This window comes from Xenopus laevis, chromosome 6L (genome assembly GCF_017654675.1).
Source record: "Xenopus laevis strain J_2021 chromosome 6L, Xenopus_laevis_v10.1, whole genome shotgun sequence".
NCBI classification, from domain to species: Eukaryota; Metazoa; Chordata; class Amphibia; order Anura; family Pipidae; genus Xenopus; species Xenopus laevis.
This window is the reverse complement of record NC_054381.1, coordinates 149,044,368-149,171,166: the sequence shown is the minus strand read 5'-3', so window position 1 is coordinate 149,171,166 and position 126,799 is coordinate 149,044,368. Positions and strand designations below refer to the sequence as shown.

The following is a 126,799-nucleotide window of genomic DNA, read 5'->3' as shown; positions in this document are numbered from 1 at the left end:
AGAATCCATGGATGAGGTGGGAGCGCTGAACCATTGATGCGCTACGATTGCGGGTAGGACTACAGTGCACAAGCGAAGTGAAGACGAACCAGTGCTACGTGGAGGAGCTGCGCACACTCAAGGCTTTCGATGCGGCTAAGTGCACTCTCCAAGTGCACAGTTCCTGCAAACCTTGGCTTTGCGTTCCGCACCGCCTTTGAGCCGGGAGTGCTACCGGCTCGTTTTTATTTTTACTAAATACACTGGCCACTGCTACCCGCAATCGTAGCGCATCGACGGGTAGCAAGTGGTTCAGCGCTCCCACATCATCCATGGATTCTGCAGCAACCGGAGTCTAAAATCGCCGGCTTCTTCTGCAGCAGCTGGGACTGCCAGCCCCAGGCACACTCAGATGGGCACATCGACGGGGAACAAGTGGTTCGTCCATGCGCTTGTGCACTGTAGTCCTGGGGATATTCTTCAGCAGATCGGTGCGCCTGCCGCCTACTATTACTACCATTCTGCAGACAGCACTTGCCGCTGGAGAGGCAGAGGCTGCCCTCCTCCTCTTCTTCTTCCTCGTCGGAGGAGGAAAGGCTGGAGTCAAAGTCCGACTGCTGGGAATAGGGGAAGCGCTGCAGAGCGGACCACTGCCTCCTCTTCACATACTGTCACTAGGATAGCCAGGGAGGAGAAGTTGAACGCCGCTGCATGGATGGTCGCCCTTTCGCCGTTTTAGAAGAGGACAGGAAGTGGAGTTTTGGTAAGTTATCTCTTAATAAAGGCTTTGCAATTTAAAAGTTTTATTTGCCTTGGTGTTTATTTTTCGTTCTATACTAACGAATTTTGGGGAAAAAAAATTTAGTGTTACTGGTCCTTTAACGACTTTTTCCAATGACTTTTTATTTTCGAAGTGTCACTGTTTTTGTAATATATATGGATAAAATATGGATAACAGGTCCCATACCTGTACTGATAAAATTAGAGAGCTGCAATACTGCTGTACAATAACAGAATCATACAAAGACAATTTCCCTAATTAAAATAATACAGTATAGAATTTGCCATCATTTATCATTGGCTGTGGGTTTGGTTGCAGAACACTTCAACTTTGGAAATATCTGGAATACCAAATTATTTGGATTTATTGTGCAGATAAGCAATCCCCACCATAGTGATTGTAAAAAAGGCTTTCTAGTGGGAGCTACACTTTTTTTTTTTCAGGCGAATAGGCCATTTTTGTTCGAATTGTACGAATCGAAGTAACATCGAAAACTTTGATTTTTCAAAGTCCACCAATTGACTCCAAATTGGTTCTAGGAGGTTCCCCATAGGCTAAAACAGCAATTTGTCAGGTTTTAGATGGTGAATGGTCAAAGTCAAATTTTTAAAGAGACAGTACATGATAGATTTCGATATTACAATTTTTTTCAAATTTGGACTATTCCCGAGTTGAAGTACACAAAAATAAATTGAAATTCAAATTTTTTTGCTTTGAATTTTGAATTCGACCCTTGATTACTCTGCCCCTAAGAGAAGGGTGACTGCTTGGATGAAAAATGATGCACCGTTTCCTGAATGTAAAGTTTGGCATCACCACAGGGACCATGGCAAGTTAGGGACCAGGCAAACAATATACAGGTCCAGTGCCACAAAATTGAAAGACTTTCATATTGTTGTGTCATACACTTTGGGGGCAGTTTTATCAAAGGTCAGAGTGAAAATTAGAATTTCACGCTAATTTTTGTGTACTTCGACTCCAAATTCTGTACTGTCTCTTTAAAAATTTGTCTTCGACCATTCGCCATCTAAATCCTGCCAAATTGCTGTTTTAGCCTATGGGTGGACTTTTTTTTTTGGGAAAAACTTTGATTTGTATGCGCTATTACTTCGAATCGTACGATTCGTCAAATTTGATCAAAAAAATTATTCTGATTTTTTTTTTTATTATTTAAATAAATTTCGGTTGGTCTCTTTAATAAGACTTTCAACGTTTATTTAAATTCGAAGTTCAACCCTTGATAAATCTGGCCCAACCAATTAGATCTTTGCCCAGTTTGTCCACTAAAATGGCAAATCTATTTGATCAGGATCCCGAGGAAGGGGCGTTACCGATCAAACGGGTGGTAAGTTAATAAAGTTAAGCTCCCTGCCTGCATTATGAAAAGTGTGTGGCTGCTTATATCTATTCATCTTTCTTCTGTGACGTGCTTGCATTTTTACTAAAACAACTACGTATTTTAGTATATTGTAGAGCATGATATTCTGAGACAAATTGCAATTGGTTTTTGTTTTTATTAATTTTCGAATTATTTAGCTATTTATTCAGCAGCTCTCCAGGTTGCAATTTTTATCTGGTTACTAGGGTCCAAATGACCCTAGCAACCATGCACTGATTTGAAGAAGAGACTGGAATATGAACAGGAGAGGCCTGAATAGAAAGATAAGTAATAAAAAGTAGCAATAACAACAAATGTGTAGCCTTACAATGAATTTGTTTAAGATGGGGTCAGTGACCCCCATTTGAAAGCTGCAAAGCGTCAGAAGAAAAAGCAAATAACTTAAAAAAATTATGAAAAATAAATAATCAAGGCCAATTGAAAAGTTGCTTAGAATTAGCCATTCTATAACATACTAAAAGTTAACTTAAAGGTGAACCACCCCTTTAAGTCTAGGGAGTCAGCACCAGCACTACAGCAGATATAGCGGATATCCGCCCATAAAGCAGCCCAGCACAGAATCCATTCCCCAGTCAGTGCACAGACTCCTCAGGGTAAATAGAAGCCATTCCCCAACCACCACACAGAGGTAGTGACATCACACAAGTCCCCCAATCCCCAGGGCAGGATCATATCATGGGACAACGGAACCTTGAGGGGAACACTGTCTCTGTTACGCACCCAGGAAACATTTAGCCCCAGGGTTCTGTTTCCGGCCGGTGTGTGTCCCACGGAGAGGAAGTGCGTCACTGCAGCGGGATTTTTCGGATTGATTGTTGATGTGAACAACCCAGCCGGGATTTCAGTGACAGCTGGAGAATTCCCCGCGTCCCCTGGTGTATAGAGCGCTGTGTGCTGTGTATTCACTGGGAGCGGAGCAGCAGCCAGTGCCTCAATGTTCCTGTCCTGTCTCTAGTACTGTCTGTGTGGGGTGTACTGGGACTTCTGCTCCGCTCCCTGGTGCTCTGGTTACAATTGTTACGTGCTGCTGGCGCAGAGGGTGATGGGAATTGTAGTATTTGCTGTTAGCTGCATTTTTCTTGGTGAGGAAATGTATCAAATCAATTGCTGGCCGCTGTTTTGGATCTTACAGGTTGGATATAAAGTGTGACCATCAGTAGGCACCGTGTTTGCAATGTTTGTTATAGTTCAACATACCTCCCAACTGTCCCTTTTTCGGAGGAACAGTCCCTCTTTTGACAGCTCAACCCACAGTCCCTCATTTGTTCTGGAAAGTCCCTCTTTTCTCTGCACTGAACAGCCAGAAAAAGAAACAAAGTTTCTCACTTAATTGACTTTTAGCAGAGAGCCCAGAACAACTAACAGGTGCAAAGAAGATACTTTGTAACAATTTTGAGACACAAGAACACAGTTTAGATAAGGAGAAATATTTTCAAACTTTCATAACCTGCCAAATTTTGTAAAACAAACATGGTAATTAGGGGGTGTGGCCACAGAAAGGGGTGTGGTCAAAAAAATTGCTGCGCTACATGCGGGAAAAAAATTTTTGTCTCTCTTTTTACTTCCATAATGTTGGGAGGTATGGTTCAGTGTGACACAACAGATATCTGTACTGGGGCCCAGCCAGTAGCTTCATTAGAGCCTTTCTGCCCTTTGTACAATTTCCACTGCCCCTCTCCTTTGCACCACCTCCTCATTCTCCCCAGCATTCAGCCCCCCCCAGCATTCAGTCCCCCTATCATTCAGCCCCCCATCATTAGTCCCCCCAGCATTCAGTCCCCCCAGCATTAGTCCCCCCAGCATTCAGTCCCCCCAGCATTAGTCCCCCCAGCATTCAGTGACTGTCCCCCCCCAGCATTCAGTCCCCCCATCATTAGTCCCCCCCAGCATTCAGTCCCCCCAGCATTCAGTGACTGTCCCCCCCCAGCATTCAGTCCCCCCAGCATTCAGTCCCCCCAGCATTCAGTGACTGTCCCCCCCCAGCATTCAGCCCCCTTCCTTCAGTCCCCCCCCCTAGCGTTCAGTCCCCCCCCCCCAGCGTTCAGTCCCCCCAGCATGGTCTGGACTGAGATTCAAATAAGCCCCTACATTTCAGGTACCAAACATCCCACACAGAGAAGAGTCCTGCATCTGGTCAGATATCTGCAGAATGACTTCCCTTCAAAGGCATTTTTTGGGCAGAAAGACCCCAGTTCCTTGAACATGTGGGCGGTTCACGGGTAGGGTTGGCACCTTTTCTGGATATAAATACCGGCCTTCCTGTATTCTTGACGTTTTTTCCTATTAATAATATTGGCATCAAGAATCATTTTTGCCAGGCTGGTAAAATACTGGCCAGATGGCAACCTATTCGCGGGTTCCCTGCCTGGGTACCTAGGCCAATCGCAGGCTCGCGTTCTCCTTCCTTTCCAAAGTTAAATCAAAACTTTTTCCCCCTGATGTGGTTGATGCACCTCCAGAGTGACGTCACTTCCGTTTGCAAGGGTCCCAGATCAGGCTAAAGGTTTAAGCTAGCCAATCGTACGAATCCTCGATTCGTACGATATTTGGATCGTGTGTGGAGTATCCCGACATCTGCCGTGCCGTGCCGATCGGTCATTCAGTTGATTGGACAGGTTCGAAAATTTCTGTCAGCTGCCTATAATTTCTCTACATGTATTGCCGATTTTCAGTGGGAGACTGTCACCAGCTTTTGTCGGACATAACTATCGTACGATTGCTGTCAGGTAGAACATCGGCTGATCTGTTCTTTTACTACTTTATTTGATCTGAAAGGTTAGTTGCAGGTCGGGAGATGGGGAAGTCCGATAAGTCAGATAGTTTGAGGATTTGAACGATTGGATCTTTGGATCTTTGCATCTATGGCCAGCTTTAGGGTGCTCAGTAGCAGTCCAGGTCGGGTTCTGAGTTTGCAGGTCCGGGTTAGGCATGAATCTGCCAAACTGGACCTGCGGAGGACTCTTAACACAGAGGCCTAAGCAGCCCCCACCAGCCCGATAAATAGTGATGAATATGGCATCTTACAGAAGCCTTTCTGGCGTGTGCCAGAATGCACGGATTGAAATAGTGTTTTGTTGTTTTTTTCTACCTACAACACTAGAACTTTCCAGAATCTCCTATTCACTTTTTTTCATTAACAGGTTTGGTTTATGCTCGGGATCTATACACCCAGCTGAAGCAACACGCCACCAAGTATACAAGCCCATTTCCAGGTAATCCACTCATTTATTTATTTTATCCCATAGGTATCAAATTCTTTGACGTTATCTCTCAGCCGTTGTCTGTGTTGGTTCAAAGAACTCAAGTTCCGAAACCCATATATCATCTTAAGCTACTGCATGTCCGTACCGCTTATAGTTTCTAGTAATTTTGTCAGCAAGTAGGACCTGTATGGAGATTTAATTCAGAATTAAATTCTCAGTCTTTCCAGACACAGAAACACAGAATCGGCAAATGTCAGGCAAAGTGAATCTTGGCACCCATACCTCCCAACTGTCCCTTTTTCGGAGGGACAGTCCCTCTTTTGACAGCTCAACCCGCAGTCCCTCATTTGTGCTGGAAAGTCCCTCTTTTCTCTGCACTGAACAGCCAGAAAAAGAAACAAAGTTTCTCACTTAATTGGCTTTTAGCAGAGAGCCCAGAACAACTAACAGGTGCAAATAAGATACTTTGTTACAATTTTGAGACACAAAAACACAGTTTAGATAAGGAGAAATATTTTCAAACTTTCATAACCTGCCAAATTTTGTAAAACAAACATGGTAATTAGGGTGTGTGGCCACAGAAAGGGGTGTGGTCAAAAAAATTGCTGCGCTACATGCGGGAAAAAATTTTTTGTCCCTCTTTTTACTTCCAAAATGTTGGGAGGTATGGACAAGCTCAAGGAGAAATAACAGAGGAGCATCTCTACTACTGGATGTTTAGGGTTGTGAAGGTGCGGAGCTTTGTGAGTCCTAGGGTGCTGCAAGAAGGAAGGGCCTGACATAATACATCTAATGTATATTAATAGAAATAATTACATTTGTGTGATAACGAGCAGGGTGAGTGAAAAGACAAAGCATTCGGCGGTAACTGAACACTAGCACTGCAAATTGGGAAAAATACACTGGCACACCCCAACCTCTCCAAACGATTCTTCCGATGCCTGATACAACAAACGGAATCTGCACCTCTAACAAGGGCTGCACTGAATCCAGGATTCAGTTTGGGATTCGGCCTCTTTCAGTAGGATTCGGATTTGGCCTGGCCGAACCGAAACTGAATCCTAATTTGCACATGCAAATTAGGGACGGGGAGGGAAATTGCATGACTTTTTGTCACAAAACAAAGAAGCAAAAAAATGTTTTCCCCTTCCCACTCCTAATTTGCATATGCTAATTAGGATTTGGGTTCAGTATTCGTCTGAATTTTTCACAAAGGATTCGGGGGTTCGGACGAATCCAAAATAGAGGATTTTGACTAAGGGTATGACTACGTTTTCGCCGTGATCTGATGCGCAAAAACGCAAGCGTCAAGTCGAATGCGATGGAAATAAGGTAAGCTATACAAATGTCGGATGAAGTTGCAGCGTTGATCCGACACGGCTGTCAGATGCAGACGCAGTGTTTGCAACACCATCTGATAACGATATTACTTAACCTTATTTCCGTCGCATCAGACTTGACACCTGCGTTTTTGCGCATCGTATCGTGCTGAAAACGCCTGTGTAGTTATACCCTAACAAGTAAAACCCACGACACAAAACACTTGCACTCAACATAGATGCAAAGGGAGGAAACCCCTGTGTGTTTAAACAGCCTCTTGTGACATTTCTGGGGCACCAGCACCACTAGTCCCAAAATTATTTATCCTATGAGGATTCAGGCCAACGTAAAGCACAAAGCTTGCTTAGAACCTTCTTCTTCTAATTCACACTTTGCCTTTCTTGAATAATAATAGCTGTATATTATAAATATAAATTGTACATTTTTGCTTTTTTTATAATTGAAATATATATTTTTTTCTTTTCCTTAATAAACAGTTTTGGCTATTTCATCTCTTTTTATTTGGCTGCTTAGACATTACAGTGTTACCTGGGCAAATTTTTCTCTGAAAAGAGATTTTAGGTTGTTTGTTCCAGATGCAGAAGTGATACAGACGCTCATTCATGATAGTGCGAATAGCTAAACCTGTGCAGTGTCCAACGCATGGCCCATTGTCCAGCTCCTCTGATAACTGTGAGTAGAATCATGCAGAGGATCTGGTAATCCAAAAAATGAGAAATGTTGTGGATCACAGGATCCCCACCCCTAAAATGATGTCACTTATTTCTGTAGTTACTGGCCAGAGTTTAGGTTAAAGGTGTTTCAGGTTGGATCTGGTACCAGGTCAAAGATGGTAAAAAGTTATTTGTGATTCTGATTAGATTTGCAGGTCTCCAAGCTGTGAATACACATCTGAGATTCCATTATCTATCCATATAGGAATGCGGGATCCACATTGGATTATTAATATGGGTTATACATGAGTGTCTCAATGGACTTTTATGGCAGAAAAACGCTCCTGAGAGCCAAAAAAGACCGTTTTTAAACTGAAAATTCAGTGCAGTTGCAGTAGAATTGTGGCCTGACACTAAAAATAAAGCATGGGCAAAGTACAAAGGTTTTGGACCAGGGTCTATAAAATAATCTCAAATCACTGGTATTAATGTACAACAATCACCAGACCAAGTCCTACTGGAGAGTAAAATACCAAATACAAATAAACATACAAGGGCTTTTATCACTCATATCTTCACAGCTAGTGATGTGCGAATAAATTCGCCAGACACAAAATCACATTGATTGTGTCTGACCAACTTTGCCCACAATAAAGATGGCTACTCAAGCTCTAGCGCATTCACCAGCAACTTCCGGACCCGCGAGAGTTCAAGCTGAGAAGCCGGAAAGCGGAAGTACTGGCGGTACATGCCTGGGACTTTGATGGAGCGCGGGAGAGGAATGTGATCACCGGCACCGCTTCTCTCGTTACCATAGCAACTGTTGGGCATCAGCAGCTGGGTCACCGAATCATGTTGCGTGTCCTTAAATGCGGCTGGCGGCGGCTATAGGAGCCAGTGACACCGTGTCCAGCACAATGAATAGGAAGAAAGGGGACAAGGGCTTTGAGAGCCCCAGACCTTACAAATTATAAGTATCCGTCTTAATGTGTCTGTTTATTGTGCATAGGAGTAGTCACAGGTCACGTGTCGCTTGTGTAGTTCTACCTGTGTGGCACGTTCCATTTCTACCTACTTGTCTGCTCTGCTGCTGCTCAGTGCTGCACCCCCCTAGTCTGGCGCTCTCTTTGTATCTCCCACCCTCTGTCTGTCTCTCTATCTCTAGGTCTCTCTCTGTCTATCTGTTTGTCTCTCTATCTCTTTCTGTCTGTCTATCTCTTGTCTATCTCTCTCTCTCTCCCTGTCTGTATATCTGTTTGTCTCTCGATCTCTGTCTAGCTCTCTCTGTCTCTCTTTCTGTCTGTCTATCTCTTGTCTATCGCTATTTCTGTCTCTCTATCTCTATTTCTCTCTCTGTCTCTCTCTCTGTCTCGATCTCTGTCTCTCTCTCTCACTAGCAGTGTGTTCTACTTCCCAGTGTCACACATTTCATGTATATATATGTACTATGTCCAGTCTTGAGTATCCCTGTGTGTATTTGTGCGTGTGTGTGACACATATATGTATATGTACCTGTATCCTGGGCATCCCTATATGTGTGTGTGTGAAACATTCCAGTTAGTACATTCTAGGGATGCACCGAATCCACTATTTCGGATTCGGCCGAACAACCGAATCCTTCGTGAAAGGTTCGGCCAAATACCGAACCGAATCCAAATCCTAATTTGCATATGCTAATTAGGGGTGGGAATGGTAAAACATTTTTTGTTTCCTTGTTTTGTGACTAAAAGACACACGATTTCCCTCCCTGCCCCTAATTTGCATATGCAAATTAGGATTCAGTTCGGCTGGGCAGAAGGATTCGGCCAAATCTGAATCCTGCTGAAAAAGGCTGAATCCTGGATTCAGTGCATCCCTAGTACACTCTGCCTCTGTTTTCTTATATTATTATATTTAATTTATAGGCGTATGTTAATGTGCAGTTTTCCATGTGCTGCATTTAGACTTGCGTGTGTCCTGTTCTATCAGCAGATGAAAAGTAATGGTTTCTTTTTGCATTTACGACCCATCAGGTAGTCTGCATCAACAACATCAACTTCCAGAGAAAGTCCGTCATAGTAAGTACATGGTCCATCAACATTTCATTTGTCTTATTCAAGGGCTTACCAGTACCAGTACCAGTATGCTCAATATGCCGTGTAGCTACAGTATTTCTGTCATTCTTAGGCAGCCAGTCCTCCTACAGTAACACACTCCTTAGTCATTGCCTTATAGTCCTTCTAATTCTTTTCATTGATTTCATGCTCAGAAGGATCATCTCTTAAAACTTACCTCCCGTACATTAATATGTGTCTATATTAAAAGGGCAAGTACTCATTGTAGAGGGCATTAAGTATAATGTAAGCTGTGGTCTTCATTTTTATGATTTAAAAAAAAAAAAAAATATATATATATATTTCTTTTATTCAGTAGCTCTCCAGTTTGGAATTTCTGTTGTTACCTGGTTGCTAGGGTCCAGGCATTGATTTGAATGAGACACTGTACGATACCAACACGTTCCTATTTTTATAGGAACGTGTCAGTATAACTTTAAAGGGGATCTATTGAGAAAATGAAAATTTAATATAAGCTTCATCTTGCTGAAAAGAAGAAACTTTCTAAATACAGGCATGGGACCTGTTATCCAGAATGTAGAATGTTCGGCACCTGGGGTTTTCCAGATAACACATCTTTCTGTAATTTGGATCTTCTTACCTTAAATCAACTAGACTATAATTTAAACATTAAAGGGATTCTGTCATCCCAAAATTTTTTTCAAAAATGAATCAGTTAATAGTGCTGCTCCAGCAGAATTCTGCACTGAAATCCATTTCTCAAAAGAGCAAACTGATTTTTTTATATTTAATTTTGAAATCTGACATGGGGCTAGACATATTGTCAATTTCCCAGCTGCCCCAAGTCATGTGACTTGTGCTCTGATAAACTTCAGTCACTCTTTACTGCTGTACTGCAAGTTAGAGTGATATCACCCCCTCCCTTTCCCCCCCCAGCAGCCAAACAAAACAACAATGGGAAGGTAACCAGATAGCAGCTCCAATCACAAGATAACAGCTCCCTAACACAAGATAACAGCTCCCTGGTAGATCTAAGAACAACACTCAATAGTAAAAACCCATGTCTCACTGAGACACATTCAGTTACATTGAGATGGAAAAACAGCAGCCTGCCAGAAAGCATTTCTCTCCTAAAGTGCAGGCACAAGTCACATGACCAGGGGCAGCTGGGAAATTGACAAAATGTCTAGCCCCATGTCAGATTTCAAAATTGAATATAAAAAAATCTGTTTGCTCTTTTGAGAAATGGATTTCAGTGCAGAATTCTGCTGGAGTAGCTCTATTAACTGATGCGTTTTGGAAAAAACATGTTTTCCAATCACAGGATCCCTTTAAATAAACCCAATAGGCTGGTTTTACTTCCAATAAGGATTAATTATATCTTAGTTGGGCTCAAGTACAAGCTACTGTTTTATTATTACAGAGAAAAAGGAAATAATTTTTAAAAATTTTGATTATTTGGATAAAATGGAGTCTATAGGAGACGGTCTTTCCGTAATTCAGAACTATCTGGATAACGTGTTTCCGGATAACGGATCCCATACCTGTATAATCAATTAAAAATTCTGTACTATTTATGAAATAATCCCTTTACTCTTCACGCTCTCCCTCTGATCAACCTCTCTCTTCATTCTGACTTCATACAGTAGGTTGAGTCAGTTTTTGATTGACAGATAAGTCAAATACATCCTTTGAGGGCGTTGCACCCTTGACCTAGGTGCTCACTCTTTAAAAATAACCGGCTCTGATGGAAATCTTGTTTCTCTTTGTGCCGTGTGTTTGCCAGAGTCTGTTATTTTGTTACCTTTTGATTGTGCTGGTGTTGGTTATTTGAGTTATTCTGCTAAGAAAGGGAGCCCCCCCCCCCAAAAGACATATTAGACCTACCTGTCAATCAAAATCTGACCCAGACCTTGGTATAAAGAGTGACAGGTTGTGGAGAGTGAGATACTGAGGAGTAACTTGATTTATTTCTTAAATGGTACAGAACATTTATTTGATTGTATTTAGAAAGTGTCTTATTTCAGTGAGATGACACTATTACATTTTCATTTTCGCAATAGATCCCCTTTAAACATGAACTAGGCCTTTTATTTATTTATATCTTTTAAATGCTGAATGCTTTTCCTGTATTAAGCTTAAAAAACACTAGCATCCATGTTTTCCATCATTAAAGGGGCTGTAACTCCCCTTATGAAACATGAATCTAATGAATAGGATCAAGGCAGAACATACATTATCATGATAATTGTTTAAAGTGGACCCGTCACCGAAAAAAAATATTCAAAATCTTATTTTATCACATTAGTCAAGCAAAATGAACTTTAATTACACTATATAAATTATTTGAATCTTGTTTCCATCAGTCTGGGAATTCATAATTATAACAAGCAGGCAGGAGCCATTTTGTGGACACTGTTATTAAGACAAGCCTTGTATCATCTCAGAATCTTGTTTGTGCAACAGAATGGGCGACCTGATGTCCATCTCCATGTCCTGGCTACACAATTAAATGGTGAAGAGAACAGGGGAATGTGGGGAGAGAAGTGGCATGTAGGAAGTGCTGAATGGAAAGTGAAAGTAATTGTCTGCCCCTCCTCTATGCCTAGGCATAGAGGCGGTGCAGACAATATTTGATTGACAGCTGAGATTTTTAAATGAGTTTACAACAGCTATGAATGCTTTAATAAAAAATAGAAATTGGATTTCATGTTTAATTTTTAAAGGACTTTTATTATACAGATTTTTGTGTCTGGGTGACGGGTCCACTTTAAGAAATGTCTGTGGTTTTTATGTGTTCCTTCTCTAAACAAGACAGACATAAAGTTTTTCCTTTTCTCAGTTTCCTGGTTCCTCTGAGCATTTGTGGGAGGAGGAGGCAGGGAATGAAATAGTCAGTAAACTGATTCCTTATGGGGAAGTAGCTTGATGAATTTTATTGTGCTTCATGTTTTTGGTTGAAGTTAATGAAAGATTCTTTTTCTGCCTCGTGATGCACCTTATTCTAACCCGTTCCTTTGCTCATGTCAGGGATTTGTGGAATTAACAATATGCCCCATGGTAAGCAGTCTGAACAGGTTCAAGCTGAACAGCAAGCAATGCCGAATATACAGAGTGAGGGTGAATGATCTAGAAGCTGCTTTCATATACAATGACCCAACGCTGGAAGTCTGCCACCATGAGTCCAAACAGTGAGTCTTACATGATACCACATTCATTCTCTATGTTTGTTTTTTTCTCTTTGCAACATCAGTTTTGGGGGCAGATTTACTAAGGTTCGAATGTTTTTTTTGGGTCAAAACGCACAAATACGAATTTAAAGGGCATGTAAAGGCAAAACATTTTTTTACTTTCTTTAATGAAAAAGAAACGTTAATATACTTTGATTAAAAAATGTGTACCGTTTTTATAAGAAACCTGACTGTATGCAGTGAAATTCTCCCTTCATTTACTGCTGTGGATAGGAATTGTCAGACGGTCCCTAACTGCTGAGCAGGGAAACAATCATACTTATGAACAGCAGGGGGAGCCCCCGCCTTACTTCCCAGCCATGCAGAACTCAAGCAGCTTTGTTTGTTTCCCTGTAGAGCAGTCGGCGACTGTGTAGAGATTTGTATTCAATTCTATTTTGGCTTTACAACCCCTTTAGGGCAAAGACATATGCTTCTATTTCGGGAGATAAGTCGCTCAGTGACAAATCGATTCTTCTCCTTGTGAGGCAACTTAAGGCCCTTACTGTTTCCAACTCCAGCTGCAGGGACAAAGATCATGGAGCCAGATTTAAACAGATAAACTGGGATTCTATTTGGAGGATTATTTTGCTGCAGCCGCTGGTTCTGCAGAGTTGGAGAAAGTTTGTATTAAACAATACAAAAACTATAAAATCCACATTAGATTACATGATAACACAGGACCCAGTGCAGTCTGTATATTCTGATTATTAATCAGTCTTGCTGTATCGGCTTCTGGCAGATATTATTAGACTTGTGCTGTTTTGATAATTAATGACGATCCCTAAGCAGCCCAGACCACACTGAGCATGTGCACAGTCTTAGTCTTGCAAAGATGTATAACAAAGTTACAAAATGGTGACCCCCTGTAGCCATCTTTGAAAGCATTAATTATAAATTCACGTTTAGTTTACAAAATACAGCATTTCTAGCATTATTCTACTTTAGACTTTACTTCCCCTTTAAAACCGCCAACTCGAATTTGGCTTTGAATGTGAGATTCATCACACCTCTACCCTGGAAACAGTTCTAATTCAGTTATTCTCCACCTAAAACTGGTTGAGTTTATGTAGATGGCAGAGGTCCCTTGAACAAGTTGAAGTTGTTGATAGTAGCGATGAGCCAAATTTTTGCAAAGTTTCACTTACAAAATGACAATGAGAAAAACGCATGTGTCGAAAAAAATGTTGCGCGTCAAAAATTCAAGGTATTTTTTTTTTCTTTTGGAGGAAAATTCAAATTCATTTTGAGTTTTTGGGTCCAGACAATTCGATCGAATTTTAGACGTTCGAAATTTTTCATAAATAACAAACCATTCGAAATTGTGAATAAAATCTAATTTATTAGAGTTTAAAAGTAATCACATTACTCTAAAATTCGACCTTTGATAAATAACCCCCTCAGTTTGTATTAGAAGTGACGGTGTGTGCCAGATATGAACCTGACCGATATTATGGGGGAGGTTCAATCTTACATTAAAGGGGTGGTTCACCTTTGAATTAACTTTTAGTATGATGTAGAGAGTGATATTCTGAGACAATTTGTAATTGGTTTTCATTTTTTTTAATTTGTGCCCTCCGCTAATCTAATGCCGCCAGCTCTGAATAAGAGAGGAGCCAAGCAAGGGTTCTGGACTGGCAAAGGGGCACGGTCGTTATCAAGGTATTGGATAGAAGGCACAGTTCTTGGAATAGACAAAAGCGTAGTCGTATAGGGTCGGTGCGGGCAGAGTTCAAGCAAGGTCAGACAGGCTGGGTCGGTACAGTCAGTGTTCTAGGATAGTCAGACAGGCAAGGGTCAATACCAGTAGAATCAGGCAGATTTAGCAGAGTTCAGTAGGGATACACCGAATCAGGATTTGGTTTGGGATTCGGCCAGGATTCAGGCTTTTTCAGCAAGATCTGGATTCGACCGAATCCTTCTGCCCGCCCGAACCGGATCGTAATTTACATATGCAAATTAGGGGGCAGGAAATCACGTAACTTTTTGTCACAAAACAAGGAAGTAAAAAATGGTTTCCCCTTCCCACCCCTAATTTGCATATGCTGATTCGGTTCGGTATTCGGCCAAATCTTTCGCAAAGGGTTCGGCCGAATCCAAAATAGTGGATTCGGTGCATCTCTAGAGTTCAGAGTAGTCAGGAAGACAAATACAAGAGGTTCTCTGCACTCAACCCATTATCAATATATTTAAGAGAGCTGGCCAGATATGGGATGACTGTGACGTAGTTGGCCAGCTTAAATATATTGCAATATATGGACAAACAATCCCTGTTTTGTTTAAAGGGTAAGGCATTTTTCAGTAGCAGTATGCACAAAATGTCTCTGTCTTAAATATATTGATAATGGGTTGAGTGCAGAGGATTCTTGTATTTGTCTATATGTATTTTGTGGTCACACCCTCATTGCACCCCCGCCTAATGGTTTTAAAAATTAGTGGTCAACACAACTTTTACTTGTTTATTAAAGTAGTCAGAAAGACAAGGGTCAGAATTGGCAGAATACAGCAGAGTCAATCAGGCAGGGTTCAAAACCAAAGTATACCAACAGAATAAACACATCCAGGAACTAAGTAGACCTAACTACGGCACTACGGCAATGAGTTTGAGCACAAAGCCCCTTTAAATATTCAAAATTCGCAGCAAAACAATGACGTCATGACGCTCGCGACGAATGAAAAACCGGATGTGCGCACACTGTAGAGCAGCCGGCAATTGGAAGGATCAACGTGGCGGGCGTCCCCGCCAGCCCGCTAGACCACCAGGGTGACTCCTCACAAGTTTATTATATATGGGTCAGCGACCCCACATAAAAAGCTAAATACAATCAATACCCACAAATAATAAAAAAATTAAACCGAAATGCAAATTGTCTCAGACTCACTCTCTACATCATACTAAACGTTAGTTATAATACACAAGAGAATAATCTCAAACCACCAGGGGGCAGCACAGAACTGTAGAAAAGCAGTACATGTATTTGCTATTCCAAACTTAACATCAACACAGGAATTTTAGTGGGTGCCAACTGTTCATAGCACATTTCATGTTCTGTAGGAGTTATAATTATAATATAGTTCTTTGTGGCAGGGTCCTTTTTACCTCTTGTGTGGGTTATTTCTTGTTTTTGTATGTAATTCTGTATATACCCATTAATTGTACAACGCTGTAGAATATGTTGGTGCATTAAAAATAAATGCTAATAATATATATTACAGGACAGGTAAGATGTTGGTAGGAGATAAAAACTGTGTGCTGTATAACTGGTAAATTGGTTGCTATGGTCACACAAAGTACCCAGGGTGCTCCCCCAGGCCAAAAATCAGATTATAATCGATGCAAATCTGCCATGTATGAATTGGGCAGCCTGTTGTTTTGGCCTCACAATAACATGGAACTTTGTATTGAAAGGCCGTTTCTTGTACCACTGATAGTCCGTGTATGTGTAGCTTTAACAAATAGATTGAGATGCAGCACTTCTATATTGAACACTTGCTTATTATCAGGCAGCTATTGCTTCTGTCAACAGCAAGGGAATTGTGTGCAGTTTATTCAGATTTGCACTGAAGGGCAAGTGGGAACTGCTGTGTAGCAGAGTGTATGGCTTTTTATTCCCTATGGCACGATTTCCAGCCAAGATTCTGTTTACCGGCCTATAAAATTGTGCTTGTGGCACCGTAGATGATCGGTTTTCTGGGAACTTGTTTATTCTTCTTATTACTTTGCCTGGAGTGACTCCAGCCCTCCTGCTTTCATAACACATTTACCATATTGTGCCGAACCCAAGCTGTGTATTATATAGCAACGTTGAAGGCAGCAAATTCATTGCCAGGACCCTCCCTAAGCAGCCAGGACTCCAAATGTGCACTTTTTTTAATTCCAAGATATTGAAGGATACATTTTTTGTTACAGCAGCGCCACCTGCTGGTCATTTTCTGACCAGTCTGACCACCAAGTAGTCAAGGAAGTTGTCAGGAGAAAGAAAGAGGCTGCTCTGATGTTCTTCTGCTAAGAGCAGATTCGGGGAGATTAGTCACCCGGCGACAAATCTCCTCTTCTTTGGGGCGACTAATCTCCCCAAACTGCCTTCCGTTTTACGAAGTCGCCCGAAGTTTCCTTGTGAGCCAACTTCAGGCGACTTCGGAAAACGAAAAGCTCAGAGTGCCATCCCGCTTGCGATTTTTATTCTAGCTGGCGGGAAGCCAGTTTGTGGAGATTAGTCGCCCCCAAGAAGAGGAGATTTGTCGCCGGGCAACTAATCTCCCCGAACTGCCTTCCCGCCAGCTAGAATGAAAATCGCCAGCGGGGTGGCACTCCGAGCCATTCGTTTTACGAAAGTCGCCCGAAGTTTCCTCGTGAGCCAACTTTAGGCGACTTGGAAAAACAAAGTGATCCGAGTGCCATCCCGCCGGTGATATTCATTCTAGCCGACGGGAAGGCAGTTCGGGGAGATTAGTCACCCGAAGTTGCTGGGCGACTAATCTTCCCGAATCTGAGCATGTATTTTAAGAAAAAAATAGAATTTTTTTCTCATATATTTTCTAACAAGAAGAACATCAGAGCAGCCTCTTTCTTTCTCCTGACAACTTCCTTGACTACTTGGTGGTCAGACTGGTCAGAAAATGACCAGCAGGTGGTGCTGTAACAAAATGTATTCATGTTAAAGGAACAGTAACACCAAAAAATAAAAGTAATTTACAGAAATGAAAATATCATGTAGTGTTGACCTGCACTGGTAAAACTGTTGTGTTTGCTTTGGAAACACTACTGTAGTTCATGTAAACAAGCTGCTGTGTAGCCATGGCAGAAATTGAAAACAGTCTATATAACACAGGTTAAGTGGATAACAGATAACACCATTATGTTCTATAGACTTATCTTTTCTATTTTGAATGGCTGCCCCCATTGCCACACAGCAGCTTATTTATATAAATAATAGTAGTGTTTCTGAAGCAAACACACTAGTTTTACCAGTGCAGGGCAACACTACATTATCTTTTTATTACTTTAAATCAATTCATTTATATAATGCATCACTGCACCTATATAATGTATCACTGCACCTATACAATGTATCACTGCACCTATACAATGTATCACTATATTTATATAATGCATCACTGCACCTATACAATGCATCACTTCGCCTATACAATGTATCACTGCACCTATACAATGTATCACTATATTTATATAATTCATCACTGCACCTATATAATGCATCACTTCGCCTATACAATGTATCACTGCACCTATATAATGTATCCCTGCAGCTGTACAATGTATCACTGCACCTATATAATGTATCACTATATTTATATAATGTATCACTACACCTATATAATGTATCACTATATTTATATACTGTATCACTGCACCTATACAATGTATCACTATATTAATATAATATATCACTACACCTATATAATGTATCACTATATTTATATAATGTATCACTATATTTATATAATGTATCACTATATAGTGAATAAAGTACCCCCTCTTGTAAAATATAAGGATATTATAAGTTACCGAGGAGTTTCATGACCATATAAAAACACGAGGCCGAAGGTCATGGAACTCCGAGGTAACTTATAATATCCTCATATTTTACAACTGGGGGTACTTTATTTATTATAATACACTAATTTTAGTGAGTCATGTGACAGAAATTACATCACTACTCACCGTTTATAACTGATGACATCACTACTCACCGTTTATAAGGATATAATTTACAAGATATTCATGGCTTTTGTGTATTATATTTATATAATGTATCACTACACCTATACAATGTATCACTATATTAATATAATCACTATATTAATATAATATATCACTACACCTATATAATGTATCACTATATTTATATAATGTATCACTACACCTATACAATGTATCACTATATTAATTTAATGTATCGCTATATTAATGTATCACTGCACCTATATAATGTATCACTGCACCTACACTTCATATACAGTATGTCAGTCTTGCATTGTGACATATATGTACTGTATGTTGTGTTATTGTGAGTTGAGCCCTTAGCTCATGTATGTGAGAGAACATTCCAAAACGTGCTGGGAATGGGGAGCCACTGGGGAATCTCCGCTGCTAAAGGGCTGATGTTGCCTTGGGCTGATAGAGAAGCACAAAACATAATAGGGTTAATTCATTACTCCAGGGGGTGCAAGGACATTAAAGGGGAAGGAAACCTAGTCGGCGCAAACCCCCCCACCCCCCCACCCATTTGTTGCCCACCGTCCCTCCTCCCCCCTGGCCTACCCGTTCCGCTGGGCAAATGCCCCTAACTTGTTACTTACCCTTCTGCGCAGGTCCAGTCCAGGGAGTTCACAGACGACATCTTCTTCCATGCAATCTTCTTCCTGCTTTGAACGACGCATGCGCAGTAGGATCATTTCGCCGGTACGATCTACTGCGCATGCGCGTGACTTTTGGCGCATGCGCAGTAGATCCGTACCGGCGAAATGATCCTACTGCGCATGTGCCAAAACGCTGTTCACAGCAGGAAGAAGACCGCATGGAAGAAGATGTCGTCTGTGAACTCCCTGGACTGGACCTGCGCAGAAGGGTAAGTAACAAGTTAGGGGCATTTGCCCAGCGGGACGGGTAGGCCAGGGGGGAGGAGGGAGGGTGGGCAACACATGAAAGAGGGGAGGGTTTTTGCGAAAACTAGGTTTCCTTCCCCTTTAAGGGACACCTAATTGGCTGGCAGAACAGGGCTGGTTTCCTCTGCTTTTTTGACATTCATTGAGGGATGTACAGTATATACCGTCTCTCTATGTGATTTTCTTCTCTACAGTTAGTGATTTTAATATGTGTTAATTTTTTTCTTCTTCTGTTCTTATAGGAGGAATCTTAATTATTTTTCCAATGCGTACACAGCTGCAGTGACTGCGGTAGATCCCGACGCTGGGAATGGAGAACTATGCATTAAGATTCCATCGGAATTGTGGAAGCACGTAGATGGTATGTCATCATAATAAACAAATTGGTCCCCTTGCTGAGGGTGGGTGACCACGATGATCCCCAATACAGTAAAAGCACCTTCTGCAATAGCTGAGACTAATGAATACGGTGAATGACAAAAATGTGGGTGGCCAGGCTCATTCACAGACTTAATGAGTCCCCAGAGAATAAGGCTACTTAACACTGTAATTGGATCTTACTTCATACATGGACTATGCCCTGGGATGCTGGGAAGAATTTGCTGTACAAAATATATTTAAAGGAACAGTTAAGTGTAAAAATAAAAACTGGGTAAATAGATAGGCTGTGCAAAATAAAAATGTATCTAATATAGTTAACCAAAAAAGTAATGTATAAAATGGAGTGACTGGATGTGTAACATAATAGCCAGAACACTACTTCCTGCTTTTCAGCTCTCTAACTCTGAGTTAGTCAGTGACTATAAAGGGGGGCCACATGGGACATAACAGTTCAGTGAGTTTGCAATTGATCCTCCGCATTCAGCTCAGATTCAAAAGCAGCAGTTATGACCCATGTGCCCCCCCCCTCAAGTCACTGATTGGTTACCAATCAGGAAGTAGTGTTCTGGCTATTATGTTACACATCCAGTCACTCCAGCCTTTATACATTAAACTTTTGGCTAACTAACTATATTAGATACATTTTTTATTTTGCACAGCCTATTTATTTACCCAGTTTTTATTTTTATACTGAACAATTCCTTTAATTCTCTTCACCAAACAAATAAATCACCCATCTGCTGTCCCTGATGTGTCCAATCTGTTGTGTTTGTCTATGGTTACCACCTGGCTGGTGTTTTACCAGGCTAGCCAGTAAAACACCCACCCAGGCCGGGTCCAGAATTACATGTTTGGGATCAGTTATCCGGAAACCCATTATCCAGAAAGCTCTGAATTAAAGAAAGACTGTCTCCCATAGACTCCATTTTATCCAAATAATCAGAATTTTAAAAAATAATTTCCTTTTTCTCTGTAATAATAAAACTGTAGCTTGTACTTGATCCCAACTAAGATATAATTAATCCTTATTGGAGGCAAAATCTGCCTGTTGGTTTGATTTAATGTTTATTAGATTTTTTGGTAGACTTAAGGTATGAAGATCCGAATTACAGACAGACCTGGAAAACTCCATGTCCTGAGCATTCTGGATAACATACGCATACCTGTATTATAGTTTCTATATTTTATTATTTAAGTTTTTCTCTTATAGTTTTTTTTGTTTTTTTTTTGACTGTGATGACAATGCGCTGCATCCGTTTCTTATCCTGTTTGTAGTTTGTATATTACTCAATGACTGTTGAGTTGTTACTCAAATACTGTTGTTTTCTGTAATATCTGCAGAGTTAAAGAGCCTAAAGGTATACATTGAATTCTCTTTGGATCAGCCAAAAGGTGGACTCCATTTTGTTGTGCCAGATGTAGAAGGCAGCATGGCAGAACGAGGGGCTCATGTGTTTTCCTATGGATACCAGAATTCCACAAGGTATTGTCTTTTTTTTTTATAGTAGGCTTTAATTATCCCTCCAATTCACTTGTTCTTAATATTTGTCTCTTATTATCTATATTTGGATTCATTTTTCCCGCATTGCTGTTTTTGCAGGTTTTGGTTCCCCTGTGTGGATTCTTATTCAGAGCTGTGCACGTGGAAGCTGGAGTTTACAGTGGATGCCTCCATGGTGGCAGTTTCTAATGGAGATTTAGTGGAAGCGGTGTATACTCATGACATGAGAAAGAAGACCTTCCATTATACACTGACTATTCCAACTGCTGCTCCTAATATCTCTCTTGCTGTTGGGCCATTTGAGATTCTCGTCGATCCGTACATGCACGAGGTAATAGGCCTGCAGTCTGTCTGTTTCGCTTTAAAGGGACACTGTCATGTTAATAGTGCTGCTCCAGCAGAATTCTGCACTGAAATCCATTTCTCAAAATAACAATTTTTCAATTTAATTTTGAAATCTAACATGGGGCTAGATATATTGTCAGTTTCCCAGGTGCCCCCAGTCATGTAACTTGTGCTCTGATAAACTTCAGTCACTCTTTACTGCTGTACTGCAAGTTGGAGTGATATCACACCCTCCCTTCCCCCCCCCCCCAGCAGCCTAACAACAGAACAATGGGAAGGTAACCAGATAGCAGCTCCCTAACACAAGATAACAGCTGCCTGGTAGATCTAAGAACAACACTCAATAGTAAAATCCAAGTCCCACTGAGACACATTCAGTTACATTGAGTAGGAGAAATAACAGCCTGCCAGAAAGCAGTTCCATCCTAAAGTGCTGGCTCTTTCTGAAAGCACATGACCAGACAAAATGACCTGAGATGCACCTACACACCAATATTTACAACTAAAAAAAATACACTTGCTGGGTCAGGAATAAAATTTTATATTGTAGAGTGAATTATTTGCAGTGTAAACAGTGTAGAAAATCATAAAAAACACAACAGAATCCCTTTAATGGCTACTGAACCGTATACAGGTACGAGACCTGTTATCCAGAATGCTTGGGTCCTGGGGCTTTCTGGATAACGGGTTTCCAGATAACAGATCCCGTACCTGTACAATCAATTAAAATTCTGTACCATTTATAAAATAATTGCGTTACTCTTCACACTCCTCTGAGCAACTTGTTTCTCTTCATTCTGTTTTCATTCAGTAGGTCGAGTCAGTTTTTGATTGACTGTTAAGTCAAATACATCCTTTGGGGGGGTTGCACCCTTAACCTAGGTGCTAACTTGGATAACTGATCTTTCCGTAATTTGGATCTTCAAACCTTAAGTCTACTAGAAAATCATATAAACATTAAATAAACCCAATAGGCTGGTTTTGCTTCCAATAAGGATTAATTGTATAAGTTGGATCAAGTACAAGTGTTTTATTATTACACGGAAAGGAAATCATTTTTAAAACTTTGGATTATTTGGATAAAATTGAGTCTATGGGAGGCGGCCTTTCTCTAATTTGGAGCTTTCTGGATAATGGGTTTCCAGATAACAGATCCCATACCTGTGTGTGTGTGTGTGTGTGTGTGTGTGTGTGTGTGTGTGTGTGTGTGTGTGTGTTCAGACGAACAGAAAGTTCTTGAACAGGGCAAAGTCCATTTTATTGTTCACAAATAAAGACTTTGGGAGCAAAGAAGCATAAAACAAAATAAAACAAAACAAAATCCTTGCCCCACTTGGGCTCTAACTAATACACAGGGTAGTTTCCCTCTCTACTACCGGTCCCCTACTGGGATTTCTGGTCAAACACAAACAGTACAACTCCTCAGAGTCACAGTACCTTTATAAACAGCCGCTTCCAATGGCCACACTCAGCTCCCAGCTCTCCTCTGTGTGTTTCAATCTTCCTCTCTGAGCCCCAACCCTCTCTAGCAGCATCTGATCTAGCCTGCTAATTATTCCCCAGGTGAGACTTTCTAGGGGAATTAACCCGCTCAGTACTGCTGTACATATGGGAGTAAGACATGAACCTAGGGGAAATATATCTCCCTTCACACTGTGCTCCAGTTACCGGTTCACAATATATTTAAATGTTTTATTATTAAGCCTCAACGTTTCGATCCCCCACAGGGATCTTCATCAGGAGCGAAAACGATGTTTGTTTGTTTTTGCTCCTGCCGCAATCCTTTTTCACTATATATATATATATATATATATATATATATATATATATATATATATATCCCCCGAATCCTTCGCAAAAGATTCTGCCGAATACCGAAGCGAATCCTAATTTGCATGTGCAGATTAGGGATGGGAAGGGGAAAAACATTCTACTTCCTTGTTTTGTGACAAAAAGTCAAAGCGATTTCCCTCCCCGCCCATAATTTGCATATGCAAATTAGGATTCGGATTCAGTTCAGCCTGGCAGAAGGATTAGGCCGAATCCTGGATTTGGTGCAACCCTAGTTTATAGTTAAAACCGGCAATGAATGCATAACCAATACTAGTCCAATTATCTAGAACAGATAGAGCTGTGTTTCTGCATTTTTTTTGAACACTCATATGTGTGCTTGCAAATGAAAATGCACATGAGAATCTTTAAAAGATAAGTAAACCTTAAAAAACAAGCGAATGTAAAATGGATGAGGGGGCTATTCCAAGCACTTTTGCAATGTACATTCATTATTTATTTTTTTAATTCCAAGATATTAAAGGATACATTTATTTCTGTCATGATTTTTACGATGTCGTTTTTATTTCTAAATGACACTGTTTACACTGCAAATAATTCACTCTACAATATAAAATGAAATTCCAGAGCCAACATGTGTATTTTTTTTAGTTGTAATATTGGTGTGTAGGTGCATCTCAGGTCATTTTGCCTGGTCATGTGCTTTCAGAAAGAGCCAGCACTTTAGGATAGAACTGCTTTCTGGCAGGCTGTTGTTTCTCATACTCAATGTAACTGAATGTGTCTCAGTGGGACCTGGATTTTACTATTGAGTGCTGTTCTTAGATCTACCAGGCAGCTGTTATCTTGTGTTAGGGAGCTGTTATCTGGTTACCTTCCCATTGTTTGTTGTTAGGCTGCTGGGGGTGGGGGGAGTGGGGTGATATTACTCCAACTTGCAGTACAGCAGTAAAGAGTGACTGAAGTTTAATAGAGCACAAGTCACATGACTGGAGGCAGCTGGGAAGATGACAATATGTCTAGCCCCATGTCAGATTTCAAAATTAAATATAAAAAAAAAATCAGTTTGCTCTTTTGAAAAACAATTCAGTGCAGAAGTCATGACAGTATCCCTTTAACATCAATGAATTTTGTTACAACAGCGCCACCTTCTGTTTATTTTCTGACCAGTCTGACCACCAAGAAGTCAAGGAAGTTGTCAGGAGAAAGAGGCTGCTCTGATGTTCTTCTGGTTAGGAAAAAAAATAGAAACCTTTCTCAAAGCTTAGAATAACTCTCATCAATTTTACATTCACTTATTTTTAAGGTTAACTTCTCTTAAAGGGCATGTAAAGTCTAAAATAGAATAAGGCTGAAAATGCTGTATTTTGTATACTAAATATAAACATGAACTTACTGCACCACAAGCCTAATCAAACAAATAATTTATGCTTTCAAACTTGGCTACAGGGGGTCACCATCTTGTAACTGTGTTATACATCTTTGCAAGACTAAGACTGTGCACATGCTCAGTGTGGTCTGGGCTGCTTAGGGATCGTCATAAACAAAGCTGCTTGAGTTCTGCCTGCTGTTCATAAGTATGATTGTTTCCCTGCTCAGCAGTTAGGGAGCGTCTGACAATTCCTATCCACAGCAGTAAATGAAGGGAGAATTTCACTGCATACAGTCAGGTTTCTTATAAAAACGGTACACATTTTTTAATTGAAGTATATTGGGGATAGGTTTCTTTTTCATTAAAGAAAGTAAAAATGGGATTTTATTTTTTTGCCTTTAAATGCCCTTTAAAACAAGGACTGTTAACAGTAAAATATGACAGTTAACAAAAGCATGGTCTGACAGCTCATAGGTTGGTACAGAGCATCACGTGACTAGTCAAGAGCACAGGTAGACAACCAGGGCCATCCAGAAACAACATGTATTGGGGCATTTTAATGCATGATAAGAATATGAAATATTTTCTTTGTTGTCAAAATCACCTTGCACATACAAGTCAAATAATACACTTGTTGGATCCCTGACTATACTTAATGGGATACAAACATCACATCTGTGTATAAATATATAATACACAAAGCTATGAATATCCTGTAAATGATATACTTTTAAACAGTGAGTTCTGATGTCATCAGTTATAAATGGTGAGAAGTGATGTCATTTCTGTCACATGATTCACTGAAACATGAGTATTATAATAAATAAAATACCCCCAGTTGCAAAATATGAGGATATTACAAGTTATCTTGGAGTTCCATGACCTGTATAAAAACACTCGGCCTTCGGCCTCATATATGGTCATGGAACTCCTCGGTAACTTATATCCTTATGTTTTACAAGAGGGGGTACTTTATTCACTATATATAGGAGGTTTTTGCCAATAAATGTGAATTAAACTATTGTATTTTCTTTCCAGGTGACCCATTTTTGTTTACCTCAGTTGTTGCCGCTATTAAAGCACACTACCTCCTACCTTCATGAAGTGTTCGAGTTCTATGAAGAAATCTTGACATGCCGATATCCGTATTCCTGCTTTAAAACTGTCTTTGTTGACGAAGCTTATATAGAAGTGGCATCTTATGCATCTATGAGTATTTTTAGGTTAGTACGAAATCTTCTCATGGCTTCTTCTATCAAACCCTACGTATACTACTTCATTCAGTATTGCAAGGAAAATAGACCCTGTGCTGCAGAATATGCTGGTGTACATGTTTAAGGGGTTGTTCACCTTTAAATTAACATTAAGTATGATGTAGAGAGTGATATTGTGAGACAATTTGCTTTTGGTTTTCATTTTTTATTATTTGTTGTTTTTAATTTTATTCAGTCACACTACAGTTTGCAATTTCAGTAATCTGGTTGCTAGGGCCCATATTCCCCTAGCATCCATGCACTGCTTTGAATAAGAGACTGGAATAGAAATGGGACTGAATAGAAAGACGAGTAATAAAAAGTAACAATAACAATACATTTGTAGCCTTACAGAGCATTTGTTTTTAGATGGGGTCAGTGACCCCCGTTTGAAATCTGGACAGAGTCTGCAATAGAAGAGAAATAATTCAAAAACTATAAAAAAAAATAAGGATTGAAGGCCAATTAAAAAGTTGCTTAAAATTCGCCATTCTATAACATAGTAAAATTATTATAAAGATAACTTTTAGTATGATGTGAGATATTCTGAGACAATTTGTAATTTTTCATTTTTTATTATTTGTGGTTTTTGAGTTGTTTAGCTTTTTATTCAGTGGCTCTTAAATTTGCATCTTAAGCCATCTGGTAACAAGGGTCCAAATTCCCCTAGCAACCATGCACTGATTTGAATAAGAGACTGGAATATGAATAGGAGAGGCCTGAATAGAAGGATCAGTAATAAAAGGTAACAATAACAATAAATGTGCAGCCTTACAGAAAAGGGAGTCCACGACGCCCATTTGAAAACTGCAAATAACTATAAATAATGAAAACCAATTGAAAAGTTGCTTAGTTACTAAAATGTCAACCACCCCTTTAATAATAATAATAATAATAATAATAATAGTTGTAAAATGATTTGACTGCCATTTAGTTTACCAGTAGAGGGCAGTGTGCTCTAATGTTCAACATGAGTTCAAAGAACGGGACTTTGTGTGTTTTAAATAGTTTTTGTTATTGTAACGTGTATGGCCACCTTTACACTTTTGTGGACTTCTTGCCCACCTCACAGAGAATAATTGCAGAGAAAAGAGAAAATGAAAATTTAATATAAACTTCATCATACTTAAATAAGAAACTAAATACAATCAATTAAATATTCTGTACAGTTTCTGAAATATCAAGTTTATCTTCACTATTCCTCTCTCAGCATCTGTTTATTTTTATTCTCTCTTTATGCAGCAGTTGGGTGTCACATATTCATTAACAGTTAGATCCAATATATCTTATACGGAGGCTCCATTTGCCTAGAAGATGTATTAGAACTCACTCTATTAAACTCACCACACATCATGTCTCTCTACATGCAGGATTTGTGCAAAAGGCAGTTATTTTATTAGATTTTGTTTGTACTGGAATCAGTTATTTGAGTGAGCTCTAATACATCTGCTAGGAAAGGACCCCCCCTATAAGATATATTGGATCTAACTGTCAATGATTATCTGACACCCAACTGCTGCATGAAGACAGAATGAAGAGAAACAGATGCTGAGAGAGGAATAGTGAAGATAAACTTGATTATTTTAGAAACAATGCAGAGTTTTAAATTGATTATATTTAGTAGGGATGCACCGAATCCACTATTCAATCCTTCGCGAAAGATTCGGCCGAATACGGAAACGAATACGAATCCTAATTTTGCATATGGAAAAGGGAAAACATTTTGTGCTTCCTTGTTTTCCGACAAAAAGTCACACAATTTCCCTCCCCGTCCCTAATTTGCATATGGGAATCTGAATCCTGCTGAAAAAGGCCGAATCCTGGATTCGGTGCATCCCTAGTATTTAGAAAGTTTCTAACGTCAGTATGAGGAAGCTTACAGTATATTATATTTCCATTTATGCTATAGTTCCCTTTTAGGAACAGAATCATGGCAGAGCCATTGGTAGTCTTTTTCCACTAATCACTTTTATTCATGTTCTTTTGTTCTTTCTCTTTTTGTTTCTCTAGCACAAACCTTCTGCACAGCTCCATGATTATCGATCAGACGCCCATGACTAGGAGATTTTTGGCACACTCTTTAGCCGAGCAGTTTTTTGGCTGCTTTATTTCAAGGATGTCCTGGTGAGCAAAGAACATTCACTTGAACAGTCTAGACACATTGCTTTTCTTTATTAGAGAGGTGCAATATTAATGTAACGGTAGAGCAACCATGGGTACACTTGGAGGCACATTCATCAAGGGTCGAATTTTAAATTCATGTGAGTTTTTTTTAAACTCCCATAAATTCGACCAATCGAAATTTATTAATAAAATCGTTTTTTTTTTTCAAAACAGAATTGACCCAAAAACTCGAATCTAATTTGATTCAAATTAGAGAAACTCAATTCAAATATAAAAAACTCGACTCGAGTTTTTCTAATTCGAATTGATTTGAGTTTTCGGGAATGTTGGGAAGGCTGCAAACATCACCAAATTGATCCCTGGACCTCTCCCATTGACTTATACAGCAATTCAGCAGGTTTTAGGTGGCGAATAGTCGGATTTGAGTTCTTTAAGGGCAGAGTATGATCAATCTCGAAATTTGAATTAAGGGGCACATGCACTTAGGGTCGAATATCGAGGGTTAATTAACCCTCGATATTCGACTGTCGAAGTAAAATCCTGCAACTTTGAATATCGAAGTCAAAGGATTTACCGCAATTCGTTCGATCGAAGGAAAAATCGTTCGATCGAACGATTAAATCCTTCGAATCAAACGATTCGAAGGATTTTAATCCATCGATTGAACGATTTTCCTTCAATCAGAAATTTGTTAGAAAGCCTATGGGGCCCATGGGTTAACATTGATTTTCAGTAGGTTTTAGTTGGCGAAGTAGGGGGTCAAAGTTTTTTTTAAAGAGACAGTACTGCGACTATCGAATGGTCGAATAGTCGAACGATTTTTAGTTTGAATCGTTCGATTCAAAGTCGAAGGTCGAAGTAGCCAATTCGATGGTTGAAGTAGCCAAAAAAAAACGTTCGAAATTCTGTGTTTTTTCTTCTATTCATTCACTCGAGCTAAGTAAATGTGCCCCTAAAACTCTATAATCGAGTTTGGATAATTCAAAATTTGAATCTGAGAGTTTTGACCAAAAAAAAAACATAAATAAATAAAAAACTAAAAGTTGAATTTTAATTTTCTCTTCGACACTTCATAAATCTGCCCCTTGGTGTATTATATAGTGAATAAAGTACCCCCTATTGTAAATTATAAGGATATTATTAGTTACCGAGGAGTTTCATGACCATATAAAAACGCGAGTCCGAAGGGGTACTTTATTTATTATAATACACAAGTTTTAGTGAGTCATCTGACGAACATGACATCACTAAGCACTGATTATAACTAATGACATCACTAAGAGCCATTTATAAGGATATAATTTACAGGATATTTATGTCATTACTAGTGCCCTACTGTCACTTCATAAAATCTTACATGATCTATTAGCCTATTAACGTGGTTGCTATCTGATCAGATCTTGGTACTTACTAGTCCGCAGCCCGTCGGCTAAATGGCCACTGAGCCCATCCGCTGCCAGTCTTGAATATTTTCCGTTAATGCTGGAGGTTTTAGCACCTGAACAGATTGAGCACATTTCACTGAAAATTACCAAATTGGCAAAAATATGAACTTATATAGACGACATTAGTGTGAGGCCGCTGAGTTAATCTGATCTTTTAACTGGCTAAATGTATAAATGAGATGTAGACTCTGTTTAGAAATAATAGATTTGATGAATTCTTTGTTTGCAGGTCTGATGAATGGGTGTTGAAAGGAATATCTGGCTACATCTATGGTCTTTGGATGAAAAAAACATTTGGTGTGAATCAGTACCGACACTGGATTAAAGATGTAAGAAATATCATTTCAACTTACATTTGTCTTCTTTATATAAAGACCAGGCAAGTTACATTTTCCCCTCATAGGGGGGAATTCACAAAAGGGTTAAAATAAGTAACTCAGAAGTGGCGGTCGACAAATTTATAAAATGTCGTTCGAACGGCAAATTCACAAAGGCAGATGTTACCGTCTCTGAATGTCTCGTAAGTCCGACAATTTTCTAAAATGTCGTAATCTTTTCGTTGGACGACCGAGCGTTTTCAAAAGTCTAATGTGTCGGCAAAACAAATGAGTTTGCGAGCAACTCCTAAAAATGTCGGGAAAAGTGGCGCCGAAAAAACACGCCCACTTTGAACAACAATATTTCATCGTACCTGTTGGAAAATCGGCAGGTCAATTCTCTGTGAATTTGTGGGCTGTTGCTACGACACTTTCTACGACATTTAAAAGACATTTTTTCATTCCCCCTATGAGTCCTATTTATCAAAGGTCGAATTTCTAATTCATGTGAGCTTTTAAAAACGCCCATAAATTCGAAATTCCACCAATCTAAATTTTTTAAAAAAAAAAAAAAATTTATTTTTACAACCCGGATGAATTAGATCGACCTGAAAACTCGAATCAAATTCGATTAGTATTTAAAAAGCTTGATTCGAGTTTTTTCACCGGGAAAAAAAAAAAAAAACCTTGAATGTCAGGAAGGCTGCAAACATCACCAAATTGATCCCTGGACCTCTCCCATTGACTTTAACGGTAATTCGTCAGGTTTTAGGTGGCAAATAGTCAAATTTAAATTCTTAAAGGGCCAGTATGATTTTAAAAAAAACTTGAATCGAATTTGGATAACTCTAGTCTCATTTGACCGTTTCGGCTATAGAAAACCTTGAAAATTCGACCCTTGATAAATCTGCTCTATAGAGTCCTATCAAAATTCAAATTTGTGACATTTTCGATTTTTTTTTTCCTAATTCGAATAAATTTTACAAAAAATGTTTGCATATTTATTGAAAAATCTGAATAGAAAAAAAAGCTAGTTTGAATAAAACCATGAAAACTCAAATGTATTGAATTTGAATAGGTCTACAAACTCTCCTAAAAAATCGCTAAAATTTTGCCTAAAACAACTGCCATTGACTTCCACATGAACGTGTAAGCTTGAGTTTTTTGTTCTTCGTAAATTCCCTACATTTGAGTTTTCGTAATTATAAGGGCAGAGACACACGTGTAGATCCGGGGAGATTTAGTCGCCCGGCGACAAATCGCCTCTTCTTCGGGCGACTAATCTCCCCGAACTGCCTTCCCGCCGACTAGAAATGGCACTCGGAGCTCTTCGTTTTCCAAAGTCACCCAAAATGTCCTCATGAGGTAACTGCGGGCGACTTCGGAAAATGAAGCGCTCTGAGTGCCATCCCACCGTCAATTTAGATTCTAGACGCCGGGCGACTAAATCTCCCCCGATCTCCACGTGTGTCTCTGCCCTTATAGTTACAAAAACTACTCCAGCAGAATTCTGCACTGAAATCCATTTCTCAAAAGAGCAAACAGATTTTCTTATATTCAATTTTGAAATCTGACATGGGGCTAGACATTTTGTCAATTCCCAGCTGCCCCTGGTCATGTGACTTGTCCTGCACTTTAGGAGAGAAATGCTTTCTGGCAGGCTGCTGTTTTTCCTTCTCAATGTAACTGAATGTGTCTCAGTGGGACATGGGTTTTTACTATTGAGTGCTGTTCTTAGATCTACCAGGCAGCTGTTATCTTATGTTAGGGAGCTGCTATCTGGTTACCTTCCCATTGTTCTTTTGTTTGGCTGCTGGGGGGGGAAAAAGGGAGGGGGTTGGTATCACTCCAACTTGCAGTAAAGAGTGATTGAATTTTATCAGAGCACAAGTCACATGACTTGGGGCAGCTGGGAAATTGACAATATGTCTAGCCCCATGTCAGATTTCAAAATTGAATATAAAAAAATCTGTTTGCTCTTTTGAGAAATGGATTTCAGTGCAGAATTCTGCTGGAGCAGCACTATTAACTCATTAATTTTGGAAAAAAATTTTTTTTCCCATGACAGTATCCCTTTAATATATTCTCTGCACGCTGTGTTTTGCCAGGAACTGGACTCCATTGTTGCCTATGAACTGAAGACCGGTGGGGTTTTGCTCCATCCAACATTTTCATCTGGGAAAGAGAAGGACAAGTAAGTTATTGTGCAGTTTTTATCGGACCGTAAACCTTTGAGGTAATGTAAAAGTGGAAAAGAATAAAGTGTCTGTAGTGCAAATGATGTATTCCCAGATCTTTCACAAAATGAATAAGTCTTCCTTTAGAGGATATGTTGCACTCTTAACAGATTTAGGGTAGAGACACACGTGGAGATTCGGGGAGATCTAGGGGCAGATTTATCAAGGGTAGAATTTGAAAAACTTTGAAATTCGCATTCAAAAAGACCAACCAAAATTAAATCGAAGGTTTTATTTGGCCGAATAGGTCAGTTTTCGATCTAATTCGAAACGTACAAATCGAAATAATCGCGCATTTGAATTGTACGATTCAACGTTTTTCCCCAAAAAAAACTTTGATTTTTCAAAGTCCACCAATTGACTCCAAATAAGTTCTAGGAGGTCCCCCATAGGCTTAAACAGCAATTCTGCAGTTTTTAGATAGCGAGACACAGTATATGATAAGTTTTAAATTTTTGAATTTTTTTCAAATTCAAATCGAATTTGGACTATTCCCTAGTCGAAGTACACAAAAATTAGCCCGAAATAAAAAAAAAAAATTCAATTCGACTTTTAACTTCCAAAGTCGCCTGAAGTTGCCTCACGAGAAAACTTCGGGCGACTTTGGAAAACGTAGATTCTACCCAGCGGGAAGGCAGTTCGGGGAGATTTGTCGCCCCGAAGAAGAGGCGATTTGTCACCGAACGACTAATCTCCCCTAATCTCCATGTGTGTGTCTGCCCTAAAAGGAACAGTAAGACCAAAAGAATTAAAGCGATTTAAAGTAATTAACATATAATATACTGTTAGCATGCACTGGTTACATAGCAGATAACCGATAAGCCCTGTCCAATACAGTGGTCTTTATCTGTTATCTGCTTTGTAACCTGAGCCTTTTCCCAGCTTGAATCGCTGCCCCCATTGCTACACAGTAACTTGTTTATATAAACTATAGTAGTGTATATGAAGCAAACTCGCTAGTTTTACCAGTGCAGGGCAACACTGCATTATATTTTTATTACTTTGATACACTTTTTTTGGTGTTACTGTTCTTAAAGGGCATGTAAAGGCAAAAAAATAAAATCCCACTTTTACTTTCTTTAATGAAAAAGAAATCTATCTCCAATATACTTTAATTAAAAAGTGTGTACCGTTTTTTATAAGAAACCTGACTGTATGCAGTGAAATTCTCCCTTCATTTACTGCTATGGATAGAAATTGTCAGACGGTCCCTAACTGCTCTGCAGGGAAACAATCATACTTATGAACAGCAGGGGGAGCCCCCGCCTTACTTCCCAGCCAAGCAGAACTCAAGCAGCTTTGTTTATGACGATCCCTAAGCAGCCCAGACCACACTGAGCATGTGCACAGTCTTAGTCTTGCAAATATGTTTAACAAAGTTACAAGATGGTGACCCCCTGTAGCCAACTTTGAAAGCATAAATTATTTGTTTGATTAGGCTTGTGGTGCAGTAAGTTCATGTTTATATTTAGTATACAAAATACAGCATTTTTAGCCTTATTCTATTTTAGACTTTACATGCCCTTTAAAGGGAATGTTCACCTTCCAAACACTTTTTGGTTATTTTAGGATTGTTCACCAGAAATAAAAGCTTTTTGCAATTGCCTTCCATGCTCTATTGTTGACCGTTTTAATGATCGTCTTTCGTTTGGGCAGCTCAGTGATCCAGGTGCAGATTCTGTTACAATTTGCTCCATTAGTTGATTCATTTCTCAGTAGGATGTGTGGGGAATATTAGCAACTATTGTATCAATTCTAACAGCTGCCTTAAATGAAACCCAGGGATTCTGCTCAGCAGGGACAACAATAAGAAATGTAAAACTAAGGGGGTTATTTATCAAAGATTGAGTTGTGTTTTACCCGAGTTTTTTGCAGGTATTTTTTAGTCAAAACGCAAATTTTTAGGTTAAAGGAATTTTTTTTTTAATTTTTAGAGATTTATAATACCTAGAAAAATGTGTCGAGGTTATGTAGGAGTCAATAGCAGAGGTCCCTTCAACCATTTGAAGATGTTTGTAGTTTTCATGATGTTCGGGGGGGGTTTCAGGTGGGTTTCTTGCTTGAAAACTCGATTAATTCGAGTTTTTTTTTTTTTTACAACGAAAAAAATCGATTAATTCGAGTTTTTATGGATTTTCACTCCGAATTTTCTAATTTGAGTTTTTTTCCCATGTGAATTTTTTCTTTAATCAGAAAACACTGTTGTACTGTTAACATCAATAAATTTTGTCACAACAGCGCCACCTGCTGGTTGGTTTCTGACCAGTCTGACCACCAAGTAGTCACAAAACGCGTTAGTTCTATCACTCACCCACTGCCAATGTCACAGAGTGTTGTTTAATAAAAGCCGCTCAACCAATACAGTAACGACTCCGTGGATGCCTTTGTCAGCTCCGAATCGCAGGTTATTCTGAGAGTGTAGTGACCACCAAGTAGTCAAGGGAGTTGCTCTGATGTTTTTCTGGTTAGAAGGATTTGAGAAAGGTTTCTAATCTTTTTCCTAACCAGAAGAACATCAGAGCAGCCTCTTTCGTTCTCCTGACAACTTCCTTGACTACTTGGTGGTCAGACTGGTCAGAAAATGACCAGCAGGTGGTGCTGTTGGAACAAAATTCATTGATGTTAACAGTAAATGTATCCTTTAATATCTTGGAATAAAAAATAAATAAATAATCAATGTACATTGCAAAAGTTCTTAGAATAGCCCCCTCATCAATTTTACATTCACTTATTTACTTATTCTTTAAAGGGGTGGTTCGCCTTTAAGTTAACTTTAAGTATGTTATAGAATGGCTAATTATAAGCAGCTTTTTAATTGGCCTTCATTTTTTATAGGTTTTTAATTATTTCTCTTCTTCTGCAGACTCTTTCCAGCTTTCAAATGGGGGTCACTGACCTCATCTAAAAACAAATGCTCTGTAAGGCTACACATGTATAGTTATTGTTACTTTTTATTGTTCATCTTTCTATTCAGGCCTCTCCTATTCATATTCCAGTCTCTTATTCAAATCAGTGTGTGGTTGCTAAGGGAATTTGGACAATTGCAATTGCTGAAATTGCAAACTGGAGAGCTGCTGAATAAAAAGCGAATTAATTCAAAAGCCGCAAATAATAAAAAATGAAAACCAATTGCAAATTGTCTCAGAATATCACTCTCTTCATACTTAAAGTTAACTCAAAGGTGAACAACCTCTATAATGTGGAGATGCTGTTGGCACGGAGGTGTTGTTACAGAACATGTAGGAAATGTAAAGCCTTAGTGTGAGTTGGGTAGGAATTAGTGCTGCTAGCCTGGCTCTGTCCTACTGCATTAGACTGGGGATTTCCGTGGAGCCTGATACTTTGGGAAGTAGCCAAGAAAAGGAGTAAACAAGTGGGGCCGGGCGCACGGTTTCTGGCCCATATTTTTAATGTGATTATTTAATGGCCAAAATCCACACAGTTTATAATTACTGGATACTTAACTTTGTGGCGCTTGTGCTGGTAAATTTCGTCACGGCCTGGCAGCAGCACTGAGCTTCCATTTACATGAGTGACATGCCATAGAATTACATACGTCCCAGCACACCGTTAACCCTTTCAAAAAATGAAGTCCTTAGTTGCCTTTTATTTTTACATTATCTTAAAGGGATACTGTCATGGGAAAATGCATCAGTTAATAGTGCTGCTCCGGCAGAATTCTGCACTGAAATCCATTTTCAAAAGAGAAAAAAAAATTTATATTCAATTTTGAAATCTGACATGGGGCTAGACATATTGTCAGTTTCCCAGCTGCCCCCAGTTATGTGACTTGTGCTCTGATAAACTTCAGTCACTCTTTACTGCTGTACTGCAAGTTGGAGTAATATCACCCCACTCCCCCCACCCCCAGCAGCCTAACAACAAACAATGGGAAGGTAACCAGATAACAGCTCCCTAACGCAAGATAACAGCTGCCTGGTAGATCTAAGAACAACATTCAATAGTAAAAGCCAAGTCCCACTGAGACACATTCAGTTACACTGAGTAGCAGAAATAACAGCCTGCCAGAAAGTAGTTCCATCCTAAAGTGCAGACACAAGTCACATGACTGGGAGCAGCTGGGAAACTGACAAAATGTCTAGCCCCATGTCAGATTTCAACATTGAATAAAAAAAAAAAAATCTGTTTGCTCTTTTGAGAAATGGATTTCAGTGCAGAATTGTGCTGGAGCAGCACTATTAACTGATGCGTTTTGGAAAAAAACATGTTTTCCCATGACAGTATCCCTTTAAACTGCTATGCCAAAAGCTATGATAAAATAGGCTCATCTGCTGGATCCTGCGCGATCACTGGAGGTCATTTATCAACAGTGCCCATGGGCAGTATCTCATGGCAATCAATCAGATTGTTGCTTTCATTGTTCTACCTGCAGCTGGCTCCCTGATTGGTTGGAATGGGTTACTGTCCACCGGCAAACCTGCCCATTTGTTGATAAATGAGCCCCACTTTGTTTGCAGCCAATTAAACAGTTATCTGAATAAGGGGGCTACTTAATTATGGGCATCCCCACATGATCCAACCAATCGGCTGTCTCATGGCCTGAAAAAACTTGTATATTAATAAAAATATAATGCACCCACTGTTGTAAAATATGAGGATATTGAAGGTCACCTTGGAGCCCCACAACCTGTTGCCTTATGCCTTTATATGGTCAAGGACCCATGGAACTCCTTGGTGAATTCTAACATCCAATGCAAACAGTGCTTTTTTTAGCAATTACTAAGAATACTAATTAAGGTAATCTTGAGTAAAATCAGGAGTCCAGTGTTAAATAAATAATATAATTAATTCACAAAAAGTCACCCTGACAGATTGATTCATGGATGTGGGGCAAGTGCTCCCATTTTAAATAGTCACTGTCATCAGACTCAATAGACTCTTATTATGCAGACGTTAATGCTATTACAGGTATGGGATCCCTTTTGCAGAGACTGTTATCCAGATAGCTCCGGATTACAGAAAGGCCGTCTCCCATAAACTCAGTTTTATCCAAATAATCCAAATTTTTAAAAATGATTTCCTTTTTCTCTGTAATAATAAAACAGTACCTTGTGCTTGATCCCAACAAAGATACAATTAAAGGAGTGGTTCACCTTCAAGTTAACTTTAAGTATCTTACAGAATGGCTAATTCTAAGCAACTTTTCAACTGGCCTTCATTTTTTATAGTTTTTGACTTATTTGCCTTCTTCTTCTCACTTTTTCCAGCTTTCAAATGGAGGTCACTGACCCCATCTAAAAAACAAATGCTCTGTAAGGCTACACATTAATTGTTATTTCTTCTTTTTATTACTCCTCTTTCTATTCAGGCCTCTCCTATTCATATTCCAGTCCCTTATTCAAATCAATGCATGTTGCTAGGGTAATTTGGACCCTAGCAACTAGATTGCCTAAAATGCAAATTGAAGAGCTGCTGAATAAAAAGCTAAATAACTCAAAAGCTTTAAATAATAAAAAAAGAAAACTAATTGCAAATTATCCCAGAGTATCTCTCTCTCTATATCATACTAAAAGTTAAAGGAAAACTATGCCCCAAAATGAACACTAAAGCAACAGATAGTTTACATCATATTAAGTGGCATGTTAAAGAATCTTACCAAACTGGAATATATATTTAAGTAAATATTGCCCGTGTACATCTCTTGCCTTGAGCCACCATTTTGTGATGGTCTGTGTGCTGCCTCAGAGATCACCTGACCAGAAATACTGCAGCTCTAACTGTAACAGGAAGAAGTGAGGAAGCAAAAGACAGAACTCTGTCTGTTAATTGGCTCATGTGACCTAACAAGCATGATATGTTTGTGTGCACTGTGAATCGTAGGATCCCAGGGGGCGGCCCTTATTTTTTAAAATGGCAGTTTTCTATTTATGATTACCCAATGGCACATACTACTAGTAAAGTATCAGATTATGAAAATGGTTTATTTACATGAAGCAGGGTTTTACACATGAGCTGTTTTATGCAATATCTTTTTAGAGAGACCTACATTGTTTGGGGGGTATAGTTTTCCTTTAACTCAAAGGTGAGCAACCCCTTTAAGAACAATTTCCTTTTCCTTGTATTGATCCAAGCTAAGCTTTCTTCAGCCGAGGCAAACAAGAAAATCGCTTCACTGCTAATGTTTTATGTGTAGGACAGATAGAGGCAAAGTAGCCGATGTTGGAAGGAAACATTGCAGGATCCATTGATCTGAGCTTCCCCTGTAAGATACTGTCCATTTGTGAGTAATTGTGTGATGTGCTTTCAGCCCAGCGTCCCATCTGCACTTCTCAATCAAACACCCGCACACAATGTCCTGGGAATACTATAACATGTTTCAGTGCAAAGCTCATTTGGTCATACGGCTCATTGAAAACCGGATCAGCATGGAGTTCATGCTTCAGGTAAGTTCCCTTCAGCTAAAGCCCTATTGTGGAATATGCAGTTCATAGAACTGGTGTTCACTCATTTCTGCTTATACTCCAGCTCTATTTTACTGTGTGTACTGGCCCTACAAAGCTGGTGTGGCTATATTGTGGCTGGTTTCGGCAGTAGTTTTAATATGAGGTGGAGAAAGACTGGTCGAAGATGACCTCCAAGCAGCGTGTTGATTTAAAAGGGTTAATGGTCGTGCCATCAATAGTAATGGTGAAAGGAAGGGAAGGGCTTGGTTTAAGTGGGAAGACCATGAGCTGAGTTTTGGCCAAGTTGAACTTTAGGCGACGTTGGTTCATCCAGTAGGAGATCGCTAGTAATCTGTTTGCTCTCATGGTCTGAATGTCAGTGGTAGTTGAGGGGGGTGTTTAAATATATATGGATGTCATCGGCATACAGGCGATATTTAAGGCCAAATGAAGATATAAGGTCTCTTAAAGAGAGAGTGTACAAGGAGAACAGCAGAGGCCCAAGTATTGAGCCCTGAGGCACCCCCACAATAGGATGTGTTAGCAAGAGTAACAGAAGGAGCGGTTAGAAAGGTGGGGAAAGAACCAGGATGCAGCTCAATCCCAGATACCAATGGAATGGAGAATTTGCATTAGAACACAATGGTCAGCAGTATCAAAAGCATAAGATAAATCCAGGAGATTGAGAAAAGAGTCAAGGTGGCCATAGACGCAAAGATCCGCTCGTTTGTCGATATCGCCAAACGAGCGGATCTTTCCCCGATATGCCATAAACGAGCATGGCTATATCGGGGGTAATCTGATTGTTTGGCCGTATGGCCGAACGATCCGATTACGATGTGCAATGGGCTCCGGTGGGCCGATCTCTGCCGGACGAAAGGTGTCGGCACTCCCCACACGCGATCGAATGCTCGATTTGTATGATAGAATCTGTGTGTCTATGGCCACCTTAATGGTATTTGGCCTTAGCAGTCTGGAGATCATTTGCAACTCTACATAAGGCAGTCTCAGTGGAGTGTGCAGGTCGAAAGCCAGATTGCATTGGGTCTAGCAGTTATTGATGCAGAGAAAGCTGCTGATATCGGTCGTTTAGACCAATTTGACAGCTTATCTGCCCGTGTACGGGGTCTTCCCGATCGATATCTGGCCCGTCAGAGCCCATTGGCGTATCGTAATCCATGACCATATGGCCGAACGTTCAGATTACCCCCGATATAGCCATGCCGTTAGTGGCATATCGGAGAAAGATCTGCTCGTTTGTCGATGTCACCAAACGAGCGGATCTTTGAGTCTATGGCCAGCTTTAGTAATACGGGAAAAGAAAAGATGTTCCAGAAGTTTAGAGGCTAGCAGCAAGAGAGAGAGAGAGTACACCTTGTGTCTGTCTGAATGACACACACAGAGGATGCCCAGATAGTGGCCAGTCTGTTGGCAACACTAGCAGAAGCAGGTAGCACTTCATTCAGGGGGAGCACTTATCCTCAAGGCATAACCTTTGGGTTACGTGAAAAAATTAGAAGGTGCCGGTTGCATAATAAATAAATGTTTAAGCATCTGTGCAGTATCTGCCGACGATTTGTTCATCTCCAGGCATGGGATATAATATATGTTTTACATTGATCTGCCATTCTGCATTCATTTTTTTACTACAGCTTTTAACATTTCTTTTGTAGCTGAGAAAGGTGCTTTTCTTTCCTTGCAGGTTTTCAACAAGCTTTTAAGCCTGGCCAGCACGGCCTCGTCTCAGAAGTTCCAGTCCCACATGTGGAGTCAGATGTTGGTTTCCACATCTGGCTTCTTAAAATCCATCTCCAACGTTTCTGGAAAAGACATTCAGCCTCTAATAAAACAATGGGTGTATCCTTTCAATATGTGAAGTACAGGAGCAGTCATCTACACAGCACGCTGGACATGAATATGCTTATTAATTACAGTTACCGTCTTTATCATCTCTCAAGATTCTGTTTCATGCAAATCGCCCAGACCCTTGTCACACAGACTTTTTCTTATATTTGAATTTATATTTAAGCTGCCATATATCTTGCTTCTGCTGATGGCAAAATCACTGTTTGTCTGTGTAGAAAGAAGTTCCCACTTGTGTTTTCAGGTTAGTCATACAGTTAAAGGGGTGGTTCACCTTTAAATTAACTTTTAGTATGTTATAGCATGGCCAAATCTAAGCAACTTTTCAATTGGTCTTCATTATTTATTTATTTTATAGTTTTTTAGTTTACTTTTTATTGCTCATCTTTCTATTCGGGCCTCTCCTATTCATATTCCAGTCTTGTATTCAAATCAGTGCATGGTTGCTAGGGTCATTTGGACCCTAGGAACCCAATTGCTGAAATTGCAAACTGGAGAGCTGCTGAATAAATAATTCAAAAGCCGTAAAATAATAAAAAATGAACACCAATTGCAAATTGTCTCAGTATATCACTCTCTACTTCATACTAAAAGTTAATTTGAAGGTGAGCAACCCCTTTAAGGTGGCCATACACGGGCCGATAAAAGCTGCCGACAAACAGTCAGCAGTTTGTGGCCCATGTGTGGGGTCATCCAACGGGCTTCCCGATCGATATCTGCCCGAAAGTCGGCCAGATGTCTATCGGACAGGGTTAAAAATCCCTTTGGATCGCAGACCACATCTGTTCGTTGATGCGGTCCCACGATCCAACTGCCCGTACTCCTGCATTATTATCCGCTCGTTGGGCCTTAGGGCCCATGATCAGATGAGTCCGATATTGCCCTCCTCAAGATGGGCATATCGGGGAGAGATCCGCTCGTTTGTCAACATCGCCAAACGGGAGAATCTCTCTGTGTATGGCCACCTTTAGTCAATTCAACGTCTCCAAATTGGACTGATACGAATGTTAAGCCCTCGGGCAAATAATTGGATTCTGTAGGCAATCTATGCAATACAGATTGGTTGTACGTGGCTCAGTGCAGAACGGGTGCCCATGTTCAAATTTTGATTATTTGTAAACAGGTAAAGCACCAATCTGAATGTGTGTGTGATGTGGGGAATGGTTGTACGGATCAGATTTGGATAGGCTTCCCCCATTGGAATATGTAGTAGTTACTGGACCCCACGGCCAAATCATTGTCTTGAAATGTGGTAATAAGGCATTTTTCATAAACTGCAATGGCCCCACTGGTCCCTTATACCTCTTGGGCCCTCCAGCCTTCCATGGTCTTCTTACTTCATATTTATGCTCCATCTGTTTCTGTGATGGTTGCAGCAAACCTTTCTATGTAAAGTATGGAATGCTGGAACCATGATTTTTTCTGGGCTGGCAGACTGTCCATAATATGGAGCACCATTCATTGTAGATCAAGCTAGGGCCTGGTGGGTTAAAGGACAGATGGGTAATGGTGTTGAAAAGTGAGTCAATTTTTAATACCAACCTTACTGTCCAAGCCACTGAAATACAGTCCAGACAGCAACCCTTCATGTGTGCCATTAGCCTTCAAAGTATAGAATATAATAAACAAGATATATAGGGGCACATTTACTAAGCTCCAGTGAAGGATTCGAAGTTAAAAAAACTTAGAATTTCGAAGGTTTTTTTGGGGTACTTCGACCATCCAATAGGCTACTTCGACTTCGAATCAAACTATTTGAACTAAAAATCGTTCGACCATTCGATAGTCGAAGTACTGTCTCTTTAAAAAAAAAAAACTTTGACTACCTACTTCGCCACTTTAAACCTACCGAGCTTCAATGTTAGCCTATGGGGACCTTCCCCATAAGTTTGCTAAGCTTTTTCTGACCGATGGAAAATCCTTCGATCGATGGATTAAAATCCTTCGAATTGTTCGATTCGAAGGATTTACTCATTCGATCGCACGATTTTTCGTTCGATCAAAGTATATGCCGTATATCATTCGATATTCGAAGTCGAAGGATTTTGATTCGATGGTCGAATATCGAGGGTTAATTGACCCTCGCTTTTCGACCCTAAGTAAATGTGCCCCATAATGTTTGCACTTGAAGCCCAAAAGGAAATGAGAGGGAAAGTTCTTTTATTCTAATGTCCGTATATTTCCTATTCAGGCTACTGGCCATGCTTCAGGGTCGGATCCTGCAGACTAAGCAGTTCCTCTTCCCAAAATTCCTCCCAGGGGCCTCTCTGTTCTACTGTTATAGACGGACAGACAGCCTCTGATGAACAAGTAACCACATTCGGAAGGCAGATGTTGACTCAAATGTCTGCTTTTAGACATATAGTAAAATGGCTTAATAGTATGAATAGACAGCAAGTCTTAAACATGGTGCAGAACTGGAGGTTGGTTTTCTCATGCACATGATTTATTAACCCTTTTTGGTGCTCTTTTAGCTGAAAAGCAACTTCATTGTGGCTTTACTTCCAGGGCAATATGTTTTAGGGAATATTCACATCGCAAACATGTCATGACGCATCTGACCGCTTCTTATTAGAGCCTTGACGTTATCTTGCAGAGATCAAAGTGGGGTGGTTAAGTTCTATGGCAGCTTTGCGTTTAATCGAAAACGAAATGTTTTGGAACTGGAGATTAAACAAGACTACACCTCTCTGGGAACTCAGAAATATGTGGTAAGAAACCTTGTTCTAGTTCCACAAGAAGCTGAAATGGCCTAAAATCTCACCAGGTTAATGGACAAGTTGTCTTCCCAATTAGCAGAAGACTTGAACCTCACATGCTTATTCACTTCATTCTCTGGAACTCCAAGCAGTGGGCACCCAATAATGAGAACTAAAGTCTACAGTGAATTTGGCTAGAAATTCTGTATTTTATAAACTGATCTTACTGTATCAGCCCACAAGTTCCTATAACCATAATAATCCAGGCCTTTAAAGTTGTCCCCAGCAGCTCCCCATTTTGGATCTTATTAGGCCATCTTTTGTGTGTCAGTGGCACTGCACATGCTCAGTTGGCTCTGGGCTGCTGTTGAGAAAACAAAATGCCATTTAAAGGAAATCTGAGTTAGGTTTTTTAAAGGAACAGTTCAGTGTAAAAATAAAAACTGGGTAAATAGGCTGTGTTAAATAAAAAAAAAATTCTAATATAGTTGGCAAGCCAAAAATTTAATGTATAAAGGCTGGAGTGACTGGATGTGTAACATAATAGCCAGAACACTACTTCCTGTTTGCAGCTCTCTAACTCTAGAGTTAGTCAGTGACTTACAGGGAGGCCACTTGGGACATAACTGTTCAGTGAGTTTGCAATTGATCCTTGGCATTCAGCTCCGATTTAAAAGCAATAGTTATGGCCCTTGTGCCCCCCTCAAGTCATTGATTGGTTACTGCCTGGTAACCAATCAGTGGAAAGCAAGAGAGCTGAAAAGCAGGAAGTAGTGTTCTGGCTATTATGTTACACATCCAGTCACTCTAGTCTTATTACATATTTGGCTAAATATATTGAGAACATTTTCTATTTTGCACATCCTATCGATTTACCCAGTTTTTATTTTTACAACTGAACAATTCCTTTAAGCTTAAGTTCTCCTTTAAAATGACAGCTTACTGTGAGTGGGAAGGTATTTATGAATAATCTGTCATACAAAGAGTGCTAGTTAAAGGGGCGGTTCACCTTCAAACAACTAGTTGTTTTCAGATAGATCACCAGAAATAACGACTTTTTCCAAAGAATTTCTATTTTCTATGTGTGACCGTTTTTTTTTAATATTGAAGTGTAAAATGTCACTTTTCACCTTCTGAAGCAGCCCTGGGAGGGGGAGGGGTCGCTGACCCTGTAAACTGTTCTAAATTGATACATTTAGTTGATACATTTCTTGACTTTGTCCCTGCTGAGCAGAATCCCTGAGTTTCATTACAGACAGCTGTTAGAATTGATATAATAGTCGCTAATACTCCAGAGATGCTGCTGAGAAATGTCGCAAAATTGTAACAGTTTAGAGTCTGCACTTGAATTACTGAACTGCCAGACTCAAACACCAGAGACGGGGACATTTCAATTTAAACGTAGATTTTGGAAAAACAGTAAAAAATAAATAATGGAAAGTAATTGAAAAAAGTCGTTATTTCTGGGGAACAATGTGAAAACAACTGAACTGAAAAAAGTGTTTGGAAGGTGAACGACCACTTTAAGTTTATTAATAACCAATAATTTAGTAGTTCTAACTACCTGCCCATAGTTCCAGTACTATATAAAATCCTGATCTGTGTGGCTGCAGTGCAGTCAAATCCCTGACCAAAGCATAACTGCTAAAAATCCGCTGTTTGTTGTAGGCAACACAATGAGGCCTGATTCTGGATTTTACATTTATCCTATTTGGAGTTTTGCAGCCTTATTATGACCCAGGGGAGTCCGTAAACTCTTTCTATCCCACAAACATGTTTTATGGAAATCATTGGCCTCAGACATGGAAAATGTTTGTCATTATGATTTTATCTCTTGTAATCAGTACGTAGGGAAAGGCTCGGCCCTTTCACCCCCAGCAAGGTTTTTTTTAAATCCTGCCTTTTCAGTGCAAAAGCATTTTCTCTGTGTGCTTAATGTTTTTCTCTGTTATAAGCGTTGGCCCTGCTCCAACCGCTGTCTTTGTGCACAGAGCATGAAAGCTCCATCTTTAGCAATATTGGAAAAGCTGGATTAAATGATGGTTTTTCATGCAGGAGTGCCTTACTTGTATTGTCCCCACTGCATTCTATTAACATCTCATCCAGTACCATACAGAGGACCTAACAGAACCTCCCAGTCAACCCACTCTCTTCACCCAATGTCGGCTCCTTCCTGCCTTGTGTTTGCACTGCCGTTATACTGCAAATAACACTGCTTTTATAGTGAATGCATTAGCATTTCATCGATGGCAGTGGTTTCCAGACTTTTTGCTTTGGTTAACCTCATGCCAATGTGTGAAGACGTTAAAATACTATAATAAACACAGACCTAAATCTTACTGGAGAAAGAAAGGCTAAAACTAAGTAAGCTTTATCAGAAAGGTCTATATAAATACACCAGTAAACCCTCAAAGTAATGCTGCTCTGAGTCCTCTGTCATAAAAAACAGCATTTCTTTCCTTCTATTGTGTACTCATGGGCTTCTGTATCAGACTTCCTGTTTTCAGCTTAAACCTCCAGGGCTAGGGCTTGAGCATGCTCAGTTTGCTCCTCTACCCCTCCCTTTTCCTCCTCCCCTCCCTGCTGTAATCTGAGCTCAGCACTATGAGTGAGCAGGGAGAGACTTGGGCAGGAATTGGTGTCACACCAAGCTACTATGGCAGCTGCTATCCTAAACAAACAGAGAGAGCATCTACAGCTGTTTACTCAGGTATGGTAAAGCATTCTGCAGAATAAATATAGTCTTATAGCTTGCACTATTGTGGCTAATCTATTGGCAATAAACTGCTTCGGTAGCTTTCCTTCTCCTTTAAGGCTCAGCCTCCAGAAATATGTACAACAAAAAATGAGAAATCGACCCAAATCTCATTCAACCTGTCCTTGCAGTCTTCCCACTGACCTGCCCCCTCCAAACACCCAGCACTTTGGGCCCCTGGGAATCTGCTAGACTAGAAGGTGTAAATGTCACTAAAAGAGACAACAGTAATTAAGGATGCACCGAACGCAGGATTCGGCTGAATCCTTGTGCCTGGCTGAAACAAATCTAATTTGCATACGCAAATTAGGGGCGGGAAGGTAAATCACATGACTTTTCATCACAAAACAAGGAAGTAAAATCTTTTTTCCCCACTTTTTCCTTACCCTCCCCTAATTTGCATATGAAAATAATGCAAAAAATGCCAAGGCAAATTACGATTCAATTCGATATGCGGCCAAATGTTTCACGGAGGATTCGGCCGAATCCCAAATAATGGATTCGGTGCATCCCTAACCGTAATGGAAGAGGAATGGCCGCCATTGCTCACCCCATTCCAAAGCCAAGAGTATATGACCTGATGTATGTGTTTTACTCGCTTCAGGGCCCGATTAAAGTCACTGTTCAGGAGCTGGATGGGTCTTTCAACCACACACTGCAGATTGAAGAGAACAGCCTGAAGCATGACATACCCTGTCACTCGAAAAGCAGAAGGTAACATTAATGTCAATGTACCCCTAAACTATTCATTGGATATCATGTCATGCTTTGTGCAAGAGCTAACTTAAAAGGTAGATGTTACCTGCTAGTAGATATTGAGATGGTGACCAGTAGATGACAGCTGTTCAGCATTCTCCTCAAATAACTACATTGATTATTCTTCTGGGAACTTCCTATTGTCCAGAAGGGTAACACAAGTGGCGATGATGTGATACATTTACTAAGAGTAGGCCCCCACATTAATAATGTTTAGACACCCTTGAGCTAACCACAACCCATGGATCCCCAACCTTTAGAACCCGTGAGCAACATTCCAAAGTAAAAGGAGTCGGGGAGCAACACAAGTATGAAAAATGTTCTTGGGGTGCCAAATAAGTGCTGTGATTGTCCATTTGGTAGCCCCTTTGTGGATTGTTAACCTACATTGAGACTCTGTTTGGCAGTACATCTGGTTTTTATACAACCAAAACTTGCCTCCAAGTCTGGAATTAAAAAATAATCTCCTGCTTTGAGGCCACTGGGAGCAACATCCAAGGGGTTGAAGAGCAACATGTTGCTCACGAGCTACTGGTTGGGGATCACTAGGGAACATATAAGAACATTAGAACTTTTCATAAAAAGCTCAGCTCTTCAGACCGTTTAGATTGTTGCGGTCTATTCATTTTTACCGAACAAATAAGCTTGGATCTGGAGAACGTTTAGATCTTTGTGGCCTTGTACACTCTGTATGTAACATCCTTTTTCATTGTCAGCCATGTCTTTGGTTGAGGCTTAATATCTTCTATAAGTACAGCTCGCCGCCTTTCAAAAGTGTTGGCTTTCTAATTTATCTGCTAATTATAAACTGCCCGTGATCTTTGTCTCTGCAGTACCGGCTAATCACAGCTGCACTTCCATCTTTATTGTTTACAGAAACAAAAAGAAGAAAATCCCATTGATGAATGGAGAAGAAGTTGACATGGATCTTTCTGCAATGGAGTGAGTTTCAACTACAAGTGCTGATATAAACTTAATACCACTCCCTCATTAAAAGCAGGGCGTAATGACTAGTAAGCTTTCATGGAAACATAAGTCTTCCAAACTATTTTTTACCTAGTTTTCATGATATTAGCAGTTTCTATACTGTTGACATAATAAATCTGAAACAACAGCGCCACATGCTGTTCACTTCACAGTCAGCTGTAAATGAAGTTAGTGAGCACAGGAAAGTCTTGTGATGTTGCTGTGCCTAGAACTGACATCAGATGGGGACTGAAGTTTTTTTGCTCACTAATTTCATTTTCTCACAAGACTTTCCTCTGTACACTCTCAGATTAGTTATCAGTAATAAAGTACTTAAAGGAACATTAACACCAAAAAATTAGTGTTTTGAAATTATGAAAATATATTGTACAGTCGCTCTGCACTGGTACCACGGGAGTGTTTTCTTCAGAAACTCGACTATAGTTTATAGAAACAAGCTGCTGTATAGCCATGGGGGCAGCCATTCACAACTGAAAAAGGAGAAAAGGCTCAGAATACACAGCAGATAACAGATAAGTACTACTATAGTTTATATAAACAAGCTGCTGTGTAGCCATGGGGGCAGCCATTCAAGCACAGGATACACAGGAGATAACAGATAAGTACTACTATAGTTCATATAAACAAGCTGCTCTGTAGTCATGGGGGCAGCCATTCACAGCTGAAAAAGGGGAAAAGGCACAGGATACACAGCAGGTAACAGATAAGCTCTGTAGTATACAATGGGATTTTTCTGTTATCTACTGTGCATCCTGTGCATGCATGGCTGCCCCCATGGCTACACAGCAGCTTGTTTATATAAACTATAGTAGTACTTATCTGTTATCCACTGTGTATCCTGTGCTTGAATGGCTGCCCCATGGCTACACAGCAGCTTGTTTATATAAACTATAGTAGTACTTATCTGTTATCTACTGTGTATCCTGTGCTTGAATGGCTGCCCCCATGGCTACACAGCAGCTTGTTTATATAAACTATAGTAGTACTTATCTGTTATCTACTGTGTATCCTGTGCTTGAATGGCTGCCTCCATGGCTACACAGCAGCTTGTTTATATAAACTACAGTACTGTTTCTAAAATTTTCAAATTTTACCAGTGCATGGCAACAGTACGTTATATTAAGATTCCTTTCTTATTGTTCCTTTAATGAGTCATAGCCAGCATGGTTATACTTTAGTTGGCTGTAGTTGAAAGCAACTAGAATTGCATCGTTGTCGTTTCCTGCAGTGCCGACTCCCCGTTGCTGTGGATAAGGATAGACCCAGACATGTCCGTGCTGAGGAAGGTGGGGTTCGAACAAGCGGATTTCATGTGGCAGTATCAGCTACGGTATGAAAGAGACGTGGTTGCCCAGGAAGAATCCATCCTTGCTCTCGAATCCTTTCCCACTCCTGCATCACGCTTAGCATTGACGGACATCCTTGAGCAGGAACAGTGTTTCTATCGTGTGAGAATGATGGCATGCTTCTGCCTCGCCAAGGTTAGACCCTTTCCATTTAAACTCAAATATTAGTTGTCAGAATCTTTCTTTTAAACTCTTGCCGGACCCCCGAATCCTTCGCAAAAAGATTTGGCCGAATACCAATATGAATCCTTATTTGCATATGCAAGCTAAGGATGGGAAGTTGATCAAAATAAACGCAATATAATAAACACTATATAATGTTTTTTGAATTTTGTTTCATTCAGTCAGAATTACACATTTACAGGAAGCAGGCAGACACCATTTTGAGGGCACTGTCATTAAGGCAAGTTGTGTATCACCACAAAGTCTTGTGTATGCGCCGGAATGGGGGAATTATGCCCATGCTCAGTGCCCTGCACAATTACAGAGCGTGAGGAGGGAGGGGGAATGAGAGGAGGGAGGGGGAAAGAGAGGAGTGCCGTGATATCTAGGAAGTGCTGAATGGAAAGTAATTGACTGCCCCACCTCTATGCCTCATGCTTTGAGACGGGTCAGCCAATATATGATTGACAGCTCATATATTTAAACACCTTTATAACAGGTATGGATGTTTTAATAAAAAAAGAATTTGGGTTTCATGTTTAATTGCAAAGGACTTTCATTATACAGCTTTTTATGTGTGGGTGACAGGTCCCCTTTAAGGGCAGAGACACACGCTCAGATTCGGGGAGATTTAGTCTCCCAGTGATAAATCGCCTCTTCTTCGGACAGCTAATCTCCCTGAACTGCCTCCTGTCGGCTAGAACTTTAATCACCAGCGGGATGCCACTCGGAGCACTTCGTTTTCCAAAGTCGCCCAAAGTTTCCTGTTGAGGCGACTTTGGAAACGAAGCGCACCGATTGCCATCCCGCCGGCGATTTACATTCTAGCCGGCGGGAGGCAGTTAGAGGAGATTAATCACCCTGAAGAAGAGATTTGTCGTTGGGCGACTAATCTGGCCGAATCTGAGCGTGTGTCTCTGCCCTAAAGCATTAGTAAACCTTAAAAATAAGTGAATGTAAAATTGATGAGGGTGATAGTCTAAGCACTTTTGTAATGTACAGTCATTATTTATTTTTAATTCCAAGGCTTGTCTGATGTTCTGGTTAGGAAAGATTTGAGAAAGGTTTCTAATTTTTTTCCCTAACCAGAAGAACATCAGAGCAGCCTCTTTCTTTCTCCTGACAACTTCCTTGACTACTTGGTGGTCAGACTGGTCAGAAAATTACCAGCAGGTGGCGTTGTTGTAACAAAATTCATTCAAATTAACAGTCCATGAAACCTTTAATATCTTGGAATTAAAGATAAATAAATAATGAATGTACATTGCAAAAGTGATTAGAATAGCCCCCTCATCGATTTTATATTCACTTATTTTTGAGGTTTACTTATCCTTTAATGCAATTTTATGCTGTAGAGACAAAACAGATCAGTGCAAATTGATAATATCCCTAAATAGGGCACGGTTTCAACAAAGCTGACCTGAGGTGCGATGTCCCTCTGCCAGGAGCAAAACCAGCCTATTGGAAGCAAAACCAGCCTATTGGGTTTATTTAAGGTTTACAGTAGACTTAACGTACAGCAATCCAAATTACAGAAACATAGTTATCTGGAAAACCCCAGATCCGGAGCATTCTGGATAACTGGTCCCATACCTGTATATGCTTAAGATAGATAAAATTGCTTGAATACAACCAGCAATGGAAATGTTTGTCAATGTTATGCAATGATGTTAATCGTTTAGTTATTATAGTATTGTTGATATCCTTCCTGCAGCATGCTACAACCAGGTGTATACCTATTGTTCATTTTTTCTGTGTCCTATATAGATTGCTAATTCAATGGTCAGTACCTGGACTGGGCCACCAGCGATGAAGTCCCTCTTTACCCGTATGTTCTGTTGTAAGAGTTGCCCCAACATCGTGAAGACGAATAACTTCATGAACTTCCAAAGTTACTTTCTACAGAAGGTAAAATCGGTTATTTCTTTGTTCCCTGCAGCTGCATTTTGCAGTTCTGTGAATGGACTTTCTATGGGGTGGGTCACACGGGGTAACCAGGTTATATTGCAAAGCATTCCTTGTCTAGTCTTTTCCCTTTGGCTTTGTTGAGTCACATCTGACTTTATGCATTAAAATACAGTATATATTGGAGACCAGGTCCACCATCGGGGGGGGGGGGGCAGGGGGTACAAGTGGCCCGGGCCTGAAGGGGGGCCCGGAAGTGCTGCCCATTCAAAAGAGCTGGGCCCCCGTTGACGGTGCCGAAGCCCTGCCGCCATTTCCAAAGTCCCGAAATGCGGATGTGCCGAACAGCCAAAGTCCTGAAGCAGTGAAGAGACCCAAAGTCCCGAATCTGCAAAAAGACCCGAAGTCCCGAAAACAGCCGATATTGAAGTCCTAAAGCGGCGAAAAGGCCTGAAGTCACGAAAACAGGCGAAGTTGAAGTCCTGAAGCCATGAGTTCAATTCTACTGCACAACAATTTGTGTTTTTTTTATATTTTTTAATTCCCTGGCCACCAATATATTGTTTTAATATTCTATAGGCCCCCCTGTCACCAATGTTTTTTTTAAAAAATATTCTTTGGGGCCCCAATTTTTTTTTAACTTGTAAGATCGGCCCTGGCGCCAATGTTTTTTTTAACTGATAGTGGGGCCCTGGTCACCAGTTTTAAAAATACTTTAAAGGGGGGACCTGGCACCACAGTTTTTTTTAACTTATAAGGGGGCCCTGACCATCAATAGCTTGTGTGTGTGGGGGGGTTACCTTTTTTAGCGCTGATGTCTGTGTGGTCTGTAACTGTTGTGTGGAGTGGGCGGGATCTGGGTGGGGCTTGGTGGGCGGGGCCACGAAAACTTTGTTGTACGCGGTTTCTAATGGCGGCCCTGCGCGAGACATGCAACATGCTAACCCCCAGCTAACTGGGGTCAGTTGAAGTGTAATTTTGGATAACAGATTCCATATCTCTAACATATTCCACCTTTCATTTTAATTAGTGTCTATATTATTTTCATGTAATCATTTAATAACTTGATTCTGATTCTTCCACCTTATTCCTTGCAGACTATGCCAGTTGCCATGGCCTTGTTGAGAGACGTCCATAATTTATGTCCCAAGGAAGTCCTTTTCTTTATTTTAGACCTTATCAAGTACAATGACAACAGGAAAAATAAGGTATGTTTGTATATGTTATGTATGTATATGTTCATAGCTGCCTTATAATTAAATAATGAGTTTATAGGGGTCGTTTACAACCACAAGTGCAGTTCTGGTTGCGCAGATTTCCCTGCAGTCCACCCAAATTAGAATGTCATTGCCTATTTACCATCATACGTAGGGTCAGATTTAACAAGGGTCAAGTTATAGAGGCTTTTTTACATCGAATGAACTCGAAACTCGAATAGCATCTTATTGAAAGGGGTGGTTCACCTTTGAGTAAACTTTTAGTACAACGTAGAGAACAGTATTCTGAGACAATTTGCAATTGGTTTTCATCTTTTATTATTTGTGGTTTTTGAGTTATTTAGCTTTTTATTCAGCGGCACTCCAGTTTGCAAATTCAGCAATCTGGTTGCTAGGGTTCAAATTACCCCTAGCAACTTTGCATTGATTTGAATAAGAGACTGGAATATGAATAGGAGAGGCCTGAATAGAAAGGTGAGTAATAAACCGTAACAATAATTATAAATTTGTAGCCTTACAGAGTATTTGTTTTTAGATGGGGTCAGTGACCCTCTATTTGAAAGTTGGAGGGAATCAGAAGAAGAAGGCAAATAATTCAAAAACTATAAATAATGAAAGCCAATTGAAAAGTTGCTTAGAATTGACCATTCTATAACATACTAAAAATTAACTTAAATGTGAAAAAACTCAAACATCTACAATTCGAACAAATTCAACTGAACTCAAATTGAGTTTTTGTCCAAAAAAAAACCTCGATTCTCATTAAGGCTATTAATATCTTTAAATGTTACTGGACCTCTGCCAGTTTTTTTTATTTAATTTGAATGAACTCGAAACTCAAATAGTATCTTGTTTAAGAAAAAACTGGTTTAAAACTCGAACAAATTTGAAAAAACCTTGAATCTCAGGAAGGCTATTAACATCTTTAAATGGGTCACTGGACCTCTGCCATTGACTTCTACGTTTTAGGTGGCATACTATCGAATTCGTGGTGTTTCCCTCATCGAGGTATGATTAATCTCAAATTCGAGTTTGGATTATTCCCGAATTTTTGCGAGTTTTGACCAAAAATCCAACTCGAAAATTCAACTTCAAATCCAACTTCAAATTTAAAGGGATACTGTCATGGGAAAAAAAAATTGTTTCAAAATGGATCAGTTAATAGTGCTGCTCCAGCAGAATTCTGCCCTGAAATCCATTTCTCAAAAGAGCAAACAGATTTTTTTATATTCAATTTTGAAATCTGACATGGGGCTAGACATATTCTCAATTTCCCAGCTGCCCCAAGTCATGTGACTCGGATAAACTTCAATCACTCTTTACTGCTGTACTGCAAATTGGAGTGATATCACCCCCTCCCTTTCCCCCCCAGCAGCCAAACAAAAGAACAATGGGAAGGTAACCAGATAGCAGCTCCCTAACACAAGATAACAGCTGCCTGGTAGATCTAAGAACAACACTCAATAGTAAAAACCCATGTCCCACTGAGACACATTCAGTTACATTGAGAAGGAAAAACAGCAGCCTGCCAGAAAGCATTTCTCTCCTAAAGTGTAGGCACAAATCACATGACCAGGGGCAGCAGGGAAATTGACAAAATGTCCGATTTCAAAATTGAATATAAAAAAATCTGTTTGCTTTTTTGAGAAATGGATTTCAGTGCAGAATTCTGCTGGAGTAGCACTATTAACTGATGCGTTTTGAAAAAAAACATGTTTTCCGATGACAGGATCCCTTTAACAATCGAACCTGTAAATAATCTGCCCCTTGGCGTTGATTGTAATGTGAGCTTGCCGTTTAAGCTAATGCAGTATACAGATCTGTATATATGAAGCTCATCCTTTAGGCTTTGACTTGAGATTTATTAAATCCATATGCCGCCAGCTTAGCAGTGTATAAAGTTCTTCGTTAAGTCCTTTATGCCTCACTTCTGTATTATGTCACAGTGTTAAACATCAAAACCGCAGTTACAAGCACAACATTTGTTAAGCTTTCCGCCAGTAACATTAGGGATATGTGCCCTGAGAGAGTTGCTGGCCTGCCTGTTTCTTCCATTACATCAGCACAACATAAAATGAAGCTGCAAGAAAGGTTCCCTTTATACCCAGCCTGCGGGGCCCTTCCAAGATGAATATGTAGATAGAAAACAACATTCTGTCAGATCTGGTAAACATTATAAGCTCCTCTCCGTATCTGATCTCGTTCCCGCTTAGTGAATCATCTTCTCTGGAAGGACATTTGGCTCCTTTTGTTAACGTGATCCAACGCCAGGAAATGATTTTAATGAGTGTAGCATGGGCTTTTTATAATGCTAGCCCAGTTTATTTCAGTACAATAAACGCGGCAATTGGACATGGCAGTTGTATAGGTAACGCCAAGATTTGGCTTTTAGCATTACTCTGCATTGTTTATATGTATTTCTGACGCCTATTGCTCCTTTCAGCATACGGTGGATACTTAACTCATGGACCTTGACCCAAAAATGGCCCCTAAGCTGTTTAAAGGAACAGTTCTGTGCAAAAAATAAAAACTGGGTAAATAAATAGACTGTGCAAAATAAAAAAATGTTTCTGATATAGTTAGCCAAAAATTGAATGTATAAAGTAGGGAACCCCCGAATCCTTTGTAAAGGATTATACCGAATCCGAATTCTAATTTGCATATGCAAACTAGGGGTGGGAAGGGGAAAACATTTTTTACTTCCTTGTTTTCTAACAAAAAGTCATGTGATTTCCCTCCCTGCCCCTAACTTGCATATGCAAATTAGCATTTGTTTCTGTCGGGCAGTAGGATTCGGCTCAGATTCAAAAGCAACAGTTATGACCTATGTGGCCCCCCTCAAGTCACTGATTGGTTACTGTCTGGTAACCAATCAATGGAAACCAAGAGAGCTGAAAAGCAGGAAGTAGTATTCTAACTATTATGTTTAGGGATGTACCAAATCTAGTATTCGGTTCTGGATTTGGCCAGGATTCTGCCTTTTTCAGCAAGATTCGGATTCTGCTGAATCCTTCTGCCCAGCCAACCGAATCCTAATTTGCATATGCAAATTAGGGGCGGTGAGGGAAATTGAGTGACTTTTTGTCATAAAAACAAGGAAATTAAAATTGGTTTCCCCTTCCCACCCCTAATTTGCATATGCAAATTAGCATCCGGTTCGGTATTCAGCCGAATCTTTCACGAGGGATTCAAGGGTTCGACCGAATCCAAAATAATGGATTCAGTGCATCCCTAATTATGTTAGACATCCAGTCACTCCAGCCTTTATACATGAGATTTTTGGCTAACTAACTACATCCTATCTGTTTGCCCAGTTTTTATTTTTATACTGAATAATTCCTTTAAGAGGGGTCTCTGTGTTTCCCTTTAACTATAACTTTTTCCCTACCTTAGAGAATGGCATTTAAACTATAGGAGATGGGACTTTCAAGTTTTATATATCTAAATATAATTTGCAGAGGTTTGTCCTTTGCTCCTGCTAAGCTTTCTGATCTTGGTCCCTGAAAGGGGTTGTTCACCTGTGAGTTAACTTTTATTATGATGTAGAGAGTGATCTTCTAAGACAATTTTTATTATTTGTTGGTTTTGCGTTTTTTTTGCGTTTTTTATTCAGCAGCTCTCCAGGCCTGAATAAAAAGATGAGTAGTAAAAAGTAGCAATAACAATACATTTGTAGCCTTACAGAGCATTTGTTTTTTTAGCTGAGATTTGAAAGCTAGAAAGAGTCAGAAAATAATATAATAATTAGGGATGCATCGAATCCACTATTTTTGATTCAGCCGTACCCCCGAATCGTTCACAAAAGATTCGGCTGTATACCGAACCCAATCCCAATTTGCATATGCAAATTAGGGGTGGGAAGGGTACATTTTTTTACATCCTTGTTTTGTGACCAAAAGTCATGCGATTTCCCTCCCCGCCCCTAATTTGCATATGCAAATAATAATAATAAAAATAATAATAATTAATTTAAAAAGCTATAAAAAATAAATTATGAAGACCAATCGAAAAGTTGCTTAGAATTAGCCATTCTATAACAAACTAAAAGTAAATTTAAGGGTGAACCACCACTTTAAGCCCCATAATCCTGTTCCGTTACAAGCCATGGATTTCAAATAGGATCTCGGTAGTGACCCAACCTAACCTGCCCTGCTATTACCCGCACCAGCCCACATCCGCTTCCTGGGGTCCCTTTATAGACCCGCGCCGCCGATGACGTTACAAAAGGGGCGGGCAGACGCGACACTATGAACCCGGAAGTCGGATGCCGCCACCCGTGAGGAGCACTGCGAGGTTGACCCGAACCCTCCCCAAACCACGGGTATCGGGTCGGCCCGCACATCACTAGATCTCGGATCACAGTGCTCTGGCTGCTTAAAGGAATTGTTCAGTGTAAAAAATAAAAACTGGCTAAATAGCCTGTGCAAAATAAAAAATGTTTCTAATATAGTTAGTTAGCCAAAAATGCAATGTGTAAAGGCTGGAGTGATTTGATGTATAACAAGTCAGTCAGAACCTGCTTTTCAGCTCTCTTGGTTTACACAGACTGGTTACCCTGGTTACCAGGCAGTAACCAATCAGAGACTTGAGGGGGGGCCACATGGGTCATATCTGTTGCTTTTGAATCTGAGCTGAATGCTGAGGATCAATTACAAACTCACTGAACAGTTATGTCCCATGTGGCCCCCCTTCAAGTCGCTGACTAACTCAGAGTTATTGAGCTGAAAAGCAGGAAGTTGGATTCTGGTTGTTTTATTAGACATCTGTTCACTCCAGCCTTTATTCATTACATTTTTGGCTAACTAACTATATTAGAAACATTTTTTATTTTGCACAGCCTATCTATTTACTCAGTTTTTATTTTCACACTGAACTATTCCTTTAACATAAAGTAGTGCCTCACAAATTGTCTGCTTTGTAAAGGAATAGAAAGTGGCCTATTTTTATTCCAGATCAAATGTCCAATTTTTTCAGTTTTCGGATAACTACTACAGAGCAGAGCTGATCGATGCGATGTCCAACTCTGTAACACCCGCAGTGAGTGTTAACAACGAATCCCGCACTCTGGATAATCTGAACGCAGATGTCCGCCTGATCCTTGAGGAAATTACTCGTTTTCTAAATATGGAGAAGCTCCTGCCCAGTTACAGGCATATTATAACAGTGAGGTGAGCTTTCTCTTTCTGCTCAGTCCAGGCACAACACAAGGCAGAGGTTATTCACACAATATTGCTTAATAACCTAACATTCATTTCACTTTTCCTCTTTTATAGTTGCCTGAGAGCCATCCGTATTCTACAAAAGAACGGCCATGTTCCCAGCGATCCAACGCTATTTAAGTCCTATGCAGAGAACGGGCACTTTGTGGACGTCCGAGTGGCCGCACTGGAAGCAGTTGTCGATTATACAAAAGGTAAAAATAATAACTGATGAATGTATTCGAATCCTTCAGCGCTGGTATTCGTCTCTATATTTTATCAGTATTAGTGATACTAACTGTACTTGTTTAAAAGCTCTGTGACTTGCACTGTAGAGCTCCTGGCGGCCCAGAGGATAATTTACAGCTTCTTAAAGTAGAAGAAAAGCTACAAAGGCAGTTTATTGTCACTAGATCAGCCACAATAGTGCAAGCTAAAATTCTGTATTTATTCTGAAGAATGCTTTACCATAAAAAAAAGCTACTCTCTCTGTTTGTTTAGGATAGCAGCTGCCATATTAGCTTAGTGTGACATCACTTCCTGCCTGAGTCTCTCCATGCTCACTCATAGCTCTGGGCTCAGATTACAGCAGAGAAGGGGGGGAGGAGCAAACTGAGCATGCTCAAGCCCTAGCCCTGGAGGTTTAAGATGAAAACAGGAAGTCTGATACAGAAGCCCATGAGTACACAATAGAAGGAAAGAAATGTGGTGTTTCTTTTGACAGAGGACTCAGAGCAGCATTACTTTGAGGGTTTACTGGTATTTTTTATAGACCTTTCTGATAAAGCTTACTTAGTTTTAACCGTTCGTTCTCCTTTAAGTCAGTAACGACAAATGCCCCCTCCCCTCTGCTGTCAGTCAATAGCATTTAGGCTCTGGAGAGATGAAGCTGCGCCCCTAATCCCAGCAAACTCTCTGACAGCTGCTTTGGGCCACCCTGTGCTGATACCATGTCAGTAATTGTCAAGGTTATGGTATTTGCAATTAGATACAATTTAAAAAGCTTATTATACTTCAATTAATGAGTTCATCAATGTACCTTAGTGGTATTGTGTGTGGGGTTCTGCATCACCCGTCCAAACCCAGTGCTGGGCTCAAGCACAACTCTCCATCCCTTAAAGGAACAGTTCAGTGTAAAAATAAAAACTATGTAAATAAATAGGCTGTGCAAAATAAAAAATGTTTCTAATATTGTTAGTTAGCCAAAAATGGAACGTATAAAGGCTGGAGTGACTGGATGTGTAACATAATAGCCATAACACTACTTCCTGCTTTGCAGCTCTCTTGTTTTCCACTGATTGGTTACCAGGCAGTAACCAATCAGAGACTTGAGTGGGGGCCACATGGGTCATATCTGTTGCTTTTGAATCTGAGCTGAATGCGGAGGATCAATTACAAACTCACGGAACAGTTATGTCCTATGTGGCCCCCCTTACAGTCACTGACTAACTCAGAGTTAGAGAGCTGCAAAGCAGGAAGTAGTGTTCTGGCTATTATGTTACACATCCAGTCACTCCAGCCTTTATACATTACATTTTTGGCTAACTAACTATATTGGAAACATTTTCTATTTTGCACAGCCTATCTATTTACCCAGTTTTTATTTTTATACTGAACTGTTCCTTTCACAGTGCTGGTTGGGAGATGATCTCTGTGCAAGAATCTTTCTGATTGGAGAGATCACCTGCATAGGGAATAGACCCCCCAACTGCGTGGGGTAGGATGAAAGAATTGTTAGCGCCGGCCAGTTGTGCAGAGATATTATATATATTAATATATATATTTTTATAGAGGGTGATAATGGACTAGTTCTGGATCCAAGTTCACTTCACTCTAAATGGTAACATAAAATAAAAGGTCATCATTGTGCATCATTGTATCCCTAATGCCATGGGTTTAGTTGACCCACTGCACCTTCCCTGGTGTATGGCAGAATCCAATGTGCTCCAAAAGCTTTGTACTGTATGCCACGGCATTTCTGGTTGTTAAAGAACATGTAAACCCCCCATACAAAAATATAATCAGTGAACATCTTCTTTTAAATCTTTAGAAACCTGCCACTGTGGTTGTTAAAAGGTTAACAGTAAGGCTGCAGCATCCCCTTAATCACTTAGAAATCCTTCTACTCCTCTAACCCACTCGGTCCCCTCGCTCAGGAATTTACTTGGGCTGTTGGCTAATGAGCATGATCAGTTCTTCTCAGCTCAGATTACTAAACACACCCTCCAGTCTAACAGCCAATGAAGAGATAGCATTGCTGGTTCCCATAGAAACTCTAGTTGTCTGATCCTATTTTTTTCTCCTAAACACCTCTCCTGAGCTCAACCCCCCTTTTTTTTTATCAAAGTACTGTATGTTGTGCCTGTGTAAACCCGCATTCTGCATTACTGATAATATGTCAGATGGAAAATGGCCGCCGGGTGAAAGCTGCTATTTGTTTTAGGAAAATGTGATGGCACTGGCAAATGGAGGGGGTGTATGCAGTACAAATGATGTGGCTTGGGCGGGGAAGATATGCCCAACTTATATACATGGTAGGAAATGTAGGCTTTACATGTCCTATAAAGGAAAACTATACCCCCAAAATGAAAATGAATACTTGAGCAACAGATAGTTTATATCAAATTAAGTGGCATATTAAAGAATCTTACCAAACTAGTATATATATTTAAGTAAATATTGACCTTTTACATCTCGCGCCTTGAACCACCATTTTGTGATGGTCTGTGTGCTGCCTCAGAGATCACCTGACCAGAAATACTACAGCTCTAACTATAACAACTCTGTCTGTTAATTGGCTCATGCGACCTTATCGTATTATTTGTTTGGTATGTTTGTGTTCACCGTGAATCTTACGATCCCAGGGGTCGGCCCTTATTTTTTTAAAATGTCAATTTTCTATTTATGATTAACCTAAAACTTGAAAAGTATATTATTATGAAAATAGTTTGTTTAAATGAAGCAGGGCTTTACTGTTTTATGCAATATCTTTTTATAGAGACCTACATTGTTTGAGGGGATAAATTTCTCCTTTAAGGGAATTGCCCATGGACAGCTTGTTTGTTGTCACAGATATGCAAATCTAAGCCTAAAAGTGGCCATAGACGCAAATATCCGCTCGTTTGGCGACATAGTCAAACGAGCGGATCTTTCCCCGATATGCCATTAACGAGCATGGCTATATCGGGGGTAATCTGAACATTCGGCTGTACGGCCGAACGATCCGATTACGATGTGCAATGGGCTCCGGCGGGATCGTTCGGGTCAAAATTAAACCTGTCCGATTGACCAAACGATCGATCTCCGCCGGACGAAAGATGTCTGCACTCTCCACACACGATCCGAAAATCCTACGAATCTTTTGATTCGTACGATAGGATCTGTGCGTCTATGGCCAGCTTTAGTCTGGAGCAGCACCATTTCAGTAGGAATATGGGGATAAAAGCCTGTTAATCTCAATTGTTTTGTTAGTTGACAGAAGCTGCGAGGACCTGCAGTGGCTGCTAACCATGGCACAGAACGATCCTGTCCCGTATATTCGGTAAGTAGTGTAAAGCAATGCTGGTTTGTGCACTTGTATATGAGAGTCCCAGTTTGGTGGTAGATTCCACATGAAGCCGTCAGGCTTGATACCTAGACTGTACTTATGCACACTCAGCCTGGTTCTTATTTAGGAACTGTTAATAAAGAGCATCTTTTGAATATAATAATTTATCATTTATCTCATGGCCGAATGTTGTTCTCTGCATTACATGCTATAGATCAGGGATCCCCAACCAGTAGCTCGTGAGCAACACGTTGCTCTCCAACCCCTTGGATGTTGCTCCCAGTGGCTTCAAAGCAGGTGATTATTTTTGAATTCCAGGCTTGAAGGCAAGTCTTGGCTGTATAATAACCAGATGTACTGCCAAACAGAGCCTCAATATAGATTGAAAATCCTCATAGGGGCTACCAAATGGCAAATCACAGCACTTATTTGGCACCCCAAGAACATTTTTCAAGCTTGTGTTGCTCCCCAACTCATTTTTCTTCTGAATGTTGCTCACGGGCTCAAAAGGTTGGGGATCCCTGCTATAGATGCACCTTGCTTTGTGTTCCTTTGTTGTATAAGGGTTAGGGTTGACCAAGCAGAAAGAAAATATAACTCTAAGCAACTTTCCAATACAGATATGGGATCTGTTATCCAAAATGCTTGGGACCTGGGGTAATTTCCGTAATTTGGATCTTCATACTTTAAAGGTGTTGTTCACCTTTAAATTAACTTATTATTTGTGGCTTTTGACTTATTTAGCTTTTTATTTACTTTGTAATTTCAGCTGGTTGCTAGGGTCCAAATTACCCTAGTGAGATTTCAGTTTAGAAATCTGACATGGGGCTAGACATTTTGTCAATTTCCCAGCTGCCCCTGGTCATGTGACTTGTGCCTGCACTTTAGGAGAGAAATGCTTTCTGGCAGGCTGCTGTTTTTCCTTCTCAATGTAACTGCATGTGTCTCATGGGTTTTTACTGGGTTTTTACTATTGAGTGTTGTTCTTAGATCTACCAGGCAGCTGTTATCTTGTGTTAGGGAGCTGCTATCTGGTTACCTTCCCATTGTTCTTTTGTTTGGCTGCTGGGGTGGAAAAGGGAGGGGGTGATATCACTCCAACTTGCAGTACAGCAGTAAAGAGTGATTGAAGTTTATCAGAGCACAAGTCACATGACTTGGGGCAGCTGGGAAATCGACAATTTCCCCCCCCCCCCATGGGCCTCTTTCTTTCTCCTGACAACTTCCTTGACTGCTCCAGCAGAATTCTGCACTGAAATCCATTTCTCAAAAGAGCAAAAAGATTTTTTTATATTTAATTTTGAAATCTGACATGGGGCTAGACATTTTGTCAATTTCCCAGCTGCCCCCAGTCATGTGACTTGTGCCTGCACTTTAGGAGAGAAATGCTTTCTGGCAGGCTGCTGTTTTTCCTTCTCAATGTAACTGAATGTGTCTCAGTGGGACATGGGTTTTTACTATTGAGTGTTGTTCTTAGATCTATCAGGCAGCTGTTATCTTGTGTTAGGGAGCTGTTATCTGGTTATCTTCCCCTTGTTCTTTAGTTTTTCTGCTGGGGGGGGGAGGGGGTGATATCACTCCAACTTGCAGTACAGCATTAAAGTGTGATTGAAGTTTATCAGAGCACAAGTCACATGACTTGGGGCAGCTGGGAAATTGACAAAATGTCTAGCCCCATGTCAGATTTCAAAATTGAATATAAACAAATCTGTTTGCTCTTTTGAGAAATGGATTTCAGTGCAGAATTCTGCTGGAGCAGCACTATTAACTGATTCATTTTGTAAATTTTTTTTTTCCCATGACAGTATCCCTTTAATATCTTGGAAATCTTCAATTTTACATTTACTAATTTTTAAGGTTTACTTATCCTTCAATGCTATACAGCTACATGGTATTTACTGGGGGACTTTTTGCCTTTCCTGATTAGCCCCCTTTTGCCTACTAGTAATGTGCAAAGGATTAGATGTTCTGCTTGTATGTGACTGCAGTATGGGATCCACATTTGATTTAGGAACCCTGAGCTGTAGCTCAGACACAAACTCACTGCTGCAGTTTCCCACTAGGGGGAGCGTATGTTTGTCTGCAAACTGGACACGCTATTACACAAAGCAGGGGGGCTGCACTTTATACTCTATAAAAGTGTGGAAAATGCTGTGCCGGCCCCATATTGCTTGGATTAAAGAGGAAAGCCTCTTCTTATAACTTTGGTAATTGGTCTCCATAGTACAGAATCCGTGTTGTTACTCACGTTGCTTTCCTGTGCTTATTGTGGCTGGAGACTACAAGCCATGTCTATGATATAGCCAGTCCCCTCGCTTGCAAAGAGAACGGGGTTTATGACTTTAAATGGAATCTATGCTAGTCTTTTTCTATATTTAACAAAGTGTAAATGATTTCTATATTATACAAGTTGCTATGGGGTGTAACTGATCACCCATACATGACACAGGAATAGGAGAATTGTGATTGGCAGCCTGAGAGGCACAAATAGTCAAATTCTAATTCCTAAAGGGCCAGAGTATGATAAATCTCGACAATCGAATTTGAGTTTCTTAAAAAACTCGAATCAAGTTTGGATTATTCCCTAGTCGGATTTTACAGTTTTGACCATAAAAACCACACCACCCCTTCCAGTAATACAAAACCATGTGCCGGGAAGCACTGCCAGTAGTATCTCAATATGAAAAAGGAGTATGCGTTTACCTTGGTGTGCCAGTGATCTAGTACTTTCTATTTAAAGGAATACTGTCATGGAAAATAATGTTGCTCCAGCAGAATTCTGCACTGAAAGCCATTTCTCAAAAGAGCAAACTGATTTTTTTATATTCAGTTTTGAAATCTGAAATGGGGCTAGACATATTGTCAATTTCCCAGATGCCCCCAGTCATGTGACTTGCTCTGATAAACTTCAGTCACTCTCTTCTAATGTACTACAAATTCATCCCAGCAGCCTAACAGAACAATGGGAAAGTAATCAGATAACAGCTCCCTAACAGAAGATAACAGCTGCCTGGTAGATCTAAGAACAGCACTCAGTAGTATAATCCAGGTCACACTGCGACACATTCAGTTACATTGAGTAGGAGAAACAACAGCCTGCCAGAAAGCAGTTCCATCCTAAAGTGCTGGCTCTTTCTGAAAGCACATGACCAGGCAAAATGGTCTGAGATGCCCCTACACACCAATATTACAACTAAAAAAATACACTTACTAGTTCAGGAATGAAATTTAATATTGTAGAGTGAATTATTTGCAGTGTAATTTAAAAATAAAAACTACACGATAAAATCATGACAGAATCCCTTTAACATGTTTCCTTGTGGGTTTACTAGTTTAGTTTGTATTGATTCAGTCTCTTGAATGCATATACAGGTGTATATGTCCTGTTGTATTCAAAGATCATAATGTTATTGCTGTGACCAAAATGTACAAATATTAGAGAAACAAGGGGTGCCCCTTTAACGTTCACTAACACATGCACCCTGGGGATTGCTAAACTCTGCACCAACACTGGATTCAAACTCTCGTGCAGAGAGCAAGGTCAGGGGACGCAGACTTGCCCTTTGTTCTGCATCCTCCTTAAAGGAGCAGTTTAGTGTAAAAATAAAAACTGGGTAAATAAGTTGTGCAAAGAGGGACGAGGCAGAGGTGCCCCCTGTACCCGCTGCTCGTTGCCATGGCAATAGAGCCCCTAGCCATCCTGATCTTTAAGATCCAGATATTATAGGTCTTAATATAGGAAAACTAGAGCAGAGGGTATCCCTGTACGCAGATGATATGCTTGCCTACCTGGCTAACCCAGAGGTATCCTTACAAAAACTGCTCCAGGTAGTCAACACATATGGGGACCACTCAGGCTTAAGGGTCAACTGGTAGAAGTCCATCATACTCCCTATAGACGAGATCATCCTCACGCCCTCTTTGATCACCCTACCATTGCAATGGGTCGGCTCTTTCAAATACCTAGGCATCAGGGTCCAGAAGAACCTAGTTAGATGCGTGGCAAATAATCTGGACCCAGTGGTACAAGACTACCGAAAGAAAAGAATTACCTGGGCGAGCTTGCCTCTCTTGCTGGTGGGGAGAATTGATCTAACAAAAATGGTATATCTACCTAAGGTTTTGTTTAAGCTGCACAATTCCCCGATATATATCCCCCAAAAATGGTTCAAGCAAATAGATAAAATAACTCTAGCCTTCACCTGTGAGGGACAAACACCCTGCATAAGTCTAAGTACTATGCAACTCCCAACAACAAAAAGGGGACTGTCCCTTCCCAACTTCATGCTCTATTGCCATGCTTCACATTTGGTGTATGCGCACTGGTGGCTATCACTGGACCTCAACAACCAGCCACTCCTGGTGGAGGCCAACCTGCGCCACATCACTAGAAGCCTTAGCTAACCATCTATACAGAGGAGAACAATCCGTTTCCCCCACCACTACCTTATTAATAAAATATCTGGAAATGACCTCAAACAATTGTATCCCAGACTGCACACCTGGTCCCCAGGCACACCCCTATGAGCAAACAAAAAACTCCCCCACCTGTAAAAGCTCCCACAGGCAGGCAAATGGGCTTCTCTAGGAGTAAAGTACCTGGGTCAAGTGGTAGATAGTGGCCAATTTAAACCCGGCAGTTGAAGGAAGCCTACCAACTCCCACCCCATATGCTATTTAGATATATCCAGCTATGGCACTCCTTCCAGGCCGAGTTCACCGGCAGGCCACTAGATATCACCCAGAGTTTGCTAGAACGACATCTCAGACGACCCTCTCTACAAAAAGCAATCACTCTGCTATATTTCATCTTGGGCAAGCTCTCACTATCCCACCTAGAAGAACTATGCCTAAGATGGGCCGTTGAGATCCCTGGGATAGATGAGGAGGTAATTTTAGACCAGATCCTGGAACTCACAATCTCTGAGACAGATAGGCTTATACAAATTAAGTTTATCCATAGAACATAGCTAGCCTCCCAAAGGCTAGCAAAAATGTATCCAGGTATGCCAGAAACCTGCTACAAATGTGGGCTGGAAGTAGGTGCACTGATTTCTGGAGGTGTTTACATATCCAGCAATACTGGAAAAACATACTAGAATTTATACAATCCAACTTTGGCCTCTCCTACATAAGATCCCCCGAACTGTGCCTGATGGGGGTTACAGACCCCCTAACGCTCAAGTCATATCAGAGGCTGTTCTTTCTATAAATGCTATATTATGCAAAAAAAGCCACCAGGCCACCCACAGTGACCCACTGGAAAAAATCCATAAATTAAATACTCCCACTGCAGAAAGCAGTATACACGGCTAGTGGTTGCCCAAATTCACGGCAATCTGGGGACCTTGGCTAGACTTGCAAAATACAGCAGCTCTGTGAATAGCCTAGCGGAACACGTGAAGCACACCTTAGAAATGATGAAAAACAAGACAGCCTTTTTTTTATTTCACTGTACCAAATGAATAGGATATGTTATGCTATTTTTTCCTTTATATTGTTCCTTTTTAACAGGTTTCACACTGTTCCAATAACACATTCCCCTCATTGTGTTTTATAAGGGGGTTAATGTATGTATTTTTTTCTCTTTTTGTTTTGCTGAAAATGTCAAATAAAAACTTTTAAAAAAAATAGGTTGTGCAAAATAAAAAATGTAACGTACGTTAGTCAGAAATGTAAAGTTTAAAGGCTGGTGTGACTGGATGTATAACATAATAGTCAGAACACTACTTCCTGCTTTGCAGCTCTAACTCTTTAAAGGGATAGTTCACCTTTAAATTAACTTTTAGTATGTTATAGAACAATAGACAATTCTAAGTAACTTTTCAATTGGTCTTCATTATTTATATGTTTTTGATTATATGCCTTCTTCTTCTGACTCTTTCCAGCTTTCAAATAGGTTTTACTGACCCCATCTAAAAACAAATGCTCTGTAAGGCTACAAATGTATTGTTATTGCTAATTTTCATTACTCGTCTTTCTATTCAGGCCTCTCCTATTCATATTCCAATCTCCAATGCATGGTTGCTATGATAATTTGGACCCTAGCAACCAGATTGCTGAATTATTCAGAGCTGCTGAATAAAAAGCTAAATAACTCAAAAACCACAAATAATATACATGAAATCCAATTGCAAATTGTCTCAGAATATCACTCTCTACATCATACTAAAAGTTAACTCAATGGTGAACAATCCCCTTTTACTAACTATGTTAGAAACTTTTTTTATTTAGCGCAGCCCATCTATTTACTCGGTTTTTATTTTTATACTGAACTGTTCCTTTAAAGAAGCAGTTCACATTTAGGTTAACTTATATATGTTATAAAATGTCCTATTAGCAACTTTTCAGTTGGTTTTCACTTTCTGTTTTGTATAGTTTTTCAATTATTTGACTTCCTCTTCTGCCTCTTTCGAGCTCTCAAATGGGGGGGGGGTGTCGCTGATACCCAAAAAACGATTGCTCTCTAAGGATAAAATTTTATTGTTATTGCTACTTTCTTAATTAATTATCTTTTGATTTAATCGACCTGCAGCTCATATTCCAGTCTCTCATTCAAGCCACTGCCTGGTTGCTAGGGTAAATTAGACTTGTCTCTCATTCAAGCCACTGCCTGGTTGCTAGGGTAAATTAGACTTGTCTCTCAATCAAGCCACTGCCTGGTTACAAGGGTAAATTAGACTCGTCTCTCAATCAATCCACTGTCTGGTTACAAGGGTAAATTAGACTCGTCTCTCATTCAAGCCACTGCCTGGTTGCTAGGGCAAATTAGACTCGTCTCTCATTCAAGCCACTGCCTGGTTGCTAGGGTAAATTAGACTCGTCTCTCATTCAAGCCACTGCCTGGTTGCTAGGGTAAATTAGACTCGTCTCTCATTCAAGCCACTGCCTGGTTGCTAGGGTAAATTAGACTCGAGCAATCTTATAGCTGCTGAACAAAAAGCTAAATCATTCAAAAAATTAAAAATGAAGACCAGTTTCAAATTGTTTCACAATATTACTGTTTACATGATGCTACAGTGAAGTTTACGGTGAACTACCCACTTAATTTGTACATGTGAATGACTCCTAGGGATGAAAGTTATACCCATGTGCCTCCCTCGCTTGTCCCTCACCTATACAGCTTTGACTTACACGTTCAAAACAAGAATGGTGGAACACAGCGAGATTGTTTTGCAGATATCAGGCCATTTTCTGGCCGCATCTTCTGCTTAGTGGTCAGTTAAGCAATACTCTAAAGATGAATTTCTGTATAGAAGAGAATGAGTAATTGTAATGTGTTTGTACCAAGGCTTATTTAGCTCTTCCTTATCATTATGTGCGTCTGTTTATCTTGCAGCTGCTCTTCCAAGGATGTTTATTGTGGCTTGTTCTTTGGCAATACGTTGTCCTGACCTTTTGTTTCCAATTCAGTTTTACAGCTATAATAATTCTCTATCGAAAAATAAATGTCCTGTCAACTGCCGGAGTGCCATAATCTTCCATCATTCCGTGTTTTTTTATTTTTTTTTCTAGGCACAAGATTTTCTACATGCTCGCAAAGAATCCCCCCTTCACCAAAAACACTGAGTCTCCTCTGTGCAATGAAGCTCTAGTTGATCAGCTTTGGAAGCTTATGAATTCAGGTACCTGCTTGCACCACTGTTTTTCATGGTCTTCTTCACTAAGTGCCCTGATTTCACTGTATGACACTTCACAAGTCTCATGAATTCCTTGAGTGCATAAAGCCACACAGGGAGCTTTCTATGTGTAGGACAAAACAGGCTCAAACTTAAGGTCCCCATAGACGCAAAGATTTTTCTGTGGTGAACGACCGATTATAGTGCAGTCCAACCAATCCGTCAAATTATCGTGAGGTTAGTGTGAATCAAACGATCGCGCATCTAATGATTCTGTCGATGTTGATCGAGCAGGTTAAAACATTTTCATCGGTCACTGCGAAATTTATCTACCGGTATTTTGCAGGGCCAAGAAGGCAGCTACCCTCAGTTTTCCTGGCTTCAACTAGACCAGGGGTCCTCAAACTTTTTTGGACCGGGGGAGGTGTTCGGCGTCCAATTCTGGAGTGCCAGCATTCAATTTGGCGGCCCAGTTGAAGACTGTCCGCGGCCCGTCGGTTGGGGACCCCTGAACTAGACAACATCACTTGAAATGGTCTTTTTAGTTGATGGTTCACCAAGGGTATTATCTTGAAACAATCGTTTAAATGTACAATTTCAATTCGTACACTTAAACAATCATTTCAAGATAATACGCTTGCTCTAATAACGAAAAGATCTTTTAATCTATGGCCAGCTTACCTCTATACCTTCTAGCATACAGCATTACCATTGCCAGACCATGATACACCTTATATCGGCAACCATTGACCCCGAGCATCATGTTGCTCACCAGTTAAAATAAATATCTGACTTGGAGGCAGAATATACAGGATTTTCTCCAAACAAAGCCTTCTGCATTGGGCTGCCCAATAACCAATCAGAATCCTTGTGTGGCACCCCCAAGGAATTTTTTCATGCATTTGTGACTCCCCCAATGCCTTTTACATTTGAGTGTGGCTCACAGGTAAACATTGTTGGAGAGCTGAGCTTTAGATGTATCAATTCCATTGTGTCATATTGAACAGTATAAAATTCAAATGACATATGCATGCAGCAGCTGAGTAGTAAAGGAATGGTGCCATCTCTGATGGATTCTTTATTCAAGGATCTCTGTGATATAAATAATATATCTTTTCCGAGCACTGCTTTTTATTGGTGGTTTGAAGGTATTCTTGCTGGAGACCTACTGACTGACAAGTCCCCACTCAAATCGATCATTCTTCTTGCATAGTTTTGGATTGCTGATATCATGAGATAGCGATGTCAAGGTTTGGGAGATCTGCATTGGAGAGCATTTAAGAGTTTGTAACTGTGAGCTTCTTGTGATTTTTAACCCACTAAAACCTAAATGTCTCTAATGGGGCAGCTATCTAGTAGAAGTCAGAAATCAGCAGCGCAATTTTCCATAGACTCGCTAGGCACAATGTGAATGAGAAATGTTCTCTTTGAATGTATTTTAGTGAAACTAGGGATGCACAGAATCCACTATTTTGGATTCGGCCGAACCCCCGAATCCGAACCCGAATTTGCATATGCAAATTAGGGGTAGGAAGGGAAAAACTTTTTTTACTTCCTTGTTTTGTGATAAAAAGTCATGCAATTTCCCTCCCCTAATTTGCATATGCAAATTCAGATTCGGTTCGGCTGCGTAGAAGGATTCAGCCGAATCCTGCTGAAAGAGGCCGAATCTCGAACCGAATCCTGGATTCGGTGCATCCCTAAGTTAAACCCATTTCCTCATTATATCGATTGAGACACCTTTATTGGCACTTTTTGAGGTTTCCTGCTGCAAAAAGCAAACAACACAGCTCCTTGCACCTGCCTTCAATTTGGGATATGTGATACCTTCGTTAGTGAGTCACACAAAGCCGCTGAATGTGCAAATAAAATAAGACGAAATATGAATCCATTACGACATTGTTTCCTAATACTCTGAGAAAAGAGCCGTGGTAATCTGCATGAAGCCACAGTTAATAAATCTTACCGGATGCCACACACACTGCACTTGTGTTATCCCTTTTGGGTTCCATTTGGGGGTTATATTCTTTTGACTCAAATTTCCATTAGAAAGTGTGAAATAGATTTAAGCTGTTTAAATATGAGGCTTGCATGCATTTAGATTCCACATGGCAAGCATATTGCTACACTAAGAGCCAGGTTTCATTTTGTTCCAAGGAGCCAATGACTTAAGGTGGCCATACACGGGCCGATAAAAGCTGCCGACAGACCGTGTCGGCAGCTTATTGGCCCGTGTATGGGGGCCCCCGACGGGCTTCCCCGATCGAGATCTGGCCGAAAGTCGGCCAGATCTCGATCGGATGGGGTTAAAAATCCCGTCGGATCGCGGCCGCATCTGTTCGTTGATGCAGTCCCGCGATCCGACCGCCCGTTTGGCGAACGCTAGGATCCGATCGTTGGGCCCTAGGGCCCACGATCGGATCAGCCCGATATTGCCCACCTCAAGGTGGGCATATCGGAGGGAGATCCGCTCGTTTGGCGACATCGCCAAACGAGCGGATCTATCCGTGTATGGCCACCTTAACTCATGAATATGCACTTCCCATTTTGATTTTCAAACTCAGATTTTTGGGTTTTTCTATTCTTAACAGTCCGAAGGTAGTATTTAACCCCACCGCTAGTGAAGTTCTTCCAGCTGAGTAATATCAGGGGTGCATTATTTTGGGCCAGTAGTTGTTGCTGCACCTCCAGTACTATTTTAATGGAATTCCTTATGAATAAACCAAGCAAGAAAGCATGTCCAATCTCCAGAGACTCTAATACTCTGGTATCCACTGTTTGTGATGTTAGGCTAAGGCCACACTAGGCGATAGCGCCGCGATTTGACTCGCGGCGACTTTTCGCCGCGACTTTTAAGCCGCAATCGCTGGGGAAACTTTTGCGCTGGCGTCTATGGGGAATCGCGAAAAATCGCCAGCGTAAAAACACACGCGGCGATCTTTTCTCTACTGTCGCTCGAAATTGCCTCGCTAGGCGATTTCGAGCGAAAATAGAAAAAAGATCGCCGCGTGTGTTTTTACGCTGGCGATTTTTCGCGATTCCCCATAGACGCCAGCGCAAAAGTTTCCCCAGCGATTGCGGCTTAAAAGTCGCAGCGAAAAGTCGCCGCGAGTCAAATCGCGGCGCTATCGCCTAGTGTGGCCTTAGCCTTAAGTTTGGGGTCCATGGCACTGCAGACAATTTCCCCAGACTGTTCAGATTGTGGTGAAAGAACCTTGATCAACAGTCAGATTCAAGTTGACCTACAAACACAAGGTACAACATCTTTTTCTCACACCTTTGTCTCATCGCCAGCTCAATGAAAGGGGAATCTATGAAGGGAAAACAAAAAAGAGAAACATACAAAAGCCGAAACGCAGTTCACCAAAACACACCTAAAAAAGACAAAAAGCCTTCTGGGAGAAAGTTCAGTGGCCAGATGAGCCCACCAAAGCAACCTAACGCTTACATTGACCATTCAATGACCTCTATATGTTTGGCACAAAGACATGGTTTTCTTTGATTATTATTACCCCTGTGTTTTTTAAACACTATTTAAACATAGCCCCTTCATTTCAGGTCATCATAATGTTTGGGACAATTGGCTTCACAGGTGTTTGTCATTACTCAGGTGTGTTGCATTGCTTCATTAGTGCAGGAGATAAGATACCTAACCTTTCTTCTACCATTTGGAGTCTGTACTGTAGTTGCCATTGTTCAATATGAGGAGAAATTTGTGCCAACGTAAGTCAAGGAAGCTATTTTATTATGAGGCTGAAAAACAAGGATAAAACCATTAGAGACAAAATCAACTGGAATATCATTAAGAAGAAAGAATCTACTGGTGAGCTCTGTAATCGCAGGGATTGATAGGCCAAGTAAGACCTTCACTACTGATGACAGAAGAATCCTCACTATGGTAAAGAAAAATCCTCGCTCATCCAACAGATCCGAAACACTCTTCAGTGTCTTTGTCAGAGACTACTATCCACAGTTCTGAAAAAAGATGCAATGGACAGGCAAGACCAAGATCAACCTGTATCAGAGTGTTGTCAAGAGGAAAGTGTGGCGACACAAAGGAACTGCCCAATATCCAAAGCATACCAGATCATCTGTTACATTCATGGTGCTGGGAGTGTTCTAGCTTGGGCATGTACTGGCACACTTATCTCCATTGATGATGTAACTGCTGATGGCAGTTGCACAATGAGTTCTGAGTTGTTTAGAAATATTTTATCTGCTCAAGTTCCACTAAATGCCTCCAAACTCATTAGACAGCACTTCATCCTGCAACAAGATAATGATCTCAAACATACTGCTAAAGCTGGCCATAGATGCACAGATCTGATCGTACAAATCCTCAATTCGTACGATTTTCGGGTCTTGTGTGGAGTGTCCCATCTGTCATGCGATGCCGATCGGTCGCTCAGTCGATCGGACAAGTTAGAAAATTTCTTTTGGCTGCCGATAATATCTCTGTGTGTATTGCCGATTTGACAATCTTCAGTGGGAGACTTTCACTAGCTTTTGTCGGACATAACTTGCGTACGATTTTTGTCAGGGGCAGAACATTGGCTGATCTGTTCTTTTACTACTTTATTTGATCTGAATGGTTAGTGGCAGGTCAGGAGATGGGTAAGTCCAATCATTCGAGGATTTGAACGATTGGATCTTTGCATCTATGGCCAGCTTAAGGCAACGGGAGTTTCTCAAAGCAAAAAAAAAATAGAAAATTCTTGAATGGCCAAGCCAATCACCTGATTTAAATCAAATTGATCATGCCTTCAACATGCCCAAGAGGAAACAAGCCCCATGGAATAAGCAGGAGTTGAATATAACTGCAGTAGAGGCTTGGCAGAACGTCATCAGAGAAGATACTCCACACCTGGTGATTGTCTATGAATTGCAGATTTCAAGCAGTCATTGCATGCAAGGGATATGCAACAAAGTACTAAACATGACTACTGTAATATACCTACCATTACTTTGTCCTAAAAATTATGGTGCCCTGAAATGAGGGGGATTTAAAACAGAAGGGTAAATCACAGAAAATGTGTCCCAAACATTATGGAGGGCACTGTAGCTATATGCACAGCCTTTCGAGATCCTTTCACATTGCATTTAGTCCTACGATCCTCCTTCCCTCAGCCATCATGGCTTGTAGTGTGGCCAAACATTTTAGACAGCTTGTTGATTGGTTAGATAACTTGAAAATGCTCCATGTGGGGTGGCTTGAGTTGATGCAGTAAGGGTAAGATACACTATTGGATGTAGGTGCTTTGTTATTGCCCTTGATTCTGATACAAAGAGAACCGTTCTTATATGTTTTAGGCCAGGAGAAGGTCACTAGGGCAAGTCATTTCCATATATACAGCTGCCTCTCTGGCTATTAGAGAAACCTTCCTGTGCCGCTTATTTCTCCGAGCACCTTTGTAAGTCATTAGAAGAAAAAAAAACAGTAATTTTGGTACTTTCGCCCCAAGGCGCTTACAGAATGGTCGATGAGTGGGTGCCATTTAATATCACCGGGAGGAAACACAGCTATAAAACAGCAATGGAGCATGGAGCTTCGAAACAAGGATTTTATTGTGCATTTGAGCTCCTGGTTACTTGATTATTTTTTTTTCCATTCAATGTGTTTTTGTTACGCTCTAGGGGGTGGGGTGAATGGGGAGGTTGCTTGCCAAGCTTTGAAGCTGCCAGATGTTGAAACAAGGAACTGGAGAATTGTGCTGTATCCCTAAGAGCCGTCCTTCAGTCCCCTCCAAGCACAGAATATATATATTGTTTATCCCTTGTGGTTCCGGTGTAAAGGAAGAGCGTGTCTGGCTTATGTTCCATGCATGACACACTTATAAAGTGCTTATAGAGGCCATTATAGTGTTTACTGTCTAAACAAACTGGAAAAGAAACCCCTGTCAAGTGGAGGTTAGTGGAATATTAATGTAATGGGAGTCAATAGGGGGCTGCCATGGGGAACTTTTTGCTGAAATGGAAAAGTGAAAGGATGAGTTCTGGGCTCATTTTGAGCAGATTATTCTTAATTTACATTAAAGGGGAACTATCGTGAAAATGATAATTTAATATAAGCTTCATTATACCGAAATAAGAAACTTGAATACAATCAATTAAAAATTCTGCATTGTTTATAAGTTTATATTCACTATCCCTCTCTCAGTATCTGTTTCTCTTCATTCTGTCTTCATGCAGCAGTTGGGTGTCAGATGAATGATCCAATATATCTTATAGTGGGGCTCCTTTTGCCTAGAAGATGTATTAGAGATCACTCTATTAAAATCACCAGAAATCCTGTCTCTCTACATGCAGGATTTGTGCAAAAGGCAGTTATTTTGTTAGATTTTGTTTGTACTGGAATCCGTTATTTGAGTGAGCTCTAATTCATCTGCTAGGAAAGTAACCCCCCTATAAGATATATTGGATCATTCATCTGATACCCAACTGCTGCATGAAGACAGAATGAAGAGAAACAGATGCTGAGAGAGGAATAGTGAATATAAACTTGATTATTTAAGAAACAATGTATATTTTTTAATTGATTGTATTTAGAAATTTTCTTCAGTATTTTCATTTTCGCAATAGTTCCCCTTTAAATAGGACACGTTAAAGGTGTTTCATGGATGGGGGACCAACAACATCTCCATTTTATTTTAGTTTATGCTGTGGCAAGGGGATCACACATTCCACAGACTGTGGAATCTTCAGGGCATGATCAGACGCCATATTTAATTTCTTTCCTAGGTACGTCTCATGACTGGAGGTTAAGATGCGGGGCTGTGGATCTGTACCATATACTCTTTGGCCTCAGCCGACCTTCATGCCTACCTCTCCCAGAGCTTGGATTAGTGCTTAATCTGAAGGAGAAGAAGGCTGTGTTGAACCCCACCATCATTCCAGAGCCAGTGGCCTGTAACCCAGATCCGGTGCCAAGTGCCGGCATGCACGGGCAAGTCACAGCATTTCCGAGCAATGTAAGATTATTGCAAAATCACTTTTGTTCTAATAAGTGAAATAATCTACTGTAAGGAGTATTTAAGTCATTATTTATACTGCTGCTGGGATCTAAATCGGCTTTCAGGTTTGCAGCAGCCTTCTAATTAAAGGAAAAATTTGCAGCTTTGGGCAGATTGAAAAATTTCCACGTTTACTTGTAGGATGTTCATAATTGCGATTTCATCAATCAGTATCTTGGTTTCTTTCCTTGTGGCACTGATTGTAGGACCAGATAGATGCAGTTGGACATGGCAATCACTGATTCCACTGTAATGTTACATTGTGTTTCTCACCAGGAGGAAGATTCCAAGGAAGCCGTGGCCAGTGTTCTGTCCCAAGGTGTGAAACGGAAAGCTGAGGCGTCTCTCGACTCATCACTGGAGCCTGGGCAGGTACTGGAGAAGATTGAGGACAGCAATAAAGTCAAACTGAAAATGAGAGTAAGGACATGTAGCTTCTGCTTCCCTTATCAGGATAAGGGGAGTCTGAATTATAAACATGGATCAGTGTGTAGTTATTTGGCTGCAGTCTCCTGGTAAGGTTAACAGGGCCTGTCGCTGAGTTGCACCAGTTCTGCCAGTTTTAAATATCGGCTCTTCTCGTATAAAGTTCCCTCCTGGAATTCATTTCCATCACTGGTTTGGCCACCAGTTTCTTCTCTGGCTACAACAGTAAGAGGCACATTTATCAAGGGTCGAATTTCGAATTCATGGGGTTTTTTTTAAAAAAAATCCCATGATCTAGAAATTCGACCAATTGGAATTTATTATAAAAATCTAATTTTTTAAACTCGGGTGAAATAAATCGGCCCGAAAACTTGAATTGCATTCGATTCGAATATTAGAAACTCCAAACAACAACAACTCCAAATTGATCCCTGGATGTTTCCCATTAATTTAAAAAGCAGGTTTTAGGTGTCGAATAGTCAAATTCGAGTTCTTAAAGGGCCAAAGTATCATAAATCTCAAAAATCGAATACATTTTTTTGAAAAACTCAAATCGAATTTGAACAATTCCCTAGTCGGGTTTGACAGTTTTGCCCATAATAAACTCGAAAATTCTAAATTCTCATTTTCAATTCGACCCTTGATAAATCTGCCCTTAAGTGTGCAGCCATCATTCTAGGCTTGGGTGTAATGGCAATGCAACGGCACAGGGCATATGTACTAGGGTTGCACCTAATCCAGGATTCGGTTCGTGATTCGGCCAGGATTCGGCATTTTAAGCAAGATTTGGATTTGGCCGAATCGTTCTGCATGGCCGAACCGAAACCAAATTTGCATATGCAAATTAGGGGCTGGGAGGGAAACCATGACTTTTATTCACTAAACAAGGAAGTAAAAGATGTTTTTCCCATCCCTAATTTGCATATGCAGATTTGGTTCGGTATTCGGACTAATCTTTCACAAAAGATTTGGGGGTTCAGCCGAATCCAAAATAGTGGATTTGGTGCATGTACACCGTATCTACAGCCTGTTGCTAAGCCTGAAATGATGCATGCACCTGGAGAAGAAAGAGACTGTGATGGCGGGCCGGTAATAGGGAGCTGGGGGGTTGCAAGTGATTGGCATTAAAAGAAAAATAGAATATTTTAAATCTGATGCGGACACATTCCTGTAAAGTAAAAGGTTTATTAATCGTGTTGGTGTCACTATAAGATTGCTATAGTAAATAGACATAGTAACCCCAGTATTGCAGTTCCGACAGCCCTGTTCTAATGCAAATATGTTTATTTCCCCAGCAGGCTAGGGGAAGCAGTATTCATTTGTACTGTTCATTTCCAAGTAGGGATGCACCGAATCCAGGATTCTGTTAGGGATTCGGCCTTTTTCAGCAGGATTCAGATTCGGCCAAATCCTTCTGTCCCACCGAATCGAAATCCTTATTTGCATATGCAAATTAGGGGTGGGGAGGGAAATCGCGTCACTTTTTGTCACAAAACAAGGACAAAATAGTGATTTGGTGCATCCCTACTTCCAAGGCTGTTCCTGTGGCACAATAGGACATGATAAAGGCCCACTCCTTTGCTTACCCCATAATATTGAAACAAACCCGTTTTATTTTGTGACCTTTACTACTCCACTCTTGATCTTGAAAATAGCTCCTCTGGTGTCCCACATGTGCCTGCACCTTTACACCTGTCTTCTAATACCTCTTGTCCAGCCAACCAAGTACTAATTCGTTGGAGACACAACACACCAGCAGATTAACTGTGTAGCTCATCGGTAGACTCTCCCTGTTTCACCTGCTCTGTGTCTACCAGTATAATTATACCTAGTATTATTGGTGGCCAAAGCAATATTACTTGGCCTGCCACTCACCAACCCAGTGGGTCTTCAAGTGAACCCTTGATCAACCCCTGCTGCTTTCCATACTCTCCCTCTGTTGCTGATGCCTCTCTTTTTTGGTGTCTTCTGCTAATTTTCTCAGATTTGTTGTACTTGCATGATCAGACCACAGCAGGAGGCATAGATTGACACTCATGCCTTGGGTGCCTCTGTGTCCTGGTCCTACCAAACCTAAAGGAAAGGTAACATCAAAAATTTAAAGTGTTTTAAAGTAATAAAATATAATCAGTGTTGCCCTGCACTGGTAAAACTGGTGTGTTTGCTTCAGAAACACTACTATTGTTTATATAAATGAGCTGCTGTGTAGCCATGGGTGCAGCCATTCAAAGGAGAAAAGGCTCAGTTTACACAGCAGATAAGCTCTGTAGAACATAATGGTGTTATCTGTTATCCACTATTTAACCTGTGCCATATAGACTTTTTTCAATTTCTGCCATTTCAATTTCATACTTGTTAATATGAACTATAGTAGTGTTTCTGAATCAAACAAACCAGTTTTACAAATGCAGAGCAGTACGTTGTATTTTCATTACTTTAAAACACTTGAATGTTTTGGTGTTACTGTTCCTTTAATATTGGTAAGTAGTTTGAGCTTGAAGGAAATCCCTTGTGTCTTTAGGCCCATAATGTATGTCATATTGTTTGTGTGTTTTATTGTTAATTCCTGCGTTTTCTTACAGGAAGAAGAGGAGATTGATATGGACACAGTGCATGACAGTCAGGCGTTCATATATCACCATCTGAACATGTTGGAGAGACCGTCAACACCAGGTACCATTAAGTTACATGGAACAAGATTTTGGTAGATGCTTAGCGTCCTGTTCTATAGAGACACAGAAAGGGGCGTTACTCCTATCTCATAAGCTACTCTGCCCTGTAGAGCCCTATAGAGACTGTTGTGCTCCCCGGAAGTTATGGAACCCCCTGAATAGCAGTTCCCTCTCCTATAATATATCTGTACTGTCTGGTTCGATATGAGTGGGTTACTGTGTTGGTGCTGAGCTATTTTCCATATGTATTTACAGAGGAACACTTGCATTAATCTTCTAGAAATCTAGGATCTAGAAAGCACAATTGCCTATTACTTGCTTCCTGTTCCTTTAAATAATTGCATACCTTGAAGTTACTAATCTGATGCTGCCCTGAGTTAAGGAACCCCCAAAAAACTGATCAAGAGAGTTAAAACTGACCCCACAGAAGTCCTCGCAGACAAGCGTTCCATTTACAAAGGCCATAACAAAGGTCAATATAGGAGTCTAATTCAGCACTGGCCTTAAAGGAACAGTAACACCAAAGAAGTATATTGTAGTAATACAGATATAATGTACTGGTTTCACTACACTGGTAAAACTGGTGTTTTTGCTTCAGAAACTGTACTATAGTTTATATAAACAAGCTGCTCTGTAGCCATGGGGGCAGCCATTGAAAGCTGAAAAAGGAGAAAAGGCAAAGGATACACAGTAGATAACATATAAGCTCTGTAGTGTACTGTGTATCCTGTACTTGAATGGCTGCCCCCATGGCTACACAGCAGCTTGTTTATATAAACTATAGTAGTACTTATCTGTCATCTACTGTGTATCCTGTGCTTGAATGGCTGCCCCCATGGCTACACAGCAGCTTGTTTATATAAACTATAGTTGTGTTTCTAAAGCAAACACACCAGTTTTATCAGTGCAGGACAACAGTACATTATATTGTCATTCCTTTAAAATACTTTGGCTTAACTGTTCCTTTAATGCTCTAAACTTTGGATTAATTTGCTGTTGCACAGAGATAGCATTTGGCTTCCAGCACAGCTATTGGCTTTAGTGCCTGACATACACACACATACACACACACACCATCCGCAGCTGTGGGGCTCCCTAAGTGCAGCACCAATGATTATTCCAAAGACACAGGAATAACGGTTTTCTCTTACTTTCACATCTCGAAATAAGCCTGGTATCTGTGTTACACTGTATGCCATGTTAGGTCACATTATCCTTATCTCATTGTTTTGCCTCCTAGTTTAACTATTGGATCACCAGAACCCCCAGATGTTGTGCTTAGCCAGTGTAATCATTGGCCAATCAGATTGTTAACCAGGCTGGTGTAAACAATCAAAACAAACAAAGGGGTTTGGGCCCACACACACACACAGATAATGGGGCCTGGAACGTATCATTTGACCCGCACAATAGGTCTGTGTGTGGCCAGCGCAATAGCCCACTGATAACCCTTTCTGTTGTCAGATCATTTACACTGATGTTCCAGATTCAAAAGCCACTGGAGCTGTATGTGCAGAAAGGCATCTGGTTTTGATAACGGGAATGAAATATGGCTCAGCGGGACAGCCTGCAGCAGGAACCCTGTACAAACACAGTAATGGCAGTATTCATCTTAGTTACTAACCCGAAGCAGGCAGGGATGAATTACTGTCCCTCAGAGCCTACTTCCATTACTAGTTCAGTAAATCAAGTTAGCGAGCAGCGTTTAAAGCGATGCTTATCATACATACAAGGGTTAGTGTCTGGAGGTACATGAGCACATCTTTAAAGGTAAGGGCACACAGGCAGATTCGGGGAGATTAGTCGCCCAGCAACAAATCTCCCATTCTTCGGGGGCGACTAATCTCACCGAACTGCCTCCCTTGCCTTCCTGCCTGCTAAAATGTAAATCGCCAGCGGGATAGCACTCGGAGCGTTTAGTTTTCCAAAGTCACCCGAGGTTTCCTCGTGAGAGATTAGTCGCCCCGAAAAAGAGGAGGTTTGTCCCTGGGTGACTAATCTCCCTGAATCTGCCTGTGTGACCTGACCCTTAAGGAAGGAAAAGCTTAAACTAAGTAAGTTTTATCAGAAAGGTCTATATAAATACACCAGTAAACTCTCAAAGTAATGCTGCTCTGAGTCCCCTGTCAAAAGAAACACAGCATTTCTTTCCTTCTATTATGTACTCATGGGCTTCTGTATCAGACTTCCTTAAACATCCAGGGCAGGGCTTGAGCATTGTCAGTTTGCTCCTCTCTCCCCTCTCTCCTGTAATCTGAGCCCAGAGCTATGAGTGAGCAGGGAGAGATTGAGGCAGGAAGTGATGTCACACAAGCTAATATGGCAGCTGCTATCCTAAACAAGAGAGCTTCTAGAGCTGTTTACTCAGGTATGGTAAAGCATTCTGCAGAATAAATATAGCATTCTAGCTTGCACTATTGTGGCTAAACTATTGGCAGTAATCTCGGTAGCTATCCTTCTTCTTTAGGGCAGAGACATGCGCTGCTATTTCGGGAGATTAGTCGGCAAGCGACAAATCGCTTCTTCCTCGGGTGACTAATCTCGCCCGAACTGCCTTCCCACCGGCTAGAATGTAAATCGCCAGTGGGAAGGCAGTTCGGGCGAGATTAGTCGATCGAAGAAGAAGCCATTAAAGGGATACGGTCATGGGAAAACAAGTTTTTTTCAAAAGCATCAGTTAATAGTGCTGCTCCAGCAGAATTCTGCACTGAAATCCATTTCTCAAAAGAGCAAACAGATTTTTTTATATTTAATTTTGAAATCTGACGTGGCTAGACATATTGTCAGTTTCTCAGCTGCCCCCAGTCATTTGACTTGTGCTCTTATAAACTTCAGTTACTCTTTACTGCTGTACTGCAATTTAAAGTGATATCACCCCCTCCCTTTCCTCCCCAGCAGCCTAACAAAAGAACAATGGGAAGGTAACCAGATAGCAGCTCCCTAACACAAGGTAACAGCTGCCTGGTAGATCTAAAAACAACACTCTATAGTAAAAGCCAAGTCCCACTGAGAATGATTCAGTTACATTAAGTAGGAGAAATAACAGCCTGCCAGAAAGTTGTTCCATTCTAAAGTGCAGGCACAAGTCACATGACTGGGGGCAGCTGGGAAACTGACCATATGTCTAGCCCCATGTCAGATTTCAAAATTCAATAAAAAAAATCAATCTGTTTGCTCTTTTGAGAATTGGATTTCAGTGCAGAAGTCTGCTGGAGCAGCACTATTAACTTATGCGTTTTGAAAAAAACATGTTTTCCCATGACAGTATCCCTTTAAGGAGACAAAAGGTTCTATTATTACCATATTTTCTAATAGTTCATTCCAAACTGATATGGAAAGACTGCTGTCAGTAGGACCTTCTCTCCAGCAAGTGCAGTACAAAGAGAGTGGGTTTGGTTGGAGCAGGTTCCGTTACAATGTGTTACAAAGATCTTTCTTCTCTCAGGGAAGGAACAGTCCGGCTTGGACTTACAAATGCCGCTGATATCTACACCCTTATCAGCCTTTATGAAGGAATCCAGCTCATCAAAGCACAGCGATCACCATCACCACCACCATCATGATCACAAAAAAAAGAAGAAAAAGCACAAGCATAAACACAAGCACAAACACAAGCATGAAAGCAAAGAGAAGGAACGGGAGCTGCTTCCTTTCTCCAATAGTCCTGCCAGCGGGCGCTCCATCAAGTCTCCCTCACTTTCCGACTGAGCCTGCCAGAGCGGCTGCTATGAGTATATGTGCTCGATACTATACAAAACAGTTCCATAGCAGAGGTGTAACAATAAACACAAAATACCCAGTGCCTACTGGGAGACTTTAAACTACCCAGAGTAGATGTCAGTTTTGTGGGTTTGACTCTGAGGGACCAGTCACTTCTGGTTATATCCCCATGAATTTGTGACAAACGGCAAGCCGTGTTTTTAGATCTTGATCGAACAGAGTTTTAATGTCGGTGACAGATGGCTGCTGCCTATGTTCACTTTGCAAGCCCTAATGTGATAAATCGGGGTTTTCCTTAAAGCGGAAAAAATGATCTACAAGATTTTATTCTACATCGTTTTCTTTTAAATGGTAAAGCTTGACGGTATAACATATATTTGCACATGCTAAGATAGATATCATTGGAAGCAGCTACGTAAAATTACATCCCCTTAAAAAATCTTAAAGATAAGTGAAAGTAAAATTGATGAGGGCGCTATTCTAAGCATTTTTGCAATGTACATTCATTTTTTTTTTTGAATTCCGAGATATTAAAAGTTACATGTACTGTTAACATCACTGATTCTTGTTACAACAGCGCCACCTGCTGGTCATTTTCTGACCAGTCTGACCACCAAGTAGTCAAGGAAGTTGTCAGGAGAAAGAAAGAGGCTGCTCTGATGTTCTTCTGCTTAGGAAAACAATTAGAAACCTTTCTCAAATCTTTGCTAACCAGAAGAACATCAGATCAGCCTCTTTCCTTCTCCTGACAGCTTCCTTGACTACTTGGTGGTCAGAATGCTTATCAGAATGCTTATGTATAATATTCTCTTCTTCTAATTTTTGCTTTAAATTTGCCTTCAGTTTAGGAACACAGAGCCCTATTATGTAACATTTTCCTTTCCTACAGTGCTGAGCAAGCCTGCTGGTCATTATACGTGTGTTGGTTCTAGTTAATCATGTGCTGGAAATTAGAACCTCTCCGCAATTTCTATGGCTCTATCGACAGGATCAGGTGCCTCTAAAAGATAGTTGTGTCCGTTTAAAGAGCCTTGTCATGCTCCTGCTGTCCATAATTGCCATTTCTGATAAGTATATTTTTTCACTTGCAAGTTGCAATTATTAAAGCAAAAGAACGAGTGTTAAAAAGTCCTTCCTTTTTGTACTTAGTGCTAACTAGTAAAGATTATCGGCTGAGCTGCCAGTGTGGGCTATTTAGTTGCTGTAGCTCAGTGACTTTTTATATGAACAAGTCTCTTTTAGCCAGTAGGTTGTTACAGTTGCACTCAGAGAAAACAGACTAGTCCAGGGGTTAAATGATCCGATAATTATAATTGGGCCCAATACATTGGTGACCACATCAGGTATGCCTAGCTTTATAAATTAAATCACAACTCTGGAGAACCAGTATCATCAGTCAAGTGATATTTTTATATGGTAGCACTACATGTTTCGGATCTCTCTGATCCTTCCTCAGGTGCCAGTGTTCACTGTGAACACTGGCACCTGAGGAAGGATCAGAGAGATCCGAAACATGTAGTGCTACCAAATAAAAATATCACTTGACTGATGATACTGGTTCTCCAGAGTTGTGATTTAATTTATGAAGACAAGGAGAAGTGGCGGCTCCCATACTCTGTTGGAAGAACCTAACATTGAAAGGACAAAAAGAGGGCCATTTACCTACACCTGATCCAATTATGCCTAGCTTTACTCTCATCCTTGATTTAGAAACATGGTCTATATGAAAATCGTCTACATATAAAGTATGAGACATCAGTCTTAAAGGATAAGTAAACCTTAAAAGCAAGTGAATGTAAAATTGATGAGGGGGCTATTCTAAGCTATTTTGCAATGTACATTCATTATTATTATTTTTTTTTAATCCAAGATATTAAAGGTTACATGTGGTTAACATTAATGAATTGTTACAACAGCGCCACCTGTTGGTCATTTTCTGACCAGTCTGACCACCAAGTAGTCAAGGAAGTTGTCAGGAGAAAGAAAGATCTGATTTTCTGATTAGGAAAGATTGGAGAAAGGATTCTAATATTTTCCTAACCAGAAAAACATCAGAGCAGCCTCTTTCTTTCTCCTGAAGTACCTTGACTACTTGGTGGTCAGAAAATGACCAGCAGATGGAGCTGTTGTAACAAAATTCATTGATGTTAACAGTACATGTATCCTTTAATATCTTGGAATAAAAAAAAATAAAATAATGTATGTACACTGAAAAAGTGCTTCGAATAGCACCCTCATCAATTTTACATTCACTTTTAAGGTTTAAGATTTACTTATCCTTTAACTTCAAATATCTCAATGACTATTTAAACAAAACGTTCCGTTGCTCTGTTGTTACGGAGAGCCTATAAAATGTAAAAATGACGCTAGATTTAATTGTGGGAGGATGGGTTCTATCTGGGATGTATTACCAACGCAGTGGGTGCTGAGGCCTAACAGGCGCTGATGGTTTGGGTGCAGCTAATATTCAGTGTGGTGTGGAAGATGTTAAAGGCAAGTGCGACCATCACTTGACATTGACTTCAGGCTTCAGTTCTCCAACGCGGGCAGTTTCAGCAAATGGCAGGGAAGGTGTTTGTCTTGGGCACCTCTTCCCATTAGGAGCCCCTTAGAAATAACGTTTATTTTGTAAGAATAAAAACAAACATAACAATATTTTTGCATTATGTTAAAACTTGACAGAAGTAAAATATTTAGGGAGTGTTTTCTGAGATTGGGGCCACAGCCATCCATACCGTGACCCCCCTGGAGTTTTCTTTTCCATATTTGTATTTCATTTTCTGGCTCTTTATTGCTCTGTTATGGACAAAAATATGCTAGGGGGGCAGTTTGTTACTTTTTTTATTGTAATTATTTCTTATTTGTGTATTAAAACATTTTGTATTCTTTTGTGTTTTATTTGTGGCTATTTCACAAGTTTTGCTTTACAAATACTCATTCCTAGTTAAATCGGTAGGAATGCGTCTGTGTTACTAGAAAAGCTGAGGCGCAAACTTCTTTCTGCACACAAGCCCCCCCCTACCAACCCCAGAGGTACCTGCATATCATATGGGGAAGGGTTACACCCAGCTAAGCAGTAGTTCCACAGTGGGGTGTTTAGGTGATATGTTCATTCAAATGTCAAGTTATGGTCATTTAGTTTCTCCTTTATTCTGATAGGGTACATGATAGGATGCAAGGGAGCACCAGACACCTATATTGACACCCAGAAAGTTAGGAGTGTAAAGGTGGCCATACACGGGCAGATTAACGCGGCCAATTTGGTCCTTTAAACCGATTCTGCAGTTTATCTGCCTGTGTGTGGGGGCTTCCAATGGGTCCCCCCGCTCGATATCAGGCCAGAAATCGATTGGGCAGGTTTGATTTTCCTTTGATCGAGGACCACATTATAGATTCCTGCATTGGGTCAGGTACCTGAGGATTACCCGCAAATACCTGTGGTACCCTGCAAGTTGCAGGTAGAAGTTATGGGTGCGGGTATAGACGCGGTTCTGCGGGTCTTCTCAATAGTGATTTTTACTCCTTTTTTTCTGATCACGCCTACTTCCGATGATGTTACTTCTGGTTTACAATGACAGCACTTCCTGTTTTACTCCTTTTTTTCCTGATCACGCTTCTTTCGATCATGTCACTTCCAGTTTACATTTACAGCACTTAATGATTCTTGTCGGTCAGCGGGTTGCAGGTAAGCTACTTGAGGGTCGGGTCTGGTAGCTGGTAAGAATGGGGGTCCGGGTTGCGGATTGCAGGTTGTGGGTACTGGTCGGGTGCGGGTTCCAAAAAATGGACCCGCGCAGGACTCTACCGCATTGGCTCATTGATGTGGTCCTACAACTCGTTGGCGCCCATTCAATTGTAATTGGATCATTCAGTCCTAGGGCCGAACGTCTGGATTAACTTGATATCGCACTGCCATTAGTGGACTTATCGTGTTAAGATCTGCTCCTTTATTGACCTCGCCAAATGAGTGGATCTAATAGTGTATGGCCACCTTAACTTAAGATCTTTATAGGCATAAGTTTTGCTCCTGATTTCAAACCTAAGTCATGCCATTACATTGGAGTTTGAGGGAGAGAAATCATGGGCTATGGTGGCAGTTTGCACTTGGCCCTCTTAGAAAAAGAGGATCATTGACTTCTGCCAAACAACATAGAAACACTGCAGCCATTATATTTATGTATCCCATAACTATTAAGCATTTACATTTTTAGATGTGATCTTCTAGCGATGTCAGGTTCTTACTCTTCTTACTTGCTGTAAATTTCTAAGGTCAGTGCTAAGGACACCCAAGTTTGCTGGTGAGATGAAGGCCGATGACAGAGTGACAAATCAAAGATACGTAGCCTCAATATACAGTAGACTTTTTTTTAAGTACAAAAGTTCTTAGTGTTTCTGATATTTTTTTGTCCATTTCACATTTTGATCTGCTAAATCAGTGATCCCCAACCAGTTGCTCATGATCAACATGTTGCTCACCAAGCCCTTGGATTTTGCTCTCCGTGGCCTCAAAGCAGGTGCTTATTTTTTCATTTCTGGCTTGAAGGCAAGCATTGGTTGTATAACAAACTGTTATGTTGCCAGAGTTTACTGTAGGTTGTCAATTCACTTAGAGACTACCAAATAGCCGACCATATCCTTTATTTGGCACCCCAGGGACTTTGTTCATGCTTGTGTTGTGCCCCAACTATTTTTACATTTGTAGCTCATGGGTAAAAAAAGGTTGGGGACCCCTGTGCTAAATTTTGCCAATCCCTGACTGTATCTTTTCATGCATTTTGAGACATCTAGACCTATTTTGTCATTCAACATTGAGTCAGGCTTCTATCAAATTATAAAAGTATCAGTGATATGTATAATGCTCAAAGGCCACAGACGATGTTTCTGGGATTGGAGAAGGCAGAGAGCATAACTGGTACAGCCCCCCGGACCCTCCAGTTCCAACACCTTTGACAGAACAATACCATTAAATGTTACCACAATACATACATAGACTGTGTCTTTCTCTATTGGGCACATCTACTCCAAACTCTTCCTATATAACGCTCTAGGAGTAACTCAACATTAGATTTATTCACAGGCTCCTGTTTCCCCTACTGAGACTGTTCCTGAGGCCTACACCATTCCAGGCCACTTACAGTATCTACTTTTTTAATATTATTTCTTTCTTTTCAATTATATTTATTGGCATTTTGAATAGACAATAGGAGCAAAAAGCAGGAAAGCAATAGTTCACCTTAACATTTGTCAATTTCCATAATAACAGAAAAGAATTATTTCCTAGTAATTCAATAATAATAAAACATCAAATATTAAATTTAACAAAAAATCTACTCTTCTTTAGGTGGGGAAAAAAATATTTAGACTAGTTCCGTGTATCCACACTAGACGGTGTGATATATTTTTGTTAAACTTGAGGCAGCCCTCCAACAGATACATTACCAGTGTTGCCTTAAGCTCTTAATCACCATCCTATAGGTAGGTTTCTTCTCATATTTGGCAAGGGGACACCGATTTCCATACTGATGTTTATAAAATTGCAAAACATTGAATGTGATGGTATAAATATTATGGTACAACCCATAATTACTAACACTCGGTTGTGCCAAGCAGTGTGCAATTCTAAAGTGCTTCATTATGAACATATGGTTTGAATAAGCCTCATACATACACGGCGGTGATGATGTAGCTCGGTGCTGTTGAAAGGACCCATGTTGTCCACCTATGAAAGTCAATTTATGGAGCGATTACACATTGAAACATCTGGCTCTCAATTTAATTACAAAGTTATTACATCTTTAAATTCTGATTTCCTGTTTGGCTGGTGGAGCATATCAATGTGTAGCATTGTATTGCAGGCCATTAAATCTTGCTTTAATAATTAGGTTTGCAGCTGTTTTGTCACTGGGAATTAGTTATATGCCGGCGCCTTGCCTTCTGCCAACTATAATGATATGGAGATGGAGAGGGGCTGAGCGAGTAGACACTGGGTGGTATGGCAAGAAAGCTTACGTCTATAAAGCACCATATTCCCAGAGCTCCATGATCCTGGCCACAGGTCAAGTGATTTTCTACAAGTCATATAAGTCTGAGGCGTTTTCTAATAGCTCTATATTTTATAGTAGGGGAGGCATTAGACATTACTGGGCTCATTAAGTGTCATTTTGAGCGCTAATTACCAGTTTTTCCACAATTCCAGTATAATTGCAGCCTCGAAGTGGTGATTTACTTGACACAATTGCAGTTGCATTAAAACACATGAACCTGAACGAGTGCTGGAAAAGTCATCACTTCCAGGAAGATGAGGGGGTCATTGGGGACTTATCACAATGGGGGGTTTAGTTCTCCTTTAAGCTTCAAGCCATAGTTTCCCTAAGAGACCTGCTTTATTTTAATTGTTACAATTGCTTTGCTTATCGTAAATTGTAACAAATGTATTAAAGTGCACCTGCCACATATTTTGGGCTCTCTGCCAAAAGCCAATTAGGTTTTAGAAACTTTTGCTGTGCAGACTTTTTCCCCTCTTTCTGTTTCCAAAATGTTGGGAGGTATGGTGTTGTATAGATAGATAGATATAGATATATATATATACACACATACATATATGAATACTATACACACATGTACTGTATATCCTTGGCAATCTGTGGATTCTGGAAAATGCCATAGACAGTCACTATTTATTGGGCTGTTTGGGCCTCTGAGTACTTGAAATGCCAGAGCCTATTTTATATCCCAGCCGAGGTCTGTTCTGGGGTATAAGGTTCTGGGTTACAAATGTTTATTTGCAGCATCACATAATGCCAAACACACATTTTTGCACAGGTGTAACAACTCTGACACACAAAAGAGCTAAGGGCTCTTACACACGGCCGTTTTTGCCTGCGCTCCCCTGCATTGCGCTTTCTTCCGTTCAGCTGCAGGGGAGGGAAGGAGTAGACGCAGTCAATTATTGTGAAGGGGGCTGTACTCACACACGCATGTATGTGCCGAACGCAGGTGAAATGCAAAATGCTGTGTCCCAACCTGCGTTTGGCGCTTACACGTGTCTGTGGATGCTGCTATTAAGCTTTTTTTGTCATTTTATTGGCATTATTATACTGGGTTGCACCCAAGCTTCTAGGGATCATCTTTAGGTAGGTGGTTGCTGCTGAATAAAAAGCTAAATAACGCAAATTATAAAAACCAGTTGAAAATTATCTCAGAATATCATTCTCTACATCATACTAAAAGTTAATTTAAAGATGAACATCCCCTTTAAATGTTAAATTAACCCTCTGTAGCTAAGCACACAACACGTTCCACTTATGACTTAGTGGGTTCTGTGTTGTTGAATGTGCAATTATGTGTAACGCACACAACAAGAATGAACAAAATACAAGTCAGACAGAAATACTCAACACATTCTTTTTTGTTTATTTACTCAGTATGTGCCTTTAAACGAAAAAGCGGAAGCCCAGCATAATCTGACGCACATTATTGTTTGTACAGGCCACCCCAAAAACAAATAGTTCCCTGTTAGCCTGTAGCTGTGCAACGTACAGATCATTATGCTGCATTTTAGCCTTATAGTGCTGAGTGTGCTTTAGTTAAATACTGACGGTTATGTAACAGAGCTTTGTTCTTGGCCTCCTCTCTTCCCACTAAAGCAAATTACTCCCTGATGGTTTCCAGATCAGCGTAGGGGCAACGCCAAGATGGGGGTTATGTACACTGTATCGGATCCTTTCTCCCATCTCTGTTCTGTTGTGTACTGCAGCCTCTGGTTTCTCCTTCCAGACATTCAGACGGTTCGCTCTCTTCTTATGGATTTTATAGTAGAGATATGTGATCTGGTATCCGCAAACCCGTTATCCAGAGAGCCCAGAAGCTCTATGTCATGTTTAAGTAAATGATTCTTCGTTAAAGGGTTTCTGTAATGATTTTTATGGTGTAGTTCTTATTTTCTAAATGACACTGTTTACACTGCAAATAATTCACTCTACCATATACAATTTTATTCCTGAATCAGCAAGTGTATTTTTTTTACTTGAAATTGATTTCAGTGCAGAATTTTGGTGTGTAGGCGCCATCTCAGGTCATTTTGCCTGGCCATGTGCTTTCAGAAAGAGCCAGCACTTTAGGATGGAACTACTTTCTGGCAGGCTGTTGTTTCTCCTACGCAATGTGTCGCAGTGGGACCTGGATTTTACGATTGAGTGCTATTCCTAGATCTACCAGGCAGATGTTAACTTGTGCTAGGGAGCTGCTATCTGATAACCTTCCCATTATTCTGCTGATGGACTGCTGGGGGGTGAAAGGAAGGGGGTGATATCACTCAAACTTGCAGTGCAGCAGTAAAGAGTGATTGAAGTTTATCAGAGCACAAGTCACATGACTGGGGGCAGATGGGAAACTGACAATATGTCTAGCCCCATGTCAAAATTAAAAAAAAAAATCTGCTCGTAATTGATTTCAGTGCAGAATTCTGCTGGAGCAGCACTATTAACTGATTCGTTTTGATAAAAACATTTTTTCCCATGGTAGTATTCCATCAAAGACTGGTTTGATTTTTCCTTGTAACGGTAACACAGCACCTTTTACTTGATGGTGACTAATGCTGGCCATACATGAAGAGATCCGCTTGTCTGGCGACATTGCCAAACGAGCAGATGTTTCACCGATATGCCCACCAACGGCAGGACTATAATGTGGTAATCCGAACATTTCGCCCTAGGGCCGAACGATCGGATTACAACGAGGAGGAATGGTCTCCGACGGGTCAGTCGGCAGAAAAATGAAGCCTTCCCAATCGATATCGTGGCCAGATATCGATCAGGAAGACCCGTCGTAAGCCTCCATACACGGGCAGATAAATTGCCGAATTGGTCTAAAAGACCAATATCGGCAGTTTTATCTGTCCGTGTATGGCCACCTTAAGATACATAAATCCAGGGTGATGGCAAACCAATCCTATTGGGTTTTTATGAATATTTTTAGTAGCCTTATGACATGGTGCTCAACATTATGGAAAGCCTTTATCTGCAAGTCACAAAGCATCCCAGACAATAGATCCCATACTTTGCTATAAAAATGAAAGCATTACTAGCAGCGTCATGGTGGGATGCCAGGGACCCACACTGTGGATGAAATTAAAATTATGGCCATTTGACATGCCATGTAGAGGCAAGGTTGCCCAATGTGCCCAGTTTTGGACAAGGGTGAAATGACAAGTTTTGAAATATTTTTGCTTGCCGTCTCTCTTCACATTTTTTCTTACCCTTTATACTAATCATTAGATCCACCCATTACTTCTCATTATGTCTTTTTAATTTCAGAGATGGGTGATAGGATTTCCTAATAGACTAGGGGGCAAATTTACTATGTGAAAATTCGCCACGACCGCTTCACAGGCAGCGCAACACTTCGCCAAACGAAAATTCGCTCCGACAACGCTAATTCACTAACATGTGAAGTTGCGTCCAAGGCGCCGAACGCTGTCGAAGTTGTGCTAGTGTTAATTCGGCAAGCAAAGCGAAGTTGCACTAGCGTTGGCTAATTTGCATACGGCGGGAAGTTAAAGTTGAATGGACGTATATGTTGCAGCAAATACATTACACTACACAAGCCCAGGGAAGCTTAATAAAATTTAAAAAAGTGGTTATATTGCCCTACACATGAACCCAGTGTATAGTTTATGTGCCATATGTTAGGAAATGTAGGAGGGAAGCCGGGTACCCCACAACAAATGTACACTCTTTTGCAGCCTATCACCCTGAAAAAAGGAAAAGACGCCAGCGTTTTTTGGGACTTAGAAAAATTTTCAACTAAATCTTGAGGAAGTCCTATCTACTCTATTGTACTTCGCCTGGTCTGAGGTGGTGAAGGCAAGTAAAATTTGCATCTTCATTTGCGCAGTTACGTCCTTTCACCAGAGTGCAACTTCGCCTGCCGATTGCGTGTGAGTCAGCGCCAGCGTCAGTCTCTTTCTCTAGCGAAGTTACACCTGCACCTATTAGTAAATCGTCAAAGTTCCACATTGATGTCACACCGGCGAATTGTCACCAGCGTTAGTCACTTCGCCTTTTAGTAAATTTGCCCCTTGATGTTGTGTGGGACAACATCTGGTCTATTGGCTTCTGTGGATATTGAGATCATCTTAGATGAGACAAATTCATAGACTCCTACACATCTGCCTAGTTATACCTAACCAAAACCAACAGTCATGGTCTAGGAAGCCACTGCTAATTACACCTGCAAATCTGGACTGTTCCACCTGACTAACTATTTTAATCTAACTGCACGGATTTATAACCAGCTCTACCCAAGGCACCTTTTCCCTGGCCTATCACCTCTCCTAGCAAATTGAGTTGATTATACTCATGCGCAGTTATATTAGAGAGGGGTGCCTGACCTCAGCTCTCCTGTTGGTCAACGGTGATCTTGTCCTACTGTCACCATCTTTCCTCCTTAAACCTGGTATCCTCTACTTTTCCAGCATACGACTATTGTTCTACTGAGTCCTCGCTATATATGGTCCCACTTATTCAGACCCCTAAAGCCAGCTCTGCTCCTTTATACTGTATGTGTTAAGGTGGCCATAGACATAGAGATCCGCTTGTTTGGCGATGTCACCAAATGAGCGAATCGCTCTCCGATATGCCCACATTGAAGTGGGTGATATCGGGCTGATCCGATCATGGGCACTAGGGCCCAACATTCGGATCATAATGGATCTGATACAGGCGGTCTGATTGCTGGACCGCATAGATGCACAGATGCGGCCGCAATCTGACGGGATTTTTTAACCTGCCCGATCGAGATCTGCCCGACTTTTGGCCAGATATTGATCAGGAAAGCCCGTCGGTTGGCCAAGCACACTGGCCAATATGCTGCCGATTCGGGCTGTTGGCAGCTTTTATCGGCCAGTGTATGGGGGCCTTAAGACTTCATATGGTTCTGCAGCTCATGGTTCTTTTGTAGAGAAGCCGGGAGTGAAAGGTTTAACAGAAGAAACACGTTGCTGCAGACTGAGAGCATTCGTTGACTCTAGTTCTAATCTGGCTCAGGCTGAAAGTGCTTGAGATCATTACCACATGGAGGCATTCAGTTCCCCTACATGAACCTTTTCATGTTTAGAGTTCACGTCCCATGGGTAACATTGGCCTCTTTATTTGGGAGTTTTATAGCGTTGGCACAATGATGAATTGGGCTACCATAAAAGAAATGAATATAGTTTGAGGGGAGCGTGGCTAAACAGCACCATGTGTGTGTGACCGCACATCATGTGTTAGTTCTTCAGCTCTCAGCCGCGCTGTTGTTCATGGGATTTAAAACATACCCCCTGCAAAGGGAAGATTTCCCTTTAAAATTATTTCATTTTAATAGTTTGTGCATAATAACGGTATTTTGCTGTTGCTGACGTGAACAAGGTGACTGCAGTTAAACAGACAGAACGCAAACAGTTTGCGGGAGGAGTAGGGGGCTAATGAATGCTGTGTTTGTGTGGCCCTATCTTTCTCATAAGAAGGCTCTTATTAATGTTTGCATGGAAAATGTGCATTCTTCAGAGCAATAACACTAACTACCGAGTGTAACATTGAGTAATTACAACCTTATAAATGGACAAGGCCCACAGCATAGGGAGCCAAATCTTTTAAATTCTGATGAATGATAGATGAAAGACAGAACGTCCAAACTCAAAAATAAGTGACAAAAATATAATCATAAGAATCTACCCTAAGTATGAATCTGCTTTCTGGTTGCCAGGGTCAGTAACTCTTGAAATCCAAAATCTGGCAGTGACACGTGATAATTCAGGTTTATGACTTTCAGTTATTTTAATTAGTCTTACATAAAGATGGTAAAATATTGCAATAATTGCAATTATTGGTCTGTAGGTCCCCTATTATGACTCCCCCCCCCCAAAAAAAAAACACAGTTCTTTTGAAAACCATCACCTGATCCAATTAATCTTGACCCTTTGGGGTAAATTTACTAAACGTCGAAAATTCGCCAGGCGAAAATTCTCTGAGATAACGGAAATTTACTAAGTTGCGGAGTTTTGTCCCAGGCGACGGACCCTGGCGACTTTTCAATTCTGCCGTTAGTAAATCGGCAAAGTGCCTAAAACTGTTAACGCTGGCGAATTATTGCCAGTGTTTGTCACTTTTTGCCAGAAAACTCTATAGACGGACGTGTTCCAAATTTGCACCAACTCAGACTTACCTTGTGGAATGTTTTTTACTGAATCAAAAACTTGTTACCCTGAAAGGTCTGAAAAAGTGGGAATGCAATTTCCCATAGATTCCTTTATGAACAAACCTTCATTTATGGCTCACTTCTCAAATAAGATAAATAAGCTGCATAAGTCCACACTAATGGAAAACAAGCTGTTCATTTGTTAAATGTTTACATATTTTTGAAAGACCTGTAGTCCTAAACTTTTAGTGAAGTGACAGACTTTGTGCTATGATGAGATTGTGATTCCTCCAAGCTAAAGGACTGAGTCGCTCTATTTCCAAGTAGAGCGGGGACAGTCGGTGAGCATTGTAAGGTGCTTCTTCATATGACCCAATATCGGGTCCCTGATCGCCACAGTGAGGTGATGAACGGGGAAGAGTGGGTTTATGAGGGAAGGTGACGAGCAGAAGTGGCTGTACTATACAAGATGGTGGTGAGCGGTTACATCACAATGATGCACTAGGGGTATGGTATGTGCCTCCTGCCCCTCACGTGACTGTGGCATATGCTTTTTCTGCTTACCCCTATTTCCAGCCCTGCTATGACCCAGGCTTGTGCAAGTGTGACTGACCCACTAGCCCTATGTTTCTCTGAGGCCCCTCTGAGGTTTGCTTACCATGATCCCGACCTATAGCCACATATTAGTCATGTATTATGGATATTGGTCAGTTTGTGGATTGGACAGGTGTAAACATGTGATCTGCCAATGCACTATGTCTTTTAGTTCATGTTGTGTTGGGAGATGAGGAAGTAAAGAGGTGCTGTGGCTCCTCTTCACTTCCTGCTGTTTCTCTTATTCATCCATATTCACAATGGGAGCAATAGAAAAGTAGTTGTGCGTGGCCCCTAGTACACTCTCAATCTTATTGGCCCATGGTAAGAGAGTGTATCTGATCAATTTGGGCAACCTATAGCATCAGAGTTTTTGTCCATTAATCTTATTACAACTAACTGAAAATGTCTTGTAAATTGGTTGCTATGGGTTGCAGCCAGGAATGGATTAATGAATTGAGCAACATTCAGAAGTTAAAGGAGTTGGAGAGCAACAAAAGCATTAACATTTTATTTGGGGTGTCAAATAAGTGCTGTGATTGGCCATCTGGTTTTTATACAACCAAAACTTGCCTCCAAGCCTGGAATACAAAAATAAGCACCTTCTTTAAGGCCACTGGGAGCAACATCCAAGGGGTTGGAGAGAACATGTTGCCCACGAGCTACTGTTGGGGATCACTGGCCTAGGGGCTCAGAGTCATCTAGCGTTTGCATTTAATATTTTTCCTTTCTTTATTTGTATCTTCGTGTCCTTTATATTTATTTTTATCTGGGCCTGGGTCTGGTTGGGTGCACGCTACCAATTGGGAGAAGATTAGGCAATTAGGCAGCCAAACAAGGCAAGGCACATGCATGACATGCTCCTGAGCTCTCTAAGGGCTGAACTCCGTGGCGCGTTGATGTACGATTCATCGCCATGTGATGACATGCATGCGACGTGTCGGATTTGCAGAAGATAATGGAACTGAACTGAACGAAATCGCAGGTAAAAACTACATGTATCCAGCTGTCGGATGTGAACGCCGCACAATGCATCCGACAGTCAGATACATGTAGTTTGTACCTGCGATTTCACGTTTATCTTCTGCACATCCGACACGTCGCATGCAGGTCATCGCATGGCGACGAATCGGACAATAACGCGCCATGGAGTTCAGTCGTAAAATGCATCAGGTTCACTAGATCATGGGCCCCTTGTGTTTCCAGGTGCACCCGTGATCCTGATCAATTGTTGTATATTTCTAAACTTTTGGGAGTGGGAGTAGCCTAGAAGAGGGGCCTGTGGAAAGTGTAGCCTAGGGGCCTCACATCTCATTAATCTGCCACTGGTTGCAGCTGAAGAGTAAATTGACCCAAGATTTATCACCTCTGCACCCCCAGTCATCTCCTGAAACCTATCATTGCCTACGTCTTCCTCTATCCCGTTTGGGATAGAAGGAACTGAAGGAACAAGAGGGAGTTGTCTAAGCCCTCTTATAAATGAGCCTGCTATGCCTTTAACTCTACACCTCATTTACAGAGTAATAAAGACTAATAGGAAGTCAAACAGCGGTGCCCTACATTGCCTTCTAAATGGGGTGATGGATTTGTGCACAAGAGATGAGAACAATAACCAGTTCACTGGCCCAGTACAGCTGTTTGGGGTCACAGCAGGGCTAAGGCTAAAGCAGGAAAGGACCTTTTATTTAATAGCCAGGAGTGACACTGTCCCTTTAACACCACAGTTCTTTAGTTTATCATCCTGTTTATATATAAATGATATTTTCCTGGGCTTTTTTCAATCTCAGATGGATTACTTGGAGAGCATTTAATTTGAGCTAAAGTTGTGCAAGTCTCCTGGATGAGCCGTTTCTTAATGAAGAAAAATGTATTTAGAAGGGAGGCAATTGGCCCCAGGCTTCTACATAACAATAATATCAGTGATTTAAAGGGAAACTAAAGCTTAGCAAAGAAGCAGTCATGAAATGTTATATCCTACAAGTCATTTACAAGTGCAATGTGAAAAGTACAATTTTGGATGAAATTCTGTATTTATTTTTTGCAGGAATGCTGCATTTTCCCTCGGGGGAGTTGCATCCACCGAAAAGTGAAAATAATTTTCATACCTACATTTTCTTTTCCTGGCCATCCTCCCCATCAACATGAAAACATTACTAATGGGTTAATTACCTCTGAATTAGTGTTTTTCATGTTCATGGCGATGGCCAGGAAATTGCAGTTGGATTGCTTTGACTCAAATTGGCCACATTTGAGATGAAAAGTCCACATAATTTACAGTACAGGTATGGGACCTGTTCCTTTCCATAATTCAGAGCTTTCTAGATAACGGATCCTCCAAGAGCACTATACTATACGAGAGCGCAAGGACACACTGTGCACACAAGTACTTTTAATTAATGGAGTCAATACAAGCACAGCCTTGCGTCTATATTAGCCCAAGTGCATTGTGTTCGGATGTCATTGTATAAGATGTGTTTTTCTTATAATAATTTACCAACTACTTAGATTTGAGCAGGGATTTTGGCACTGAGCTTGATACCATGGACACAGTACTTTGTAAGATGGAAATAAAACAGACTTTTATAAAGCAGAGAATGTGCAAGGTGGGGAAATATTTAATGAAAGCTGGCAAAGCAAGTGGATGCTGGCAGAGTATCAAAGGGCGATTAGCAATATACTGCACGGGCTGTGTGGTTTTAAAAGAATCCGTGAAGTCAATGATGTGGTCGAATATGTTTTATAACTGACCAAACTGATCATTATACATGAATGCCTTATATATAAAATAATACAATCAATACTCAAAAATCGCAGGCGTCACGTCGGATGCGACGGAAATAAGGTAAGTCATTCAATTGTCGCATCGTGCCGCAGCATTGATGCGACGCGATTGTGGATACAGACGCTGCACGCTGCGTCTGCATCCGACAGTCGTGTCGCGTCACATCAACAATGCGACACGATCCAACACTGCCATTACTTACCTTGTTTCCGTTGCATCCGACGTCACGCCTGAATCTGCCATGTAGTCCTGCCCTAAAGCCATTTCTAAGGGACACAGACATTCTTAGTCTACAGGTAAGGAAATACAAGACTACTGGTACAGGTATAAAGGGAATTATTTACTATACTACTAAGCATTTTTTCTCTCCCTCCATAAATCCAAATCCATATATCAAAAGTTAACACTCTTTACGGGCTCTTACACACAGGTGTGTGTTCCTGACAACCTGCTGATTGGTTAAACTCTGGCCTGGTTCCAGCTGGTATTTGTGATATATTTAACTGACAGCCTGCTGATTGGCTGGACTTTGCTCCAACCAGCAGCTCCCAGGCAGATGTAGGGCTCTTACACACGGGCGTTTGTTTGTGCGCTCCCCTGCGTTGCACTTTCTTCCATTCAGCCGCAGGGGAGCGCAGGAGTAGACGCACTCAGTTGTTGTGAAGGGGGCTGTACTCACCCAGACGCAGTGTAGCGTCTGCATCCGACAGTCATGTCTTGTCTGATCAATGCTGCGACTTCATCCGACAATGCATTCACTTACCTTATTTCCGTTGCATGCGATTTGGCGCAGGTGTTTTGTCGCAGCGCGTCGGATCGCGCTGAAAACGTCCGTGTAGTCCTACCCTTAGAGCCAGGGGCGTAACTATAGAGGAAGCAGACCCTGCGACTGCAGGGGGGCCCAGGAGATATAGGGGCCCCATGAGGCCCTAATTCATATACAATTTCAATAAATATTGGTAAAACAAGTCAACTTCTAGACATATTGTGGGCCTGAAAAATAATTTGCTGTGGGGCCCAGTAATATCTAGTTATGCCACTGCTTAGAGCCCTTAGGCAAATACTGATTGATGAGCCTGGCTCTACAGGTGAGATTTGCTGAGCTGCTTGCTGGTTATTAAGAATCACAAGGAGTAACAAGAAATACAAATTGCCATATATACTTGAGTTTGCATGCGTGGAAATCAGGAAAACATGAACAGAACAACCAAAATAAAAAATAGTAGAGTATTTTTATTATAAAAATTATCACTGCTATTTTAAAGGGTAACTATCATAAAAAAAATTAATACACTTAAAGGAACAGTAACACCAAAAACTAAAAGTGTATTAAAGTAATTAAAACATAATGTACTGTTGTCCTGCACTGGTAAAATTTGTGTGTTTGGTTCAGGAAGACTACTATAGTTTATATTAACAAGCGGATGTGTAGCCATGCAGGCAGCCACTACTTTAAAACGCTTTCATTTTTTGGAGTTAGTGTTCCTTTAAAATATACTTATATAATTTGTTTATATCCTATAAATATACTTTAAATTTTAAAGAACTCCTCCCCCAGTGAAATATATCACAATTTTTATTTTCGTTCGTTTTTAGGATTATGAAAAATCTTGAATGGCTTAGTCTTGTGGCAAACAGACCCGATCTTTTTTGAGCAGATAAGCAGTTGAAAAAAACCCCACAAAATCAGTTGAAAAAAATCTTCTGATTGACTTTTTTTTTAATGTTTTAAGATTCCAATTTGCTGAATTCAATTTGCTGATTATTGTTACTAAGATCTACAAAATATATGTCATGGAATATAAAATATATGTCTGGTGGATGAGAGAGGAGGAGAGTTAGGCAGGTCTGGACTGAGATTCAAATTAGAAACTGGCATTTCAAGTACACGTAGGCCCAAACAGCCCCCACAGGCCCAATAAGTAGCCACTGTGTATGGAATCTTACAGCATCCCTTTTGGCATCTGCCACTGCCAGAATCTAAAGTATGCCAGTATTGGAAGGTCTGGATTCACATAGCGGACGCCCCTAGGCCTGCTGCCGTTCATCATGCCTGTCCCCTCCACTTACCTCCCAACTGTCCCGTTTATTGCGGAACAGTCTCGATTATGACAGCTCAACCCACAGTCCTGGATTGTTACTGACTTTCTCTTTTATCTCCTGCACTGAACAGCCAGAAGAAGATATAAAGTTTCTAACTTAATTGGCTTAAGAGCCCAGAATAGATACTTAGATACTTTTGTAACAATTTAAGATAAGCAAAGAAACAATTGTAACAATTTAAGATCAGCAAAGAAACAACTGTACCAATTTAAGATAAGCAGGTCTCTTGGGGAAACTGTGATTTGCAGCTTAAAGGGCAATTCACCTTTATTTGCAAAACTGTAATAACACATATGTGATAAATAAAACTTACCCTGGTGGTCTAGTGGTGCGGCAGGGACACCCGCCATGCCGCTCCTTGTCAAGCGCCATCTTTGAGCCCTAAGGGCGTGCGCGCTGGCGTAATAACGCATGACGACCCCTAAAATCCTGCCGCCCTAGCCCTGGACCTTGGTGGCCTTTCCACAAATCTAGGCCTGGAGGTGATGGGTGGCTAAGAGTTGCCATTCCTTATATCTGATCTTCTATACTGATCAGTGCTCTGTTTGTGTTCCACTCCTCATGCCCCCCATACATACTCTTTTCTTACATCTCCCATTTACTTTCACTCTCTGAAGCCCCTGTTGTTACTGTCTAAATCTCGCCTGGGAGCTGCCGGTTGGAGCAAAGTCCAGCCAATCAGCAGACTGTCAGTTAACAATATCACAAATACCAGCTGGAACCAGGCCAGAGTTTAACCAATCAGCAGGTTGTCAGTAATTAATGTCACAGACATCAGAAATCAGCTCTTCTCTCCATAAGTTGCTTCAGGAAGTTTCTGGAAATACTTTTTTTTCCTCCTTCAGACTAATTTAATTTCATCTTAGGACACATACAACCTACATGTTTATGACATCAATGGGCTTTCTGGGGGTGTGTTACCTCCTATTTTTGTTTAAGCTTAACCATAAGTTGTAGTGAAAGCCAGAGGTGATGCCCTATTGCCATGGCACTGAAGCTGGCAAGTCTAATTAAATGCCATTTCAATGAACAGACGGTGATTTTGAATAAAACGTAACTGGGCATTAGCCTAATATCTTACTCCTACTCATTCCTAATGTATTATTTCCACCCCCATACACATCATTTCAAACATTATTAATTATTATTAATTCTTTCTCTCACCTCTCACTAATGAAGCTCCCTTGGCTGTCACTCTGAGGTAAATCTGTCACTTCCTGTGAGCTGCTGGTTAGAGCTAAGTTCAGCCAATCAGGAGCCAGGTACAGAGATCTGCCAATCAGCAGGCAGTGCACTGTGTTGTCACAGCATCCTTCTGTCTCCATGACACAAGGCTCTTTCCACAGGACTTTTTCCACAGGAGAAAGCCTCACATTGCCTTATATATTATTTATTCATTTAAATGCTCTCTTCAATGTACACAGATATATACACAATAAAAGCCATAGCCAACTCCATCCTAGTGAATGTGTTTCTAAGCATGTGGGCTTTCTGTGACAGGAGCTTTAATATATTCTGTATTCAGTTCCTACTGGAATCCTTTTTTTTGTGGCCATACACAGAGAGATCTGCTGGTTTAGAGATGTCGCCAAATGAGCAGATCTCTCCCCGATATGCCCACATTGCGCTGGGTGAGATCGGGCTGATCCAATCATGGGCCCCAGGGCCCCAGAATGTAGGCCATACAGGTGGTCAGATCGGACCACATCAACGAACAGATGCGACCGCTATCCAATGGGATTTTTTACCTTGCCCAATCATCATCTGCCCGACTTTCAGCTGGATATCGATCGGGGAAGCCCGATGGAGGGCCCCACACATGGACAATAAGCTGCCGACTCGGTCTGTTGGCAGCTTTTATCGACCCGTGTATGGGGGCCTTTTCACTGTATTATTTAACATACTCTTTAATATTTATGTGTAGTTACAGAGGTTGATTAAAAAGATACATGACCATCATATGGCAAGTGACAGCTTAGCTACTATCTTATCTAGCTTACATTTGTATTATTGATGAATCCCATGCTACCCTATTAACCCACCCAGATTTTCCAGGATTTACCTGGATTTATAAACCAGATTTGGGGGTCTAGTTGTGACTCAGGGTAAAACAAAGTGTACCCAAAATTCAACATTTACATTAACAGTATAGATTACATCTCAGACCCCAAATAAGCATGACTAAATTAAACCAGTGTTTTCTTTTGCTTTTAGCGCGGTGCACGTTTCTTTATTCTCCCTCTTGTTATGAGACAAATCCCAGGAAGATCCTGTAAAGGCCTGGGCTGTCACAAGTAGTAGTGGCGGGCCCCCATTATTTATATGAAGAAGGATTCCTAGGATTTCTATCTCCTGCCTGTGCATACTTTGGCTACTGTGTGTTTCCCTAGGGTGAGGACAGGTCTTGTCTTTCAAAGGGAAAGGTACCTTGGGGCAGGTAGCGCTACCTGGGGACATAAGAGCTCTTGGGGAAGGGAGTGATTCTGCATTTATCCACCCAGTGTGGGACTGTGGCATTGAGAGACTGTGCCAGGGGTTTATAGTCCAAATAGGTTCCCCAGAGTAAAAGCTATATTGTGTGATTTGCATTTACAGTTAATAGATACAGTTTACATAAAGTTTATATTTGTTTTATTGCAAACTGTGTGTTTTATTTTTGATGTGGAAACCCCCTGAGGTGTGCTCCTCATTGTTCCCTAGGTGGAGGAACTGCTCTGTAAATCGCATACCCTTGAATTGCCAAGGGTTTTATTGCTATTTAAAGTGACAGTAATCAAATTAGGGTTATAATGAAATATATTAAAAACTAATAAAAGGCTTACTCAGAAACCCTCAGCAATTTTACATTCATTTGTTTCACGTTTATAATTCCTTTAATGTTTTATGGGGTTTTCTATTTAAGCCTCCATTTCTACAACCAAGAAATGTGGCAAAGACTATATTGCCATGTTAATAAAAATTTCGGCTTTAATACGGCTCGAGTATTATTGCAAATGAGCCACACTGCCCCACTCCACCCCAACGTTCATATACTCGATGACTTTTCCTGTAAATCCCTTTTGTGGTTGGAAAATCGGGACAGGTTGGATTTATGCTGCGTTTAAACAACCATCAGGGGGCCAGGTCTTCTTGTCTCAAAAGTTATGTTTTTTTAGGCTCTGTATATTAACTTATGGCAACAATTATAAGTGTCACTTATTTCGAACGTTTTGCTCTACTGTCACCATCTTGCTCTGCTGTACCTTCTACTCCCCCTAGTCTTTATTCTGCAGGGTCATAGTCTGTTACACCCTTTGTTACCTTCTAAAGGCAGCTCTGCTATGCACTAACTTTAAAGGCCACCTTAAAAATAAACCTGCAAGCAAATACCTAGACAACAATATGAATAAATAATTACAGGGATGTCCAGCTTTGATGCATAAAGTGTCAGATGTACACATCAAAGGTTCTCTAAAGCAAGGTTTAGCAAGAGAGCTCAGCTAACACAGATGTACACACTATTCATTAGATGAGGATTATGCATCATTCTGTGTTGGGGGATTAGTGTGTTTCTGTGCTTCTGTGCAGGTAGGCTCCCCATCAAACATCAGGCCACTAAGGCTAAAAATTACCTCCTAATAGGAAAGGTGTTGAGGTCAGGCCCTGTCTCATTGATCCCTGCTCAGACAGCTAATGAAGTCTGGCGCTAAGCAATATTATACTAGTTCTAGACTTTAAAGAGAAACAAAAATGTGGATGTGGCAAGTAAGAGAGAGATAATATTGCATTTAGGACAAAGGCAAATGGAACAGAGCATTTCAAGTAATAATCATTTTTCCTGTGAGTGCATTCCCAGCTTCATATAATTCCCATAGAAAGAAGAACAGACAGTTTTGTAAGTGGTGATCCCATAGAAAGTAATCGGAGCATTTTTTCACTTGTTGAGATGGAAATCCCTAAGGTGACAAAGGTTTCTGAATATGTATATGTTATATAGGGCTACTTAGGTATATCACTATGCAGCAGAACGATAAATTGATAGAAAAATTGTAAATGCAAATACATACAATGAATAGTTACATTAAAGATTAAGCACTATGTGTTAATGACACAGGAAGTCTCTGTCCCGTAGAGCTCACAATCGAAGTGGGTGGGTAACTTACAGATGCAGGAGGCAATAAAAGGATATTAAGGCTACAGTATAAGTTCCAGAACTGGTTCAAATATTATGTGAATGCTCCAAGAGGGAGTCTTTCAGGTTATTTCTGAAGAGATTGAGGGAAGATTATCTCTGGAGGAAATCAGGACATTCCAAATGTAACGAGCAGCAAGGCAGAAAGGTTTAAGATAGAGGTCCCCAACCAGTTTTACACATGAGCCACGCTCAAATGTATAATTAGTTGGAGAGCAACACAAGCATGAAAAAAGGTCCCGTAAGTGCCAAATATGGGATGTGATTGGCTATTTGGTAGCCCCTATGTGGACTGGCAGCCTACAGGAGACTCTGTTTGGCAGTACAACTTGACTCCAAGCCTGGAATTCAAAAATAAGAAGCCACTGGGAGCAACATCCAAGGGGTTGGTGAACAACATGTTGCATGATAATTAGTTTAAAGGAGAACCAAACCCTTAATTAGAAAACCCCTATCCCGCCACCCTACATAGACCCCCCTCCATGCTCCCCCCAGCCTATCTGTTACCTTCGGTAAATGCCCCTAACTCTTTACTTACCTCTCTTTACAGATTCAGCGCAGCAGAACTCACGGGCGACATCTTCTTCTCTTTGGTAATCTTTTATGCGTATCGGGGCATGCGCAGTTGTGCCGAAAGTGACGGAAATTGCCAAAGCGCCGGAAGAAGACCCAAAGATTACAGAAGAGCTGGAAGATGGCGCCTGTGAGCTCTGCTGCACTGAATCTTCAAAGAGAGGTAAGTAAAGAGTTAGGGGCATTTACAGAAGGTAACAGCTAGGCTGGGGGGAGCAGGGAGGGGGGTCTATATAGTGTAGGGGGGTAGATGTTTTTATAATAAAGGGTTTGGTTCTTCTTTAAGGCATGATGCAGCAGTTGTAGTGGGTGGTTTGACCACCTTTCTAGGAAAGGAAAGAAGAAGGTGGGCAGGAATGTATGGAGACACAAGAGAAGAGATGTAGTGGGGTGCAGAGAAATGAAGGTATTTGAAGGTTCTGAGCAGGAGTTTATAAGTTATCCTTTGTTTTATGGAAAGCCATGATAAGGGCTTCAGCAGTGGAGGGGCCTGTACTATCTTGGATGAGAGGAAGAGAATCCTGGCAACTCAATTTAACACTGACTGTAGTGGAGAGAGATGGGAGTTTTAGAGGCTAGTGCAGGATAGCGTTTAATCAGGATAGAATGAGAACATGCACAAGCGTCTTAGCTGTTACTTGTGAAATAAAAGGATGGGTTTGGGCAATATTGTGTAAGAAGAACAGACAGGTTTGGAAAGTGGTGATCAGAAAAGGAGAGAGGAGTCAAAGACTACTCCCAGACAACTTGTTAAGTTGACAGGGTTAATGCCATCAATATGGCAAATGTGGGCGTAGGATCAGGTTTTGGTGTGAGTTACAAAAAAACATAAAAAACAGACCACCACTAGACCAACGCCTTACATGTCTGCTGCCCTTATGATTAATTTGAACAAATTGTGGTGCACACAAAGAAATTTGTATTAAGGCAGAGAATGTTGCATTTATTCTGACCTGCGCACACAGTTCTTAAAATGTCCACACCCTGCCCTGCTGCCCTTCCTGGATTAGCCAAAAGCCGCCTAAACCTGTCACGACCGGCACCCGATACCAGAACAAATGCCAAGCACCCTGGTCTCGGCTCGGCTTCACCAGTAGTGGGACCACTGTTGGGCTTCGGGAGGAGCCCTCAGCTTACTTGGGTGCCACCTGGACTTAACGAGGGGTACAAGGCAAGATGTTCTGGATGTTAGTGAAATAATTACAAGGCACGCGGCACCTTTCTTAGAAGAATTAGCCGAAACCTGTGATTTCTTTACCTCTGATCACTTGACAGCTCAGCTCATTTTGTTGACCTCTGACTTTTTTCCCTATTAAAATAGTGCTGTGTATTTCTACAGTTAGACTGCAACCTGAAGCGCATCCTCGTGAAACACAGATGAAGGCTGATACAGTATACACACCTTTGGTTAAAGGGGAAGTGACAGTTACGCCACAAAGCTATAATAGGAAGAGGGAAATATATATATACATATATATCATACCTCCCAACTGTCCCTTTTTCGGAGGGACAATCCCTCTTTTGACAGCTCAACCCGCAGTCCCTCATTTGTACTTGAAAGTCCCTCTTTTCTCTGCACTGAACAGCCAGAAAAAGAAACAAAGTTTCTCACTTAATTGGCTTTTAGCAGAGAGCCCAGAACAGCTAACAGTTGCAAATAAGATACTTTGTAACAATTTTGAGACACAAAAACACAGTTTAGAGAGAAATATTTTCAAACTTTCATAACCTGCCAAATTTTGTAAAACAAACAGGGTAATTAGGGGTGTGGTCACAGAAAGGGGGTGTGGTCAAAAAATTGCTGCGCTTCGTGCGGGAAAAATTTTTTTGTCCCTCTTTTTACTTCCAAAATGTTGGGAGGTATGATATATATATATATATATATATATATATATATATATATATATATATATATATATATATATACACAGTATATATATATATATTTAGGGTTATTTATTAAAGTCCAAATGCCAAAAACTCGAAAAATTTTAGTTTTTTTTAACTATAAAATCCAAATTTTTAATGGAAAACAAACCTTGAATTTTTGAGATGTATTAAACTCAGAGGATCCAAAAATTCAGCATCTCAAACATGACGAAGTTTTTTTTTTTTGAAAACTCCTGGCCGCCATGTTTTAAAAAAAAAACTTTTATGAGGGACCCTGGCCACCAATGTTTACAAAACCCCCCAAAAAAAACTTTTATGGGAAACCCTGGCCACCAATCTTTTTTTTTTTTTAATTTGGGGGGGCTGGCCACCAATTTTTTAACTTTTGGGGGTCATGTCCACCAATGATTTTTTAATGATAGGCCATACAGTGATTCTGACACCTCCATACAACAGGAACAATATAAAAAAAGAACATCAAGTGGACACCTCCTGCAGGCATGAATCCCAAACTAGATCAATACATAGACTCAATTAGGGACAGAGTTACAGTAAATCAACCATCCTGGCCAAACAGAAGAAACAGAACCACAATTTGAGTGCCCAAGCAAGGAATGCTATTAAATGCCTCAGGAACAACAAGGGCATCATCATCAAACCAGCTGATAAAGGGGGTTCAATGGTCGTTAAGGTGGCCATAGACGTAACAATTACGATCTTTCTTGGAAAAGATCTTTCCAACAACATGCACTGATTTGAATGAGAGACCCTGCATTAATTGTCGCAGAATTCCTTTGAATTGCTTCCGCTGTAATCTCCTTTGAGCGGATCCTTTCACATGGCTTGAGGTTTGTCTGAATATGAATAGGAGAGGCCTGAACAGAAAAATGAGTAATAAAAAGTGCCAATAACAATAAATCTGTAGCCTTACAGAGAATTTCTTTTTTAGATGGGATCAGTGACCTTCATTTGAAAGCTGTAAAAAGTCAAATAATTAAAAAACAATAAATAATGAAGAATTGGCGAATTCAATAACATACTAAAAGTTAACTTTAAGGTGAACCACCCCTTTAAACATTTGCCAGCATATGTAATGTTATATAAACCTGCTCAGAATACTCTTCTGATGACTTTTGGAATTAACATGCTATTAAATTAATAGTAGATTCATGCTAATATCATGAATTAGGAGGGCTGGACAGAACACAGCAGATTTATTTACTGACGCTTGAAGATGTCAGCTCCAGATGCTTTTCTGCTCCACTCGTTTGATTTGAATTCATATTGTATTCGATCGAATTCGAATCTAAGTATTTTAAAAAAAAAAGTTCAGGTTCTAGGAGGTCCCTCATAGGCTAAAACAGCAATTTGGCAGGTTTTAGATGGCGAATAGTCGAAGTTAAATTCAACTTGAATTTGGAGTATTGCCTAGTCGAAGTACACTACCTCGAAATTCGAATTTAAAAATTTGAATTTTCACTTCGACCCCTTAATATACCCCGATGCTGCAAAAAGCAGCAATCGAAAATCTGCCATCTCAGACCTGTCGATTAATTCGAGTTATTTTTCTAATAAATAAGGCAAAATCGTGGATGATTTTGGTCAAGCTTTTTTTTATTTTAAATATAAGATCAAATCGGATTTTAGTAAATAACCCCTTTAGAGAAACTGGAGGCTTGCAAAATTGTTCAGTACCCACCAAAGAACTCATTTACTTCCTTTACTATTCTTCGTCATTGCTCCTCTTCTTTAAAGCATTGCAGTTTAAGATACTTTACTGTACATGGCCAAGTCTGAACTTGCTCAGGGGACACCTGAATGCCTCAGGCAAAATGGCAGTGGCCCTCTGGGGTTTTCTGCTTCTCTTGTCACACCCCAAATTCTTTCTCTACATTTCTACAGTTGTGATAAGAGCACCCAAGTGGTGATAAAAAAAGGAGCCTTTGACTGCTCAGCTGTGGAATGCAATATGGCTGCTTCCCACCAAAGCATGGTGGGAAATCAGGGTGAAAGGAAGTCTAAACGTGTTGAACGTTTTAAAATTTTAAATTCTTAGAAGTTAAAGGGATACTGTCATGGGAAAACATGTTTTTTCAAATGCATCAGTTAATAGTGCTGCTCCAGCACTGACATCCATATTTTTTTTTTCCACAGATTTTTTTATATTTAATTTTGAAATCTGACATGGGGCTAAACATATTGTCAGTTTCCCAGGTGCTCCCAGTCATGTGACTTGTGTTCTGATAAACTTCAGTCACTCTTTACTGCTGTACTGCAAGTTGGAGTGATATCACCCCCTCCCTTCTCCACCAGCAGCCAAACATCAGAACAATGGGAAGGTAACCAGATAACAGCTTCCAAGATAACAGCTGCCTGGTAGATCTAAGAACAACACTCAATAGTAAAATCCAGGTCCCACTGCAACACATTCAGTTACATTGAGTAGGAGAAACAACAGCCTGCCAGAAAGAAGTTCCATCCTAAAGTGCTGGCTCTTTCTGAAAGCACATGACCAGGCAAAATGGTCTGAGATGCACCTACACACCAATATTACAACAAAAAAATTACACTTATTGGTTCAGGAATGAAATTTTATATTGTAGAGTGGTGATGGGAGACTAAATTTGTGAAAATTCCCTGGCGTCAAAAAATTTTGGACGCGTGTCGGAACAGTCGCTTGAGTCAGAACCGTCGCGCGCCAACATTATTTGGACGCCCATTGAGTTTAACACCGGCGTCAAAATTTATGCAAACATCAGAATTCACGTGGGCGTCAATATTTACGTTTCGCAAATTTTTCTCCTTTTTTTGGCAAACCGAAATGGGACAAATTCGCCAATCACTATTGTAGAGTGAATTATTTGCAGTGTAAACAGTGTAATTTAGAAATAAAAACGACACCATAAAAATCATGACAGAATCCCTTTAATGCTTGTTATCAGTCTTTCTGTGGCATATTTGAAATTTCAGATGATGCTGGTCTGTGTGTACAGATTTCTTTATCTCCTTACTGAATAACTGCTCTGCATTTCATGATTTCGATATGTCAGGAGAAATCTCTGCACGTGCACCTGCCTTCTCTATGTTGGTTCCTGTACCCCAGAGCAAACATACTGACCTATCACTTTTGGCATGACACTGAGCAGTCCTATACAACAACACGGGTTTGTTTGCTTAGACCCATAGTTATCACACAGGGTTTATGCAAGAGCCTATCTTGTTTAGTCAATCCGTACAGATTGTACAAATCACAGAAAAGCTGACTTTGCTATAACTGTGCTGGACTAGATAAGGCAGGAAAGGACAGGAATTCTAGCAAGGTTACACTGCACTATTACATGGGGGTGGCTTTCCTCAGAATTTACTAACCTTCCACCCAAATATATATATATATATATATATATATATATATATATATATATATATATATATATATATATATATATATATATATATATATATATATAATAAACTAATATAAACAATGAAGGCATAGTAAAGCTATCCTATCTTTGGAACCCCTTTGCATGGGTGGTCTATATATATATATATATATATATATATATATATATATATATATATATATATATATATATATATATATATATATATATATATATATATATATATTCCATAGAATGCCATACCACTTCAAGTGTTGAGTACCCAGGTGCACGGTAACGTAATGTACATAACATTCAAAAAGACCAGCAACACCGGGAGTTTCGTGAATTATATTCAAACGTGCATATAGCCGACGTAACGTTTCGTTCCCTCCGAGACCTTTCTCAAGGCAACCACACCCCATACATCATCAAGATTAAATAACCAATGGTGTCCAATCAATTAAGGCCGTGACATCACCATACTAAAGTGACATGTGCATAATTAGTGATAGTTAAATACATATATATAAAATCCACAAATTCATATACATTGTCACTTATAGTTTAAAATTCATAATTTAAAGGTGATTGAGATATAGTGTAATAATATATCTAATTACATGTGAAAAAGTGCATCGTGCAATAAATATAGACTATAAAAAGATTACATTTTTTTTGTTACAAACATACCATTGTTGTCTAGCAATGTATGCAAGGGACATTCTTGAGACTATGTTGCTGATGGACCAATTGGTACATTGCTACTTATATATATATATATATATATATATATATATATATATATATATATATATATATATATATATATATATATATATATATATTCACAAAGTACCTGCACTCCTTCCTTGTTAGTCGAAAGTAGGTGCTTGGTCAATCGGAGTATACAATGTTCAAAATGGACCAGCACACCAAATTTTGTCTCAGCATAGTAGAGCTATAATCATCATCTGTAACAACGAGCTTCGGAGACCCCGGTGTAACCAGGAACGGGAGCGGAACGGACCTCACATGTGATCCGTTCCGCTCCCGTTCCTGGTTCCACCGGGGTCTCCGGAGCTCGTTGTTACAGATGGTGATTATAGCTCTACTATGCTGAGACAAAATTTGGTGTGCTGGTCCATTTTGAACATTATATATATATATATATATATATATATATATATATATATATATATATATATATATATATATATATATATATATATATATATATATATATATATATATATATATATATATATATATAATATATATATATATATATATATATATTTGACAAATACAAGAGTCCTCTGCACTCAACCCATTATCAATATATTTAAGACAGAGACATTTTGTGCTACTGCTACTGAAAAATGCCTTACCCTTTAAACAAAACAGGGATTGTTTGTCCATATATTGCAATATATTTAAGCTGGCAAACTACGTCAAAGTTATCCCATATCAGGCCAGTCCTATGCTTAATTTTATCTGATTCATTAAGAATTCTATTGCTTCATTATACATTTTACAAAGGGACTAAGTTTTACCTGCAACTTACTTGCTGCTTTCAAAGTATAATTCCCAAGCTTGGCTTCCCTTTTATAAGACAAATGACCAGCAACTCAAGGGATATCAATCTGGCAGACCATCAGGATGGACCTCACACATGGTTAATATGCTGTCAACAAAAGCTGCCAATACATGATAAGATCATGGCCCAATTTGTCAACCTTTGCAATGAGTCCAATTGAGCTGATTAGATGGTTGTCCTAACAGATCAAACAGCAGGGCCTATGGAGACCCGATGGATAAGGACCTGCCTGATAGATATATGGATGCTTCTTGTCCAGATATTGGTTTTTTTAGATGAATCAGTGGGCACCAAACCCAGCCAATAAGCTGCTGAATTGCTCTAGACAGTAATCCCCAACCAGGGGCTCATGAGTAACATGTCGCTCACCAACCGTTTGGCTGTTGCTCCCAGTGGCCTCAAAACAGGTGCTTATTTTGGAATTCTTGGCTTGGAGGCAAGTTTTGGTTGCACAAACCAATTGTTCTGCCAAACAGAGCCTCCTTTCAACTTCCAGTCCACATAGGGGCTACCAAATATTCAATCACAGCCTTATTTGGCATCCACATGAACTTTTCATGTATGTGTTGCTCCCCAACTCTTTATATATTTGAATGTGGTAAAAAATGTTGGGGACCCCCAGTCTAGAGGAAGGAGTCAGAACTTAGCTCTATTTAGCTTAACTCTAGGGGGGATTTGTATTGTGGGTGCCCCTAGGCCGAGTGCCCACCGCCCGCACCTCCCACAAGTCCAAAAGCCGGAGCACTAGTGCTCCCCAGCAAGCGGCCGGTGGCAATCGGCCTCTTTGGCCTCCCCACAAATCTGGGCCTGGACATAAGAGCAGCTAATATCTGCTTGTGAATGTCCAGCAATAATTGCCTATTGTGACTGTTTCAGGTGCATCTTGCTAGTGATGTTTACTAACATTGGAGATAAATATCTGGAGAGGTTTCTGGAGATGTAGCCCATGGCAACCAATCAGCAATTAGATTTAAACAGTCACCTACAAGTTAGAAAACAAAAGCAAAGATCTTATTGGTTGGTATGGGCATCATCTCCAGAAATCTCTCCAGATATTTATCTCCAATGTTAGTAAACATGCCCAAAAATATGAGTAGATCAACAGTCAGCTGGACAACTCAGTAGCAACCCAACAACCCAGTAATAATTTGAAATAATGCAATACAACGCTAACATTATATATACAGTAAATAATAAGGGTTGGAGCATGCTATAAGCAATGCACACATTACTGCAGGAGTGGATCAGTCCTACTTGTAAATAATTCCCTTTAATATATCAGGTCCCCCAATCAGAGGAACCTGCTCATATGACCAATGTGATATCTGTGTTCTGTCTGTAAATAATACAGGTTGTTATTTCCTATGTTGTTGCACAGAGGTTCTCCTTCCTGGCAATTTTAAGGAATGACCCCATGTCCTGTGTACTTTTCTAAAGGGGAAATGTTACCAGCCAACTTGCTTACAATAGCCTTAAATGTATTTGTAAACAGCAGCCCTGATTCTCATTGAGAGCTGTGTTCTGTTGTAAACATTTCCAGTATCCACCAAGTGACCTTTGCTCTTATCTTATCCCTGCCAGCCAGAGCTGTCTTTAGGGGTTGCAATATAAGCAATTTGCCTTTTGGGCCCTGGACATTGTGGGGTCCTGCAAAGCACCAGCTGTTGGTATAAAGGACATGTGCTGGCAGGAATTACAGGGAAAGATGGCCAGAGCATGATAATGTTATATCAACTGCTGGAAACTGAAAATCAACAACAGCAGAAGGGCCACAGGATGAATAGTTCTGCTACTCACCACAACTAGAGGAGGTCCTAGACTGTGTGTTAACCTCAGACTATTGATGGGAGAATCTGTCCCGTTTCACTGAAAAATTAGCGAAACGGTAAACAAATTTGAATAATGGCGAAAAATTTGTGAAACACATTGAAGTCAATGGGCATCAAAATAATTTTAAAACGTGACAATTTTGACACAGGCGACACTTTTAATACGCCAGACTATGTTGTCCAAATGCATTTAAGCCAATGGGCATCCGAATAATTTAGACATGTGACAATTTTTATGCACGTGGGGTAGAGTCCTGTCTGGGTTCAAAACTGGACAGGTGGTGACACTAGGTGCTCCTCTTGGGAATTTTCTATTGATGACCCTATCTCTTGGGTAATAAGTTGACAAGACAGCTAGGTTTCTAATCCTTTCTGCTCTGGAATGAGACTTGCCTGCTAGAGTACCAGATGATCTCCTGGTGGGCCCAGGCCTAGCAGGCTACAGCCATCACCAATTCTCATCAGCTGTTTCTTACTGCTCTTGCAGGACAATAAACACCTATAGCATCTATAGCACCATCTATATCTATAATATTTAAGAACCAGTCTTTTTGTGGGCTCTAGGAGACCCAGTCTGACACTGCCCTAATCTGTACTACCCTGACCATGAGCTATTACAGAAGCTACGCCTCACATAAGCTAAATTAAACCTTATAGATCTGCTCCTATTGAGGCTGGGGAACCATCTGCCATCCCAGGCCCATGCTGAACCAGGAAAGTATCCAACACATACAACCCAGAGGTGGAGTTAAATATTTTGCAAGTAAATTAGTAGTACTGGCCCCTAGTAATGTGTGGGTTGACTGGAAACCTGCCAGTTTACTGATGTGTTGGGCAGGTTCAGGTTGAAATTTGGACAACCACTGCTGGTTTGAGTTGGGTGCAGGACAGAATGGGGGAGTATACTTGTCAACTACTCCCAAAGGTTGCTTGTGTTAGTACCAGAGGTGTTCATGATAGTGTATGGAGTGGGAAAACATGGGTGCTGGTTAGGTGCAATGGGAGCATTTTAAGGGTTAGGGTTGCATGCAGGTTAAAGTTTTGTGGGTTAAGGTCAGGTCGCTGGTTGAGTTTCTCCTGCCCATCACTAACAGACCCGGTATTGGCTGGTATTTACCAGTGAAATAACAGCCATGTGGCAACCCTGAGGAGGGGAAGACAATTGCTTTACTCCACCTATTGTTTCCAAACCCACTATATAAATGTAAAGAAAATAATCTGAGAGATATCAGCTTCCTAAAATTGAAATTTGAGAGGCTTTGGTCACACCCATGGTGTGAACAGCACCCTAACAGCTAATTTTCCCGTAGATTTGTAGCAGTTCTATATTATAATTATATAAATTTAAGAGCAGATACATTTTTCTTTGGCCCCAGGTTGTGTCCTGCTCCCTCACCACCCTTGCTCTGCACATCATACCTATATTGCTCCCTACTGGACCTACTGTTAGTTATGGGCCTTATATTGCACCTATTGCTAAAAAATTGTTTCCCTCATTGAAGCTGTGGGGTTACAGAGCCAATATTCCACTAATGGGAAAGAATAATTCTTCAAGAATACCACCCCTGGATTCGGTTCGGTATTCGGCCGAATCCAAAATAGTGGATTCAGAATATAACTCTCTACATCAAACGAAAAGTTGTAGCACAAGGGAGGATTTGTCGCCCGTGAAAATGCCTCTCCGTTGCCAATAATGGAAATCGCTGGTGGTATGCCCAATTTATCGCTAAAACGCCTGAAGTTTCATCCGGAGGCAACGTTGGGCATACCACCAGCGATTTCCATTATTGGCAACAGAGAGGCATTTTCACGGGCAACAAATCCTCCCTTGTGCCACTACCCTAAAGGTGAGCCACAGGAATTCCATTTATAATAGAATGCCAGAAAACGCTTGCTACCTCCCAATATTCTTACCTACAACTGCTGCTCTCTGGGGCAACTGTTCCCGTTTGCATCCTCCCAAGCTAAAGGCAAATTTGCCTGTTAATAAACAAAGGAAGCAGAGGACTCTGCTCACTAATGGTTCCCCTTGTTTGTTTTACTTATTAACCCAATTTCCTCTGGCAAAGGTGAGATTTTTCTCCCCAGAATGTGATAACATCTGCATAATGTCTTTAACTGCTCCCAGTATCAAAAGTGCCAAAGTGCTGATTAGGGAGCTGAAGGTGGAAAGGGACACTTCATTGCAGTCTAATCTCACTGTGTCTCTGGAAGTGTGATTTCTTTTCTTTCCCAATTGATCAGGCTGTTACTTAGCAGAAGAAAATTCTGCCCTTTTTCTGTAAGGGTGGTGACACATGCTAAAATTCAGTGGAGATTTAGTCGCACAGTGACAAATCGCCTCTTCTTCGGGCGACTAATCTCCCCAAAAAGCCTTCCCGTTAGCTAGAATTTAAATTGCCAGCGAGATGGCACTCGGAGCGATTTGTTTTCTGAAGTTTCCTCATGAAGCAACTTCCGGAAGCGAAGATCTCCGAGCTCCATCACGCCTGGGATTTAGATTCTAGACGGCGGGAAGGCTTTTCTGGGAGATTAGTCGTCCGAAGAAGAGGCGATTTTAGGATGGGCAACTAAATCTCCCCTAATATTAGCATGTGTCACCACCCTAAGGGTCAAGCCACACAGGGCGTTTTGGGGAGATTTGGTCGCCTGGCGACTAATCGCCTCCTTTTTGCGGCGCCCAATCTCCCCAAACGCCTTCCCTGAATATGCGCCGGCTAAAATGAAAAAAGGCGCTAATCACACGTGGCGATTCGTTTTCCGAAGTCGCCCGAAGTTTCCTCGTGAGGCAACTTCAGAAAACGAACCGCCGCGTGTGATTAGCCCCAGCGTTTTTTTCATTTTAGCTGGCGCAGGAACAGGGAAGGTCGCTGCAAAAACGAAGCGATTAGTCACCAGGCGACCAAATCTCCCCAAAATGCCCTGGGCTTACCCTTAGGGTCTGGCCACATGATCAGATTCGGGGAGATTAGTCGCCCCAGCGACAAATCTCCTCTTGTTCGCGGCGACAATTTCCCCGAACTGCCTTCCCCCTGCCCTCCGCTGGCTAAAATGAAAATCACCTGCAGCAATGCACACGCGAGATTGTCGCCCAGAAAAAGAGGAGATTTGTCTCTGGTGCGACTAATCTCCCCGTATCTGCTCGTGTGGCCAGACCCTAATGAGTGAGAAGATCATCTCCCTCCTGATCTCTAATCACTAATCATTTGTACAAACACAGAGGCCTATCAGCAAGTCTCTTATCTGTCATGGTCTGTTGAACCTGTATAAAGCAATAGTCACTTAATAGGTTACTGGTTTGCTGGGGGGGCAGGAAACTTCCCGTAAATGACCAGTCTCAGGCTTCATAGGAAGTTTCAGTAGCCGAAACCTAATTTTCTTCTGAAAGCCAACTTGCTGTGCTGCCCATTATCTTGCTGTCAGAGTGTAGAATTGCCATCTTACTCCTTGAATGTAATCTCCATGCAATGTTGATTCAGTTTCAGTGTGAGCACTTCACTTGCCCTTTAACCTGCTCTCAAACAAAAGGGGTTTTCCACTCATTCAGGTTTCCTGACTGTAAGGAGGGGGGAATAAAGTTCATGGTGGAGAGGCTTGATTTATCCTTTTGTGCAATGGAGAGGAGGCACGTTGTCACTTTGCAGGAATTGATGCTTCCCCTGGGGCAGGAATATATTCAAAGATACCTATTTCTGGCAGTGGAATGGTTTAGTCCAAACCAGTTGAATTGCTTAAAGGGGTGGTTCACCCCTATGTTATAGAATTGCTAATTCGAAACAACTTTTCAATTGGTCTTTCTTTTCTTTTTATAGTTTTTGAAATATTTGCCTTCTTTTGACGCTTTCCATCTTTCAAACGGGGTCACCGACCACGATATTTTGACCATTTTACATAATTCTCTGGAATTTTATCAGCTCAATACCAGATTTCAGCCAAATTTTTCTTAATGAGCTGTGAAAGAAAAGGAGGATCTTAAATGACCCCCCCCCCACACACACACTGAAGGATCTTGGCTCCCACAAATAATGGAAGACTGAACAATGCTTTCAATAAACACTTTTGTAAACCCTTTAGCAATGCAGTGGTAGATGAAGTTCTTCTTCTTCTTCATCTTCATAATCCTCATCATCATCATTGAGCCACACCAGTAGGTACAAGCCTTACCTGTGAGCAGGGATGTCATGGCAGCTTGCCTACTATTTTAGCTCCTTGTTAGACCCCAGCAGGGGGGTCCCACCCGGCCCTAATTCATATACAATTTGAATAAATATTGGTAAAACAGGTCAACCGCTATACATTTTGGGGGCCTGACAAATAATTTGCTGTGGGGCCCAGTAATATCTAGTTACGCCACTGGACCCCAGTATCTGTTTACCCTGCTCACACTAGGGGCAATGGCACAAGGGACTACTTTGCTATGCTTTAAAGGGGTTGTTCACCTTTGAGTTAGTATGATGTAGAGAGTTATATTCTGAGACAATTTGGTTTTCATTTTTATTAATTGTGGTTGTTCAATTATTTAGCTTTTTATTCAGCATAGTTACATAGTTACATAGTTAAATGAGGTTGAAAAAAGACAAAGTCCATCAAGTCCAACCCCTCCCAGCATCCATACACACACCCCTCCCTACTTTCACAAAACTCAAACTATATATACCCATACCTATACTAACTATAGAGCTTAGTATCACAATAGCCTTTGATATTATGTCTGTCCAAAAAATCATCCAAGTCATTCTTAAAGTCATTAACTGAATCAGCATCACAACATCACCCGGCAGTGCATTCCACAACCTCACTGTCCTGACTGTGAAGAACCCCCTACGTTGCTTCAAATGAAAGTTCTTTTCTTCTAGTCTGAAGGGGAGGCCTCTGGTACGGTGATCCACTTTATGGGTAAAAAGGTCCCCTGTTATTTGTCTATAATGTCCTCTAATGTACTTGTAAAGTGTAATCATGTCCCCTCGCAAGCGCCTTTTTTCCAGAGAAAACAACCCCAACCTTGACATTCTACCCTCATAATTTAAGTCTTCCCTCACTCTAACCAGTTTAGTTGCACTTAGTCTCTGCACTCTCTCCAGCTCATTTATATCCCTCTTAAAGCGCATCAGTTAATAGTGGCTGCTCCAGCAGAATTCTGCATTGAAATCCATTTCTCAAAAGAGCAAACAGATTTTTTTATATTCAATTTTGAAATCTGACATGGGGCTAGAAATATTGTCAATTTCCCAGCTGCCCCAAGTCATGTGACTTGTGCTCTTTTAAACTTCAATCGCTCTTTACTGCTGTACTGCAAGTTGGAGTGATATCACCCCCCTCCCGTTTTCCCCCCAGCAGCCAAACAAAAGAACAATGAGAAGGTAACCAGATAACAGCTCCCTAACACAAGATAACAGCTGCCTGGTAGATCTAAGAACAGCACTCAATAGTAAAAACCCATGTCCCACTGAGACTCCTTCAGTTACATTGAAAAAGAAAAACAGCAGCCTGCCAGAAAGCATTTCTCTCCTAAAGTGCAGGCACAAGTCACACGACTGGGGGCAGCTGGGAAATTGACAAAATGTCTAGCCCCATGTCAGATTTCAAAATTGAATATAAAAAAAACTGTTTGCTCTTTTGAGAAATGGATTTCAGTGCAGCATTCTGCTGGAATAGCACTATTACCTGATGTGTTTTGAAAAAAACATGTTTTCCGATGACAGGATCCCTTTAAGGACTGGAGTCCAAAACTGCACTGCATACTCCAGATGAGGCTTCACCAGGGACCTATAAAGAGGCATAATTATGTTTTCATGCCCTTTTTTATGCAAGACAGAACTTTATTTGCTTTAGTAGCCACAGAATGACACTGCCCAGAATTAGACAACTTGTTATCTTCAAAGACCCCAAGATCCTTCTCATTTAAGGAAACTCCCAACATACTGCCATTTAGTGTATAACTTGCATTTATTAAGATTGAATCTCATTTTCCAGTTTGCTGCCCAGTTTTCCCAACTTAACAGCTCTACAGTTTGTAATTGAAACTGGTAGCTAAGGTTCAATTTACCCTAGCAACCATGAACTGATTTCAATAAGAGACTGTGATATAAAAAGGAGAGGCCTGAATAGAAAGATGAGTAATAAAAAGTAGCAATGGGGTCAATGAACATATACGAAATAGCAAAAAAACTATAAAAAAGAAATCATCAAAAGTGGCTTAGAATTGGTCATTGGTGTATTTGGACTGATCTCAGCTTCAGCTCCGCTGTGTGTGACCGCACACAGGCTGATCAGAATCCAATCAATGGAGCAGGAGCATCCGGGCCGGAACTAGGGGTAGGCAGAGTAGGCACGTGCCTAGGACGCAAAGCTGGGGGTGTGCCAGGCAGGGCCGCTATCAGGGGCACACAGGGGGTACAAGAGTACCAGGCCCGTGCCTGAAAGGGGCCCGGCAGTGCTGAACTTTTTGAAAAAGCCAGGCCCCCCTTGACAGCGCCGTTCCGCCCTTTCCGAAGTCTCGAACAGACGAAATGCGGAAGTACCAAAAATCAAACAGCCGAAGTCCCGAAGCGCGAAAAGATCCGAAGCCACGAAAACAGACGAAATTGAAGTCCTGTAGCGAAAAGACCCGAAGTCATGAAAAAAAACAGAAGTCATGAAAACAGCCAAAATGAAAGTCCTGAAGCAGTGAAAAGACCCAAAGTCACGATAGAAGGTGAAGTTGAAGTCCTGAAGCCACAAGTTCAATGCTACTGAACACCAATGTGTGTTTTTTTTTTTTTTTTTAATCCCCTGGCCACCAATGTATTGTTTTAATACTCTATAGGCCGCTGCCTCCAATGTTTTTTTGAAAAATATTCTCTGGGGCCCCAATTTTTTTTAACATTTAATGGGGGCCCTGGCACCAATGTTTTTTTAAAAAATATTCTTTGGGGCCCCAATTTTTTTTGTAAGGGGGACCCTGGCACCAATGTTTTTTCTTTAAAAAAAAACTTTTATGGGGGGCCCTGGTCACCAATTATTTTTTTTAACTTGTAGGGGGTCCTGGTCACCAATTTTTTTTTAACTTGTAGGGGGGCCCTGACCACCAATTTTTTTAAAAAACTTTTTACGGGGGCACCAGTTTTTTTTTCCAACTTATAAGGGGGCCCTGACCATCAATAGCTTTTTACAACTTGTGTGTGTGTGTGGAGGGTTACCTTTTTTAGCACAGATTTCTATGTGGTCTTTTAACTGTGGTGTGGGCAGGGTGGGGTACTGAAAATTTTGTTGTGCGGGGCACTGTGATTTCTAATGGCGGCCCTGCTGTCAGGCCCGTACCTTCTCTGTCACCTACCCCATGTCCCGTCCCCTCTCTCCCGCGGTTTCCCCATCATCGCGCGATTTGATTCATGCATTTGCACACATTGTTTTGCGCATGCGCACACAAATGACTAGGTTGCCTAGGGCGCCTGGCTGCCCTGGCCCGGCTCTGAGGAGCACTGAGCAGATCTGCTTCTCTCAGCCTGCAAAATTACACGGACTGACAACAGCCAGAGCCTTCAGCTTGGGTGGCCATAGCCTAAAAGCTAACTTAAAGGTGAAACACCCCTTTAAAGCTATTATAAAAACAACAAACATTCAAATTTGTAGTGAGCCAAATAATAGAAGGCTATACTGGGCAACTTATCCAAACATGAAATGAGAAAAATGGCTTGTGTGTCTATAGCCTAATAGCCAAACCTGCAATCCTTTGTTTATTGAACTCCCAGCACTGCCAACCAAAGGCATAAATCATAGGCAAAAATGTGCGTATATAAAGATCTTTATACATTTAATCCTACTGCATTCATAGTCCTTCCTGAATCTTTTTCAGATACTTTTTTTCTGGATGTATTTTTATAACTGGCTGCTTGGATGCCAAAACCGATTTCATTTCCAACAGAAAGACCTTAAGCTTTCCTGTCCTTCTGCCAAACCTAAAATCTATTCATAATGACAACCTGGTATTGAGGGACTCTGTAAGGTTCTGCCAAGTTGCTCTGCTGACCTGATCCCATCTGGATGTGCCACTTAAAAGTTTTTTTGTTTTCCCGAAAGAGAGCTAAAGCTGCACACTGTCTGTATTATGTGCCGCTTGTTCTCATGTGAACTCTTGTCTTTTCAGGTCACACAAGATAGTTTGTTCAGGCTATTTCAATTGGTATATATACTGAACATACAAATATAACATATATACAGATATGGGACCTGTTATCCAGAATGCTCGGGACCTGGGGTTTTCCAGATAATGTATCTTTCCGTAATTTGGGTCTTCAAGTCTACTAGAAATTCATGTAAACATTAAATAAACCCAATAGGCTGGTTTTGCTTCCAATAAGGATTAATTATATCTTAGTTGGGATCAAGTACAAGCTACTGTTTTATTATTACAGAGAAAAGGGAAATCATTTTTAAAGATTTGGATTATTTGGATAAAATGGAGTCTATGGGAGACAGTCATTCCGTAATTTGGAGCTTTCTGGATATCGGGTTTCCAGATAAGGGATCCTATACCTGTATACCCTTTTAACAACAACAATAAATGAGTAGCTTTACCGAGCATTTGCTTTTTAGATGGAGTCAGTGATCACTATTTGAAAGTTGGAAAGAGGCAGAAGAAAAAGGCAAGTTATTAAAGCAACTATAAAAAAAAAAGAAAAAAATTAAGGCCAATTAAAAAGTTGCTTACAATTAGTAATTCTATAACATACTTAAAGTTAACTTAAAGGGATACTGTCATGGGAAAATTTTTTTTTTTCAAAATGAATCAGTTAATAGTGCTGCTGCAGCAGAATTCTGCACTGAAATCCATTTCTTAAAAGAGCAAACAGATTTTTTTATATTAAATTTTGAAATCTGACATGGGGCTAGACATATTGTCAATTTCCCAGCTGCCTCAAGTCATGTGACTTGTGCACTGATAAACTTCAATCACTCTTTACTGCTGTACTGCAAGTTAGAGTGATATCACCCCCTCCCTTCCCCCCCCAGCAGCCAAACAAAAGAACAATGGGAAGGTAACCAGATAGCAGCTCCCTAACACAAGATAACAGCTGCCGGGTAGATCTAAGAACAACACTCAATAGTAAAAACCCATGTCTCACTGAGACTCCTTCAGTTATATTGAGAAGGAAAAACAGCAGCCTGCCAGAAAGCATTTCTCTCCTGAAGTGCAGGCACTAGTCACATGACCAGGGGCAGCTGGGAAAATTTCTAGCCCCATGTCAGATTTTAAAATTAAATATAAAAAAATCTGTTTGCTCTTTTGAGAAATGGATTTCATCGCAGAATTCTGCTGGAACAGCACTATTAACTGATTCATTTTTTTTCCCCATGACAGTATCCCTTTAAGGGTGAACCTCCCCTTTAATGAGAGAGCCTCCCAATTGGGTCATTAAGCGCATGTAACTTCACACACATGCGTATAATGATGAAGCTGGGACACAAAAAGGCCTATTTATCATTCCGTGTAAAACAGTGGAAAAATACATCACTAGTGATGCCCACTTGTAATGTTTTTATTGAATGTTTTATACAGCACGAAAAATAGGCCACTAAGCATCATTTTGCATGCTTGTCTCTGAACATGGCTACCTGCACCGGAAGCTTCCATCCTTCAAGGTAACGGTAAGGGATCCCCTTATCCAGAAAGCTCAGAATCATGGGAAGACCATTTCCCATAGACTCCATTTTAATCCAATAATTTAAAATTTAACAACTGACTAGTGATGGGCGAATTTGTCCCGTTTCACAGAAAATTTCCTGTGTAATTCACGAAACTGCGAAAAGATTGTGAAACGCAAGTCAATGGGCGTCAAAATTATATAGACGCCCTTGACAATTTTTATACACTCGCCTATTTTGTCCAAATGCATTAAAGTCAATGGGCGTCCAAATAATTTTGATGCGTGACAATTTTTATTTTTTTACTATTCTGATGCTCGTCCACATTTTTTTGACTCAGTGGATTTTTCACTGTGAATTCGCGACTGGCGAATATATATTTGCATATTATTACAACTGACTTCCTTTTTCTCTGTAACCGTAAAACAGTACCTTGTACTCGATCCCTTGATATACAGGTATGCGACCTGTTTATCTAGAAAGTTCTGAATTGTGGAAAGGCCGTCACCCATACACTCCATTTTATCCAAATAATCCAAATGTTTTAAAATGATTTCCTTTTTCTCTGTAATAATAAAAGAGTATATTGTACTTGATCCCAACTAGTGATGGGCGAATCTCTCCCATTTCGCGTCGCAAAAAATTAGTGAAATTCCCGCAAAATTCGCAAAACTGTGAAAAATTCACGAAAAAATTGTGGAAACGGAAAGTTCACAAACAATTAGCGAAATTCATCCATTTCTACGAAAAATATGTGAAATTCGGACGTTTTCACGAAACATTCTTGAAATTCTGAGGTTTTCATGCAAAATCGAGCAATTCTAAACTTTTCATGAAAAAAAACGACCATTTTGAAAGTTTTCATGAAAAAATCATGAAAATCGGAAATTGCCGCAGGCGAATTTTCACCTGCGAATTTCGTGAATTTGTGCCTGGCGAATTTATTTGCCCATCACTAATCCCAACTAAGATATAATTAATCCTTATTGGAAGCAAAAACAGCCTATTGGGTTTATTTAATGCTTATATGATTTTCTAGTAGATTTAAGGTATGAAAATCCAAATTATGGAAAGATCCCAAATCCAGAAAACCCCAGGTCCCAAGCATTCCGGATAACAGGTCCCATACCTGTATGGAGCAGACATGCAAAGGTTTTGGACTTGGAGCAGTGGTGTAACTAGAATGGACTGGACCCCCCAGCAAAGTCCTTTGTGGTCTGCCCTGTGCTTTGGAAATTAGGCTTTTTTTTGATCAACATATATTGTATCAAGCTTTACATTTATTACCCCTCCAACAGTCGCAGGGTCTAATATTCCTCTATAGCTAACACTGACCCTGAGTCTCCTATTGTGGCCCTCTGTAATCTGGAAATCTGTATGTTCAATATATATATATATATATATACCCTTTTATTGTACAGTGCTGAGGAATATGTTGGTGCTTTATAGATGTTTATGTTTTCATTCTGACAATCCAGGAGGTGCAGGAACATTCCCCTGTGCCAAGTCTCGATTGCAGAAATGAACAGTTTGGCCTAATTGACTGTGTGCTTGTGTGTAGGTACTTTACACGTTAATTATAATTATATGTGACAAGAAAATCTCTCTGCCGTTCTTACAATCCTGGTTCTGTATGGGATTTATTATACTGTGCAAGCAGAGGCAGGAGTGGATCTTTTATATTGCAAGACAAGATAAATATTTTGTGTTACCCACGTTATCCAAGTGTATTTACTGCTAATTAAACATGAATCTGGAATTCTGGGCAGCAAACATATTTCATATTTTCTGTTGCCTAAATACGGCCATTCCAAGACCTGTAAATGTATAGACTCTGTGGGGGTTATTTATCAAAAGTTGCATTTAAGGTTTTTTTTATACCTCGAATGAACTCACGACTTGAATGGTTTCTTATGGTGGTGGCAGACGTGGCTACTGGGGGAGATTAGTGGCCCAGCGACAAATCTCCTCTTCTTTGGGCAACTAATCTCCCCGAAATTCCTTCCTGCCGGCTAGAATGTAAATCACTGGCGGGGTGGCATTTGGATCACTTCGGCTTTCCGAAGTCACCCGAAGTTTCCTTGTGAGGCAACTTTGGGCGACTTCGGAAAATTGATTTCGGAATTGATTCACCCAGATGCATTACCAATCTACTATCCATAATCCCCTATAACCACACCCACCTACTAGCTAGGCCACGCCTATTTTGCCCATGTTAAAAAGGACTGCCCATGCCTTCTATGTCATTTTGTCTGCTTTGCCCATCTCAGTACAGGTATGGGATCTGTTATCTAGAACGATGCGGAACCTGGGGTTTTTCAGATAAGGGGTCTTTCTAAAATATGGATCTCTACATTAAGGGGCACATTTACTAAGGGTCGAATATTGAGGGTTAATTAACCCTCAAATTCGACCCTCGAAGTTAAATCCTTTGAATTCGAATATAGAATTCGAAGGATTTTGCGCAAATACTTTGATCGATCGATCGAACGATTATTCTTCGATCAGAAAAAGCTTTGAAAACTTATGGAGAAGGTCCCCATAAGGCTAACATTGTAGCTCGGTAGGTTTAAAGTGGCGAAGTATGTAGTCAAAGTTTTTTTTAAAGAGACAGTACTTCGACTATCGAATGGTCGAATAGTCAAACTATTTATAGTTCGAATAGTTCGAATCGAAGTCGACGTTCGTAGTAGCCTATTCGATGGTCGAAGTACCCAAAAAAAAAACTTCGAAATTGAAAGTTTTTTTAATTCGAATCCTTCACTCGTGCTTAGTAAATGTGCCCCTAAGGGTAGTAGCACATGCTCCAAAGCGGGGAAATTAGTCACCCAGCGACAAATCTCCTGAGGAGATTTGTCGCTGGGCGTGTGCCACCACCCTAAATCTGCTAAACAATGACTGAAGCATGAATTAAACCCAAATGGAACATATTGCCTAAAATTAGGATTAATTATATTTTAGATGGGATCAATTACAAAGTACAATATTATTATTAAAGAGGAAAAGGAAATCATTTTTAAAAAATCAATAATTTGGAGCTTTCTGGATAATGGGTTTCTGGATAACAGATCCTACATCTGTACTATGAAATCCCTAAATATGGCTGTTGCTGTTGAGAAATTGTCAGCTATAAAGAAAATAGAAATATGGATGTACATTCTGTGTATATGGTTTATTGCATGTAAATGTGTCCTTCATTATCTTGTGGATTGATGTAAAGTACTAGGACTGGTCCAATGCAGCTTCAGGAACCATTGTTCCCTCTTCCAATATGTGTGTGTGTTTATTGTTGAACATTGCACACAGAGCAAACACGTGAAACAATGAAGCCCTATCAGTTGTGACACACAGATTATACCCGTATGCTCAGTGTAGGACTACGATGCCTGGGGGCCACCAGAAAACCTTTGAGTGTTTTCTCCAAAATATTTTTCCTTTTTTTCTTCATTTGCTTTTCTTCTTTTTCTTCTTTCTTTATTATTTTAATCACTTCTCCTTACATATTATCATCCATTCTTCCCTCCATCTCCTCTCTTCTTTCTTAATTTGCATATGTAAATTAGGGTTCGGATTCAGTTCAGTATTTGGCCGAATCTTTCATGAAGGATTCGGGATTTGGCCAAAATAGTGGATTCGGTGTATCCCTAGTTATGAGGTACTGAATAAAACCAAAAGATGATGATTCACTATCCTGGGATAGCCACAAAGGGGTTATCAGGAAGAAACCTCTCCCATTGGAGGTTGTTAACTT

General features: G+C 40.6%; 1 protein-coding gene across 2 annotated transcripts; it reads left to right on the top strand.

Moving 5' to 3' along the window:
* The first annotated feature begins 8,056 nt into the window (after positions 1 to 8,056).
* On the top strand, positions 8,057 to 82,423 carry taf2.L (TATA-box binding protein associated factor 2 L homeolog). Of its 2 annotated transcripts, none has more exons than XM_018268229.2 (26): positions 8,057 to 8,326; positions 9,359 to 9,413; positions 12,441 to 12,601; positions 19,513 to 19,631; positions 20,993 to 21,134; positions 21,252 to 21,483; positions 25,699 to 25,883; positions 27,924 to 28,037; positions 29,712 to 29,811; positions 31,908 to 31,993; positions 38,305 to 38,440; positions 40,143 to 40,297; positions 42,900 to 43,014; positions 46,362 to 46,471; positions 47,390 to 47,455; positions 48,729 to 48,981; positions 50,776 to 50,916; positions 52,011 to 52,121; positions 57,105 to 57,298; positions 57,404 to 57,543; positions 60,800 to 60,869; positions 68,391 to 68,500; positions 75,233 to 75,462; positions 75,781 to 75,876; positions 78,513 to 78,603; positions 82,048 to 82,423. In XM_018268229.2, exons 1-26 carry the CDS (start codon positions 8,226 to 8,228, stop codon positions 82,308 to 82,310), a joined length of 3,576 nt encoding a protein of 1,191 aa, XP_018123718.1. In that variant the 5' UTR covers positions 8,057 to 8,225; the 3' UTR covers positions 82,311 to 82,423. The 2 variants fall into 2 exon arrangements, with proteins under 2 accessions (XP_018123718.1, XP_018123717.1); XM_018268228.2 differs by having other exon boundaries at positions 8,058 to 8,326; positions 75,781 to 75,924.
* The last annotated feature ends 44,376 nt before the right edge of the window (positions 82,424 to 126,799 follow it).

Coding starts and splice junctions, on each gene's coding strand:
- taf2.L (XM_018268228.2), top strand. CDS start 8,226: ATGCGGCTGGCGGCGGCTATAGGAGCCAGTGACACCGTGTCCAGCACA. Junction 57,299..57,403: donor AGGCATATTATAACAGTGAG/GTGAGCTTTCTC, acceptor CCTCTTTTATAG/TTGCCTGAGAGCCATCCGTA. Junction 57,544..60,799: donor AGTTGTCGATTATACAAAAG/GTAAAAATAATA, acceptor TTGTTTTGTTAG/TTGACAGAAGCTGCGAGGAC.